Source organism: Onthophagus taurus, chromosome 11 (assembly GCF_036711975.1).
Source record: "Onthophagus taurus isolate NC chromosome 11, IU_Otau_3.0, whole genome shotgun sequence".
Taxonomy (NCBI): Eukaryota; Metazoa; Arthropoda; class Insecta; order Coleoptera; family Scarabaeidae; genus Onthophagus; species Onthophagus taurus.
This window is the reverse complement of record NC_091976.1, coordinates 15,917,224-16,032,629: the sequence shown is the minus strand read 5'-3', so window position 1 is coordinate 16,032,629 and position 115,406 is coordinate 15,917,224. Positions and strand designations below refer to the sequence as shown.

At 33.8% G+C, this 115,406-nt stretch overlaps 1 protein-coding gene and 1 long non-coding RNA gene across 6 annotated transcripts; one reads left to right on the top strand and one right to left on the bottom strand.

Annotated features, from left to right (window-relative positions):
- Nucleotides 1–1,553: 1,553 nt before the first annotated feature.
- On the top strand, nt 1,554–113,895 carry LOC111418519 (protein Fe65 homolog). Of its 5 annotated transcripts, none has more exons than XM_071200660.1 (11): nt 1,554–1,695; nt 59,869–60,054; nt 91,453–91,711; nt 92,545–92,610; nt 96,632–97,277; nt 97,333–97,460; nt 106,286–106,533; nt 112,860–113,062; nt 113,115–113,291; nt 113,356–113,529; nt 113,586–113,895. In XM_071200660.1, the coding sequence occupies exons 2-10, from the start codon at nt 59,901–59,903 to the stop codon at nt 113,503–113,505; spliced, it is 2,031 nt and encodes a 676-aa protein (XP_071056761.1). In that variant the 5' UTR covers nt 1,554–1,695; nt 59,869–59,900; the 3' UTR covers nt 113,506–113,529; nt 113,586–113,895. The 5 variants fall into 5 exon arrangements, with proteins under 5 accessions (XP_071056761.1, XP_071056763.1, XP_071056762.1 ...); XM_071200661.1 differs by lacking the exon at nt 1,554–1,695 and adding an exon at nt 15,286–15,542; XM_071200662.1 differs by lacking the exon at nt 92,545–92,610.
- Nucleotides 43,481–44,056, bottom strand: LOC111417289 (uncharacterized). The gene is made up of 2 exons (XR_002706673.2): nt 43,828–44,056; nt 43,481–43,772 (listed from the first exon to the last, which is right to left on the bottom strand). It is a non-coding gene; the product is annotated as an uncharacterized lncRNA (long non-coding RNA).
- Nucleotides 113,896–115,406: the final 1,511 nt, after the last annotated feature.

Below are 115,406 nucleotides of genomic sequence, written 5' to 3'. Positions count from 1 at the left end.
AATCATCAGTGATTCATACTTTAATATTTTATTCCTCCATTTTACCAAAAAAAGCGTAGAGTGCGTCAATTTAACAATAATTACATTATAATACAATACAAATTGAATTCAAACATTAAATTGGAAAAACATGTCAATGGTATACATCGGATTTTCCTCGGAGGATCTTTATACCCTCCGAAATGTGATGAAATGTAGATCTTGATACTCTGGTACAGAGCCGTCTTCTGAATCTTAGTAAGATGCGTTTTTTGTGGCAGCACATAGCAGATCACCTTCCTGGGTGTGTCTCAAGGATTTGATAATTCTTTTTTTTTTTTTGAAAAAATTCAAAGTAATTCTTCCTAAGCAATACGGCACATTCCAGAATATAAATTCCATACAAGGTTGGTCTTTTATAGTCTTTAAAGTAACTTCTACAGCTATCAGTATTTTTTTAGACCGAAGATTGCTCTATACACCTCTTCTGTAGTATGAAGATTCTATCTATACCAACACCACTGTCCTAAAAGACAACTCCATATCTTAGCAAGGAATGAACATATGTATAATAGGCATTTAATGCTGCCTCAATGCCAGTTGGTCTAGAAAAAATCCGAATGGCATATGAGAAATGACTGATCTTGCCAGCAAGGAAATCAATATGATTGGTCCAAGACAGTCCAGGTTCCATTTTCCAACCCAGAAACGAAATCTCTTAAACACTGGCCTTGATCTGGCCAGAGCATAAGTGATAATTAACAATTTTCGTTTTTTTTTGTACTTAATTTTATGTTGTGCGCTTCAAACCAATCCGCAAGTTTATTCAGATCCATAGTAAGTGATTTCTGGATTTCATAATCAGTGCTACACCTCGCCACGGTCGTTGTATCATATGCAAACATTATCGTAATGTTGTTCCTTACACGTGGTAAGTCATTCATATACAGGAGGAACAATAGAGGAGCCAATATGGAACTCTGAGGTACTCCCAGCTTGACTTCCTTCCAAGCTGATCTTATTTCTGTACCCTGTTCATTGTGGGCAACTACACATTGTAACCTCCCTGATAGATAGGATTTCATCCATGACAAGCTAACACTTCTAAAGTCAAGTCTCTCCAACTTGGTCAAAAGGATTGAATCATGTACACTATCAAAGGCTTTTGTAAGATCTATGAACAATGCTGTTGTGGCCTGTTTTCCATTTAATCCCAAGACAATATTTTCCAACAGTTGAAACCATGCAAGTTCGGTGGAAGGAGAATATTTTGACCACTTATTTTAACGTTTAACAATAACAAAATACTAAACAAACGATGTGAAATTTGTTCTTGTTTTAATAAAAATTGTTACTGATTAATAACAATTTTTGAACTTTTTAAGGAAGCATTTCAGGTCACATGTTTATAAGAACTTTTTGTACAGTTTTGTTCCATATATCACGTTGGTGAAGTTTGGACAAGCAATTCAGATACATTCTGTATAATCTTAGATTTTTATTAAAAAAAAATCTAGAAATTAATCATTTCATTTTTAGGTTGGCATTATTGATTATTTAGTTCTAGTAACTTTAGTCCCTTCAAGTTTGCGTCATCTGTCAAAGTGGGTCAAACACTTCGCTTTACTACAAAATTTAAATCATCGTCTATAAAAGCTATAAAAATCGGTGTTTTTCCAGCGAAAATCGTCGGATCGCCTTTTTTAAATGAAAACGGTAAGTTTAATTAACGTAATTAGTATTGATTCGTTTCATTCGGTTAAAGTGCAATGAACTTAACCAAACTAGACGGTGGTTTTATTGATTATCAACCCACTTACAATCGATTTTTAACACTAATTTTAATTGCTATTTTACAAATACATTTAATTTCTTAATAAATAACCAAGAAGTATTGATTTTTTTATGTGATGTTCCGTTAATTTCAAATTAAATCTTTTAAAGGGTTATAAAATATAATTTTTATACGCTTCGTTAAAAAAAGGGTTAAAAAAGGAACGTTTAAAGTATACAGTTTTCCCCCAAATAATTTTGTTTTAAAACAATTAAGAACTTTTTGGTTCATATTTTTACCTTTTTCACCCTTAACTTTACAAAAAAAAATTAACACTGCAATTTGCATCCATAAAAACCTCCATTAATCAATCTTGAAACCCGGAATAAAGCTGTATGCAATGGTCTAAAGACTTACGATCGCTTTTGACATTGATGAATCGTTTTCCAATACCTGCCGCCAAAGCAACAAAAACTAGAACGAAGAAAATTTCTAAATAATCAATTTCATATTTTATTCATTTCAAATTTCGTGTTGCTTGAAATAATTCATTCAAAATGATGTTTTAATTATAGCATTTTGGGAGTAATAAAGTAAATACTACGAAAACGGTTTGCGTTTCAGGCGGTTGTAAATATTTGACGTCCTGTCGTGCTTTAAACGTGTTTCAACCGGGTGCAATTATTATTAAAGCACAGAGCAATTTGCTCCTGGAAACGGGTCGAGATATGTGCAAACCACTCTCTGACCACCAAATAACACAGAGTGAGTAGAAACTGGGACCCTTTCCCGACAATTTGGAGCGGAATGAATTTATTACCCTCTATGTTCAGTAACAAATGGCCTTTGTCTCTGGAAATTCTAGAAAATCAGTAAAAAATGTAAAACAAAAATCAAATTATTTTCTAATAAGACTAAAAAAATTAAGAATCCAATCGAATTATTCCGAAGATAAATTTTTTTTGAATAACAATAAAGTAATAATAAGAATTCGTTTTTGGAGTTGGCAAACGAGATTGGTAGAAGTGGATGTCTGTAGATGTGCTGACGACAGCCTTAGGGAAATAAAATTCTAGTCAACGCGGTTATTTTCGTTCTGAAGGATTGGAGAGTCCTCGAACCGGGAAAGGTGTGGATCTTCGTGAGGGGGCGCCTTCGGCTGGGGGGCGATAACGCAGCGAGCCCGTCTCATGAAACTTTAAAATTTCATTTTGTACCTCTGGAATGAAACGACTCCGGCAACGATTTACCCAACGACGAATTAAACTTCTTTCTTGTAACATCGCCTTATTTTATTTATTATATTATTTTTATTTTCATTTTTGATCTCATAATGCATCAATCATTTATGGTAGTGTTGATGACAAAAGTTATGTTTTCGTGTGGAAAAACAAAAAAAAACTTAAATGAAATAGAAGGCCAATAACTAAACATTATTGATAAAGAAAAAAACAAAATCATTCCCCGCCAAAACACTTGGAAAGGTTTACCCATTGCTATCGCCTGCCGAGCCAGCAAGTGCTCCTTAAGTTTAAGCTTGAAACGCTGCTCACTCCAAAGCTTAATATCATGTCGGATTGAGTTATAAACACCAGACACAGCATAAAAGTAGGATCTTTTAAAATTTTCTACTTTGGCGATGTTTAGGTATTGTTAAAGTATGCCTGTGTCTAATGTTAAAGCTGTGGACACCGGTTCTAAACGTAATTTTATTATAAAGGTAAGGAGGAGATTTATGCAAAATAATTCTATGAAATAAAGATGCAGAATGTAATACTCTACGTCGCGACTCTCGTATTTTCTAATGCCAAATATGCAACGAAGACTCGCATTTTGAAACCCGCTGACATCAATGCATGAGTTATAAACAGCATTGCCAAAATTGAAAATAGAGAGCACTGCTAGTAGTAAGTCAGCATATGTCGATTGTTATAGAGTAGCTTCAGAGCGGAGTATGCCGAGGTAATAAGCCTACTAATATATTTCTTGAATCTCAAAGGAGAGTCCATAATAACACCGAGATTGCGAGTTTCAAAGGAAGTTGGTGGACTGGCGCCTTACAGTACTAAATGAAAGTTGTTTGAGAAAGGTCAAAGTCATCTATCACTCTGCCACCGCTGGGCCCAAAAATAACCACTCAGGATTTGGAAAGGTTAACCGTTAGACGGAGCCTAGAAGCATATACTGCTAAATTGTCCAAGTCAGTATTTATCCTATCCACTGCTATATTCACTTCATCAGATTTAAAGCTATATGCGTCAGCATACATATGATAATAACAATATTTTAAGCAGGAGCAAAGCTGAAACGTATAAAAGGCCCGAGGACAGAACCCTGAGATACACCCGACACAACACCTAAAAAATCTGAGTATGAACCATTATGTCACGCACTGAAATCGATTACAAAGGTAACATTTGAGCAAAGAGATGGCTGACTTAGATAACCCTATATAATGTAATATCGAAAATAAAGCTTCGTGATTTAACGTGTCAAATGCTTTTGAAAAGTCCAATAAGACAAGTGCAGTAAGACATTCAGAAGTGCAGTGGTGCAACTGAAGCCAGGGCGGAACCCAGACTGTTAAGGTGGAAGGATGTTATTTTCGGTGATTTTCGGTTTTCTAAGATTTTTGATAGAATGGGTAAGATATTGAACCATGTAATATCTGGATGCTTGTCCTGCGAAAAACAAAGTTAACCCATTTTCAGGAAAAACTAAAAATGATAAACAATTTTTTATGTTAAAATATTTAGGCTAATAAAAAAAATAATCGACCTGTTTTGGCTCATGGCGATATCTCCAACCGTTTTGAAATTATACAGGGGGTGTTACTTATCACGCGTACTATATAATAATTCCATTTTTAATAAGTCCCATATAAATTGTTTCTATTTACAAGAATAAAGATTATGTAGTATACTACTTTATTCATGAACAACAAACATACATCATAAACAGCCGTTTTAAATTTTTTGAACCCGTTATAAAATCATTGACTGATGATTTATTAATATAATTATTAAATTACAACATAGCTTTTTATCCTCAAAATAGATTCTGCTTGTTTTTATTACTTGTTTATATTTAAATTCTTGTAATTCATGACTCTGCTATTATATCGTAAAGAAATGCTGTCTTAAGGTAATTATTACCTTCATATACATATTGATTTTATAATATTCAAGAAGCTTAATAAATTGAAAAGTGCAATATGAGAACAAAAGCGGGCGAAGTACTGATGCTTGAGGAACTTAACTTTGTCACTTAACCCGGATTTTCAAATTTGAAAATATTTTTATTGTTAATTATTATTCATGGGAAGATTTTCAAGAACTCCAAAATCAAATTTCAACTGGTTTGCTTCATAAGTGCAGAATGCATTAATCAGTTGTGGGATATGCTATCAGTAGGCCTTAAAGATAAAAAATACTAATCTACTCTACTTAACTTAGTGTCCGACCGAAATCGATATTTACTGTCTAAACTGAAACTGAAATTCGGCTTTTGAAAAAGTAAAACTGAAACGTTTTTTAAGGGTAAATAAAATAAAATCCAAGGATTTTAATAATACTGTATTCATCACAAAGTAAAAAAACATGACTACTCTTACTAATGCACTTTTTTGTTCAACCAATCGTTGCAACATTAGGTACATGCTATTCCACAGGATTTCTATGTCTTGTAGTAAAGAGTGAATCCGCATTGATTTTGACAATCTGTCAGTTTTGTGGTCGCTTGTTCACCCCTTCGAAAGTGAGTGATTTCTCTGCACCTTTTTATCGCTGTTTTATACGCGTTGCACAACCCATATTTCCTGCATTGCACGAATATAAAAATTTTTTTCGCCGGTGTGGTCTTCTTCCAGTGTAGTAGCTTCCAATATAGCTTTCAATCTTTGTGATCCTATTATGAAATGACTTGTCAAACTCAGTGTGTAGTGACCACGGCTTTGATGGATTTGTCCATACATTGGTCGTGCAACATAATCATTCGCATTGGTCGATTAAGTCCATTACTTTTGCCTTCACTTTGTCATATGTTTTGGGGCATTAGTGACGTCTGGAAATATTTTTCAGATTTAAAACTGTATTTATAATTGGCGTTTGGAGGTGCTAAATTAAAACGTCTTAAAACGCAGTACTTTCCACTGTAGAGTATGTCGACAATTATAAAGTCCATTGGCCTTTTCGATTCTCTGAGCAATTACATGATTACCTGTCCATTGCGGTTCTTTCGTCATTCTTTTTGTTATTTCTGTCGAGCTACATTGTATGAGATTCGATTGTTATTATCAATGTTTGTCACATTTTTCTTTTTTAACTTACTTTCATTTTTCTTCTCACCCATCTATGATTGTTTGAAAACTTGTTGATTCTTTTAATTGTGAAATTTGAACAATAGTTGCTTCAATTCATGTATAGTTTGTTTTTTTGGCTCGTTACTACCCAAAGAATAAAGTTTTTTGCAAAGGTTTACATATGGCTTTTGACAAATCAGCAGTCGTAGAAATCGCAATTCGTTTTTCATCATTCTCTCTTTACATATCGTTTGTATACGCTTCACAGGGTAAATGCACGTATACAAACAACTCGTTTCATCTTGTTCCAAGCAAGATGAAACATCTTGCTTTACCTTGCTTGGAACAAGATGAAACAAGTTTGCATTAACTTTTAAACTTCTTTCAAAGTTACCATCATGTTTTTCAAAGAGGGCCATTGATTTGTAAAGGTGCCCAAACGCTTGTAGAAGTATTTTCGTTGTCAAACCTTCAGATTGTTCAATATTATTACCTTCACTGTTGACTTCTTCGGGTGTTTCAAGGTTAACAGATCTTCGTTGGTCAGAGATCTATCATACGAAGAAAGGAGTTTATTTACATCTTTTGATTTTACTTCCAATCTAGCAATCTTTGCCTTCTTTATTATCTACTGTCGCTATACATTGTCAAAAAAGTTTGTTTTAAATAATTTAATTTAAATACACTAATCCATAGGTTGACGTATAGAAGTGATATTTGCTGGTAAAAATTCCACGCGAATGTCAGGCTGCAGTTCATTTAATGTTTGAGGGTGGCCAGGAGCGTTGTCTATCAATAGTAAAATCTTATTCTTCTTGCAGTACTTTTGCTCAAATACAAAACAGTTTTTGAACCAGTCTTGAAAAATAACTGCAGTTACCCATGCTTTCTTGTAAGATCTTCAGTGAACAGGAAGGCTAGACTTATCATAGTTTTTTAGGGCTCTAGACGTCGATGAACTTCAATATGAAATAAGGCAGTATTTTAAAAGTTTGGATCGCATCTTTTACGAAGAAGATATACAAAAATTTGTGTCACGCTGAGATAAGTGCCTAACATTGCCGGCGATTATATTGAAGGTATTCCCCTAACCGCCACCTGGGGATCACCCTAACTTACTACATTTAAAATGGCAACCTGACTGTTGCTGGTGATGCTAGAATGATTTTATATTAACAGAAGATATTCGCTTCTACTTTAGACCAGTAGAAACACATTGGCATGATGAGATAATTAAAATGTGCTGCACTACAGTTTTATTTTGATATTAGTATTTGCTGCAAAGTGCTGACTTTTTGAAAATGTTTTTCACGTTAATGGAGGGAAGTTGTTTTAGTAGAGTATATCGTAGAAAACAGATCGATTTGCTGAAGAAAATGGAAAATTATTAAGGAATTTTCTTTGCGTATGTGGTATTGAAAACGACAGGTGAATTAATGGCATAACATTAAATCGATTTGGAACCATATTCACCTCAAAATACGCCAATCATTGGAGAACATTGATTTTCCGGAAAAATAAAAAATAGTTGAGGAAATTTTCTTTTGATGCTTCCAGTTTAGCCTTCAGCTCAATTGAAAATCGGGGTAGATTCCAGATGGACGTAGATTCCAAGATGACGAAATCTAATAGTATATAACAAAAGTCTGCATCTGACATAAGTTGGGAGAGAGGAGTCCAACTGCTAATAATCTTTCTGCCAAACTGCGCTACATATAAACGCCAAGTTCAGTACAATTTTTAGAACAAAATCATGGTACCTCGAGGAGATCTGCTGATCATCGGTGATCAGTGATTTTTACATGCAAGCGAACCTCTTAGTTTGGTATAGATTATGCCTCAATTAACTTAATTAATCAACCCAATCAAATTAATCGCAAAATATAAATAAATATTCACAAAAGGCAAAACTTTGTGCGGGAAGCTAAAGATAACTAGCGAAAGTAAGGCAAATATACATAACGTATCGTATCATTATCAGTTTTATAACGTATTTAAAGTGCGTATTACTTAAAACTAAAAGTACGCGCCAAATTTGAATACACTTAAATATCATTTAAAATAATTTAGTGAATTATTACAACGAATTTGAGACCTTTATTTGCCAATAAATGGAAGCCGGTTGCGGTACTAAATTTAACGGAGACATTCATTTTAACGGTTTAATTGTGAACGTAAAATCAATAATCTAAAGTTAATTCAAATGTTTTACGCCGATTTGAAAGTCATTTTTTAAAACATTTTGATCTCAGATTAATCGATTACGACTAATCCGTTGATTCAAAAAGCGCGTTATCTCCTTTATATTTTTCAAATTCAATCCAATTTTTGAGGTATTTTGCCTAACACGATTTTTTTTTCTCATTGCTATATATACCTTTACTCGTTTATATGCAACAAATGGGTGAATATTGGAAGTTGGATTTGTTGTGTGGGAAGTTCGTCGAAAGCCCATCCTTCCCAATTTCCGTACATTTTCAAGCATTCTAATCGGACTGACGATCGTGAAATGAATGGTCGATATTGATGTTCTCAATCAACATTCATTCGGGATTTTCATTGTTAGTCGGCCTATTTCTTATCAGTCCTATGAACTTGTGTAACTCGATTTTAAATCAGCAAACTATTCGTATCCTATTTTTTTACTGGTTTAATAACTTGAAACTATATTATAAATGTAAATGTAGAAAAATAATTTTAATAATAAAAAGGATACTTATTATGCTAACAGTATATTGTTTGAAAATGGCCAGGAGAAGTCTATAATATTACTACTTAGAGTTTTGTTTAAAACATTTTAGAAACATTCTTATCGGTAAGCTATTAAAAGAACTGTTGGGATTATCCTAAGGCTCATAATAAAATTTTTTGCACGAATTGTGAATATAATATTCAACCCCCAAGTTAACCTCTTCTCTTTTTCTTTTCTTTTAACTTAGGGCTTTCTGTATATACTAATATGTGCGTCATTATGGTCTATCTTGCGATGTTGACCTTAGGAGGTCAACACATCCAGTACTCCGATGGTCTTCGCGGGTGCCACAGCACAAAATGTGTCAAGCAAATCCAATGAATAGCGTTCAAAAAGGTTTTATCCCGAAATGTTACACCGCTCAAATTGCGAATTATCAAGATATGTTTTGGAAAAAATTAAAAATTAATACATTTGAAAACGACTCACCGAATGAATGTTGTTTTCCTTGGATTTTACTTCGAAGCTCAGCTGAAAAGAAATGATAAATTAATTTATTGTGACAAAAAAATGAAGTAATACTATACCTTTTAACATCCATGAAATAGCAATCCGATGATCCCAACATCACTAATGTCACTAACACACATCACATAACACTTAGCACAAATATAACATGTATTTATCACTTAATAGGTTTTAATTTTCACAACTACTTTATCACCCTTAGATGCCCGAATATCAACTAAAATGCGTTATTAGCGAATCAACTTCCACGCATCCCCTCTTTACTTTATTGTGTGGCGAAGAAATAGTGGAGATGAAAAAACAAAAAACGTACGAACGAGCGGCGAAGCGGTTTTAAATCGTTTTTTGCTTTTAAAACTCAACCTCTGAACAAAAAAATTACTCGTTTACTCGAAACATTCGAACTCAAACTTACGTAATTGTATTAAAATAAAACGCACTAATTTAATTTTAATGTGCAAAACATCCCGCAAAATAGGTTACTCTCACCATTAATTAGTCTCTGTAACAACTTCTTTTGACTTTTTGGCCCGTCTAACGATGTTGACCCGCTTCTGTTTCTCCGGTGTATGTCATGATGGGTCTTATCCATGTTTTGTATAGTCTGACCTTACTTTTGATGCTCATATGTTTGTTTCTCGATATTATGTTACGTAGGTACTCCGATAAAATTGCTAGCAATCTTTTTGCTAGATGAAACTCTAGTGATCTCTGATAGTATTCTTCTTTTTGCAGGAGCTTGTATTTTTAGTCTTTGTTGGCGTAGTCTTTTTTCTCAAGTATAGACTTCTGCCCTGAATCCGTTAATATAACTGAATGTTGTTTTCTTCTTACTTCTAAAGAAATACCCCTTGGTTCTGGAATAGCGGACAACTCTTTAAACACGATCACAGATGTTTTATTTGTCGCTATTTCTTGATTTGCACAATCTGCAGGCACAATCATGCTTGCTCTACGTGAAGTTGACGTCTGTCAGCAATCAAGGGCTGCAGATTGTCAACTAATGGTCCTTCATCTTCAGCATCCAATGGAAAATTTTCATCAGAAATAACATTAACATGGATTTATTGGATAAATACTCGTTGTCGAAAATCCCGATACACTTTTCGAAATTGTTGCTATCTTTGAATATGCCTTATTAAATAATTCTGCATTCTTATAAACTGTGGTAGGTTCGCCAGGTCTATTTTTCATTTGAAGATCGCACTCCACATTGTAAGCACGTTTAAGGGGCCCATAAACACAACATCTAATGGCTGTAGCCGATGGGATGTATGTCGCGGTATAGATACCATGAATATATTATTTTGTCTACAATATTCGTATACCTCTTCATTTATATTGCTACCATGGTTATCTAGTACGAGAAGGGGTTCCCATTTCATTAAAATGTTTGAACCGTTTTGTAAAAAGTTCTTCATTAGTCCAACCGTTTTGAGAGCAAGCATAAATCGATCCTGGAGGTCCATTTCCTTCAAGAAGAGGAGTTATACGTTGAGCAGCATAAATAAACATAGGTGGCGCAAATCCATCAGCAGCATTCATACAGCAGATAACAGACGTTGTTTTCCCTTTTTCTACAGATGTCGTTAAACCGATTTTCTTTTGCCCTTTTGGTGCTAATATCATACCTGTTTCTTGGACGGTTGTAAATCCCGTCTCGTCCATGTTGTAAATTGTATGCAGAACGAAATTATATTGTTCCATAAACTTTTAAATCCTTTTAAACGATTAAGGCTCGTTTCTTCAGGTTTCTTGCAAGGCGATTTTCTTTGTTGAATCTGTGTGGGGTCGGTAACTGCTCAGCATATTCAAAAACCAGTTTTCGTAAGTCCATTGGTGTCAGACCGTAATACAATTTTGCTAGTGTTTTAGTATGCCTAGCAATTTCGGTTTCTTTGTGTATAGAAAAAGCGGACTTTTTTCCCATGCTGGGACCACCTTGTCCAAGTATTTTAAATCGTTGCTGAAAGGTGCTAAAAGGAATTCCATATCTCTTGGCTGCTTGTCTTTGACTACACTGTTATTGACAGCCTCAATTGGATGGGTCATATCCTCTCCGGTCCATTGTGCCTTGTCAGTTATTCTTTTAAGATTTCTCGGCATCTAACATTGTAATAAAGAGAATAAAATAAATAATAATCTCTTTTGGTACTGTAGCGTAACAAAATAACGCAAAATGACAAATCCAAAAATTTTATGTGTACACCAACTTAATACTTAGTGACTTAGTAGGATATCACTTGTTGTCGACGACGGCCTCGCATCGACGGGGCAGGAATCGAGTCAACGCCGTGTGAACCAGTTGATGTTGTCCAGTTGGAACATCCAACCCGCATGTTTTTGCATGTATGTACAGGAAAGCAGAGCATTCTCTAGAATTCCATTATTCCCGGAATGCGGATGAGAGGAGCCGTGCCGATGGCCCTGAAACACCCCCACACCATGACGCTTCCTACGCCATGCTTCATGGTGGGCAATTGGTACTTGGGATGGAAGCGGGTGCCAGAGGGATATGCCATCAGTTCCAAACAGCAGAAACTTGCTCTCGTTGCTCCAGATGACCTGCTCCCACTGCTGTCGGAACAACTAGTTGAACCTTGACCTCAGTTGAGTTAAGGCTTCGTCCACTCCACGTGTGCTTTCCTATTTTTGGCCGACACGAATGGTTTCTTCATTGGTCGTCGCCCAACAATTCAGCAGCATTTAGCCTTCTCTTGATCGTCACCAGATCGCTTGCACTCTCCCTGCGTGTCACAATTCACGTCTAATGTCCATTGCGCTGAGCCTGGGATTGCTCCTGCTCAGCCGTACGGCATTTCTCTCTTCGAGGCGAGTAGTAACTCTTGGTGTTCCTGGACATTTCTTCGTCGCAAAGCCTCCCTGAGTTCGCCAGTTCTTAAAAACTGTGGATAGCAGTTCAATAGTGTTGCCAACTCTACTAACTTTTCGGTAGATCTACCAACTTTTAGTGTCTTTCTCAAATTTACTACCTTGTAAGAAATATCTACCAACTTTTTAAGATCTTAAAAAAAAAAAGAGAATAGAAAAATTTTAATACCTTGTTTTTTTTACCAGTTGCTGTGTTTTTACCCTTTTATGATAAGCGAATCTAGTAGATAATAAAGAAAGTTACAGGTTTCTGCCGTCTCTACCGACTTAACCTAACAAAAGCTGTCATTTTGTCATTTATTAAGAAACACAACTCTTCCTTTTACAATTGAGAAAAATATTAGAGTTGAAAACTTCTGGCATGATATTTCTCTAATGAAAAAAGGCGATACTGTATCCTTTAAAAGCCAATTTGTGAGGAAATTACTTGCACTTCCACACAGCAGTGCGAATGTGGAAAGACTGTTTACTGTAGTTTACTGTCGTTAATTTATTAAAAACTTGCAATAGAAACAAATTGTCCACTGATACATTGCAAGGACTGCTACATACAAAACGATTTATCAACTTACAAGAACAGCCTACTGAAGACCACTATAAATTATTCAATCAAAGCATGGATTCTTTTAAAGAATTTACATTTACTTTACTTTTTTCTTATTTTATCCTGCAAAACTGCAAGATTCTCGAGTAGGCAAGGTTGTTAAGTATTGGTTATAAGTTTATTCCACTTTTTCTAATTATCATAGAAACTCTCCTCAAATTGCTGAAGTAATTAATGTTACAAAATTAATTCTTGTAAACTAACCAACTTAGGCCCACTTTTACCACCTCTTGATAAATTTAACCGATAGATAATTACCATGGTTACAGCGGTTTTAAGCGCTCTCATTGGCTAAGAGCGCCAATTTATCTATCGGTTAAATTTATCAAGAGGTGGTAAAAGTGGGCCTTAAATTAATATATAAATTCCCTATTTTAAAATGGATAATTAAATAAAACTAATTATTTTTACATAAAATGAAATAAAACTTAGATATATTTATAGTATATTTTCAGTATAATATCTAATATTAGAAACAGTAAAAATTATGCAACTTATATTGCTCTGCTCTAGTAACATCTAAAAGTAGTGAAACTACTACTTTCCATAGTGTGATTAATTGGAAACTACCAACTTTTAGAATCGTATCTACCTCCTAGACGTATTTTGAGTTGGCAATGCTGCTGGGTGATCGAAAACTGCGTCTGTGTCATCTTCTGACGACGGCCTTTTACGATCGCCGTCTGCATCGCATCAGTCAAATCACGAGTGTTCTCTCATCTTCCCATATGAGTAAATACAGAAAAATAAATTTGAAAATATTTCAAAATGTGGAAAAATTAAAGTATCGTTTCATATGTCCGAAAGTCGACCTCAAATTTTGTTATTCTTGCGGCCATAAAGCAGTTTTCTAATAAAGCTGAGAAATATTGTAACCACAAAAAAGTTATGCCAAATTTATCAAACTATGATACATTTTTGAGTGGTATTGTACATAGACCTCCGAATTCCAATCGTAAAAAGAAGAATTTAAAAGGTTGGTTGAAAAGCATGATGCTAAACTTCATTTCTACGACAACGCTAAGGATCTTCAACAGCTGGACAACCAACATCACGTCCGAAGACTGAAGAGAAGAGAACCATGTCATCTTGTATAGCGTTTTGCGTACAAAAAACAGAGTACACTGCGTGAGAAGAAAACTAGAAGACATCAATGGATAGACTCTCAATAAGCATATAGCTTTAAGAATTAATATAAAAATTAATAGTTGGTCTATAAGACAAGTTTTAAACGCTATTTCACACAATATCCCGAATTACTATTGAATAATTATTTTAACCTGTTTTAAGAAAGAAAAAAAAAAGAGTGAAGCTAAACTTCGTTTCCACGACAATGCTGAGGATCTTCAACAGCTGGACAACCAACACCACGTTCGAAGACTGAAGAGAAGAGAACCATGTTGTCTTGTATAGTGTGTTGCGTATAAAAGTAGAGCATTCTGCGTGAGAACAAAACTAGAAGACATCAATGGATAGACTATCAATAAGCATATAGCTTTAAGAATTAAGATAAAAATTAATAATTGGTCTATAAGACTAATTTTAAGAGCTATTTCACAATTATCCCGGTTTACTCTATTGAATAATTATTTTGAACTGTTTTAAGAAAAAAAGCATGATGCTAAACTTCATTTCCACGACAACGCTAAGGATCTTCAACAGTTGGACAACCAACACCTCGTCCGAAGACTGAAGAGAAGAGAATCATGTCATCTTGTATAGTGTGTTGCGTATAAAAGTAAAGCATACTGCGTGAGAAGAAAACTAGAAGACATCAATGGATAGACTCTCAATAAGCATATAGCTTTAAGAATTAAGATAAAAATTAATAGTTGGTCTATAAGACAAATTTTAAGCGCTATTTCACACAATATCCCGAATTACTATTGAATAATATTTATAACCTAAATATTATAAATAAAATTTTTAGCTTCTTTATTTTTTCTTTTAACAACATTTAGTACTTACACTCACGCAATAGGGGGATAGAGATCTTCGAAAAGACGAGGAGACAACATGAAATTCGTTACAATTTAATAACGCGCCTTTCGCGAATTGTTTCCGTAAATTCCATCCGTAGCCAGGTTCCGTATTTAATAATAAACGCTGTCAACGCGAAACTGTGGGGAATGTGTGATCGGAATGTGCACAAAATTTAAACATGACGTTCTTTTCAACACTCGACCAAAAAAATTTTTTCTCCACTTTTTATCATTCCGGACGTCATTTAAGTGTCATATTAATCGTGAATTTCGAAATATTCGTTGAATGATTGTATCTCCGAAATACTTTTTCCTAAAAAAGTTTCGCATTTATTTAACATCTAACTTTCAAAATTATAATTTTTTTGAGGTGAAAGATAAAAGGGCTTTTCGATTTTGTTGTATTTCCCTTTTTTTGCGTAGTAGGGTAACGTTTTCGTGTTACGCGGGTTTCTTTTTTGACGTACTCCTTTCGGGTTGCGCTCCGGAGCCGACCCGAAAAATCAATAGAACAGCTCGCTCACGGGGAGGGCGCGGGGTTAGAACCGAACGGACCCGCACCGAGGTCGTCACATTTTCCTTCTGCTCCTCCCGTAACGACGGTCCTTTTACAAAAAACCGATTTCCATTTCGCGACGAAGAAAACCCTTTTATAAAAAAAATAAATCGCGTCGCGAAGTCGATGAATAACCCAAATCTTTACGCGAATTACATTTTAAAAAATCGATTATAATCAAAGAACTCTTCTTGATTCTCGTTGAAAATTAAGTGTTTTTTGCTTCGTTAAAACGGTAAGTAAAAGAATTTTAAAATCATTTTACTTCATAAACAATCGAGGTATTCATTGGTTACTTATTGAGTTTGAATCGATTTTTATTCCAATTGGTTAAATTGAAATGTTATGTCATCTCATTGAGTACAACTTGACCCAATTGTGTTTCAATTTATTCGTAATGACACAAAAGATAATGGCAATTATAACCTAATTATTGGAAATTCACTTATTTGGTAAATTACATAATAAAAAACAATTTCAATTGAAACAATTCAATAAAGGTTTAGTGCAAAATTTTATCTCTCTATTTTGAGATTAACGCCGCCATAAACTAGACCATAAACGTAACGAACCGTTGGGATCGTAATTTCGCGTTTAAGTATGTTAAAGTCGATCAATTTGAAGGAGAAATACGTATAAACTATTTAATTTCATTTATATTAATTAATTAATATCGAGATAAAATCAAATTATGACCAAAATCTTTATTTCCATTTAACAAGCGTGAGTAAACCCAATAAATTTCATTCACCATCATTGTTCCGATCTTTAATAAAGTCCCGGTACCGTATTATGTAAATTATGAAAGAAATTATGTGATAATTTTATCAAGGGAATCGGTTTGAGGCAGATTTTAAGCTCCATTGTTCGTTTTTAATTTTAACTCCTGAAAGGGCACAAAAAAGTCATATAAAAAGTTTTCATATGTGGGTTTTTCAAACACAAAAAATCTAGTTTTTATTTTTTTTGTTTTTATAATTCCACATGGTTTCGTTATTTTGTCGGCTTATAAACTCCCACGCGAGGAGTTTATAAGCGGATATCGGTTTTTGTGCTCAGCCGGTTCGAAAATTGCATCAAAATGGTGCAGGGCGTGGGTATTTCACGGTTTAAGTGACAGGAAAAGGCAGCATTTATAATTTGTTATGAGGTTTTATGTATTGAGTTCAAAACAGGATTATAATCAAATTGGTTGTATTTCTTGTTAATCTTCTTATTCTGAAAACATTTGAATTTTTCAACATATAAAGCTCTCCAACAGTTTATTTGTTCTTATTTTGAAAAAAGCAAAATCACAAACTGTAAAATTTGTACATTTAGTACATTTTGAAACAAAAACAAATTTCTGCAACAATAATGAGTTAAAGAATTAATATCAAAATACGCACTTTGATATATATTATTTTGTATTTAATTATACCGCCTTTCTTGGCGTTCATTTGTAAAGTATTGTGAGTAGAATCTAGGTCACAAATCGTAAATAACTACTATAAAGTGTGTGTGACATTGATATAAATAAAACTATGTATTGGAATAGAGTGAAATACAGGTAAATAACTGTCCTTGTGGATATAGGTTATAATCCCCTAAGGAGACGATACGGGCGCATAACCTTACGCTGTCGCGCGCAGGTCAGAATACAGAGATGTACAGATACGAGATACCCACCAAGGAGAGTGATTTTGATACTAAAAGAAAGAGGCGCAGAAAGAAGTTGTTAAAAAATAGTAAAAAGTCTGAACTAAGAGAGAAATGAAGAGGTGGAATATTAAGGGAAAATAAGAAATAATGGGAGAAAGGAAAAATATGGATGTACAAGATATGATAAGAGAGATAAAAGAACCAAAACAGCAAAATAGGGGTAATGAATGGATGAATCATGAAGAAATAACCTAATTATGTAAGATTAATAAAAATGTAAGAGCAAGACAAGGATGATAGCATAAGGAGTTTTCCATTTCATGAATCCAGTTTGCGGAAATATACATAAATTTGAGAATTAAGAATTGTGAAGAAGAGAAAAGTGAAAATATTCCATAAAACTAAGCAGGCAAATGACTCATAAATAATGAAAAAGGACTGGAGGGAGGAGAATATAGTGTACAGGTGTGCCAAATTAGACACTTTTAAAAGGAAACTCCTCTTTCTATAAGAGATAGAGGAAAAATGATATCAATGTCTGAGGCTCGATTTTTATAAGAAACTTAATGGCGAAAACCGCATATCGATATCTCTTACGGTTTCAGACATACAGGTTGTAAGTGTTAGCGCTTAACGTTAGAGTATTACTTAGTTGTCATCAACTTTCAAAATAATGTCATATAAAAATTATGAAAAATGGGACATGATAGTGTGTTTTATACACTCTGATCATGAATGATATCCAGAGAGGCAACCTTTTAATGATATTTTTAGAAGATTGTAATATAATCTACAAATTAGCGGCCAATTCAAAAAGAAAAGATTAAAAATGTATATACCGAATGAAGACGGGGAATTAGAAGAAGTAGTAGTTTTAGGGGCAATGGAAAATAATCCACAGATATCAACGCCGCAATTAAGTGTAACCATGGTAATTCCAAGAACCAAAGCTAGGTGGATTTTTAAAAAATTCTGATTTAAGCCATACAGAACTAGCAAAGTCCATTACCTCAGACCAGGAAATCTTGAACGCCGCATGAATTTTTGCCAATGGTTCTTGGGAAAATGTGACGAAGAACGCAATTTTTCTTTAAATTGTATTTGGAGAAATGAAGCGTATGTGAGTAGTACTGGTGCACAGCAGAAATAAAATATTTAAATATATTTAGGCAACAAATCGAACCTGTTGTTGACGATATACTTCTAGCGCACCTGCTAAATGTATTTTTTCAACATGATGGTGCACCGCCTCACAATGCTACTATTGTCACCAATTTATTAACCGCAGCTTTTGGTGATTGTTGGTTAGGTAATCAAGATTCTATGCGCTAGGCGGCTTGGTCACCGGACCTAACACCTACGCATTTTTTCCTTTGGGGTAGATTGAAAGATGTTATCTATAAACAGCCAATAAATTCGCAACAGCAATTAGAAGCCGCAGTTGTGAACGCTTTTGCAACACTTAGGCCCATTGAGCTTATAAAAAGATGTCGATAACACAAACCATTTTGGGGACATTTTGAACATTTACTATAGAATTTGTTGCCATATAAATATAGTCTCGTTTTTCTTTTATTTCCAAAGCCTACTTTTTCAAAATCTGCACATATAAGTTTTAAACTTGTATATTTCAAAGAAGACTTGTACGAAATATCAAGTGTGCATATTTTTGGAAAGGAAATTTTATGCTCTCGTCGAATTAGCAAAAATATATAGAATGGTCCATTTAAAAAAATCATTTTTATATCAATAACTGCTAAAATATTGCTTTGAGGGAAAGCTAACTTATTCCATCGAATTCTACCTTAAAGTTACTTTGGAAATGTTTTCACAGACAGAAAGATTTATCAATAAGAAAAAAGTTATGACGACTTTTCGAAAATGCACTTTTTTGAGAAACATCTGTATTTCCGTAAGAGATATCGACGTGCGGTTTTCGCCATTAAGTTTCTTATAAAAATCGAGCCAGTGATATCATTTTTCCTGTATCATTTATAGAAATAGGAGTTTCCCGTTAAAAGTGCTCAATTTGACCCACCCTGTACATGCTAGAAGCTTACAAGAAAAAGAGAAAGAACATTGATAAAATATTTGACTTAATAAAATTATTGCGGGGTGTATAGCATGTATCACAAATTAACGATGGCAACAACTTTTGGTTCACTGAGAAATAATTGCAGAGAGAATTTTGATAATGAAATTGGTACTTAGTACTTTAATTTGGCAAGAACTAATGTCATAACTTTTACAAATAGCGTCAAATATCATTGTATTTTGACATTTATGTTGTAGACAAATTAGAATAGTTGAAAAAGCGATGGAGTGCCACACCTGAAAAAGGCGGAATAGATTTACTTATTTCACCAATTTTGTCTGTTGTTTTAACGCTGCGTAAATTTCGTCATTGTCTTTTCGAATAATTAAACGTTTGGTTAAGCATCTCGTATAAAATAGAGAATTTTGATAATGAAATTAGTACTTAGTACCTTAATTTGGTAAGAATAATGTCATAACTTTTGTAAATAGCTTCAAATATCATTGTATTTTGACATTTATGTTCTAGACAGATTAGAATTAGTTGAAAAAGCAATGGAGCGCCACACACCTGAAAAAGGCTAAATTATTGTTACTTATTTCACCAATTTTGTCTGTTGTTTTAACGCTGCGTGAATTTCGTCATTGTCTTTTTGAATAATTAAACGTTGATGAAACGTTTGGCAAGAGGACGTTCGAGAGAGTCCACAAACTTCTACGAGACAATGATACACACAATTTGACATCAGCGGTCGTTACGTTGAGTTTTGGTAAAACAGCTGAAGATGTTTCCGTAAAAAGTCCAAATCACCAATTGCAGCCTGTTAACCATCAAATCAGCAGGTTAATTTACTCCCATGCTCTGCTTAACATAGTGCAAGAAGACGATGATTTCGTATCCAAAATTATAATGAACGACAAATCCCATTTCCACTTACAGGGTTGTGTATAATCAAATTTTGCGTTTCTGAGATACTCAGAATTCACATGAAATCCCCTCTAAACGACTATTTGGTGCGGCATTGGCAGTGAAAAATTAATTGGCCCTTATTTTTTTCTGCACTACTTTTTTGCCACAAGTTGCAAAATTGGGTCTCGAGCATTGTTAGCACCAACAGCACTGGTCATACAGCTCGGGCAAAGATAATGATTTTTAAACATCTATTTCCGGACACTAGTCTACCTTTTTGACCAGTTGAAGTGGCCGGTCAGATCGCCAAATCCAAACTACAAACTTTATAATTTTAAAGGCAATCATTGAACAAATTGTAATTCACATTATGATATTACTTTTACCGCATCTAATAATAATAACAAAATAAATAACGAAAATAAAAGCAAAAGATGAATTCTGAGCTAATAGAGAACGCAATAACTAAAGAAAATAAATATATATATACTTCGAAGTTATTTCACTATGCTATGTATAAAACGTAATATGAGAATTTGGAGGGGAGATTATAAATAATTCCGTTTGAAAATTGTTAGAGTTTCAAGATAAGACAAAATAACTATAGAACGGTAAATTATATGAAACAATGGGGATCATAATCCTACATACGAGGGCGAATCAAATATTAACCCGACTTTTCTTTTTTATGCTTCCTAGGTGAAGTTAATAACGTGACGTCTTTATATACAGGATGTTCAGAAATTAGCGGATAATATACGCGTAGCGACATTCTTCGTTCGATTCTAAAGCGAAAGTCTTAATTGTAAAATGTTGTACCGTACGTCTTCATGAGGTTCTCAAAGTTCGGATAATTTGTCCATAAATAATCATTAATATTCAATATTTGTTGATAAATAAGCTGTAATTTAGAATAAAAAGAATTTTTAAAACAAATTTTTTTGTTAAAGTTATTGTCTTTAGCTTTAAAGTTCGTTTTTAACATTTTTTCATTATCATATCTTTTTAAATAACACATTTGGCAACATACTAGAACAACATATTAACATTAAGATATTCGATTCAGAGTCTGTTAATAGTATCATGTCTGAGCAAGAGACCAACTCGTTTGTTGAGCAACGCATTATTAATAAATTTTTTCCCGAGAGGGCGTAAAATCTGTCGACATTTTATGTCGACTAACTGCATAGTTCGCTGAAAAACGGTTTCAAGGACCCAAGTCAACGACTGGCACAAAAAATTTTGCCAGTCGCCTCTTGACGGAAGATCAGAAAGCATCCAAACCATCATTTGTAACATCGGTCCTACAATCCCGATCTGTCGCCGTGTGACTACCACATATTTGCGCCACTCAAAGAAGTGGGAGCTCACTTTGATCACTTTGACGAAGAAATAGAAATGTTCGAAAAATGTTTGAATAAAAGAGGACACTGTACTGTATCAATAAATGTTCTGAAACAAAAGTCCGGTTCATATTTGGTTCGTTCTCGTATATTGCATAAAGTCTGACAAGACAACAGAATAACAAAAGGGAGTCTAAAATGATCAAACTGGAACATAACATCGAGTGCCGCATGTAGGAACATGAAAGGGATCTCCAGATCAAGCAGTCAGTAGTCGTAGAGCATTGCCACAAACGGGTACACATCATTGATTTCGATAAGACCAATGTGTTAACAAGAACCGAACATTATTTCCAAAGGATGGCGAGAGAAGTGATAGAGATTAATCAACATAGGAACAACATGAATAGAGACGACGGCTGGAAACTTAGCCGCACATGGAAAATGCTAGTTAACTTAACGAAGCTTTCTCCATTTTCTTCTCTCGCCTATTACAATGCAATTATTAGAATAAGTCATTGGTAAAAACTTCAACCAAGAATTAAAAAACACAAAATTACTTAACTTATTGAAAAGAGTATGCAGCAAAATTTAAAGGTTTTTAGCTTCATTGTGAACATCTCGATATGCCAATATTTGTGGGCAATGTTACAGAAAAGAGTACTTAGGCAAAATATATTGAGGATTATATAGATGATTTATGGAAATAGCCTTAATATATAAAAACTTTAAATCAAGGGAATTCATGACTAAGGAAGGTATGGTGGAAGATTAAATACTATATATGTAAAAGAAATTTTAAATAGATGGAATGAGATTTTTGAAAGAATTCGAAATGAAGATAGATAAAATCAAAACAAAATTTAGACAATATGTAATGCAACAAAGTGATTTACAAATTGAGAATACAAATATTGAGCAAGTACTTGGGTTACACCGTAGTCCCGGAACAGGAAATTTCATTTTCTCGTGTCATGTATATTATCCACTTGAAGCTTTAAATTAGATTTTGTATTAGAATAGCAATATTCTTCTGTATAGTATAGTGTTACTTGGCTTCCAAGGGTTTTTTTAGTTTAACGACTTGTATACCTGATAAGTTCAGATATTAGATTCCAATGAAGTTTTTATTGAATATCTTAGATGGTTGCCACATACGTAGCAAAACTTACGTGGTGAATATTTAAATTCTGGTGCTATAGCACAGACGTACAAACGTAGATATAAAATAAACCACAAGATCTTGCCAGCTCGACGCCTATGTAACAACTATGACATAGATCAAGTTCAAAAAGGCGTTTGTTTCTTCTATTTATAAGTAGGAAAAAATTTTATTTGTTTCATTTTGACAAGTGATCTTAAACATGTAGTTTAACTCCATATAGGCTATGTATAAAAGTGAAGCTATATTTGACATACTGAATAAAACGTATAAATAATATTTGAATTTCTTCATATCTTATATATTAGCCATTTCATTAGTTTTAGATCAATAATTTTCTAACGATCTTCATTATCCAACGACCGAGATGGGTAATGGTCAATCTAATGTTCCTAAATGATGTTCTATATTACGTATAGCCGTACTGATTTTATAAAATAGTGCCGTTTGGCTAGACTACTCTAATATTCCATTCATCACCCTCTTCATCCTTGATTAGTGATGCATTAAGCTACCTTAATGGAACTCTCGGGTAAGCGTTTACATAAAACATCAGTTTTGGTTTTCGAGGTATAAGGGAAAATATACCCTCCTCCCTAAGTTTCTGAGTTGCGTTAAATCTATCATTTTGACTAACGTGTTTAACAAGGGTCATCATATCTAAATGTTAATTATTATGTAACCCATTCTGACCCGTTATCCCTGTACGAGGCAAATTTACAAAGCATAACATTAATTTTGTTAGTATGTTGTTTTTACAAAAATTAAAGAAAAAACAAATTAAAATCCGTAGGTTCAAATTGGTTAATTATGCAATGAATTTAATATTACCATTCTTATTACCCAACTTCGTAGGGTTGATTTAACATGAATGAGAAAAATACATCACTAGCGAATATGTATAAACATTCTAAACGTTAAAGGGTGACTTAAGGTATTCAAGAAATAGACCGGTGTGAAGACAGCAGTAAAAGATAGCAGTAAAAATTTCCGATGATACCCGAACGCCCATAGACGTCCGTAATACCGGACACACGGGGGCCCAATTTTTTCAAACAAAGAAACATTACATTATCAACTTAAGAAGTTAATTACAGTATATTAAAAGTAATTAGACAAAATTAAAATATATTTATCACTAATATCAAGGTACAATCAGCAATTTTAATTAAAATAACTGGCTGCAGCTCCCGTATTGGTTCGAAGATCCGAACTAAACTTTATATACGCCTTCTAGGCATGATAAGAAGTATATTTATCGAAAGAAATTCCGCTTGCAAAGGGTCCGCGGGGGTGAACTACCCCGCAGTAGATTATAATTTACTCTACCGCCCTTATTCGGTTGAAGATCCGAACCAAACTTTACACAAATCTTCTAGACTACATTAGAATCAAATATCCGTTAATAATTTTCACTTGCATAGGGACCGCGGGGGTGAACTACCCACCAGTAGATTTTAATTACCCCTACCGCCCTTATTCGGTCGAAGATCCGAACCAAACTTTACACAAATCTTCTAGACTACATTAGAATCAAATATCCGTTAACAATTTTGACTTGAATAGGGACCGCGGGGGTGAACTACCCACCAGTAGATTTTAATTACCCCTACCGCCCTTATTCGGTCGAAGATCCGAACCAAACTTTACACAAATCTTCTAGACTACATTAGAATCAAATATCCGTTAACAATTTTGACTTGCATAGGGACCGCGGGGGTGAACTACCCACCAGTAGATTTTAATTACCCCTACCGCCCTTATTCGGTCGAAGATCCGAACCAAACTTTACACAAATATTCTAGACTACATTAGAATCAAATATCCGTTAACAATTTTGACTTGCATAGGGACCGCGGGGGTGAACTACCCACCAGTAGATTTTAATTACCCCTACCGCCCTTATTCGGTCGAAGATCCGAACCAAACTTTACACAAATCTTCTAGACTACATTAGAATCAAATATCCGTTAACAATTTTGACTTGCATAGGGACCGCGGGGGTGAACTACCCACCAGTAGATTTTAATTACCCCTACCGCCCTTATTCGGTCGAAGATCCGAACCAAACTTTACACAAATCTTCTAGACTACATTAGAATCAAATATCCGTTAACAATTTTGACTTGCATAGGGACCGCGGGGGTGAACTACCCACCAGTAGATTTTAATTACCCCTACCGCCCTTATTCGGTCGAAGATCCGAACCAAACTTTACACAAATCTTCTAGACTACATTAGAATCAAATATCCGTTAACAATTTTGACTTGCATAGGGACCGCGGGGGTGAACTACCCACCAGTAGATTTTAATTACCCCTACCGCCCTTATTCGGTCGAAGATCCGAACCAAACTTTACACAAATCTTCTAGACTACATTAGAATCAAATATCCGTTAACAATTTTGACTTGCATAGGGACCGCGGGGGTGAACTACCCACCAGTAGATTTTAATTACCCCTACCGCCCTTATTCGGTCGAAGATCCGAACCAAACTTTACACAAATCTTCTAGACTACATTAGAATCAAATATCCGTTAACAATTTTGACTTGCATAGGGACCGCGGGGGTGAACTACCCACCAGTAGATTTTAATTACCCCTACCGCCCTTATTCGGTCGAAGATCCGAACCAAACTTTACACAAATCTTCTAGACTACATTAGAATCAAATATCCGTTAACAATTTTGACTTGCATAGGGACCGCGGGGGTGAACTACCCACCAGTAGATTTTAATTACCCCTACCGCCCTTATTCGGTCGAAGATCCGAACCAAACTTTACACAAATATTCTAGACTACATTAGAATCAAATATCCGTTAACAATTTTGACTTGCATAGGGACCGCGGGGGTGAACTACCCACCAGTAGATTTTAATTACCCCTACCGCCCTTATTCGGTCGAAGATCCGAACCAAACTTTACACAAATCTTCTAGACTACATTAGAATCAAATATCCGTTAACAATTTTGACTTGCATAGGGACCGCGGGGGTGAACTACCCACCAGTAAATTTTAATTACCCCTACCGCCCTTATTCGGTAGAAGATCCGAACCAAACTTTACACAAATCTTCTAGACTACATTAGAATCAAATATCCGTTAACAATTTTCACTTGCATAGGGACCGCGGGGGTGAACTACCCACCAGTAGATTTTAATTACCCCTACCGCCGTTATTCGGTCGAAGATCCGAACCAAACTTTACACAAATCTTCTAGACTACATTAGAATCAAATATCCGTTAACAATTTTCAACGGTTTTGGAATGTATGTTATTTTAATATTATAAAACTACTTTGGTGGTTAGGGTGAAATTTCATCGCCTATTCACTCAAATAATTATTGTAGCAACATTGCTTTACATTGCTGAATATATTCTTAACAGCTATTTATTTTTTATATTTTAATATGCAGTGTGTTCCCGGATAGGTAAAACGACTTTTATAAAATTTAAAATTTTGTCGATATTAATTGTCATCTTTTGGGATTTAGCCCTTCTTGGTTAAAAACTTATTTAGAACATATAAAAGTGAGTGTTGATACTGAAGCGAAAACTTCTTGTTCGTCAGGTAAAGTACCTTTTCACTTTACAATATGCTAAAATGTTACTAAGAAATTTTATTCAGAATGAAAAGTTATGACCATATGCAAATTGTCGGAATCATCGGCGTACTTTGATAAAACCCATTGTTTATTATTTTCGTCAATAGTACATTATAACGATTTCTTGTTTTGAGATTCAGATTGTTCGGGAGAAATAAACAAACCGTTCTTAAAATGTTCACAAAAAATTAACTGTTTATTCACCCACAAAAGAAGACAAAAGAAATCAGTTTCATCATAATTTTTTCTCGTATAGTGAACACTTCCTGCTGTAAGAAATCTTTTGATTAAACGCCAACAAGTACTTCTTTTAATTAATTTTAATTAATATTGTATTTAAAAAACACTTTAAGTTTACTAAATTACAGTTTGACAGATTAACATTGACAGGAAAGTAATTTTGTTTGATATGGATTTTTATCAAAGTTTTTCATTCTGAACAAAACTTCTTAGTAACACTTTCACGTACTGTAAACAGAAAAGGTACTTTAGCTGCCACAAAAAGAGTTTTTCTTTCACTGTCAAGGCTCACTTGTTTTTTAAAAATTGAAAATACGTTTAAAATTAGTCTTTAATCAAGCAGGGCTAAACCAAAAAATAGGTTGACTTTGATAAAAGTTATTAGCACCTAACATGTTTCGTTTTCGACTTATTTTGATTTGAATTTCCTTTTGGCAAATTATACTATATGCTACTTTTTATTATTATGCTCTTTATAATCCCATATCTCAGCAACCTTCATTCGAAAATGCTCTAAATTGGTACGTTTACTCTTCAGATGTTGTCAAATAAATTATCATTTGTTTTATTACAGTATTACAGTACCTGTATGCAGAAACCTGTATACAGGTTTCTGCATACAGGTTTATATTACCGTTTCTGCATATTCAATGGTAAGTGTAAAGCGTATTTTAATTTTTTTATAAAAAAATTTGTTGTAATAAAATGTATTTAATTTTAATGATAACGTTATTACGAAATTAATAATAATAATTGTTTTTTATAAACATAGTAATAAATAACTTAGCAACATAAAAAGATAAATTCGCTGATAGCTCGCTACAGTAAAAAAATCGAAAATTTTAAATGGAACCCCTCAAATTTTTTTAGCCTACCAGAAGGGAATTTTATTCTCTACAAATTATCTATAAATATTCATATACTTATTTATTGTAGTTTCCCTAATATTGATAAATTTATCAAAATCATACATAGATTTCCAAAAACCATGTGTTTTTGTTAGAAGGCCATGACATTCTTATCTTTTGGTTTACTAGGTTTAATTTGCCAAAAATACCAACAAGTAAATGAAACAATGAAAACAAAAATTAGATTTGGATAAAAAATATAAATTCTACTGGTGGGTAGTACACCCCCGCGGTCCCTATGCAAGTGAGAATTGTTAACGAATATTTGATTCTAATGTAGTCTAGAAGATTTGTGTAAAGTTTGGTTCGGATCTTCGACCGAATAAGGGCGGTAGGGGTAATTAAAATCTACTGGTGGGTAGTTCACCCCCGCGGTCCCTATGCAAGTGAAAATTGTTAACGGATATTTGATTCTAATGTAGTCTAGAAGATTTGTGTAAAGTTTGGTTCGGATCTTCGACCGAATAAGGGCGGTAGAGTAAATTATAATCTACTGCGGGGTAGTTCACCCCCGCGGTCCCTATGCAAGTCAAAATTGTTAACGGATATTTGATTCTAATGTAGTCTAGAAGATTTGTGTAAAGTTTGGTTCGGATCTTCGACCGAATAAGGGCGGTAGGGGTAATTAAAATCTACTGGTGGGTAGTTCACCCCCGCGGTCCCTATGCAAGTCAAAATTGTTAACGAATATTTGATTCTAATGTAGTCTAGAAGATTTGTGTAAAGTTTGGTTCGGATCTTCGACCGAATAAGGGCGGTAGGGGTAATTAAAATCTACTGGTGGGTAGTTCACCCCCGCGGTCCCTATGCAAGTCAAAATTGTTAACGGATATTTGATTCTAATGTAGTCTAGAAGATTTGTGTAAAGTTTGGTTCGGATCTTCGACCGAATAAGGGCGGTAGGGGTAATTAAAATCTACTGGTGGGTAGTTCACCCCCGCGGTCCCTATGCAAGTCAAAATTGTTAACGGATATTTGATTCTAATGTAGTCTAGAAGATTTGTGTAAAGTTTGGTTCGGATCTTCGACCGAATAAGGGCGGTAGGGGTAATTAAAATCTACTGGTGGGTAGTTCACCCCCGCGGTCCCTATGCAAGTCAAAATTGTTAACGGATATTTGATTCTAATGTAGTCTAGAAGATTTGTGTAAAGTTTGGTTCGGATCTTCGACCGAATAAGGGCGGTAGGGGTAATTAAAATCTACTGGTGGGTAGTTCACCCCCGCGGTCCCTATGCAAGTGAAAATTGTTAACGGATATTTGATTCTAATGTAGTCTAGAAGATTTGTGTAAAGTTTGGTTCGGATCTTCGACCGAATAAGGGCGGTAGAGTAAATTATAATCTACTGCGGGGTAGTTCACCCCCGCGGTCCCTATGCAAGTCAAAATTGTTAACGGATATTTGATTCTAATGTAGTCTAGAAGATTTGTGTAAAGTTTGGTTCGGATCTTCGACCGAATAAGGGCGGTAGGGGTAATTAAAATCTACTGGTGGGTAGTTCACCCCCGCGGTCCCTATGCAAGTCAAAATTGTTAACGAATATTTGATTCTAATGTAGTCTAGAAGATTTGTGTAAAGTTTGGTTCGGATCTTCGACCGAATAAGGGCGGTAGGGGTAATTAAAATCTACTGGTGGGTAGTTCACCCCCGCGGTCCCTATGCAAGTGAAAATTGTTAACGGATATTTGATTCTAATGTAGTCTAGAAGATTTGTGTAAAGTTTGGTTCGGATCTTCGACCGAATAAGGGCGGTAGAGTAAATTATAATCTACTGCGGGGTAGTTCACCCCCGCGGTCCCTATGCAAGTCAAAATTGTTAACGGATATTTGATTCTAATGTAGTCTAGAAGATTTGTGTAAAGTTTGGTTCGGATCTTCGACCGAATAAGGGCGGTAGGGGTAATTAAAATCTACTGGTGGGTAGTTCACCCCCGCGGTCCCTATGCAAGTCAAAATTGTTAACGAATATTTGATTCTAATGTAGTCTAGAAGATTTGTGTAAAGTTTGGTTCGGATCTTCGACCGAATAAGGGCGGTAGGGGTAATTAAAATCTACTGGTGGGTAGTTCACCCCCGCGGTCCCTATGCAAGTGAAAATTGTTAACGGATATTTGATTCTAATGTAGTCTAGAAGATTTGTGTAAAGTTTGGTTCGGATCTTCGACCGAATAAGGGCGGTAGGGGTAATTAAAATCTACTGGTGGGTAGTTCACCCCCGCGGTCCCTATGCAAGTCAAAATTGTTAACGGATATTTGATTCTAATGTAGTCTAGAAGATTTGTGTAAAGTTTGGTTCGGATCTTCGACCGAATAAGGGCGGTAGGGGTAATTAAAATCTACTGGTGGGTAGTTCACCCCCGCGGTCCCTATGCAAGTCAAAATTGTTAACGGATATTTGATTCTAATGTAGTCTAGAAGATTTGTGTAAAGTTTGGTTCGGATCTTCGACCGAATAAGGGCGGTAGGGGTAATTAAAATCTACTGGTGGGTAGTTCACCCCCGCGGTCCCTATGCAAGTCAAAATTGTTAACGGATATTTGATTCTAATGTAGTCTAGAAGATTTGTGTAAAGTTTGGTTCGGATCTTCGACCGAATAAGGGCGGTAGGGGTAATTAAAATCTACTGGTGGGTAGTTCACCCCCGCGGTCCCTATGCAAGTCAAAATTGTTAACGGATATTTGATTCTAATGTAGTCTAGAAGATTTGTGTAAAGTTTGGTTCGGATCTTCAACCGAATAAGGGCGGTAGAGTAAATTATAATCTACTGCGGGGTAGTTCACCCCCGCGGACCCTTTGCAAGCGGAATTTCTTTCGATAAATATACTTCTTATCATGCCTAGAAGGCGTATATAAAGTTTAGTTCGGATCTTCGAACCAATACGGGAGCTGGAGCCAGTTATTTTAATTAAAATTGCTGATTGTACCTTGATATTAGTGATAAATATATTTTAATTTTGTCTAATTACTTTTAATATACTGTAATTAACTTCTTAAGTTGATAATGTAATGTTTCTTTGTTTGAAAAAATTGGGCCCCCGTGTGTCCGGTATTACGGACGTCTATGGGCGTTCGGGTATCATCGGAAATTTTTACTGCTATCTTTTACTGCTGTCTTCACACCGGTAAGAAATAGAGGCTGGGTGGGTGAGAACCGTATTAGAAGCGTGTATAGTTAATGTTGGTAATACTTGTTTCCAAAAATTACGTATCACACTAGCTGGGGTAGTTGGCCTCAAAATATATATTTAGTAACTTTAGAAATACAGTAATACTCCAAATTACACCACCCTTTTCCCATCTCACACAAACTAGTCATTACGTGACTTTTCTTATTCCGCCTCCCTTTTTTAAACGACACAGTGGTCTAGTCAATTTTGTACATGCGAAAATACTTATGAACACGTTTCATTCGAACACGTTAAAAACGTATCATTATATAGAATTGACGAAGTAAAAATGATTTTTCTACACTTAGTATAAAAGAATACGTTGATATTATATTATAAGCCTAACATTATCAAAGTATTGATGGAAAAATGAAAATTAGTGAGTTAGCAAATTGTGTTAATAGACTACGAAAAAATTGTAAGTAAAGAATTGTTTAATTGATTAAAAGATGATGTGTTATGATTCATAACAAATCATTTCCAAAGTTATCGTAGCTTCATATCTTATGAAGCATTGAAAGATTGAAAGAAGAAGCCAAAGATGAAAAGTCAAGTACGTACTTTTTAATCGAGTAAGGGTTAGTTCAACCGATTAAAACACACTGTAAAACTAAATATACATGTATACATGATGAATTCAGGAAATCCAAAGATAATAATATGCGTGCAACTATCTCGAAAATTGGAAAATAAGAGGCGTCACAGAAGAAGAATAGCGAGGGAAGAAGAATAGATGAGAAGGACACTCATCTTCAACTTTGGCAACAAGAGTTCGATTTTCCAGTAGCTGATCAATTACTGATCATTGGCAATCTTGTGTTACCACTAACACCTCAACACTGACAGTATAGTTTTGAAGTTGCTCTGGAACCTAAAGTATGCCACGTCAGATTCCAGAGTGTAGTATTGTTCATAAATAAATCCAAGTTCGATTTGGGGATGCATGCTACACGTGGGAACATCGCGTGTCGTAATGTTGAATTTTCTGTTACGAGGCTTATGCACTAAACTATGAAGTTTGCATATGGTATACCTCCCAACTAGCATAAACACCCAATGATGTGTGGATGAGGTGGTAGAACACCATATTCTTCTATTCCTTTTGTTCCAGTAAGATAATGCCTGTCCCCATATTGCAAGACATTTGATACATCGATTTGCGTAAGTTATTGTCAATCTCCTGTCATGGCTATCCTGAACCACCATTTGGGCATATTTGGGATGTCATAGGTAGAAAACTGAGAAACTTTCTGCATCCTCCGAAGGCGCTGCAAGTTCTACAACAGAAAACTAAAACTTAATCTAGAACTTAATAATAAAGCTCATCAATAATGATGATAGGTTATTAAATTCAAAATGGCAGGTATACCAATAGAGGGTACTTGTTGAATTCTTGCTTATAATGATAAACTGATAATCCTTCTGTCGACTATTTGTACAGAAAACGATTTCCGAACCGTCGTCATCGAGATCATAAAACAATTTAAAATTTTTGTTAAAACGAGGCAGAGATCGGGGAATATTATAAAAAGCAAGGAACCGCGGTTTCATCGATGAGTATCTACAGCGTAGTGTCAAATGCATTAGATGGCGAAGAGTCAAGCGTTGGATAAACGGAAAATTACTAGTTATATTTAGAAAACTAGAAACAGTAACTATAAGAACGGTCAAGGAACTTGCATAATGAAAGAGCGCTTGGAAGAAAGTGATGTTTGGGAGGAGAAAGAAAGAAATATCAAGAATGGATTGGGTAGCAAATAAAGAATTCAAGTAGAAGTTGAAGTTAAAATAGAAGTAGAGATTTGGAAGAGGGCTGAAAAAAGATTAAGTTTGAAAACGATCTCAAAGCTAAAAAGAGTACTTATAGAGGATGCTTCGGGATAGGATATAGATATCCTGAAACAGATATCTCTTGAACGAACCAAATCTCACTGAAAATGATGTAATCTATGTAGTAAACAAGAACATTGACAAGGGGGCAATGCAGCGATTTTTAGCGGGAAGAGTTTAACAAAGAAGTAAAGGCGATTTTTAAACATAGAAGATCATGACCTTAATAAATTGTGTCGTAGAAGCGACGGGACGGGTTACGAGGAATTATAAAGGTTCAGACCGATGTATATAAAGTTGCAGTCTTACATATTAGAGGGTTATATAGAGTCAAGTGGTGTTTTAAGTGCCATAGCTTCCAGTATTTATAAATTCAAAATGTAAAAATATACTCTGTGGAAACAGGATGTATCATTCTAAAACGTACTATATGCCATCGAATTCGAAAACTTATATAGCAACAGAAATAACAGTATTGCAGGATGTTGAACATAATCCAGTACAAATATGTTGCCAAAAAATGGAAAGATACAAACCTGTACCATATTTTGTATACAGGAGATGATCTACTAAGAGTAAACTTTCACATGGGCTTTACACAAAATTTGTTACAATCCTAACATTTTCCATAATGTTTTATTTTTTCACCTTTCAAGGAATAAGGAATCACCACCATCGTTATTAGCACGTCGGCAAAATCAAAACACATTGGTCTATGAATATTTGTATTGGACTTTTTTAGATGATAGATTATCGGTCGTTATTTTCTGCTAAGTATATACAGTGTGACCCGTTTGAAAGCGGAACACCCTCGTAAAATTTGTATTTATTATCCGATTTCGATAATTTTTTTTTTAATTGTAGAGCGTAAAAAACTGTACCTTAGGACAAAGAGTGATATTTTTCTTAAAAAAGCCAAGGCCTACTATTTCACTTTTTAGGTGCTAAAAATGAAGAAATCATATTAGGAAATTTTTTACAAAAAATCTGAGTACACCACTGCATTAAGCACCTTTTGAAATGGGCATATACCAAATTTCATCAAAAATGGTTACAAATTAACACCGTTACAGATAATTGAAAAATACAATATTTTAGGAATTTATTTGATCAGATGGAGTAAACCATGACAAAAAAGGAAATAAAATACAGCCAATAATACAAAAACTATTTACATTTGTAACCATGGAAATAAAAAAATAGTTATCTAGTAAACCATGGAAATAAAAAAAAAAGAATTGAATTCTATGAAAGTGATTTAAAGCATTACTTCTGTCAGTTTTGTGCTTATAAAAATTTTATAAAATGTGAGCAATTTAGTGGTGTAATTATGGAACGACTAAGTGTTAGACACAAAGTTGAAATTGTACGCCTTGTTGGCGATAATATTCTTTCGAAAAGAAAAGCGGCTATAGAATTTAATAACAGGCATCCAGATATGCCTCCGGTTAGTGCTAGCACCGTTCACCGGGTAAATAAGGTATTCAACGATACAGGCAGTGTATCAAAACAAATTCTGAAAGTTCAAAATCCACGCCGGGAAATTAGAAATAATAATCAAATAGTGGAATATTTTCATAATAACCCTCATTCGAGTTTGAGAACGGCTGCCATAGATTTAAATATTTCAAGAGAATGTATTAGAAGGTGCCTTACAAAAAATAAAATTAAACCCTATAAACCAAAATTTCTACACACTCTTGAACCAAGAGACGAAGAGAGAAGACTAGAATTCTGTTTATGGGCTCAAGGAATGGGCTTATACTTGGAAAACAGAAACTTTTTAAGGGAAATTTTGTTTAGCGATGAGGCCACGTTTACAACAAATGGCGTGGTGTCATTGCAAAATTCAAGGTATTGGTGCACAGAAAATCCAGAGTGGATCATCAACGCAAGGCGACAGTATTCGCATAAAATAAATGTGTGGTGCGGAATACTTGACAATAGAATTATTGGTCCATTTTTCTTTGTGGGCAATTTAAATTCAACAAAATTTTTGTATTTCTTAAGAAATGAGTTTTCGAATGCGCTAAACAATTTACCACCTCTGATATGTGCGAATATAAAATTTCAATTAGATGGGTCTCCCGTGCATAACGCAGTAGTGGTAAAGCGTTGGTTAAATGAAAATTTGAAAAAACGATAGATAGGAAGAAATAGTCATCTTATTGAATGGCCGCCAAGATCTCCTGATTTGACACCACTCGACTTTTTTCTTTGGGGAATCCTTAAACAGAAAGTTTGCAGGTCAAGGACACAGTCGCTAGATGAACTGCGTGCTAGAATAGTTCAGGCATGTGCAGACATTACCCCAGAGCAACTGAGGAATGTAACAATGAATGCACGAAGAAGATACAATAAATGTATCGAACCTAACGGTGGATTGGTGGAAGCAACAGACATTTAACTAGTTTTTATTTTCTATTAATATTTTGAATGTTGTTTTTTTCTTCAATTTTTTGAATTTCTGTTAAATAGTTTTGTATTATTCTCTGTATTTTATTTCCTTTTTTGTCATGGTTTACTCCATCTGATCAAATAAATTCCTAAATTATTGTATTTTTCAATTATCTGTAACGGTGTTAATTTGTAACCATTTTTGATGAAATTTGGTATATGCCCATTTCAAAAGGTGCTTAATGCAGTGGTGTACTCAGATTTTTTGTAAAAAATTTCCTAATATGATTTCTTCATTTTTACCACCTAAAAAGTGAAATAGTAGGCCTTGTTTTTTTAAGAAAAATATCACTCTTTGTCCTAAGATTCAGTTTTTTACGCTCTACAATTAAAAAAAAAATTATCGAAATCGGATAATAAATACAAATTTTACGAGGGTGTTCCGCTTTCAAACGGGTCACACTGTAGATATATAAGAATTTTGCAAGCTTTTCTGCAGATTATAAGCTTGTAAAGATGTTGTCAGTTGTGATTCCACTTGCGAAATGTGTCACATATAGAACTGCTACCACCTGGTTCGTTTTCATTCTCAACAAGCCTGGCTTTTTTCAAATCTTTGATTCAAGATAAATTCAGAATTAAAATTTTGTTCGGTAATACTTGTAGATTGCTATATTAGTAACAATATGATCGTAATTCCAACTTGTGCTTGATGTGTATAAATATATTAAATATTGATCAAAAATAACGACAATATGACTTTGAGTACAATTCAAAGGCAACAAGCACTATTTTTTTTTTGCCTAAACAAGCTTTCATGTTTATAGTTAAAGTAGTGCTGCAGTATAAAAGTACCCAAATTTGTTTTCAGTATTCATCACGCTACAAAATAAACTATGTGAAAAATATGAAAAATATGTACAGAAAAGTGTGTTGCAATAACTTGCTGATACTGATTTGTAATTGTTTCTTGTGCCAAATTTATTCTGTAGCTATGAGCAGGAAATCCGAGCTTAATGATATGTTTGCTACTGCTTATCTATATCAGGTTGTATTAGATTGGAATGATATGTTCATTGTCTAAATTAACTTTAATCGAACACCAATAAATACTTCATGAACAACATTTTCAAAATAGATATAATTGGAAATAAAACTTAAACTAGAAATTTCCGTGTTAGTCTGATAAATCTTGAAATTAAATTTATGTATAAACATAAATGCATAGTTTTTCACATATCCAGGATTAAACGCTTTTTCTAGTTTGACAGCAATTTAAAAAAAACGTCTCTTTCGCTTATCTTCCATTTCTTGTGTCAAAATTGTCTAAACGCAAAAAGTAGTTAATGTCAGGTATCTTGTTCTGTACATAACAGCCTGACGCAAAGCTCTATGAGCAGCAATACTGCTCCAAAGCAAAATAAAATTTTAACGGTACCTTCTTTTTTATGAACCGTCGTGGTATAAAACGGCACGTTGCTGTTACTAAATAAATAAAGGAAACATTTCAATCTAAGCTATTTAATTTAATTAAACGAGCTCAATGTAATTGAGGTTTAAAATAACACTTTTATTGCATTTAATACCACAATGATTTCCATTAATCCGTATGTCATTTTCAAAATTAAAAATCAATGGCTTTTTGAACCTTTCAAGTGCTTGAAATTCAACACTCGGATTTACGTTTATGGTGAATCGTAAGTCCGGGATTATCGTGCAAACTCCGCTAACTCCGTATCGAAAGTAACCGGAATTACTACGGATTATTCTCCAATTTTTACGATAATCTCATTTGCGAATGCGGCGATATGCATTTTTTAGGTTTTACAGTAAAATTTACTAAGCAACCTCGGAAGTTTTAACGATTACTCAAAATTCTAGCGTACACAGCATTCCTATTAACATTTTAATGTTTGTTATTTGATTGTCCATTTAACTTGTATATTTTGAAATGCATTTCATTTTTTTTTCATCGGTATTTTCATCGTTTTGTTGGATCGTATGCGATTTATCATAAGAGTGATTGACAACAACGTCCAGTTTTTTTAAACTCGATTAGCGGCACGTATCATTAGGTTAACTTAACGGAACATTAACATCAAACGTTAGCCAATAAGAAAAAGATTAATGGCATGTTAAAGCCTAATTAACTTGATACACAGGACCTGTTATGTAAAGTACTTCAAAATAAAATTCACTTGATTTAACACTTACAATAATGATTTGAGTGGGTTAGATTTTATCAAAGAGAATTTTTTAACAAAAAATATTTAAATTTAACAGGAACTGTGGTAATATATAATTTAACGATTGTAAAATCCCTATCATAATAAATAAATCCCTATCAATATGGTGTTGAGTAACGACAGTTGTACGCAACAAAGTTCAAGGCACTTTTCTTTACTACAAATTGAAATGTGTATAATTAGACTCTCAATATGTTCTTTAACAACAAGTATGACAACGTCTCAATGTGCATTTAAGGTTAGCTGTCGACCACAATGTGACTTGGGATTTGTTAATCTTGCATTTACCAATGCTCCGTTAGATGCAATATGTCGTAGTTCGTTGTTCTCCGAAAACCATATTGCGGATGATTTATTTTTGGTGAATGTCGTTGTATATTTACGTTTAGAATTTAAAATGTCGTATTTAAAAAACTTGTTCAAGTCTGTTTAAATCATCATCTTCTAAACTATTTGGTAAATGTTAATTATAAGAACTCACTCCAAATCGATCAAACTCGACCTCGAGAAGTCATTAGAAAGAAGAAGAATATAAGAATTATATAAGAACCAGAGGCTGTGTGCTTCATTTAAAAAAATACAAAGTTGCATTTTTCTACACAGAAAAGTTATCTAACTCCTTCACTTCCGATTCATTACGAGAAATGTAATTCACATCTTACTGAAAATTGTGCAAGACAAATCATGTGTGCTAAATGAAAGAATTACATTCCGAAGAAATGTCAAGAGAAGGAGGTCAAAAGGATCAACAATGTGCAAAAAATAGACTAATGTTTCCTATAATGGGTTTTAATGGAAAGTCCGAGAAAATAACAAACGGTCAAGAAATTAATGATTTACCGCCCAAAGGTAAGCTGCAGCACGAAGGCTCTTTCGAAGGAAATACAAAGCCTATTAATTGTATGACACTACTTGATTGATTGTACAATTGTATGAATTGTATTAAGTTTATGCATACTTTATGCTAGATGATGAGACTGTCTATATGTCAGTCAAAGAATCGATCGGCTTAAGGTTTTCCGGTAAGAAAATAACGACTCTACGGGAAGAATTCCTGGAATGCTAAGAATTAAATACTATGAATATAAAAACATTAACAAGTGAAATTAACATATTTTTACAAAGATATGGACTGAACCCAGAAAAGTGTGTTGGATATAAAATTATTGTCATTCAAAAATAACTCAAATAACTAAGTATAATTGCACAGGGAATGAAGAAATTAACACATGAAGAAAATGCTTAAAAAAAAAAAAACAACTTATTACCTGCACTGTGTTATGACCAAACCTAATATATCGTCTTTACCCATATAATAACCAAGTACTTAGTTTAACTTGTATCAATTTCAAATATATTACAGTCGAAAAGATCTGATCAACAATATACCATTCTCATAAAATTTTTGATCATATAATTAATATTTACTCAATGAACAATGCCGCAGACACAAAAAAGCATGCTGAAACAATTCCTTAAAACTCCCATATTTGATTATCGTTTTCAAGCAAATACTATGGTTTCTTTTCTCTGGAAATAGCATGTAAGTAATTATCATTAACCTATTGAATTGCCTTCACCTATGGAACTAATCCGCAATATATGTAATACAAGCTACGATTACGGATATTGGATGTGTCTGATGTTTGTATTCTGTGTTCCAACATAAATTAATTCCGAACAAAAGCTTGCTTAATATCGACCTAAACACATTATTACACATGATAATTCGATTAGCTTCGCTATGTTTGTTGATACTAAATCGTATTAACTCGCTTTGTTCAGCAATTGGACAATTATAAGCTAAAGTTGTAAAAAAGATACCTGAAATGTATGAGGAGAATCAGTTATGATAATAAAATGGTTCTTATGAGAAAGTCCTTGTTAGTTAAACAAAAATTTACAAGATTTAATAATATGCATAATGAATGCCTTCATTCTTGGTGGACATGCACGGCAATTCCTTACTTGATGATACGATCTTTAATGGTTGCAGGAAGTTGTAGGAAGTAGATCAGTAGGAATGAATTTCAATAACATACATACGAACATAGGAAAGTAGAAAATACCCGGGACTGATTTAAATAACAACGAATATTTTAAGAAAATTAGTGATGAAGTAAATAAATACTGATTACATTGGTATCAAGGGAGAGACCTATTTCAAATTGTTCCATTCACTTAATTGGACAATCAAGCTCAGTATGGTATACGATCTCCTGTTAAGGAGAGAGCAATGAGTGTTTTACCGTTCCTAATATTGTTGATAAACCATTTTTGATCTAAAAGATAACTGCAGGTAAAAGTGAAAGATGAATATCCCCATATTTTTTGGACACTACTAGACTCCAAAAACTTTGTTTCTGTTATAATAACTGAGAGTCATAATAAGAAAATGTACATTCTCTAAATACATAGATAGCACAGTGTTAATATCTAATGATCATACTTTTAATTGAGCAATAGAAAATCTTCATCATCTGATCAACCTAAAATATCGATAGCTGACGATGTTTGTAGTACCAAATAAAGCAGGTATTTATTTGGTATGCATTTGCAAGCCGATTTTTGCGACATAATCCAAATCAGACAAAATCTTGAAATGACTGAGAGATGTGTTTAAAGTAACAAAACTAAAAACCGAATTTATAATCCTTCAAATCAACTTCTTTATTACCAACCACTTGTTAATAAAAGCAATTTAAAAATAAATGCAATTCTTATTAAGAGGAAGAGGAAATGGAGGTATATTGTTTTCTGAAAATTTTCAAATACGATTAATATTGATCTTTTCCTGTACTTGGCAGTTTATTATTCTTAGTAGCTGAAATACTTATTTCAAAGTTTCTGTAGTAACATTCGCAGAAATAAGCATATCTGCAATCATGAAGTCAGTACTTTCTTTTCTCCAAGAGATTTCATAATTTATTCCTGATGTAGTCATAATTTGTTATCATAATGTGATTTTTACAATGAAGATGATTTAATTTCTTCGACTGTAATATCTTAACAGTAACTGATACAAGTTAAGCTAAGTATGTATTTGCTATTATGTTAGTAGATATGATAAATATAGGTTTGTTTCAGAGCAACATGACACAATTCAGTTAGTTCGTTTTATATTTGTAAAGACATACAAGTAAAGTTTAATCAACTCTTCAAAAGTACCTTCATACTGCAGTTTACTTCTAAATCATGAACTCCGCAGAAAATTATTGCTGTTAAAGTAGGTACCAAAATATCTCAAGTTTTAAATAAACATTTTTAAAATTTTAAATAATTTTTCTTGAGTTGATTAACTGAATTATCTACGTATAATGAAAGATTTTGCTGCTTCTGGACTTTGGGTATGATTGACGGATATTGAATATCTATAGAAGAGTCGGGGGACACAAGACACGATAAAGGCAGAAAGCACCTTTTAAACGTGTAGAATACCTTATCTAGCTATGATGAATCTTTTTTAAGTCAGCAGTATAGAAAATTGCTTCTTAATGAAGTTTCGCTCAAGTCATGTTACATCTATGATTTGCTTTCTTACCGGGGTTTTCTATAATTTGAACCAATTGAGGTTTTGTAAGTTCTAAGGTCTATAATTATCAGTTGCTCATTTTCGGTGATAACCATTATGTATTGTCATTAAAAACTGCTGTTACTCGCTTAGCGTTAATTTATGATTTTGTATAATAGATCGTTGAATGAGTGTATTCCTAGAACTATCTGTTTTCAAATCTGGCAGCCAAAGGTCTATTTGGAATTATAGGCCTATTTCTTTGCTTCCCTTTTTATGGCACTGTTTTTGAAGCCCTTTTTCTTTATTGTTAAAAATAACCCCTACGACACGTTTCTTCAGTTTCACATTCTTTCAATGATTGATTATGTATCTGACTTCAGCAAGACACATAACAAAGTACTTACACACCTATCGAACTGATTAACTTGCCATATAGTATTAGTCAGTAGCTGATTTTCAATGTCACTCATAGCGGTAGAGTTAGTCAAAGATTTTTGTTCATAGATGGTGCCTGTTACGTCCAGGATCCCTCTGAGATGTAACCTAGGCCCTTTATTATTCAATATTTTCATTTAAGATATATCTTTCTGTTTTAGACATTCTAATACTTTGAATCCTTTTTGAGAAAGATCTTATGCAGAAAGTCACTTTAATTAACGTCTCTATCCTTAATTAAAGTGACTTTCTGCATATCGCTTCAGCAAGTCATTTTGTATGTTCAGCATTGTAGTGAGGATAGCTGCTGGTTTTACTGATTTAATTTCTTAAAGATCATCATTGTAATTTTTCTAAATTTATATTTTTTTGTGGAAATTAATTTAAGTTGGTATTGCTTGAATGGTTAGCTCATCAGCGGTCCATCCATTTAAATTGAATAAGTTAGTGAAACTTTAAAGGGTTAGAGAAAATCTAGGCTAGAAAAATCTTCAAGATCGTCTTAGAGAAGTCTCAAGCAGTAGGATGTTTGTTAGTATGAGCTCGTTAGATATTCGCAAAAGCCAATAACATTTTGTTAATGCTTCTGTTGAGTTGCTTCGTTTCTCGTTTTGTAAACCGAGATCTTTAAAGAGTTTGATAGGAGCCTTAATTCATTAAAGCACTCGAGGAACTGTTGGGTATTCCGATTAGCACTGCTTCGGCTAAAGAATAACACTTATTTGTGTTGCAGAGACAAGATATTAAGAAGGGCTAAAGGGTTGCTTTTTTTCTTCGAAGTGTCTGTGGTGGTAACATGACAGATAGAGATTCTGCTGTTATCTGTGACTTCTTTGGTATTCCAGATTCCTTTGTCTTTGCATTTTCTCTAGGTGTTTACATACAGGGTGTTACATAACTATGAAAGATAGCTACTAAATACGGCATTTGTGATTTAAATGAAAAATGTTTCAAATAAAAGTTTCCTGGTTAATTATGGCACATATTTTAGCTATATTTGTTTGTTTGTATTATCCTTGCTATGGTAACCAACATTGTTATCTTAAATGGGATACATAGGTTTTTTTGCATATTTTGGTAGATCATAGTTCATTCTATTCGATGGATATGTCACATCATCAGGTAAGGTATAACAAAAATTCAATTTTCTGAAAATATTTAATCAGCAAATCAGAATCAAAGAAGGAACTCTGAATTGTCGAAATTCTGGTGGGAAGTAGTTATTAAGGCTTATGCTACAAAACGAAAAACTCGAGGGGGGGTTCAAATCAGGCAAGTAGAAGAGGCCACTCCGTAGATGTGATCCTGGCAGAAAACTTGGTCCGGTACCACTGCTGAACCACCTTAGTTTTATGCGCGGGTACTGAGTCCTGTTGGAATGTCCAGGGGCGTCCGTTGAAGTGAGACTGGCTCCAAGGAAGCACTTTCTTCATCAAAATCTCATCAAGTTGGTTTAATTCTGGGAGTTGATCTTGCTACTCGATGCTACCTGTCTTCCGATAATAAGGGGTTGTGCATTAGATGTCACTACGGAAAATTCCGGTGATATTTCCGATGTCCTTCTGAGTTACTTTAGCCTGGCTTAGCTTCAAAATTGTGGCACTGTCTACGATTGTCTGAAAACGCACAAAGCAATCGTTTGGATTTTTTGAAGAGCCTTCAGTAACAAGAAGACAAACATGCGGGCAACATTTCACATTTATACAACAAAAACGAACAATGTTACAACATCGCTAAGTTAGGCTCTCGAAGTTTTGTAACATCCTTTAGCATCTTAAACTTTGATATTTCAGAAATACTTTTGAACGTGGTATTTCTGTTCCAGATTGATGTAGGGTTGGATCATTAAAATAGGTGGACATTATTTGATCCAGATTCGATAGTCGTTAAGTAGGGTAGTTAGTATGGCCAGTGACACCAGTTCGCACTCAGATTCTTTGTTGCATATAGCAGCGATGATTTTCTCTTCTACTTTATCTTACTGTGTTTCTGTGCAAATTAAAAGTTATTTTTCTGCTTAATGTTCACTTCTTGCAATCTTCTTGTTTCTCGTTAGTTGTTTTTGTAGCCCGCTATGATTCTTGAGTGTTAAAGTTATGCAGCTTAATTTCAGTATTCCGTTTTTTTAGAAACGATAAGTGAAGTCTAAGTGTGGAAGTCTAAAGAAAACGTTAAATTTGATTACGTATATACTTCTACAAAATGTGTTTGGAATAGGGTTAATTTGCGGTTGATTTACTGTGAGGCTTCTTGCTTTGATTTGAGATGTATTGAATTGCAATGTGGTAGGACTGGTTTGCTTTGAGGTTCGATTGGGTTGGGTAACTACTTACGCAATTTCGTTCGTTGGGCACAAGCTTTCCATTAAGGCAAAAATCCTATGACAGATTTAAGTTACAATGATAAAGTAATGTGAGTGCAAAATTAGGGAAGTATAAGCATAAAGAAAGCTTTTACAAAGTTTATAACTTTTTATAAAATCGAGTAAGACTAAACTAAAAGGAATTCTAATATATTATTAAAATTTCAAACTCAACATCTTAGATGGTTATACTTTGGTGATAATTATAATTTATTTTTTATCGTGAAAGCAGATTATTTATTATAACATTTAGCAGCCAAAGTGGAATATTTTTTTGTTGATTTAACTGAATTCCCTCGAAATGAAATGATTTCAATTATAAATGAGTTTAAAGTAACTTCGTTAAAGTGCAAGGTAATAATGAAACAATATATAACCCAACAAAAACTTATATTTCATTAACATAAGGACTAGTTAATACATCTTCTGATATGATAAGATAACAAAACAACAAAATAATCTTATTTTCCTATGCTGGCGACATAAACAGCCGATTTAATAACACCGGATCTTCTAGCTTCACGTTTTTCAATCAAATGATCAAGATTTTCTTCTGGAATATTATCCGCAGATCTTTTAACAAGATGGTAAGATTCCCTTGGATCAGGTTGAACCGGTGAAGCAAAAATTACGCTTAGCATTACAACTAAAGCGAATGCAAAGAACTAAAAATTCGTTCAAAATAAGAGATATTACCAAAAATAATTTTTTAATTCTTACCAAGAATTTCATTTTAAAAACTGTTACCTTCAAACTGTTAAAAACACTTTGAATATACAACCTATTTAGAACACGGTATTTATACATCCCGTTTTACCACTCCATTTTAGCACATAATTTGAAGCTACAAGTGTTAATTTAATTATTATAAAATGTTCTAACCAAATCTGCACTTACTATCAATAACGTTTTTGTTGTTTGAATATCATAAATCACAAAAATCCACCGTGATGATAGTAATTATCTCTTTAGAGTTTTTAGTACATTTTCAAAACGCGCAAAAAGTAGTTTTTTTAAAAACAAATTTGTTAAACAAATTAGCGTCTTTAATTTGAATTGAGACGACTTATTTAGCACAAAAAATAGTAATAATAAAGATATGAAGAGGTAATAAAAATCAGATTTCTCCTTCAAATGATCATCACACTTTTGCTGCTACGACTGGATTTAGTGGTGAAATAAGGAAGGCAAAAGTCGGGGTCAAGCCAAATTGCCGCCATAAACATCGAGTCACGTTCGCGATTGCTATCAAATTCCGCGATGAAACCCGCTAAATGTACGAGATTTACTCGGGTCGGACTTTGAGGAAGTGCGCTACGAACAAGAACGAAAAGGGGCAGACTAAGAACGAGGAATCAAAAAGTTTTCGAGTTAATTAGACCCTTCCGGCTCTCAATACCCCGTCGGCGGCACATGAAATTTTCAAATTAACCACCTCTCAAAAAGTTATTAAACTTTCGGCAGTTATTAGTTATGGTCATAATCACAGAATCTTCATACCGCCATTAATATTTTTATATAAATCGTTATTATATTATTTACTTAAAAATAATTTAACAATGAGGTGTAAGTACCTTCAAAGTGAGGTTTATTGTGTGCGTTTATGAGATATCTTACTTTCTTCCGGAAAAATACCGTTTCCTTTACTTTTACTCTCGTAAGTACCATTTTAGGTGGTAATCAAGGGAAAGTGCTGCTCCCATTGTTCGATTGTATGCGATGATTGTTTTGCGGCTTCGTAAGAATGAAAAGATGAAACTCAGATCAAAGGAGAATGAAATCCACACAATTGGATCATAAAATTATATTTTTCATTTCCTTTTTTTTAATTTGATTCATCATCTACACAATTTCATTTATTAAATTTTTTACAATTCAACGATTAGCATTTAACTGTAAAAGTGTTCAAAATGTCGTCCTTCCATTTCGACACAAAATCTCCTTTCAATGTAAGTGCGTTTATTTGTTGGCGCAACTGTTAAAGATCGTGTGTCTGTGTTTCCTGCAATGAACTTTTTAAATAACATCAGATACTGAAGTTCAACGGATTTAAAAAATCCGGAAACCTTGGAGTACTTGCAATGAGAACCATTCGCTCTATCCATCTTCTAAGAAATTCATTATTGAAAGTTCTTTAAAAGCACACATAAAATACGGTGGGCACCGTCTTACATAATCTAGAGATTTCAGGTATCAAATTTTAAAGATTGGGTAGTTTTTTTTAAGCTTTGAATATACATGTATGATATACATGTAGTATTATATTGTAATTACACCAAACTTCAAATAAATAATAAGTGTATTGAATATGTAAACATGCTTTCTTAAAGTTGTTATGTAACATTGAAAAGGTAAGCTTAATTTGTTACCCGAAACTCAACATTATCTGCATAATATGGTAATATCTTGTTAGAATCATATCTCTTGTGATGATAAGTAGGAAACGTCTTTTTTGATACCATTTTTCTATCTTATACAATGCAGTCTGATACAGCAACTCGGGGAACTAATCCTAATAACTTTGATTAATTTCGGATATGTAGGTGAGTCAATTTTTGCATAAAAAATCTCCTTCGATAATGCTTCTTATAGTGATATAGTGTTTACCCAGTCCGTATGTTGATGACCATTCTGGTTGTTCACTGCTGCACAGAATAGTCCTGTTTTTGTGGAATTTTTCTGTCGCCTCAAATCACGTTTCTCAGGAAGCTTCTCTGCAATATGATTTGTAGTAAACCGTATCTTTCGTTCCTCATGTTGACAAAGACATTCGAGTTTGCGAGCTTTTATCGTAGTTTAATTCGGTGTCTTTATTTATTCTTGAACAGACTTCTTCATTAGATACAAATTGTTCCCTACTGTGGTATATAAAAGATTTTTCCAAGGCTACGAATCTAAATTCATACAGCGTAATTTTTTTGTCACAATATTTTTTGAATAGATTATTTATATGTTATACCACAGCAGTGTTTAGCATATAAATAGGTAGCAAGTTTATCTCGGCAAGCAATCATCGTTTTGTAATAATGAACGACGACTACTGAATTTGCTATTTCTTTTCGAATTCGTCTGTCGCCATTTTATTTAAAGTATTGAGATATACCAGTTATAAAATATTTTGGAGGACCTTTTCTATCTTTTCGAAGAGTATTAGTACAGATTTCAGTTGTAGTAAACTATACAGGGTCATCCACGGTGACCGTCCATTAGAACTATATCGAGAATCAAATGAAGTGGGGGTATGAAAATTTGCGGACTTATGATGTTTGATGTGAGCTTTTTAATTAAAATATTTTCAGGTTCCGGGTACTTGTGGTTATACCGGAAGTGGTGACAACTTTCATATTTCAAATGGTGTTCAAATGTGATGATCGTTTATTTTTTATCAAAACACAATTTTTAAATATATAACAGAATATTTCGGGTAGCATGTCAAACAGAAATTCTTTAATACAAAAATCTGTCTTAACACTTTATGTTTATTTACTATTATTATTTCTTTTATTTTCTGTTTTCATGACTTCTTTAATTTTTTGATATTAACGCCACCTCTTGATACTATCATAAGTATGATATTATTACATTTATTACAACTTCCCTATATTCAAAATTGGAAAATTTACAAAGTGAGTATTGAAAATTTTACAATTCAACGTTTAATTTAAAATTATCGTTTTACAACAATTTAATGAATTTTGAATTTTTATCAAATAAATTTTATCGGTGACTCTTTTTGTTTTAATTAATACTAAGTCACTTATGTCGAAATTGATCTTCTTTCTGTTCTTTTTTTCCTGTTATCTCTTTCGATACTGTGCTTTTTTAATTAGTCTTTCTTTTACTTTTTCTAATCTTATTTCTAAATTTTCTATTTCTTCATTTTTCCAAATTCGGGGAGGGAATATTTTAGTCATTAAGAATGATGGACTCTCTTGATGGGTAGTGTTCGGAGTATTATTTAACAATTTTTCTATTATTATGACTTTTTTATCCAAATGTGATGATTTTCACTTAACAATATTCTTAAATACTTCATCGTCTGTTTTATTTATCTCTCTCTTGCATCTAGACAAATTCTTAAACTACCATCAGATTTTTTAACAATTACAATCGGACTTATTATAAAATAGGAATTTGATCTTTCGATAATTTGTTAATCTATTAATTTATTTATCTCTTCGTTAACTTGTTCTTGGAAATGAAAAGGTATAGGATAATTTTTACAATTTAAAGGTGAATTATCTTCTACTTGTATTTTATGGGTATAATTTTTAGCAAATGTTATTTTATTATTAAATGTTATCGAATTATCCAATAAAATTTCCTTCAATCTCTCTTTACTCTCTTTCTTTATCTGAATTTTCTTTACCAATTCTTCTCTATACTTACCATTCCTTATTTCCCCGTCAATAATTATATTTTCTTTTTTATTTTAGTAAATATTTTATTATTTTTATTTTCATTATTTATATTTACATAATTTATTTCTTCCCCATATTCATCATATTTATTTTCTTCATAAATATTTTTATAATGATTTCCCCTTTATTTATATTATTAATTCTTTTTACATTTTCGTTATTCGTTTTCCTTTCAAAATGCTAATTCTTTTTGTTTCTTAACACTTTCTTTACCTTCTTTTTTATTCTCACTTATTAAAAGACAATATATTGTCATTGTGTATATATGTTTCGAATTTTATACAATTTTTACCAATTCTCAATTCATCTTTTTCAAAATCTGAGATCATTTCATGTTTTCGGATGTTGTCAATTCCTATCAAATACTCATATGTTATGTTCTCGAAAAGATAAAATTCCATTAAACAAGTTTCATTATTAATTTCGGTTACTGAATATAATTTTTTACTCACTTGTCCTATTTTCTTCCGATTGGTTGCAAATATATCTAATTTCTGTGTTTTCAAGATAATTTTCTAAGTTATCGATTCTTTTTGTTATCTCGGTATTAATTATTGATATTTCAGCAGCTGTATCTATTATTGCGATATTTTGAACTTTAATAATAATAATTTGATATAATTATATTGTATTAAATTAGTTTCTTCATTAAAATTGAAGAAATGAGGGTTATCGTAAAATTTGGTATTAATTTTGAAGTGATTCATTTTATCTAAGTTTTTTACCATTGGTCTTCTATTGGTACAGTCACCGTTTTTTTTACATCATCCACATTTTGGTTATACTGTCGATTCTCATTCCTTCTTGAATTTCCCGTCTCATTGATGGATTACTATGAAGATTGAATTTAGTTCTATCTATAAGTCACGTGATTCATATATGAATTTTCTCGTTCTGGGGGATTTCCTCGATTCTATGGTACAAAATTAAATTACGTGGTGGTCCTCTGTTTTGATAGTCATTATTTTGGAACCTTGGTTGAGAATTTCTATATCCATAATTATCGTGTCCATTTCTATTTCGAGAGTAATTATCTATAGCGTATCATATCTATTATTACTACCGTAGTTTTTATCATTATTATCATATTTCGTATAGTTATTGTAATTGTAGTTTCTTTGATTTTGCTCTGGTTTTTTATCGTAGTTGTAGTTATAGTTTAGTTTGGTATGTCCGTAGTTTATATTTTCATAATTTTGATAATTTAAATTTCTTTCTTTTCTTTGGTTTTCCTTAAAATCGTCTAACCTTCTTAAAATCTACATTAATTCATTCATGCTGGAAATATTTTGATAAACAAGTGCTATGTTATCTGCATTGACAAAATGTTTGATTAAAATTTCTGCTATTTTCTTTTCTTCAAGACCCTGTATATGTTTGCTACGGTTGTATATGTTACAGTTAAAGCGTTCATTCCGTGAATATACATATTGTCTAGTCATTAACTAATTTATCTAGTTAATGTGCATATAAAATACGAAATGTAAACTTTTACTTGTTGATGTATACAATTACTAATGACGCCCAATTAAAGCTTAAAGTGCGTTTACTAGTATATTACGTAACGAAACCAACCCAACCCAACCTAAAAAATGGTTGCTACTATACTTACTTACTTATTACTTGCATCACATGCAATCCCTTCTATTAAAAAAATTATACCGTAAGTTTTCTTTGTTATAACTTTTACCAACTTCTGTTAACAAATGCATACACTGCCTAGTTTATGTACACATTCACTAGTAAATGTATACACTCTATGACTGATAAATACTGTCACGAAAACGTTACGTTAATGTATACATTAACTGAAATGCGCGCATTACCTGTGACATATACATCACACGTATAAATTTCCCTGGTTACTTTCCAATTTTCGTTATATTTTCCATTTAATAGTTTTAATTTTTGTCGGTGTTTTTGGTTACTATTCCAAAACTGTTTCACAAATTCATTCTTAAAGTTCTTCAAGTTGTTGCATTTGTCCGCTACCATTTCGTACCATGCTAAAGCTTGCTCTTCTAAAATTAGTTGAATCAAATTCAAAATTAATTTAGGATCGGCAATATCGGTGGTTAGTCTTATCAAGTTATTTAAGTATGTCATCGGGTGTATCTTGTCCTTGGTACCCCTAAATTTGGGCCACATTTCCGGTTTTAAATACGATAATGTCGATGTAGAATCTAAATTTATCATATTACTTTGAAATCACAAGAAATATCGACACAAGAACGACGGAAAAAATAAATAGTTTGCCATAAAATTCAAAAATCAATTCATAAGTTAGGGTTGCAATTTAAAAAAATTGACTTTTACTGCTTTTCTTAAGTTCAACTTTGATATTATAATTTGAACATCCTGTATAGCATTTCAAAAACCTTACTGATCCTCCGATAGGTTTTTACAAAATTTTTTTTCCGCCGGTCAGAGTAGATGATTTATAAGTATAAGCTATTGAAAGTAACGTTGCAGCTGTCATCTTTTTTCAAAAACAATTAATACAATTGGCCTAAAATTGAACAAAGATTGCAAAAATGTAATAAAATGCAGGGTGTTCCATTTGAAATGTGAAAGTTGTCACCACTTCCGGTGTAACCACAAGTACCCGGAACCTGAAAATATTTTAGTTAAAAAGCTCGCAATAAACATCATAAGTCCGCACATTTCTGTGAAATCTTCAAAACACGTTTCACAGACCTTCAAATATTACGTTAAGTTAAAAACCATGTAAAATTTCAGACCATTTTTATGGCACTTATTTGATATGTATTGTTTATTATCAATTTGTTATCAAAGTGATCCATCAAAGGGTTTATTTTATCTAATCAATCATTACGTTATGGTATATGGAGTTTTAAGAATTATCGCAGCAATCTTCAAATTACAGATTAATTACACATCATGACTAAATCTCTTCACTACTGTCGAAACACCTCAAATGTAAAGGATATCCTCTACCTTTCTTTTAATTGCTTTTAGCTGCTCGTCCAGCATCATTCATGCGTACTTATGGTGATCTTGATGCATACGGTTACACTTTAAACAATCCATTGTAACGTATAGTCGTCATTCCAAACATTTCCAAACGTTGATCTTCAAATCACGTTTCCACTCATGCAGTTGATCTAAATTATTCGATAATTAACTATGTTATCTAACAACTTATTAATATGTAGAAAGTTATTTTATATGCATCGATACAATTTTCAAGATATTGAACGTTTAAATGGCCAACTTCTTAAATACATTGTGTTTTTTCCGCGGCCGTGAACGTAAGTCTTCCTACTTTCGTCCTTCATCTTGTTAATCTCTACCCTTCTTATTCCGCCAATACCATATGCTAAACTAATTTTTAGTATTTCTGTTCAAAATTGTAAATTTTCCACATGTATTGTAACGTTTTTAAAGAAAAATCTTTAAAATATAAATAATATAATGTTAGTGACTAGTGTTAGTGGCAGTAACTATGAGTATTTTTGTCATGTTCTTTTATCATGTTAAGGAGTGAGGAATAATATGAATGTGAGCTAAAAACTATACTGATCTTCTTCTCACTTTTTTATAATAATACTATTTTATTTTATTGGAGGTGTTTGAATAATGAAATTGATAGTGATGATAATGGATGAAAGTTTGAGATTGGCAAATGTGCATATTATAGGATTGTGGATATGGAAAAATTCAAGATAAGATGTTTGTGGCATTTTTAGGGTTGTTATGAGTTTTTTTTATTTTCTTCTACTGTATCCGAAGCCTAGCTAGATTACATCAAGTAACACTTCCACACCAAACCACACACGGTTAAAATAATGTTCCAGAGCAAGAGCCTTCGCCTAAGAATTCAAGCTATGAACAATCCAAGCTAATATTTTTGAATACCATCCTAAAGGGGGTATCAGTCACAACCTTTCTTTGTTCACTACCTCTAAAATAATCCTGCACAAACCATTAACAATCAATGCTGCAAAATGCCTCATCATATTCTGATACAATCACATAATATTTTTGAAACTGTTTCTGACATGAGTCAGGTTTCTACATAGAGAAACTCAAATCCAGTCCGAAATAACTTCTCCAGCACGTTACTCTACACCATCGAAGCAGAAAGATCAGTCTATACACACTAATACAACACTAATATGGACTCTTGCTCTTATCTTTTAGTTGCATCTTCAGTTACAATTATTTTAAATATGGACTGATTATCTGCATTAAGGATTCATAATAATTTCCGATTTTATTCTATCAATGACAAGTGCTTGTTCGTCTTTAACGGTGCTTCTACTTCTAAATCTCTACCTAAATTTTGTTTGTTAATATCCATGTCTCGCATCCATAAATCATGGCAGAGAGGACACACATTTCCCACAATTTTCTCTTTTTCTCCATTTCTATGTTTGATTTCCATATATTTTTGTATCTGTTAAACATTTGCCATCCCATTGCCATTCTGCGTGTTATTTCTTCTCCTGTGTTTTTAGTTGTAATCTTTTGTCCGAGATATACGAAATGCTCTACTTTGTCGATTTTCTTTCTTATTTTTTTTTTGTTCACAATTTACGTACATTGCTTTTGTCTTGCTCATATTTATCTCCAGACCAGTTTGCTTTCCTCTTCTCGATATTGTTTCCAGCATTTTTCTTACTTCTGTTTCGTTTTTTCCTATAAGTACTGTTCATATAAGCCTGTTCAACCATTGCCCATTTCATTTGTCCACATTCTTATTCCAAAGTCTTTCCATTCTTCTTCTACAAACATTGTTTCCAATACTGCATTGAATACCTTTGCAGAAGTCACATTACCTTGCTTCAATCCATTTCCTAGAGTTATCGTCTTTTTATTATTGTTCATTTTGATGTTTAGTTTTGAGTTTGTATATACATACAAAATACTGGTCTTCCATACCAGACGTTTGTATGACCTGTAAAATTGTTTCTGTTCTTACATTGTCAAACGCTTTCTCAAACTCTACAAATAATAAGATCATTGGGAAGTCATAGTCATTCGATTTTTTTTTATCAGTAGCTGCACGACTAAAATATTTTCTAGCGAAGTTCTTCTTAAATCTTGTTTGATCTTCGGAGGATGGTAGGTGTTGGTCTATTCTCCTTGTGATTATGGACATAAATATTTTATACATCACCGGAAGTAAACTTATTGGTCTGTAATTGTTGATCTGTTCCCTATGTCCTTTTTTGTATATTAAGGCAAGTTTAGCTACGAGCCAGCTAGCAGGTATCTTTTTTTAAGTACGAAGGCTATCTTTTTTATTAAAAGTTTCCTTCAATAATATCATTATATGGTTTCCATCTGCTTCTATTTCTTCATTTCTTATATGATCTATACCTCCAATTTTTCCTTCCTTCAGTTTTGATATTACATCACTTATTTCTTCTGTCATTATTTCATATTGTGTCTGTTCATTCTCCCTCTCTTCTGCCTCCATTATGTCTGCTCCCGTATTCCATTCAATTCCTTCTTTTTCCGCTTTGTTCTATAGTTCCTTATAAAAGTCGCATATAATGTTTAATATTTCTGCATCTTCCTGTTTGCTCATACCGTTCTTATCTTTCATTGCTATTAGTTTGTTTTGGCCCGTAGCAATTGCATCTTCTAATTCTATTATTTTTTTGTTATATGACCATTCTTTCCATTTTTTTCTTATTAATTTTGATATTTCGGTGTACTCAATCTTTTGTCTTCCTGATCTCTTTATTGTTCTTCTTTCATTTAATAGTTTACGTATATCGCATGGTAATTTTGATCTCTGTTTTTCTTTTTTTGTATCTTTTTAAATATCCTTTGTAATCTTTGTTAGTTATCTTAGTTATTATATTTTTTTGGTTTTCTATATTAGGGTTAGCTTGAATTTCTTCCAAACTTAATTCGCATTTTATTCGGTCTTCAAAGTTTTCTCTTTATATTCATCAATTATCTGTACTGTCATCTTTATTGCTCTGTGATCACTACTGATATCTATTTTCTGTTCAATTTCTATGTTTTGTATGATTTCTCTCTTGTCTACTATGAAAAACTCGTCTCTTTCTTCGTCATTGGCGGTAGAAGTTGGTGTATATACTTATATGACTTATATTCTCCCGGTTTTTTTATTTTCAAAGTTTAATATAATCCTCGCAATTCTGGGTGAATATGTTTTAAAGGAGGTAATATTATCTGTACATTTTTTATTTATTAAAAATCCGGGTCCACCTATCTTTTCTAATCCATTATAGTAAAATATTGTTCCCTTTACATTTATACACTGCTCACCTTTTCATCTGACTTTACTCAATCCTATTATACGCCATTTCGTGTCTTTTAGATCTTCTAGCAATTTCTCTAATTTCTCATCTTCTCTCAAAGTTCTGCAGTTATAGGTCAGTATTTCAAGTATTTTTTTTTTATTATGATGTTGATTTATCATATATCAGATACATCAATAATATCATCTTAAATATCGAATTAATATCATCCCAATGCCCGTAACCACTATAATCTACTCGGAATCAATTTTGTCATTATCAAACTTGTAAAACTTCTATATAAACTTGTATTTGCTAGGATGAGTGTTATCTGGCATTACAAATAATAATCTCTCAAACAAAATAGGCCAGGGATGGGCGAACCAATGGCACGCGACACAATATTTTGGGTACGTCACTGATTACAAAATTCATTATGATGCACTACGAAAAAAGTGTGAAGTAGGTATTATATGACGAGTGATCACTACAATCTACATCGCGAGTTTCTATTGCTAATGACGGATAGTTTGTTTATGCATAACATAATAGTGAATACTTGATTTGAAGTTTATTTGAGTTTTATCTATGATTTTAACTGTTATTTAATATGGCTAGTTCAGGAAAAAAACAAAAAATGCAAGATAAAAAGAGTATCAGAGAATTTCAAACTTGGTGGACAGAGAAATATGGCATGATTAGTAAAGGTGACAAGGCGGTGTGTGTTTTATGTTCTGGAACATCGTCTGTAAAACGGCATTTTGAAACAAATCACAAATCCGTTAGTTAAAAAAGCGAACCAAAGCAAAAAGAATTAATTGCAAGTGCATTGAAAGACAGAAATAAACAGTCAACATCTATGACTAAATATGTTCGCAAAAATTATCATACGAACGTGGTTGCAAATGTCATTGCTCGGCATAGTAAACCTTTTCAAGAAGGAGAATTTTTGAAGGAAGTCTGGTTAGCATGCGCGCCCTCTCTTTTTGATGATTTCGATAATAAAGATAAGATAATTCAGCGCATCAAAGATACTCCTCTTACACAATAAAAGAAAGAATCTTAAAACTGGCCGAAAATGTAACAGATCAATAAAAAATCTGCTCGTTTAGCTGTTTTTGCTCAATATTGCGTTGGAAACGTCATTAAGGAAGAATTAATTGCGATAAAATCGTTGCTAACAACTGCAAGGGGCACTGATATTTGTATGGCTGTTAAAAATTCGCTTGCTGAAAAATAAATTGATTTAAAAAAAATTGTTTCCGTAACAACTGATGGTGCTCCAAGTATGGTGGGTAAAAAAATGGTTTCACAAGTTTATTTCAAACAGACGTAGGGCATTCAATTGTTCAATTCCTCTGCATCATTCACCAACAAACCTGTGTGCTAAGAGTGGTTTAACATCTCTTGATAATGTAATGGCGGTAGTCACAAAAATAATCAACCTCATCTCGTCGCAGGCTTTAAACATTTGAAAGTTCGATGCTTTGTTAGATGAAATCAACTCGGTGTACAATGGCTTACTGATGTACAATAATGTTCGCTGGTTGCGTCGCGGGAACGTATGCCAAAGATTTGTTGATTGCTTGGAAGAAATGAGACTGTTTCTGCAAAATGAGGAAAAAGTTGAAGAATACCCACAGTTGTTGGATCAAAATTTGATTCTTTCAAAATTGATATTTTTTACAGACATATGCCAACATTTAAATAAGTTAAATATGAAGCTTCAAGGCATAAATAAAACAATTATCGTCATAATAGATCTCATTCGCGCTTTTGAGACTAAACTGCAAGTTTTCAGGAACGATATTATCACAAGAAACTATAAGTATTTTCCAAATTTGAAAAAATATATCAACGATTTGGAAATACATGAGAAACCAGACGAAGACCAAGCTACTGAAGAATTTATTTCTGTGATTGATTCTTCAATCAGGGAATTTTCAGCGAGATTTTCTCGCTTATTATGTAGCCTGATGTGATGTCATTGGATAAACTGAATTTGTCCCAATCGGATTGGTTAGAAATTGAAGAATTTGAAATGCAGCTGATTGATTTCCAGTCTAGTTCAATATGGATTGAAAAATTTATTGAAACAAAAAAAGAGTTATAATTAATTGTGAAACAGAAAGATTGACAAGTTATATAAGTGAAAATGCTAATAACAACATTCTAGAAACATGGAATGCTTTACCAGACACATTTAATTGCTTGAAGAAGCTTGCTAATGCTATTTTAACAATATTTTCATCAACCTATGCTTGCAAGTCATTATTTTCAGAGATGAATAACATTAAAGACTCGGTTAGAAACCGTTTGACAGGTGACTCTAGTTCAGTATGCATTCTGCTAAAAGTAACATCTTACAACCCTAACATATGTTATTTGTCATCTAATTTGCAACAACAGAAGTCACACTAATTTTACTTTAATTTAAATTACGCGTATAATTGAAACATTGCAAAATGTTCCTGTATGTAGGAAAGCGGAGGGTATGCTTACGCATACAGCACCTAGGGCCCCCCAACGGTCCCCTTGTACGTCCTCCTACACTTTCTCCGGCTACATCAACCAGCCTAAGGAATTTCCGAAGGCTAGGATACAGCTCAGAGGTGTGTTCCTGATGCCATCTGTGGTCGGCCATTCGTCTCCAAAGTCTCTCATTCTGAGGTCTTGCAGAGTGGGGCATTCACACAAGATGTGTCGGACCGTCTCCTCGCTCTCTTTACAGAGGCGACAGAGAGGACTAAGAGCAAACTTAAGGTTATAAAGATGCTTGTTTACCTTACAGTGACCCGTGACGAGTTTACAGTTCGTAGAGCGTTTCTACCAAGCCTTACGAAAGACAAGGCTGTCTCTGCTGAAGGATAATGTAATACTTCCTTAGACAGATGGCAGCCTTTAACCCTATCCCACCAGTTCATAAACTTTTTGTGGGTAAAATCTTTAATTGTCTCAATCTGAGTTGATAAGGACGGAGTGATTATCGGTTCAGGCGAACATGGCGCTCGCTTGGCAGCCCTTTTGGCAAGCCTATCAGCGTGCTTGTTACCTGAACAAGTCGAGTGTCCTTTTATCCATTGAAGTATAACACAGTTATGCACTGCGGTCTTCTCCAATGTCAGATAACAACCCATAACAAGTCCTGAGGTAATTGTTATTCTACTCAGGGCCAAAATAGCTTGTCTACTGTCAGTATAAATTGTAAAAGTCTTACCTACCAAGTTGGACCTGACAATAACGTCAGCGGCAAGTTGTATGGCGATTAACTCCGCCTGTATGACGGTGGTACTTTTACCTAGAGGTTCAGATACGTGGAGTCGGAGATCGTACTAGAAGACTCCGGCTCCAGTTCCTTCCCGTCTCTTTGAACCATCAGTGTAGATTTTTTCAGTGCTGTTTTTTACCTCTACTTCTGTGGAACTTGGGTGGGTGAGATATTTCTTCGTAAAAATGTGTTGTAGGGGTGTAATGTCCGTTACACAATCCAGAATTGGTGAGTATTCCACCATTTCATTCCAGAGATTGGCATTTTTACTATTTTTCTCACCCATTAGAATTCCTGCTGCTCCCAGTCGAATCATGGTCACCAATGCCACCTCTTGGATGAACAAATGAAGTGGCGTTAGGTTTAACATGTTTTCCATGGCTGCAGTAGGGGTAGTCCGTAGCGCACCTGTAACATATGTACAAACACGCAAGTCTCTGTACTTTAATAAGTGCAGCAGTAGATGTAGACTGTAGGGTCTTTGTCATCATACTACTGCACCATATGTAAGCATAGGTCGGATTACAGCCGTGTAAATCCAGAGGGCATTTTTGGGTGACAAACCCCATATCTTACCTATAGCCCTCCGGCATTGACCGAATGCAACGTACGCTTTTTTAACTCTATTATCTAGGTGGGCTCTCCATGTCATTTTATTGTCAAGCGTGATGCCCAGATATTTAACTTCTTTTGGCAATACCAATGCAGTATTAGCAAGGGATGGCATTCTGGGCTTGCCAACCTTCCTCATCCGTGTGAAAAGAATCAACTCTGTCTTCTTAGGATTCACAGAGAGTCTTTGTTCGTCACACCAAGTCTCTATCAATTTAAGAGCTACTTGCATCCTATCAAACAGCACGTTTATATACTTGCCTTTGACGAGAATGGTTAAATCATCTGTGTAACCAACTGTGATAAAGTTGGCTTCAGCGAGGCAGTTCAAGAGGCTATCCAGGGTGAGGTTCCACAAAAGTGGGGATAGTACACCTCCTTGTGGACAGCCTCGAGTAACTCCTCCTTGAAGACTGACATCGCCAGCCCTAAGCTTAACTATCCTATGTTTAAGAGTGTTCTCAATCCAACCACAAAGAGTCGGTGGAACATTATGCTCTAACAAGGCTTCGTTAATACCAGAGAAAGTTGTTTTGTCAAAAGCTCCCTCTATATCTATGAAAAATGTTCCTATTTTTTTGTAGTAAATAAAGAGTTTTGAGTTGATAGTATTTATTATTATTTTCCCAATAACCACAAAGTCAAAATTTTTTATGGCACGTCTATGACTACATTAAACATTTCTTTAGAAAAATGGCACGTTGATATGTAAAGGTTCGCCATCCCTGAAATAGGCAAATCATTAAACACACCGTTAGTGGAAAGGGGATTAATTAAATTAAATACATTATCTTTGACAGGTTTAAATCACGAAATAATCGATTAATTGTAAATCTCATCACAAGATTTTCCTAATTGTAATCTAAAATTTTCATGGGCGAAAATTTTGTCATACAAAATATGATGATGAAATGAGTAATTTACTTAATTTACAGAAACGACATCGATTATCATATTCGCTAGGTTTGTGTAAGACTGATTTGTTCTCTATTTGGTATCACTATAGCAATCTAAGGTTATTGACTAAAGTTACATTATAATAAGATATTCACCCATTAACAAACCTTCGTGGCAATATTCACTTTTAATGAAGCAAAGTAGATAGGTAACAACTAGAGTTATCCAGTTAACAAAATTGCTATCGATCAGTGTTATTGTTACTCCTTTATCAGGACGCAAAAATAATATATGCAGTTGATACAGTTCTCACACTCAAGGATTATGGATTAACTGCACGTGTTCAACGCAACATAGCGAAAACGTTACACTTAGTTGGCTGCAAATTTACTAATTCTAAACACTAATAAATCTTAGTATATTACATTACTTGTTATACTACTATAAAAAAGGTCGAATAATTGGGATGTGATGGTTGCCCATCTAAAATGCAACATCGAATCTACTTATCGAAAAGAGTATGTTATGAATATAGTTATGGTAGTTTTTAAATTATGATTATGCATGTCTAGAAACTTTGTTTTTTAACCATGTATGTCAAAATTGTGTTTCAATCACTTATACAGTAGAATGGAATTGATGACACACTACAACATTTAAGAGTCTTTAAAAAATTTAGATCTGCTCATTTATCACGTCATAACGATTTTTCGTGGATTGTCTTGATAAATATCACGATAATCCACAAAAGACAAATCAATGCCAGTTTCATGTAAATTGTAAGTCTTTTTTCAATCTTTTTGTTAAATTTTCACTTAACTGTATTATTCAAAGACTTGAAAATCAAATACTTTATAATCATTGTGAATTTTAATCATAGAAGAAACGTTAACGATAGACAATTTGATGGCGACATTGGGGCGGCTTAGTAGTAGACCACCGGCATTCATTACCTGTCGACGACGACGTCGTTCGGATCAATCCCCGAGCTGGCATACGTAAGGCGCCATCAAGTCTGACTTCGATCCCACGTTAGTCACGCCATTACGACCACCCCACAGAGTTGCTTTTCACCCCCGTTCTACCTACCCTTCGGTCGTTCCACGAGGAGCGCACCAAATACGTAGTGGAGTCGCCTCCGCTAAATGATTCAACACTATAACGGTCGTCCAGGTGCATTTATTGTTTCTCCCTTCAAACCGGAAATCGAGTTGTAATCAAATAATCATTATTAACAGGAAATCGATTTTAAAATTCTTTATGGTTGTATGATAGTAAATATTATTGATGATTAATTATTGATTTTTTGTTTGAATTTTAGATTATAAGTGATGCAAGTGTCTTCACACGGGGATGTTGTGTGGGGAGTTCCACAGGGTGCCCCTCGGTTTACATCTGAGCAGCTTCTCAGACACTCATAGTCCGTATTCTTCACTGCTCGTCCTATTACAAGGGATGGCAGCCCTCACGGCTCAGGTCGCTCACGAGGAAGAGGACATTTTTCTCGGTAAGAAAATAAAATATTTTAATTAATTTTTAAAACAAAAATTAATTAATTCGTAAAATTTCAACAATGTTTACTTTTAAAACAATAAAACCAGCAATTTAATTTAAATTCGTTGGCTTGAGTTCGTTAGAAAATAATATAACAATTGTACCGTTACTGAAACGAGAAGAACCTCTAATTAAGAGTACTTTACGGAGCTCTTCACAGAATTATATGCACATTTTTTAAAACTTGAGAAACGATTTCGCACGAATTTAACGGCTTCTTTTTTCTTTCATTTTTATATTTATTACGCGTATTACCGTTTTAGTGTGAGAAACGTTCCGAATTACAACAAACCAAACCGAAAGTTAAAAAGACGTTCTTTTATATGTGTTTAATATTAATGCACTTTCAGTACCTATTTAGTAATACGATTTCACGAATAACTTTCAAATCAACTTAATCATTTCACTATCAAACTTTTGCTTTAGAAAGTCTTCAGAATTCAATTTAATTTAAAAGTTGACCTTGAATCTTAAAGTTTGATATATTTTCTCTGTTAATATAGTTTTTAGCAATTTAGTAGTGTTCTAAATGTTAAACGTTGTTCACCTTAATTCATTGCCTCGACTTAAGCTAACAATGTGTTATGATTTCTTTATATAAGGCAAAGGCTGTTATAGCCTGTGTTATTAGAAATAAAACTATAAACTTAAGCTAGTTCAGACACTGCATTTCCAATTGTCGTAGATAAAATTGCAGTATCTTCTACGTAGATGAGAAAAATCGACCCAAAAATATAATTTTGTGCTTTTATATTCGCTCAAAAGAGACGCGTTCTTGCAGTGACGGTTGCCAAGAGGTACTTGCATTTTTTTTCCAACTATTTTGGCTCACAGACCAATTTTTTCAAGAGTAGTTAATACGGTAACAAAACCCCATCGTACCTAATTATTCTTTTTTAAAATTCTTAAAACATTTTGTATTTTTTATTTCCCGAGTGCTTCAAAGAGAGTTGTGTATGAAACTTTCAAAACCGGTATAGAGGATATATCAAAAGTAATGTGCCAAACTGAAATCTCATGTAAATTTTTTATGTCCAAAGTTTTTATGTTTTTAAACTTTCAACTGTAATGATACAGACTTTAATGATATAGACATTAAAGTTTTACATAGGATTTCTTACTATGTTCGTTTCAACATTTTTGTAGAGTTAAAATCGATCGAGTTAAAACCCGTTTATTAAAACTATTTTATAAATAAATTTACATAGAAGTCAAGTTATTAAAAATAAGAATAGGTTGTAAGATCTATTTGGAGAAATTAATTTAATGAGATGAGTATACTTGACTTGGCAAGTTGCCCACTATTTATCTATGTCCGGTTTAGAAAGTTTGAGTTGAATTCCCAAATCTCTAAGTTTGGTAATGTTCAACCAATTGCTGCTTTTATTGAGTTTGGCAACTATACTAAAGCCCTTTCTTATTACGCATAATAATGGAAATTCCAAGTAATGTTTTTGAGTCACTGAACTTACTTATTTACTACTTATTGATACCATGTAAAATTGTGTATCTCGTTTCTGTAATAGCAGTATATGGCTTTAGTATCAAATAAAGCCAAATTATCGTTTCCGATCCTGCCATTTGCCCTCATTGAGATTCCTGTCACTCATCGCTCTTTTAACTCCCTCTTGGGCCTTCCTCTCGCTCTTGTTTGCTCAATATTCACTCCATTAACTTCGGTCATCTGTCCTCCGCCATTCGTTGTATATGGCCATACCATATAAGTTGGCTTTTCTCAATATCACACAATTGTCTCCTCTAATCTTATTTGTTCTCGTATCACTTCATTGCTTACTCTTTTCATACGCCATACTCTCGCAGATTTTATCAGAGCATCCATTACAGTTGCCTCTATGCGATTCTTATTTAGGGTTGTTAGTCTCCATGTCTCCGATCCATATAGTAAATGACTCTAGATTAGTGTGTTATAGATGATAAATTTTTTTATTATGTTCGTACTCCACGGAATTCCGTTTAAGGACTATATTATTTTTTTGCTTGATCGGAGATCTTATTTTTTTGACATCTGTTACAGTGGAGTCAAAGGTGGTTCCCAAAATTTGTATTTGTTACATGATTTAATGAAATTGAGCTTGTCAAATTAATGTTTTTGCTGCGTTTTGTTTTCTTAAAACTTATCTTCTTCAAAGTTTGTTTTAGTTTGCGTGCCATATATTCTAGATCTTCTCTGTCAGCAGCTAAAACAGCTTGATCGTCTGCAAAATGAAGTATTCCGAGATTTCATCTTGTTGGGAGTGATGTTGGGAACGAACTAGTCCATTGGCCTTTCCATCCCGATCGCCCGACCTCAATCTTCTTGATTTTTATTTTTGGTTATACTTAAAAAGCATAGTCATAATCATCTTACACGGCAACACCAAACTATCTCATCTGTCACTGATATCACCATACTTATCGCATCTTCTGCACAAAAATGTTTATAACATCTTGCAAAAGATGCAAGAGATCTTGCAATGATGCATGGCGAAATTTAGTAACGAGATGAAGAATGACATGTACGGATTACACAATGTTGAGAAAAATGTTGAAAGCATCAAAAAGAATCAGATGGAACTCTGGCGAAAAAACGTCAGGCAGACTTTTCGTTGATCTAACCGAACAGGGTGAACATTACAAAGTATGTAATGTACACGGTGGTTACACTATGAATGATTACAAAATCAAAATTGAGTGCTATGCTGATGACGCCGTCCTCTTCGCTGATACTGAGGATGGCATACAGTGTTAAACACAAGAATTTAACATAGCAGTTGAGGAAGTGAATACTGAGGAAGTTAATACTGAGCAAGGATTGCGAAATCAGACACAAACTACTGCCGAGATAATCTGCCAACACCCTGGTTTAAGCCGCGCTAGTGGGACATCGTGGATTCAGCGAGCCCAATTGCGTATAGAAAATATTGGAAACAACTTGGAACGATTGCTTTGATGTCATTTTAAAATATTACATGTATTCTTGATTTGAAAGTAAATTTCATGGATATCTAGGAAACTAAAAAACTTTTGCTACAATTTTCTTCACCTATTACTCATTATTTGTCATGCGAAAAGGTGAGAATCACCCTGTATAACAGAACTTGGATTTCAAAGTAATCTTCTATGACTCTATCTGATGCAGAGGAATTTGTTTCGTACCATGCCACATATCTACATCTATCTTTAGAAAGGACCTCCTCCAAGCAATTATTAACTACTTCTTTATCTGTCTCCTTGTCTTCCTCCAGATCTAAAAGTTCTTCAACTATTTATTGGTTGAATTCAGTTATGGAAATATTCGTTTGAGTTATTGTTCTATAGAGCTTCCTTTACGTTGCTATGCTTTATATTTAAAAAAATCGATTTTTTTATAATTTTCCTTAAGATAAGATGGAATGCTAAGTATAAAAATGTACACAGTTGTTTGAAAAAAAAATGCACCACTGGTAAGATAAATGAACAACAACACACAAACATTTTGATAATCATTTATTATCTAAGTAATACATTAGCCGTAAATAAATAATAATACTAATACAACATAATACTAACAAAGTATGAAATTTAAGATAAAAAATATTTATACTAAAATTGGTGCAAAAACGCACGTTATAATCATTAATTGTGATACTTCGCAAAGCACTCTTCATGTAAATCAACGCTACACTTACCACACATATATTGACACACTATCTCATTATACATCCCAATGGTGTGTTTTTGAACCATTCATGTTTCAAGACGTATTTTCAGAATTCATATTTTTATTTCGTGTTCCAAGATATATATGAGGAAAATATGCACTAAAACCTTGCAAATATCAAAATTTTAAAGAATTTTATGCACTAAAAATTGTTTTATTTCTGTTGTATATTTTGAACAGAAATTTTCAATCGAAAAGAATTAATGCAAATATAGTTTAAATAGCAAGAATTATGAAATATTTTGATATGTATAGCCTAACAACCTTATAGTGTTATCGTACAAACAGCTAGCACCTTGAAATCTGGTAATGTATGGCTGTAAAATAATTTTAAAAACGCTGGTGCGTTTTCACACCAGTGGGACTAAATGGGTTAATGTGTTTATTTCAGAATGACCACACCCGAATTCGATTCTTCTGCGTAATATTCTATAAACGTACGCCATCGACATTTAATAAACCATCCATAAGGGAAACATCACTTTTGGATGGAACAGATTGATCAGGCGAGCTCTCCTTTCTACAGTAAACGCTAGAGTTGTACGTGTATCCTCCCTCGCAGCACAATTTGAATCATTTTATGCCAATCTTGTGTCGTTTATTCTTAATAATAAATTACTTATAGAACAAGCGACCTCTATTTGGAACAATCGTCACGTTAATACATATTCTTTCCTCTTGAGAGTAATATTCTTTCTACTTATTTTTCAGTTTGGTGACAAAAGCAATCAGTTTTCCTACACTAAAAGTAAATAATTTTTAGAAATTTTGATAACACCTTCCGTGTGATAACAGCAAAAGAACGCCAATTCATCCAGGTTTGTGTCCAACCAGGCTTTCAAGCTACAACTCTCTGCAACAACAGCTGCGTTCTATATAGCACGTCTATTTCTTTCAGGGTATTATTCTGGAGAAAATGTTTATAAAGAATTAGAGGAAGAATAGTGAGAATTATTTATGTGTGTCTCAAAGACTTGAAAAATCAATTGCTTCATAGAAAGGCTTTTCACAGGATTTTTCATCTGAATTTTGATCTGGCTCGTCCTCGCATAAATACATTAAAACAACTGCATTAATTGTTTTTCTGGCTGGTTATCATTCCTTGATATGGGTTTTTGATTGTCTTTTTACCTTGAAGTATCTCTCGCTGTACTTTACAAACGCAAATGAATCCGCTTCAAAGTAAAAGTATTTCTGATTCAAAGAATTCGTTGTAATAAGAGTAAAATGTAACATTCAGAAGCCAAACCAAAAATTGTACATTAACAAATATAACTATACAAATCCAAATAGGTATGTAATGCACGAGAAAACCAACCTCGACATTTGGATCACTCGTACCGAAATCCGTTATCACAATAAATTAATAAATTAAACTGGGTTAAAAATAAGGAGGTCGGGTTAATAATATTCGTCAAGTGTAGAGCCGGTTATGACTCACTCCCTCTCGAAAGTTAGCAGCACGACCCGGTGATGAGAGATTGTTGTTTTACCGTGTTAAAAACTACAGATGAACGCGGGATAGTAACAAAGTAATGTTTGTATCCCATCGGCCCATAAATTTATTACTGCATTTAATGGGACCGTTTTTATGGTAGCAGAAAGTTTTACTAAAAAAACTGAATATGCAACTGTAAAATAGTCGTTCGGAGTGATAACCGGAGTTTGTAATAATTCCCATTCCAATAGCACTATATCATTTTTGTTTGTGTTCGTTTCACTATGCCGGTGAACTAATTCTAATTCGATTGCTATCAAAACGGAATGGCTTGCACATATTAAAGAAAAAATGTTCAACAATAATATGATAAATGCACATTGTGATGTGGAGTGTTTTACGAAAACCTTGCCTTGTCGCCAAATTGGTTCCGTGAAATGCTTTATGACACTGTCGTACTGTTAAAATATTGCACATAAGTAGTGCAACATTGTCACAACTCAATGGAGATTGAGGCGAACTTATCATCACTTATGTCAACCATCCTCTTACAATGACCGAAAAAACTATTTCATCACTAAAAAAGTTCAGTGTCTCCACCAGTTATAATACAAAATGAATAATGTATCATCAGCAGTTCGATTTTCAGGTGAAACACTAAAAAGGGATTGTTAAAGAAAGTTTCCGATACTTAATCGAGCTATTTTCAGATTAATAATGAAAGTGGAATTTTTTAGAACAAGCGGCATCCAAAAATGGAACATTTCGATTGTTACCGAATTGGATATAGAATCTATTGTATTCCAAAACTGATTAGAATTAAGCTCCTAAAGGAAAATCATGATGCACCGCACATCTAGAAACTATTAGAATATAGCAATATAATTGGAACGTTGTTAGTACCGATTTAATTGGGCCATTACCCCGATCTTAAAGGGGAAATAAAAGACCGATTTACAAAGTGAATTGCATGTCGACCTTTTCACAGTCCAACCCTCAAAACATTATACGAAGACGTGAAGATGAAGCTTTGTTGTCCTAATACTGTTATAGCCAATAATGGGACGCAATTTGCAGGATCTTCTCGGTTATTTGAGCGTTTATCACCAACCAACACCGTTGTATACACCGTAACTCAAAAACTAAGTGAACCATTAAGATATAATAATCCTAATCTATCAATTCTGGGAGCATACACTCTTTATAAAACTGTTGCAGTTTACATTCAATATATGCAAATATGCATCCTTTTCTGTTGGTATTTTGCCAACAATCTCTTTTTTGATTCCATTTCTAAACAGTTTTTTTTTTTATTACATCTCCGGGATACATCTGGCATGCGGAGAAAGTGCATTTTATTACAACAACAATTTCTTCTCCCACTAAATAATCTGGATTTGTTCCTAAATAGAGGGGCACTTATTAGCTACGAATAATCTGCACTTTTCCACTTTTATATTTGGACTTATAGCAAGTTTTACATTTGCAGTTGATGTTGTCTTTTTTTCTAGTGCAAACGTCATAAATATTAGAAGCTGTTAAAGAAGCTGTCGTAGAAATACAACTTTTGAGATTGCGTAACCGTATTTCTTGCGTTCTTTCATCTTCCCCTAGTTCTAAGTTTTTCAAAGAGTTTTGTTTTTACTCAAAAATAACAATATCCATATCTGGTTGTAAGCCTTGTTCTCCATATATTCATCTTGTCCACAAAAAATTGTTGTTTTTATTATCTACTTCAATCTGGATCACATTTGCTTGAAAATTGTTTCATTGTCGAGTATCGTATATTACTCAACGATTTGCTTTGTCAGAAACCATCTATTAATGTTGCTGTTTCCAAACCAGTCGAACTACCTTCATAATTTTTGAAGCGCAAATGGCTTATAGTGTTTGTTCCGTAACCCAAAACCCAAATACAAAACTTTGTCCAATTTATGACTGTAGCTGCTGCTTTAGACAGTGCGGTATAATTTTGTCTGCATGAGCATTTACTCCAACAACCGTAGGCAACCACTGCGATTAACAGAACACCATCAACATCGACATTGTCGTTTTGGATAGCATACTCTTCTTCTTCTCGTGCAGAATACTCCATTACTTTCATTGCAGTACTTTTCCATATTTTATATTCTACATCATGGCTGTTCATGTATAACTTTCATAACATAACAGGAAAAGTTTCTTCTATGTTAGAATAACCGCTGCCAACACTCTTTACTATGTTGTATATAGTTTAAATTTACTAATGTTGCTCTACTCGCGATTAGATATTTCGTGTGAGTACAAGTAACGAATAGATGATAACCTTGCACTAGTTATAATAACCACTCATGCGGAGATTGTATTTGTTGCTAGTGTCATTACTTATATTAGATTGAAGCAGGAGAATTTGTTCGATTTAACTGCGAACGGTTAAAACGTTAAAACGTTATAACCACGTGGTTATAACATGTCGAACCGTTCGCAGTTAAATTTGTGTTTTGCTTGTTTCTTCGCAATTTGTAACCTCACCCTTGAGGAAGCTTTAATATAAAGCGAAATATTGGTGAAATAAGAAAATTGCCGTTTTAATACAACCTGGTCCTATCCCTGGAACAACTTTTTTTTCCACATTACTTATATTCGTTACTTCTATTGGCTACTGGAATTCGTTGCTTACATTTGTTTCTAATAATTGCTGCTTGTATTCTTATTCGATACTTACAATACCTTCTCTCCACATATTGTAGACCTTAAGCCTGTAATTTCCAACTCATCAGTTCTCTTTAGATATCCATGATTCTATCCATCTGCCCTCTCGATCGATTTTTACTAATCTCTCTCCGGTCATTTTCCCCACGTGGTCATTCCAAGCTCTTTTACCTCACAGTCATGTCTTATATCTGCGTTGCTTTTCTGTGTCTTACTGTTGTACCTGAAATGCTTCTGAGTATCTTCATTTTTGTTGTTCGAAGGATACTTTTCATTCTTTTGCTGCGTGCTCTTGTGTCTATAGCGGTTGTTAGTATGAGTTGTTAGTCTAACATAAATTTTGTATACTCTTACTTTTACCTTTGTATTCATAATATTCGGTTGGTCTTTTATTTTTTTAATTATATTTTGATATAAGGTGATTTATATGCCTAGATACGATATACAGGATGTTTCATAATATATGCACAAGACTTCAGGATGTGATAGCTTGTCCAAAAATTTGGAATCAACTTACCCTGTAAAATGCACCATTTTCGAGATACAGGTGTTGAAATTTAATTAAAAAAAATCGTTTTTTGCGAATATCTCCGGAACCGTTTATCGTGCAGAAAACAGCGTTTGTAAGCATTTTCTACGGATAACAAGCTAAGTTTTGTGCGAAAAAAATTTTTTTTAAAGTCCTGATTGATGAAAATTTTGAAGGAATACTGGTTGTTTTTCTCCCCAACTTCTACGCCACCGGAAAAAGTACGGTTTTGAGAGGCCCATTTGAACCGTCAATGTTTTCTCCACAAAAAAGGTACTGTAGATCATGAGCTCTAAAGTTGACCGATCAACTTTTATGTTGAATAACATGGTCAAGTTTTTGAAATAAAAATTTAATTATACTAAACGTTAGAACAAGTAACAAAAGCAAACGTTAATTTTATAATTAAAAAAAACAATTACAAATCATACACAGTTAAATTAACTGTTGGAAATGTCCGCCGTTAGCTTCAATGCACGCAGCAATTCTTCGACGCATTGACTGTCAACACGCAGGAAAATTCCCGGAGTATTCCGAATGATGTCGCAAGATACAACAATGCGCTCTCTTAATTGGTCAACATTTTCAACTGGAATAGCGTAGACTAGGGTTTTCAGATGGCCCCAAAAGAAAAAATCTAAACAATTAAGTTCGAGAGATCACGGTAGCCAAGGGTGCAAACCTCCTCGACCGATCCAACAATCTGGGTATTCGTCGTCCAAGTATTGCTGAGTAACCAAACTAAAGTGGGCCAAAGCTCCATCATGCATAATCGGTACATCTTCCAGCAGTTCCGGCAGTACTTCTAGAAATTGTCGATAATCTGCACCGTTTAATCTGTTCGGTAAAAAATGTGAGCCTATCAAATGATCACCGACGATGGCAGCCCAAACATTTACGGAAAATTATTGCTGATATATTATATATATCAGCATATATATATCATATGCTGATTATTGCCATATGTTGTTCTTGTGAAAATTGAAAATACCACCCTTCGAGAAAGATGTTTCATCGGTAAACAGAACTTCGGCTCGAAACTCAGGATTTTGAGCTATTTTGTCTTGCATCCATGTACAAAAAGCCAACCTTGGCGGAAAATCTCTTGGCAATAAGGCTTCTACTCTTTGGATATGGTAGGGATACAAAAGTTGCCTTTTCAAAATTCTCCAAAACGTCGAGTGAGATAGGTTTAAGTTGTGAGCAATTTTTCTGGTACTTGTGGTCGGATTTTCATCAATTTCGTTGAGGACAGCCTCTTCTACTTAGGGATTTGCAACTTCCATAGGCCGCCCATTATCAGCAGTATTCGCACGCCATTCTGTAAAGGTTGCATTTCACACATTTTAGCGTTTGTTTAATTCATTTTTAATTTTGTAATACAAGTTTACTTTTTGCAGGTACAAACTAATTGTTATTTTGACAGGTGGTACTTTTTGTTATAAATTTTAAAGCCTACTTGTTAAAAATAAATTATACCATTTTTTACACAAACGCTGAAATGTGCGAAATGCTGTTACCTTTACGGTTTGGAGAATTTTGCAAAGACAACTTTTGTATCATTTTTTCATTTTTTTTATTATGCAATTATGAAGTTAACCCTTGCTTTTGTTACTTGTTCTAACGTTTACATAAATTTTATTTAATTGTAAAATAAAATTTTTATTTCAAAAATTGACCAATCTTGATTTCTTCCTTCTGTCACTGATATGGTTTATCATATCAATCTTATCTGATATGGCTTGTCGGATTCCGGTTGGCGGTTGTATTTCATCTGTTATTCTTTGACCAACTAGTATGCGAGTGGTTTTATTGTAGTTTAGCTGTTTTATGATATCTATAGTGTTTTTTGACACATGTTTCTTTTTAGGATGTCAACTACGTTATTTAATCTTACCCTGTTAAACTCTTTGGTGAGGTCTATGAAGCACATAATCCGCATTTATGTAAATTCAGATTCTATACCTTTTTTACTGCTTATCTGCTGAATGATTATGCTCTTTTTCTAATCATTAGGAATTTCTTTGATTAATAATATTTTATTGAAGAACTTTGCAAGTTCAGCCATTAATTGTTATCTTCTATACTTTAATAGCTCATTTGGTACGTTATTTAGCCCGGATGCTTTTCTATTTTTAATCTTTTCGGCATATTCCATCGTCATTTGATTTGATATCCTGGGAAATATTTTAGTGTTCTTCGTCCTCCTTTTCGTGGGCGTCCACGTAGAATTGCTCAAAGTAAGTTTTTCAGCAGCACTCATCGATTCGTTATGTTTGTGTCATTCCTCACACCTTCTTTTGTGCTCCGTATAAGTCATGTTTCATTTCAGAGGTATATCCTTTTCAAAATCCTTGTTTTATCTTTGTAATTTCTGTATTGACTCGTTTTTTGTTTGAGTATAGTATTTCTTTTCTTCTGGTGTTGTGTTATTCCTGTATCTTAAGTATTCCTCCCGTTTCTCCCTAGCCAGAACATTCACTTTCGGTGTATACCATTGTTTGTTTTGAGAATTTTTATTTACTTCCACTTTTCTTATTCTATGTTAATTTTTTCTTTAATCATGTTTTTTGGTATCTTCTTCTTTGTATGTTTATATGTTCGATATTATATAGTTTATCGTTAAATTTTGCTCTCAATAGTGCTACTATATTATTTTATGCTGGAGTTTAAGTTTGAAGAAAGTGTTGTTAATCTCATTTAGCATGCACACAGGTCAATTAGTAAGTCACTTAAATGAACACAAAATTGTAACTTATACTTCTCAACGTTGGTTTTGCGAAGTCGAGAAATAGGATACTTCTTTTAGACAGAGGGAGTACTGTTTTTTAAAGGAATCGGAATGAACACTTTTAAAACTTCTTACTTGCTTCAAAATTTTTTTGCTCAGTTTCACCGGTTTCACGCAGAGCCCATCATCAGCCGCATCTATGTTAAATTAACTTATCATACTAAATTCAAGTTCAACTTTAATCAAGAACATCTTCTTAAAACGTAACTTGTTATATATAGATTACTTTCTCTTCTAAAAAGAAATAAATACAGATACAATTGCGCATAAAATATCTGTACCGAGTATACAATAACAAAATTTTCCCAACATTACAATACAATTTTATTTGAAAAAAGAATTGAATACATTACATAAATTGATTCTTAATTTGATAAGTAATGAAGTTGCTCAAACGCAAGATATTTTCTATTTCTTAATACATAATTTTCCTTCCTTTTTATTAAAAAATGTCTAAGATCACTTCGTTTGAAATGAAATTGTTCCCTTTACGATTTCCATGTAAAGGTAATACATTTTGATAAACAACGTGAAAATGACCCAGGTAGCAGTTGGTCAAGAGCTTTATTTTTCCATTTTTATTACGTTTTGGCCTGAAATAGCGGTTGTTATCGCAACTAATAAAACGACCGGGGAAAAAGCCATAAAGCTGTTGATTTAAGAAATATATCGTTTTGAGCGTGCATGCGAGTCGACTAAAGATTGTGCAATTGTGTTTGCAGAACGTGTTCAGTTTCATACACGTGTGGATATCATTATTCTTGTGTCAACAAGCATTTCACCCAATATTTACTAATTAATGTATAAAATAAAAATTTTTAATAAAAAAATATCGTCATAAACATTTTACTCTCATTACATCATCAACAAATTGAGGCAGCACTCAATAAACCAACTGTTATTGCGCTGTCCTTCCTTCTCGTGGGGATTCTCGGGGGGGCTTTTGGAGGCTCCCAACGAATAAAAGCTCGGTTTATTTCGACCTCTTTCGTCGGTTCATTCGCTCGTCCTCTTCGACGGTTGTTCAGTCGATAGAATTCAGTGCGCGCGCGTACACCTACGTTCTATTTGTTTACATTTCTCTACTTTGTATACCGGCCTTAAAAATAATCCTCATTTTTTTTTAATCGATTATATTTTTATCAAAATATATTTTAATCTTTTTTTAAATATGCGCGCTTTAGTTATATGAATCGCGGTTGTGCTCGTTAACATCTCCATCATTTGCCTGGTGATCATCGAAATGGTTTACCAAACGATTACAAATGAGAGTAAGCTAATTTAGATAAAGATAATAAATCATCCATATTTATATTTTTTTGATTTATGTGAATGTTTTGGTATTGATTCAGAGTTAATGAAGCAATAAATTTGAGTGGGTTTGGTGTTATTCGATGACTCATAAGTGGGTGTTTTAAAATTCTTAGGGGAAGTTTTCGAGGAAATTTTATAACTTGACGAGGGTAGTTTAATGAGCTTCATGGAAACCACGTTTTTTAATAGTTTTCACGAAAACGTTGAAATTAACTTAATTAAATTCGTACGAAGTTGGTTTTAACTCGGAAAATATCGATTTTTCCGCTACATTTTCAAGAATACCTCCAGACTGTCGCCAGTAAATGTCTTTGTACGATAAAGCGATAAAATCTTTTATCGTATATCTATCTACTCATCCAGAAGTCTTTTAAACGATTTCTTACAACGAATTTATTTTTATATCCTTAATCTGTTTGTTTTTTTAAGTCTTCGAACACTTAGCTCTTTTTGTTGATAGAAATCAAATTTATTTTTAGAACAGCTGCATCTTCACCTGCCTAATTTATAGAAACCAAATGCGGGTTATAGAAGTACAGTAAAACCTCGATATAACGGAACTCGTTAGAATGGACTTCTAATTCTAGTTTAATGAAAAATATACAACTATCTAATGATGAATAAGAACCAAAACTAACACTTCCACTAGAACTAACACTAGACTTAGAACTAGAAACATTCGGGTTTAGCCGTGTGTTCAATAAACATATACAACAATCTAACGCTGAATAACAACTACTACCGTTGTATTGAGGTTTTAGTGTATTAATATTACTGAATAAAAATACTTTTGTTATTCCAATTTATGTGAAAAGAATGAAAATGACAATCGCGACGATGATTCAAACGTCTCTCATATCGTCGGCCAATTAAATAATGATTTATATGCAATCCCAGTTAAAAGAAGACAACAACAAATCACCAATTTTGACATTTTGGAGATTTCCGCTTCCTTCTTCTAGAATGATTATGGCTTTTAGACTGTTTATGGATTATGGTTTGTGAGTTCATTACGAACGTTTTTGTTTTCGTTCATAATGTTATTCTCTACCACCTTTAATTCTTGACTTATGACGAATATTCCAAAAGAAAATCTCTAAGTTTGACATTTTTGAGATTTCCTCTTCCTCCTGATTATGGTTATGTTTAGCCTGTTTATGGATTATGGTTTTTTAGTTCACTACGAACCATTTTCGTTCGTAATGTTATTCCCTACCACTTTTAATTCTTGACTTATAACGAATATTCCAAAAGAAAATCTTTAATTTTGACATTTTTGAGATTTCCGCTTCCTCCTTCTAGAATGATTATAGTTAGATTTAGACTGTTTATGGATTATGGTTTTTGAGTTCATTACGAACCATTTTCGTTCATAATGTTATTCTCTACCACTTTTTATTCTTGACTTATGACGAATATTCCAAAAGAAAATCTTTAATTTTGACATTTTTGAGATTTCCGCTTCCTCCTTCTAGAATGATTATAGTTAGGTTTAGACTGTTTATGGCTTATGGTTTTTGAGTTTATTACGAACCATTTTCGTCCATAATGTTATTCCCTACCACTTTTAATTTTTGACTTATGACGAATATTCCAAAAGAAAATCTTTAATTTTGAGATTTCCGCTTCCTCCTTCTAGAATGATTATGGTTAGGTTTAGACTGTTTATGGATTATGGTTTTTGAGTTCATTACGAACCTCTTTCGTTCATAATGTTATTCTCTATCACTTTTAATTCTTGATTTATGACGAATATTCCAAAAAAAAATCTTTCATTTTGACATTTTTGGGATTTCCGCTTCCTCCTTCTAGAATGATTATGGTTTAGACTGTTTATGGATTATGATTTTTGAGTTCATTACGAACTATTTTCGTTCATAATGTTTTTCTCTACCATTTTTAATTCTTGACTTATGACGAATATTCCAAAAGAAAATCTTTAATTTTTACATTTTTCAGATTTCCGCTTCCTCCTTCTAGAATGATTACGGTTAGGTTTAGACTGTTTAGGGATTATGGTTTTTTAGTTCATTACGAACCATTTTCGTTCATAATGTTATTCTCTACCACTTTTAATTCTTGACTTACGACGAATATTCCAAAAGAATATCTTTAATTTTGACATTTCGGAGATTTCCGCTTCCTCCTTCTAGAATGATTATGGTTAGGTTGAAACTGTTTATGGATTATGGTTTTTGAGTTCATTATGAACCATTTTCGTTCATAATGTTATTCCCTACCACTTTTAATTCTTGGCTTATAACGAATATTCCAAAAGAAAATCCTTAATTTTGACATTTTTGAGATTTCCGCTTCCTCCTTCTAGAATGATTATAGTTAGGTTTAGACCGTTTATGGATTATGGTTTTTAAGTTTATTACGAACTATTTTCGTTCATAATGTTATTCTCTACCACTTTTTATTCTTGACTTATGACGAATATTCCAAAAGAAAATCTTTAATTTTGACATTTTGAGATTTCCGCTTCCTCCTTCTAGAATGATTACGGTTAGGTTTAGACTGTTTAGGGATTATGGTTTTTTAGTTCATTACGAACCATTTTCGTTCATAATGTTATTCTCTACCACTTTTAATTCTTGACTTACGACGAATATTCCAAAAGAATATCTTTAATTTTGACATTTCGGAGATTTCCGCTTCCTCCTTCTAGAATGATTATGGTTAGGTTGAAACTGTTTATGGATTATCGTTTTTGAGTTCATTATGAACCATTTTCGTTCATAATGTTATTCCCTACCACTTTTAATTCTTGGCTTATAACGAATATTCCAAAAGAAAATCCTTAATTTTGACATTTTTGAGATTTCCGCTTCCTCCTTCTAGAATGATTATAGTTAGGTTTAGACCGTTTATGGATTATGGTTTTTAAGTTCATTACGAACTATTTTCGTTCATAATGTTATTCTCTATCACTTTTAATTCTTGACTTATGACGAATATTCCAAAAGAAAATCTTTAATTTGGACATTTTTTAGATTTCCGCTTCCTCCTTCTAGAATGATTATGGTTAAGCTTAGACTGTTTATGGATTATGGTTTTTAAGTTCATTACGAGCCATTTTCTTTCATAATGTTATTCTCTATCACTTTTAATTTTTGACTTATGACGAATATTCCAAAAGAAAATCTTTAATTTTGAAATTTCCGCTTCCTCCTTCTAGAATGATTATGGTTAGGTTTAGACTGTTTAAGGATTATGGTTTTTGAGTTCATTACGAACCTCTTTCGTTCATAATGTTATTCTCTATCACTTTTAATTCTTGACTTATGACGAATATTCCAAAAAAATCTTTCATTTTGACCTTTTTGGGATTTCCGCTTCCTCCTTCTAGAATGATTATGGTTTAGACTGTTTATGGATTATGATTTTTGAGTTCATTACGAACTATTTTCGTTCATAATGTTATTCTCTACCATTTTTAATTCTTGACTTATGACGAATATTCCAAAAGAAAATCTTTAATTTTTACATTTTTTAGATTTCCGCTTCCTCCTTCTAGAATGATTGTGGTTAGGTTTAGACTGTGTATGGATTATGGTTTTTGAGTTCATTACGAACCATTTTCGTTCTTAATGTTTTACTGTATCAATTTTAATTCTTGACTAATCACGAATTTTCCAGACTTAAATCTTTAATTTTAACATTTCGGAGATTTCCGCTTCCTCCTTCTAGAATGATTATGATTAGGTTTGTTTATGGATTGTGGTTTTTGAGTTCATTACGAACCATTTTCGTTCATAATGTTATTCTCTACCACTTTTTATTCTTGACTTATGACGAATATGCCAAAAGAAAATCTTTAATTTTGACATTTTGAGATTTCCGCTTCCTCCTTCTAGAATGATTACGGTTAGGTTTAGACTGTTTAGGGATTATGTTTTTTTAGTTCATTACGAACCATTTTCGTTCGTAATGTTATTCTCCACCACTTTTAATTCTTGGCTTATAACGAATATTTCAAAAGAAAATCCTTAATTTTGACATTTTTGAGATTTCCGCTTCCTCCTTCTAGAATGATTATAGTTAGGTTTAGACCGTTTATGGATTATGGTTTTTAAGTTCATTACGAGCCATTTTCGTTCATAATGTTATTCTCTATCACTTTTAATTCTTGACTTATGACCAATATTCCAAAAGAAAATCTTTAATTTGGACATTTTTGAGATTTCCGCTTCCTCCTTCTAGAATGATTATGGTTAAGCTTATACTGTTTATGGATTATGGTTTTTAAGTTCATTACGAGCCATTTTCGTTCATAATGTTTTTCTGTATCAATTTTAATTCTTGACTTATGACGAATTCTCTAGAAGAAAATCTTCAATTTTAACATTTCGGAGATTTCCGCTCCCTCCTTCTAGAATGATTATGGTTCGGTTGAAAGTGTTTATGGATTATGGTTTTTAAGTTCATTACTAACTATTTTCGTTCATAATGTTATTCTCTATCACTTTTAATTCTTGACTTATGGCGAATATTCCAAAAGAAAATCTTTAATGTTAACATTTTACAGATTTCCGCTTCGTCCTTCTAGAATGATTATGGTTAGGTTTAGACAGTTTATGGATTATGGTTTTTGAATTCATTATGAACCACTTTCGTTTATAATGTTATTCTCTACCACAATTAATTTTTGACTTATGACGCATATTCCAAAAGAAAATCTTTAATTTTGACATTTTTGAGATTTCCGCTTCCTTCTTCTAGAATGATTTGTTTAAACTGTTTTGGTCTGAAGACGCACGGCTAAATCTGAAACTTTCTAGTTCTAGGTCTAGTGTTAGTTCTAGTTTTAATTGTTATTACGCATTCGATTGTTGTGTATTTTTCATTGAACTAAAACTAGATCTAGAACGAGAAACGATCGGGTTTAGCCGTCTTAAGAGATGCACGGCTAAACACTATCAAGATCCTTATTTTAAATTATGAACCTTAATTCTCAAACTAACAACATTACGAAACACGAATAGAATAAATTAAGTATTTGCTAATTTAAAGTAGTTGCTGATCTATGCGTGACGTCACGAACGGACCTACGAGCTGTGCACCTGTTCGCGGGGTGTAGCAGTCCTTAAGATGTGGATAGCTGTTCGAATTTGTGTGCATTAAATTTCATTTTGGTTATAACGGACACTTCCTTCCCCGTATTAGTCTGTTATATCGAGGTTTTACTGTATTAGAAGAAAATGTTAAATGACTAATCAAGATTGAAAGATTGAGTTCAAGGTTTTGAATAAAAAGTTCCTAATTTATTTTCAAAGTCAATTTTCATTGTTATTTTTAACTCTTCAGATTATTATCTCATAATAATACACAACATTAAGTGAGATGGTATCTTCTTGGAAACGAACTGACGCGTGACAGATGTGTTTTAAAGGCAGGTGGTAATTTCTTTTTTTTAATTTTTTTTATTTTGAAGAAACAATTTAAATAAATATTTTTCAAAATCATTAAACTTATCCTTGGAATTTCGCTATGTAATTATTTGGCAATGATTTGAATTATTCATAAGTTAATGAAGAAATCGATTTGGGGTTTCTCTCTAAATATTTGCAAAAAAGTGCGAAAACTAAATTGTAACATGGAAATTTGGTTTGCTTCAATTCTTTTTTGTTTGTAAAACTTAATTTGCTATTTACAGTTAACTAGCTTGGCGTGCTACGGTGTAACGCACCGCTTTATTATTATTCTGTACATGTTCCTCGTTTAATTTATCAAGTGAGTTTTAAAACGGTTTACAACGGTTAAACAGGCAACTTTTAAGTTTTACAACCACGTTTTAGTTTTACGGACGAAGATTTACTTTAAAACTTAATAAAAAAAGGAAAATTTTCCTCTTAGTTAAAAAAGTTTAATTTATATGCATTTATTTTATTAGGCGTATACTTAATTTCTAGTTCACCTAATAATTTTTTTTCTTTAATTTTAAATTAATCAGACCGTATCAACTACTACTTAGAAATGTTAACTATTTCGATTTCTTTAACTCTAGAATGAATAAATAACCAAACACGAAACATGTTCGTGCAAAAGGATGGTAAATATTCTTTTATTTCTTTCAATTTTTCATGAATTTCATTTTGCCATTTTTTTTAGAAACATTCATAATTAATAACCAAGTATGTATGCAATAAAAATGTTTAAAAATAACAATTTTAAGACGTTGTTTACAGAGTTAACAGAGTTTAGTCATTAATATTACATCAAAAACTTGATTCTCGATGCATAGTTTACTTTTACTTTTTTCTATGGCGTTTGTAATAAATTTTAGGATTTTTAACTTTTAGATTCAAGCTTTCGATTGAGATATTAAATATTCAATTCTATCAAAAGATTCTCTCGATGAACTGAAAATACTTGGAAAGAGATAGGAATGAAAATGAATGAAAACGGTAAACACAAATTTACATATTTTTATGATACGAATTAAACTTGTTATTTACTTACATTTAATACATATATTATTGCATACGTTTCACAACACTAATAATTTATAATTGTCAGTGGCAGATCCTAATTTTGAATTAAAACATATTTTAAATCCGATTTGAATTTATAAACAACCACGGGGATTTGCCAATAATTACATATCAGAAATGGAAACTCAAAATCAGGGACCGACTAATGACGTCATCACAGCAAATATATTTGTGAAATAATCGGGATAATATTTATGTACAAATTACAAAAATTTTATTTTGCTTATTTTTGGTTCTTCCTGTATATAAATTTAGCGTTACGTTAAACTGGCTAAAGTCAGATTCATATGCAAATATACTAGATTGAGATTCGTCTCATTATACTTTCCCAGATAAGTTCTCAACATATTAATACAATAATTATTTTCTGAAACTGCAGAAAGTGCAGCATAAAGAGATAATAGATAATTCGCGTACACTCTCTAGTATATTCCTTTTGCCTAAGCACCTTCAGATTTTTTGTAACTCTATAAACTTAGGAATTATTTTCGACACAACCAAAGGTTTCGGCACTCTGAAACATCTTAACATAATTCGACTAGATTCTTTAGTACACTCCTTGTATCTCCGCACTTCCATGCCTACCGTAAGGACGCTGATTTTTTTTTGAATTATCTAGGGTTGTTCCAAGGTTCAAAAATAATAGTTCAGAAAATAAATCATAAGTTTTGAATTGAAAACACCAAAAATCCAAATGTGTACTCCTTCCCCTTATGGCAAATGAGGTTGTATTGATAGACACTGGACTGGAGGACTTACTTCCAGAGTTCTAGAATGCTGTAGTCCTTGGTTTTGGCGAAAATAATTCCTGGGCAAATCTCGGTTGCTGATATGCAGGGAACGTATTGAATGGTAAACACAAATCATCAAGAGTAGTCTCAGGGCATTGAATTTTTTGATTTTTCAGAAAATAAAATTTATATTTACTATTAACAACTACTCAAATTCAAAAATTCATTCTAATTGCAAAAGCGGATGTATAAATAGGCAGGGAGTATACTGGAGAACCTGGAATTTTCTAAATTAAAGTGAATAATTTTACGAATTTAAGTCTGATGTGTATTCAAATATGAATCAGCTACTTTTATGACAATAATTGAGATGCGTGCAAATGGATGCAATCTGTTCGACACTTAGGAGTGGACGTGTACCTTTGAACATAGTTTATACTGCGATTTCAAAGCAGTTGGCTTCGTGCTTGGTTTATAAATCTGTATATAATATTTATTAGAAAATTGTATGACTAAGGTTGGATTACCAAGCAAATCTATGGTCTCAATAATTTTGGAGACTTCTCATTAATGTTATTGTTGTTGCTAATAATGTATATGTTAGTTAATAGATTGGACTCTGATAAGCATCAGTGATGTATGTGTCGCAGGCAAATGGTTATTTCAGCTAGATAGTCAAATAGTCTTTTTCCTAGTCAAATACTGTCTGCCTAAGCAAACAGTAGTTCGTTAAAGTTTTATCATTAAATGTTTAGGCAAATACTATTGGACAAGACAAATAGTATCTATCTAAGCTTGTTTTAGGCAAATACCATTTTTTCGATACAACAATGCAATATACAGGTGTCCGCTGAAGTATCCGAGAAACTTTGTATATGAATTCTATAATTAATTTTAAGCACAAATGATTCTATTCACTTTTCTCGAATTCCAAACGGTTGTTGAATACGATGCTAAACAGTACAACACATTGCTAGGTTGGTTATGGAAAAATTGCGGTTTATTTTAATAAATGCTTAATGACACTGCAATTATTAAAGCTGCTCAATGTGACCACCGCCTTGTGCAATGCATAATTCAATCCTTTGTCGGAGCTCTCGTTTCCAGTTGTAGTTCTCCATATTGTTTTTTATCTCTCGAAACGCTGCATGAATGTTTTGTATAAGTACGCGTGTGAAGTTGGCCATAGATTTCAGCCATAGATTTTAAACTGAAAAAAATGCGTGATCGGGATATTCAATCGATCTAATTTCAACGGCATCGTATTCATGGTCGCCTCTTGTTTTAGATTCGAAAAGAAAATTTTCCTAGCCATTTCTTATTTTCCGGGAAAATCGATTTTCTTCAATCTTTCGCAAAATTCGGCTCGTTCGGGGTTTTTAATCGATCTAATTTCAACGGCATCGTATTCGTGGTAGCCTCTTGCTTCAGATTCGAAAAGAAAATTTTCCTAACCATTTCTTATTTTCCGGGAAAATCGATTTTCTTCAAACTTTCGCAAAATTCTGCTCGTTCGGGGTTTTTAATCGATCTAATTTCAACGGCATCGTATTCCTGGTGGCCTGTTGCTTCAGATTCGAAAAGAAAATTTTCTAAACCATTTCTTATATTCCTGGAAAATCGTTTTTCTTCAAACAATTGGGTTAGAAAAATTTTATTTTCGAATCTGAAGCAAGAGGCGACCAGAAATACGATGCCGTTGAAATAAAATCGATTAGAAACCCCGAACAGGCCGATATTTGCGAATGTTTGAAGAAAATCGGTTTTTCCGGAAAATAGGAAATGGTTAGGAACATTTTCTTTTTGCATCTGAAGTAAAAGGCCACCAGGAATAAGATGCCGTTGAAATTAGATCGATTAGAAACCCCGAACAGGCCAAAATTTGCAATTCTTTGAAGAAAAACGATTTTCCAGGAATATAAGAAATGGATAGGAAAATTTTCTTTTTGAACCTGAAGCAAGAGGCGACCAGAAATACGATGCCGTTGAAATTAGATCGATTAGACACCCCGAACAGGCCGAAATTTGCGAATGTTTGAAGAAAATCGGTTTTTCCGGAAAATAGGAAATGATTAGGAACATTTTCTGTTCCAATTTAAAGCAAGAGGCGACCAGGAATACGATGCCGTTGAAATGAGATCGATTAGAAACCCCGAACCGAATCGGCCGAAATTTGCGAATGTTTGAAGAAAATCGATTTTCTCGGCATATAAGGAATGGTTAGAAAATGTTCTTTTCGAATCTGCAGCAAGAAGCGACCAGGAATGTAATGCCGTTGAAATGGGATCGATTAGAAACCCCGAACAGCCCGACATTTGCTTATCTTTGAAGAAAATTTATTTTTCCGGAATATAGGAAATGGTTAGGAAAATTTTCTTTTCGAATCTGAAGCAAGAGGCCACCAGGAATACAATGCCGTTGAAATTAGATCGATTAAGAACCCCGAAAGAGCCGAATTTTGCGAAAGTTTGAAGAAAATCGATTTTCCCGGAAAATAAGAAATGGTTAGGAAAATTTTCTTTTCGAATCTGAAACAAGAGGCAACCATGAATACGATGCCGTTGAAATTAGATCGATTGAATACCCCTATCACGCATTTTTTTCAGTTTAAAATCTATGGCTGAAATCTATGGCCAACTTCACACGCGTTGTATAAGTTGGTCTCTATTATTAGGCCACATGAAAAAATCTAGTGGGGGAGATCCGGAGATCGCGGTGGCCAAGCAATGGGACCACCACGACCTATCCATCGATTTGGATACTGTTCATTGAGGAAATTCGTGACAATTCTTGCATAATGGGCGGGAGCGCCATCATGTAAAAAAAAAACATTGTTCTTCTAATTTGAATAGGAATGTCCTCAAGTAATAGAGGTAGATCGTTCTCCAAAAAAGCCTGCTACATTTCGGTGTTCAAATTTCCGTCGAAAAAAATGCGGTCCAATAACAACATTATTAATTATTCCAGCCCAAACGTTTATGGAGAATCTACTCTGGAAATGGGTTTCTCGAACAGCATGAGGGTTTTAGAATATCCACACATGTTCGTTACGAAAGTTGTTGATTCCATCTCTAATAAATGTAGCTTCGTCACAAAAAAGAGTTCTTGAAAGAGTATCCAGATGATTTCTCCACCATTCACAAAGGAGAACTCTTTAGGGAAGATCCTCGGGAAGAAGTTGTTGCACTGGTTGGTAATGATAGGGATACAGTCCGTTTTCCCGCAAAGTGTCATGCACAGCCGTCCTAGCTTGTCCAGTAAGTACAGAAATTCTTCTCGTACTAGTACCATCATCATTTTCAACAGCCTCAACCACTTCTGCAGCATTGTTTCTTCGTCTAATTTCTCTTTCACAAGTCGATTTAGGGAACGCACCTCTTAATCGAAGAGTTGTGAAGACTATACCGAAGGTTTGTCTGGAAAACGGCGGTTTGGGTATCGTCGTTGATATTCCCTAACTGAGGCGGTGGTACTATCGTTGCAATATCCATACACGAAAACCATGTCCGCATACTCTTCATGTGGATAAGTTGCAGGCATGATTGTAGCACAATTGATAACAATGATGACAATTAATGACCTGAATGTCAACCATTTTCGAGAAAAGTGATTAGAATCATTTATGCTTAAAATTGATCATAGAATTCATATACGAAGTTTCTCGAATACCTCAGCGGACACCCTGTAGAGTAGCTGTTCTCAATAAAAAAGTGGTTCTTATCGGTATCAGCCTACTTTTCTTAAATTAAAGGCACTAATGAGTGTCAAACGAATCTTAAATACTAAATACAAAAATTTACGTGTTTTGAAAATTATTGCTGGAATGGCATCTACTATTGCACATAATCTTATTTTTGAAACAAGTACACCTTTTTGTACTGCACTAAAATTTCGAAGGCTGGCACTGGGATTTTAACATCCATTGCCCAGAAAACAGTCACTGTGAAGTGCAGGCCTCTCTTAAAGAAATAAAGCATTCCTGGGGTTGGATTGGTTTGGTTTAAATAGCCTGAACATATTTTAGCCATATGCTATTTGCCTAGGAAAGTAGAATTTAGACTGAAATAAATGCAATGAAACTATTTGCCTAGGCAGATAGTATCTGACTAGGAAAAAGCTATTTACCTGAAACAACCATTTGCCTGCTACATATATGTCAACATATAACAAAGTACACAAATACTTTGTTATATATTGACAGGATGAAGCTTCGTCCAAGCAGCAAATAAATTTTTTTAAATTTCATGCCTAATTTTTCTTTTATCTTTGTGACATGCGCTTTCCCGAGCAGTTTAGCGTCTAGTGTTATATCCAAACATTTGCTGTATCGGCATATGGTACTTACAATTAGATATTGTTTATGCTGATAGGAATATGTTGGTTCCTTGTATTTATAAAATTAATATGGGTAGATTTACGCTCATTTAACTCCATTGCTCAGTCCAGTTGCTAACTTTGTTAACTAATGTTTGTAGATTTAGTGCCGTTTCTTCGTGATCTTTACCCACAGCCATTAAAGCAGTATCATGCTCTAATTCAAGAATGTCACTGGTGTATAGTAGTTAGAGGGCATGCTCTATTACATTGCCTTGCTAGAATATAAATTTAATGTTTAGCAACGGGTTAACTATAATAAAAAATAGTACACTGTTGGCATATATTCAAACTTGATGAGTGGAATACATCCAGAAACGTTGTCAAAAATTCAGTACTACACCGAGAGTTAACTCAAGTGCACTTCTCCTATAGCTGCAGTATCTTACGATTAAGAAATCTTCTATTATATTCATCAAATGCAGAATGGAGATTTCTACATCCATAAGCAACTATATCGTCCTATTTCGGATTTGTAAAAATATGTGGTATTCTGGAAAATGTGTCTTATAGAATAATAATTTTGCTATCACTAATGTGGCAACCGGTACTAATGCATACAGCAAATACAACTTGAAAATTACAAGTTTCGCATTTATTAATATAATCTTTGATATTTCGGAAGCCATGTCGTAATGTTTTTAGGAAACATGTATAAAAGTGACAAAACAGTTGGAATGTTCGTAGCAAATAAGTGACTAATTAATGACTAATTACCATTAGTTAATTGTTAAGGCTTGTGTAGAGTGGGGAATACTTCATCAAGCCCGTTGTATTGCTCGTAAAACTCCCCTTTCAAGCTGAAATAAGTCGATGTCGAGCAATTAGTACTCAATAAACTTTCGGGGCAAAAACTTTTTTATCGTAGAGAGTCTCGCATATCTTTGATCGTCACTCTGGTAAAAGAGATTCCACGTCATAGCTTACTAATATATCCTGTGGATCACTTCAACAAAATGTGTGGAATCTTTAATTTAAAGTGGGTATTTCATATAAAGGATGACAAAAATTTGGCGAAGTATTTTGCAAGCTGGTATAAAGGTGAGTACTTTCGGTAAACAATATCGTTTGCAAGAACATGCATTTTCGTTCCTCGGAATGTCCGGCGACTTCTGTGATATCCTTTTTTAATTCTTCTGTAGGTGTCAAAATTCGATAAATCTTTTAATATGTTGTCGCATATCTTTTTGTGAGAAAGGGAATATGTTAAAAAGTAAACATTACTAAATTTTTACATAAAAGTTGCTTCGCAAAGGATTTTCATTTTATTCTATTAATTTATAAACGACAGTATAACATAAAATACTAACTAAGAAATAAAGTAATAGCTTGAAGCGTCTTTTATATGATGAGTGCTACTCAAAAAAAACGTGAGTTTATGAAGCATTTAAAATATATAACGACAACAAAGTCAATAAACTGAATGCAATAAATGAAGTGTGGTAATCATCTATATTGCTGATGTTATTTAATATCCTAATGGCTCTCTCCTCTTTATCTTGAAAACTTTCTCAAAACTACCTGAGGGCTCCTGACCACAAACGTGTACGTGATTATTGAATAACACGAAGTAAGTAAGCATTTTTAAAATGAGTCGCGAAACACTTCCACTCAAGAGATGAAGATGTTAAATGTTGGAACTAAGAATTACGTACAACAAAGTAACGGTCGTTACAATATAGTAACTGGTAAAAAATGTTGGAAAAAACCATCAAGGAGATTAAAAAATAGCATTTTTTATTCCTTCAATCAAATCTATAACCAACAAATCCGAAATTTGGAGACCAAATTTGCAACATTAAAATTCTTCAAAAATTAATTCAAGCGCCCCAAAGCTCGGTATAAAAAGAAGAAGAACGTTGTTTTACCCCTTTCAACGACTTATCGCAGTACCGCGGTATATTCTTCTGTTACTATACTATTACTGCTTTTTTATCAATTGCATGATGGCGATCCTGGTGAATCATAGGCTGTTATAGAAATCTCTCCATCGGCCACGGTCCCTGGCTATACTTCTCATTTGTGGAATTGACATTTTATTCGTTTCTTTTTCTACTTTTCTCCTCCATATCATTTTGAGTCTTCCATGTGTCCTGATCCAAAGAGAGTTCCATTCTAGGACTCTATGACCAGGTTCATTTATGCAGGTCATCATTGTTACAGTGATTTATGCGAATTCCCTTTGTTTTATCTGCATTTATTTTTAAATTCACAATTGCAGCCACTTCTTTGAGGTCTCAGCTATAGCAGTTTATTTCTGCAGGAGTGTCATAAAGATTGGCAGGAAACAGAGGCGGCGCTACCGGGGGCTGCAAGGGGTGCACTGCACCCGGGCGCCGCCTAAAAGGGGGCGCCGGCGCCTTTTTAATGTTTTCTCCAACAATATCTTATCTTTCTTTTGCAGTACTTAGACCTGTCAGCAGTATCTAGTCTTCAGAAAGCAGTATTTAGTCTCCACAAAGCAATTTTAGTCTTTAGAAAGCAGTATTTAGTGTTCCAGACGCTGTACTTAAACCTGTCGACAGTATCTAGTCTTCAGAAAGCAGTATTTAGTCTTCTAGAAGCAGTATCTAGTCTTCTGCCAACGTTATGTATGTTTTCTCCAACAATATCTTATCTTTCTTTTGCAGTACTTAGACCTGTCAGCAGTATCTAGTCTTCAGAAAGCAGTATTTAGTCTCCACAAAGCAATTTTAGTCTTTAGAAAGCAGTATTTAGTGTTCCAGATGCTGTATTTAGACCTGTCGGCAGTATCTAGTTTTCAGAAAGCAGTATTTAGTTTTTTAGAAGCAGTATCTAGTCTACTGCCAACGTTATGTATGTTTTGTTCTTGATACTGACAGCTACTTCTTTCTGGGTGTCTATCATCATCTTTTTGGGGCCTCTTATTACCTATACGGATCTTGTACCACCCGGTACCTCATTTCTGCAGCTGTTACTTTGCTTTTGTGCTTTTGCGCATTCTTTTTAATTGAACACATAAGTATTGCCATGAAAAATCATGTTTGGTTTATAATCAATTTTTTGTTTTCTCTGAACAGTAATTTCAGACTTCATGTGGACTTTGAACAATGTAATTCCTGTTTTTTGCTGAAGTCTAGTTTATAACTATTGCAATTTCAGACTTTTTCTTGCAAATTAACCTTCTGACCAGAGTATTCCCGACTATTCCCTTAAGTTTGGTTTTTCACCAGTATAATTCTTAAATTTTTGCTGAAGTATGGATTATGATTATTCCAGTCTTTTTTAAGTTTATTTATATTTCTTTGATTATATATATTTTTTTAATTAAAATGCATTTTTTAACATTTTTAAATTAAAATAAATTGATAATGATTGTTAACCAAACAAATCATTCATACTTCAGAATCTTCTAAGATCATTTAATCATGATTTTTCTTCACACTACTCCACGAATGAGCTAGAGCATAAATAGTTTAAACAAAATTTTATGTTCAAACATTATCAAAATCCCATAAAGTCCAAGTCAAAAATCCAATTTCTAAAGGTTACTCGATCAGTTTTGAAATTCTTTATATGTATACTTGGATTCCTTATAAAAGCTAACCAGAGTTAGTTATGTAGTGTTACTGCATTAGCGCCGCATATAGTATAAGATCCTCGGTCAGCAGACCAGAGTTGTGAACAAATCCTTATTTGTTTAAAAATGTGGTGTCCTCCAATACTGAAGTGCCTCAGCCTTAAGCAGATGAAATTATACGTTCTCCATTTAAAGATAAGCCGAGGCGCAGCTATATATGCTATGTATGTTGTATCATCTGTCTATTCAAGCAAAATCATAGATTCTTTATTCTAACTTAAGCCGAGGCGCTTCAAAATCTGTTGTTCAATACTGAAGCACTTCGGCCACAAGCGACGTCGGCTTAATTGGATGAAGATATACCTTTTCCGATTAAGGATACATCGAGGAAGTTTTGCAGCCGAAATATGTTATTAATTATTGCATCAATAGTATTAGTTGCTTGGACCACTATTTTCTATGGCAGCAACGAGTTGTTGTAGACATAGTGTTTCAATATAACTCCGCTTTGTATGTTCGTTTGTTTGGCTGGTATATCATGTTCAATGTTGCCATAGCTAATTTCTTATTCAATTTTGCATTTTAAGCCTCTGCACTTAGGCTGTGCATAAATTAAAGATTAGCTTGAAAGTTTTGGGCTTGAGTAGCACACTTAAATCCTGCTTCTTGCTGATTTGATTAACTACACATACTTAATTTAATAAAGGTAATGAACATTTTTGCCAGCCACAATCGTTTCAAATGAACAAATAAGCTCGTGGTACTGTTTATCTCTACGTCGTAAATTATCTTATAAGGATTATTAGTAGTATTATTATTATAGGAGTATTTAATTTTCATGAAATATCGTTTAACGATTTGAGAAATGTCATTTCTACTTTTAAGAATACTTCCAGTAAAGATATTTATGGTTTAAATCCGAATATCATAAAAGTTATTCAAAACTTAATTATTATTCTCTTAGCTAAACTGATTAATCAATGTATTGCTGTTCATATTTTCCCAGATTGCTTAAAAATAAGTAAAGTGGTGCCTGTTTTCAAAAGGGGTTCAATTAATGAGGTTTCAAATTACAGACCAATCTCAATTACACCTGTTTTGGGTAAAATTTTCGAAATAATTTTATATAACCAGTTAATTGCGTATCTTGAATCCAATAACCTCCTAAACGAGTCACAGTTTGGTTTCAGGAAAAATAAATGAACCACCTCAGCAATTTGCAAATTAGTTTCATATGTTAATGAATGTTTTGAGAACAAACATGCACAGGCATCCTTTTACGATCTTACGAAAGCATTCGACTGCATATTTCATAACCAATTGTTAATTAAATTACAAAATTTTGGCTTTGATGCTGGTTCTGTTAGGCTAGTTAAAGCTTATTTATCAAATCGATTGCAACAAGTAATTTATAAAAATAGACTATCTTCAAAATTATCTATTAAGTATGGAGTACCTCAAGGGTCTGTGCTGGGCCCCATACTTTTTTTTATTATTTATTAATGACTTGGCTGATAACGTTCCTGCGTCAAGTAACATTATATTATTTGCTGATGACACAACCACTGTGAATATAAGTGATAATTTGCCAGATCTTTTTAGTGAGGTGGTTGGATCTCGGGGTTGCATTTTTGACTGGTTTTCAGCTAATCAGCTTAGCGTAAATGAATCTAAGACTCGGCGGTTAATCTTCTCATTACGTGCACTAAATGATAATGTTGATAACCCTACAGTCAAATATCAAGGAGTTCATTTAGATCGTAAACTTACATGGGAAGAGCATGCAATACGAACTACTAGTAAATTAAACAAAATTATTTACTGTATCAGAAATTTAATTGATATCGTTCCAGTAAATACACTAATAACAGCATACAATGGATATTTTTATGCTCACTTATCATATGCCATTCTCGCTTGGGGTCATTCTGCACATGCTGCTCGAGTGTTTAGCGCTCAGAGACGATGTATCCGAGTGATTTCGAATTTAAAATTCTCTGAGTGTTGTAGAACTAAATTTGTATAGTTAAAAATCTTAACTCTACCTTGTATTTATATATTTAACTGCCTCTTATACATTAAAAAAATATTCAGAATTTCAAAAGACACCATGATAACCTCGTAATTGATTATACTCGCACTGAAAGAGCTAGGGATGGCACTAATTATTATGGAATTAAATTTTTTAATTTCTTGCCTAATCCCATTAAACTACTTGATTTAATCAAAGATCAAAATTTAAATTTAAATCAAAGATCAAAAATTACTTGTTAGCGAGAGCATTCTACAGTGTGGATGAGTACTGTCTGAGCACTTTTGAGCCTTACTCGTCCGGATTTATGCCGTCGTTTATTGTGGATGTAGTTTTAAGATGTTCTTAATGTTGTTAGTTGACTAGCGGTAATGTTACATGTAGTTTTTATTATTTTTTTATGTATTATACGCTTTTTTTTTTGACTTGCGCAAATACTGTTGTATGACGTCGCCAATAAAGATTCATTATTGTATTATTTATTATTATTATGTTAAAAGTTTAATAAGTTATGATTAGTACGCGCTAGTTTGGTCGAATAATAGTGAAATGAGAGCAAAATACAATTTAAGACGCTGTATTTAGACCTGTCGACATCTAGTATCTAGTCTTCAGAAAGCAGTATTTAGTCTTCTAGAAGCAGTATCTAGTCTTCTGCTAACGTTATGTATGTTTTCTCCAACAATATCTTATCTTTCTTTTGCAGTACTTAGACCTGTCAGCAGTATCTAGTCTTCAGAAAGCAGTATTTAGTCTCCACAAAGCAATTTTAGTCTTCAGAAAGCAGTATTTAGTTTTTGAGAAACAGTATCTAGTCTACTGCCAACGTTATGTATGTTTTGTTCTTGATACTGACAGCTACTTCTTTCTGGGTGTCTATCATCATCTTTTTGGGGGCCTCTTATTATCTATACGGATCTTGTACCACCCGGTACCTCCTTTCTGCAGCTGTTACTTTGCTTTTGTGCTTTTGCGCATTCTTTTTAATTGAACACATAAGTATTGCCATGAAAAATCATGTTTGGTTTATAATCAATTTTTTGTTTTCTCTGAACAGTAATTTCAGACTTCATGTGGACTTTGAACAATGTAATTCCTGTTTTTTGCTGAAGTCTAGTTTATAACTATTGCAATTTCAGACTTTTTCTTGCAAATTAACCTTCTGACCAGAGTATTCCCGACTATTCCCTTAAGTAGCGGTAATGTTACATGTAGTTTTTATTATTTTTTTATGTATTATACGCTTTTTTTTTTGACTTGCGCAAATACTGTTGTATGACGTCGCCAATAAAGATTCATTGTTGTATTATTTATTATTATTATGTTAAAAGTTTAATAAGTTATGATTAGTACGCGCTAGTTTGGTCGAATAATGGTGAAATGAGAGCAAAATACAATTTAACATAATCTGAAGTTGGGGTATAATACGAATGGAATTACAAACTCCGAAATCCAATCTGTAACAGAAAATGTATACAAATTTCTATCTTGTAGTTTACTGTCTGTTACAAACTTGCTGGATAAGCACTTTAATGTACTTTATTGTTAGGTAAGCTTTATCTATTAGTTATACTTTCTTAACAGATTTTACAACGTCGGTTTCAAACAACGACACGAATTTGTTCTGATAAAAACTTTATTGTAATTTACGCTCTTTCGGAATTTTAAAGTTTCTTAAATGCTTAATGAATAATTATTAACTTTTTTTTGCAGAAAATGGACTCTTAAGTTATGAGAATCCAAATTACCATCTCGATCCAACCCGCTTAGACGACGCTCTCAATTCCAATACAGACGAAATTTACGAAGAACTTTACCAAGAATTGGACGATATTTGTAACTTAGGGGGTAAACTCTCTGGAAATACCGGAAGAAAGAGTTACGCTTCTTTGGATATTAGCACAATGGGTGTGGACATCAATACAGGACCCGTTACTAATCTGGACCCGTCCAATTTTACAGATAATAGAAGGTAAATTTTTTAAAGGTTAACTCTAAATTTTAAAAGGACACAATTTTTTTTTTCCTGTGTTTTGTTTTTTTTGTTCACGGTTCTACGATCACGTTAAATGATTGTCCTTGTAACACATCTCCTCGTTTTCATCTAAAAACTCGTTGTATTCTATCAGGAGATCGATTTATTCAAATCCGGTTGCCAAAAATAGGTTTTCGTTTTTATTCTTTCTTTTCATATTTTCTTTTATAGTTTGAGGTAGAGTTGTGGATGTCGTGCGGGGGTTCTCGTAGAGAGGGGTTCTTGTATCGATTTTTTATTAAGGAGACGCCGAGTCTACACGCAACGAGTGCTCCTATTGCCGTACACAAAACGGGGTTGCAAAATAAAAAAATTACTTGTTTTCTGGGTTTCAAGTCACAAATAAAACCATTATTTTTCGCGCGTGAAATGTTTTTGGAAACTTTTTACTTTGCAAAAGTAGTAAACCAAAATGATGAATATACTTCTTTTAAATTACGGTTTCAACATTTAACTTAAAAAAATATATGTAATCTAGAGCAAGCTAATGATATATTAACGACCTTTAAAGGTAAAAAGGGTTGTTAATGTCGGGTCTAAAATGTCATTGAACTTCCCCACTAAAGCTTCAAGGCATTTTATTCTTTAATAAATAACGATTTTTAAGCTCGTTTTGTATTAATGATATCGATACAAACAGCAATTTGTCTGTTTTTCTGTTATTGATTTGTTTTCTAAAAATAAAAATATCGAACTAGTTCAATAAAGAGACCATTTTTTTAAAAGTTTAAATTATTAAACAAGTTCAAAAACAAACATTTCTGTTGTAGGGGCAGTGGACACAATGGGAACCCTCTAAGCCCTTCGGATACAGTCTCCGCAAGTCCCCGAAAACAGTATGTAATTAAAATCAAAAATAGTTCCAAAAACCCCTTTAATACAAAAAAAGTTTTAATTTGCACTTTAAAGACTCTGAAGATGCGCGGCTAAATCCGAAACTAAAACTAGAGCTAACGCTAACACTGAAACTAATACTATACCTAGAACTAGAAACATTCGGGTTTAGCCATGCGTCTCTTAAGACGGGTAAACCCGAATGTTTCTAGTTCCAAGTCTAGTGTTGGTTCTAGTGATAGTGTTAGTATTAGATTACTAGAACCAACACTAGACCTGGTACTAGAACCATTCGAGTTTAGCCATGCGTCTGTAAGACGGCTAAACTGGAATGTTTCTAGTTCTAGTGATTTAATACTATTAATTTCGGTAGAACCAACGTTAGACGTGAAACTAGAATCATTCAGGTTTAGCCGTACGTCTCTCAAGACGGCTAAACCCCAATGTTTCTAGTTCTAGTCATCTAATACTATCAATTTCAGTAGAACCAACGTTAGACATGGAACTAGAATCATTCATGTTAAGCCGTACGTCTCTCAAGACGGCTAAACCCGAATGTTTCTAGGTCCAAGTCTAGGTCGGTTCTAGTGATAGTGTTAGTATTAGATCACTAGAACCAACATTAAACCTGGAACTAGAACTATTCGGGTTTAGCCATGCGTCTCTTAAGACGGCTAAACTCGAATGTTTCTAGTTCTAGTGATCTAATACTATCAATTTCAGTAAAACCAATGTTAGACCTGGAACTAGAATCATTCAGGTTTAGCCGTACGTCTCTTAAGACGGCTAAACCCGAATGTTTCTAGTTCTAGTGATCTAATACTAACAATTTCAGTAGAACCAACGTTAGACATGGAACTAGAATCATTGAGGTTCAGCCGTACGTCTCTTAAGACGGCTAAATCCTAATATTTCTAGTTTCAAGTCTAGTATCGGTTCTAGTGATAGTGTTAGTATTAGATCATTAAAACCAACATTAGACCTGGAACTACAACTATTCGGGTTTAACCATGCGTCTCTTACGACGGCTAAACTCAAATGTTTCTAGTTTTAGTGATCTAATACTATCAATTTCAGTAGAACCAACGTTAGACCTAGAACTAGAATCATTCAGGTTTAACCGTACGTCTCTTAAGACGGCCAAACCCGAATGTTTCTAGTTCCAAGTCTAATGTTGGTTCTAGTGATAGTGTTAGTATTAGATCACTAGAACCAACAGTAGACCTGGTATTAGAACCATTCGGGTTTTGCCATGCGCCTATTAAGACGGCTAAACTTGAATGTTTCTAGTTCTAGTGATCTAATACTATCAATTTCAGTAGAACCAATGTTAGACCTGGAACTAGAATCATTCAGGTTTAGCCGTACGTCCCTTAAGACTGCTAAACCCGAGTGTTTCTAGTTCTAGTGATCTAATACTATCAATTTCAGTAGAACCAACGTTAGACCTGGAACTAGAATCATTCAGGTTTAGCCGTACGTCTCTTAAGACGGCTAAACCCGAATGTTTCTAGTTCTAGTGATCTAAGACTAACAATTTCAGTAGAACCAACGTTAGACCTGGAATTAGAATCATTCAGGTTTAGCCATACGTCTCTTAAGACGGCTAAACCCGAATGTTTCTAGTTCCAAGTCTGGTGTTGGTTCTAGTGATAGTGTTAGTATTAAATCACTAGAATCAACACTAAACCTGGATCTAGAACCATTTCGGTTTAGCCATGCGTCTCTTAAGACGACTAAACTCGAATGTTTCTAGTTCTAGTAATCTAATACTATCAATTTCAGTAGAACCAATGTTAGACCTGGAACTAGAATCATTCAGGTTTAGCTGTACGTTTCTCAAGACGGCTAAACCCGAATGTTTCTAGTTCCAAGTCTAGTGTCGGTTCTAATCATAGTGTTAGTATTAGATCACTAGAACCAACACTAGACCTGGAACAAGAACCATTCGGGTTTAGCCATTCGTCTCTTAAGACGGTTAAACTCGAATGTTTCTAGTTCTAGTGATCTAATACTATCAATTTCAGTAGAACCAATGTTAGACCTGGAACTAGAATCATTCAGGTTTAGCCGTACGTCTCTTAAGACGGCTAAACCCGAATGTTTCTAGTTCTAGTGATCAAATACTAACAATTTCAGTAGAACCAACGTTAGACCTGGAGCTAGAATCATTCAGGTTTAGCCGAACGTCTCTCAAGACGGCTAAACCCGAATGTTTCTAGTTCCAAGTCTAGTGTCGGTTCTAGTGATAGTGTTAGTATTAGATCACTAGAAACAACACTAGACCTGGAACTAGAACTATTCGGGTTTAGCCATGCGTCTCTTAAGACGGCTAAACCCGAATGTTTCTAGTTCTAGTGATCTAAGACTAACAATTTCAGTAGAACCAACGTTAGACCTGGAATTAGAATCATTCAGGTTTAGCCATACGTCTCTTAAGACGGCTAAACCCGAATGTTTCTAGTTCCAAGTCTGGTGTTGGTTCTAGTGATAGTGTTAGTATTAAATCACTAGAATCAACACTAAACCTGGATCTAGAACCATTTCGGTTTAGCCATGCGTCTCTTAAGACGACTAAACTCGAATGTTTCTAGTTCTAGTAATCTAATACTATCAATTTCAGTAGAACCAATGTTAGACCTGGAACTAGAATCATTCAGGTTTAGCTGTACGTTTCTCAAGACGGCTAAACCCGAATGTTTCTAGTTCCAAGTCTAGTGTCGGTTCTAATCATAGTGTTAGTATTAGATCACTAGAACCAACACTAGACCTGGAACAAGAACCATTCGGGTTTAGCCATTCGTCTCTTAAGACGGTTAAACTCGAATGTTTCTAGTTCTAGTGATCTAATACTATCAATTTCAGTAGAACCAATGTTAGACCTGGAACTAGAATCATTCAGGTTTAGCCGTACGTCTCTTAAGACGGCTAAACCCGAATGTTTCTAGTTCTAGTGATCAAATACTAACAATTTCAGTAGAACCAACGTTAGACCTGGAGCTAGAATCATTCAGGTTTAGCCGAACGTCTCTCAAGACGGCTAAACCCGAATGTTTCTAGTTCCAAGTCTAGTGTCGGTTCTAGTGATAGTGTTAGTATTAGATCACTAGAAACAACACTAGACCTGGAACTAGAACTATTCGGGTTTAGCCATGCGTCTCTTAACACGGCTAAACTCGAATGTTTCTAGTTCTAGTGATCTAATACTATTAATTTCAGTAGAATCAATGTTAGACCTGGAACTAGAATCATTCCGGTTTAGCCGTACGTCTCTCAAGACGGCCAAACCCGAATGTTTTTAGTTCCAAGTCTAGTGTCGACTCTAATGATAGTGTTAGTATTAGATCACTAGACCTGGAATTAGAACCATTCGGGTTTAGCCATGCGTCTCTTAAGACGGCTAAACTCGAATGGTTCTAGTTTTAGTGATCTAATACTATCAGTATCAGTAGAACCAATGTTAGACCTACAACTAGAATCATTCAGGTTTAGCCATGCGTCTCTTAAGATGGCTAAACTCGAATGTTTCTAGTTCTAGTGATCTAATACTATCAATTTCAGTAGAATCAACGTTAGACCTAGAACTAGAATCATTCAGGCTTAGCCGTACGTCTCTTAAGACGGCTAAACCCGAATGTTTCTAGTTCCAAGTCTAGTGTTGGTTCTAGTGATAGTGTTAGTATTAGATCACTAGAACCAACACTAGACCTAGCACTAGAAACATTCGGGTTTAGCCATGCGTCTCTTAAGACGGCTAAACCCTAAGTCTAGTGTTAATTCTACTTTTAGTTCAATAAAAATATAAAACAATCTATCGCTGAATAACAATTAAAACTAGAACTTACATTAGACCTAGAACTAGAATGTTTCTAGTTCTATGTCTGGTGCTAGTTCTAGTTTTAGTTTAATGAAAAATATACAACAATCTAACGCTAAATAACAACTAATACCGTTATATTGACATTTTATTGTAATAATATTACTTAATAAAAATAATGAACAACAATAATTTTGTTGTTCCAGTTTATGTGAAAATGATGAAAAGGACAATCGCGACGATGATTCAAACGTCCCTCATATCGTCGGCCAATTAAATAATGATTTATATGCAATCCCAGTTAAAAGAAGACAACAACAAAAATCGTTCGATGAAATAGATACTTTGTCCTCGTCCGATAAGGAACGTTGCGACGATTCGGATTTACCCCAAGGTTGGGAAAAGCATGAGGACAACGACGGACCATATTATTGGCATATTAAAAGTGGTACGATTCAACGAGAAGTACCCACAATGCCCTGTACTGAAAAATCGGATAAATCCGAAATTAATAATTACAAAGAAACCGATAGTTTGCTATCGAAATACGAATCGAGCATTATAAATACTGTTACTAGGAGTAATACAAGTTCTGCTTTGGATTTGGATTATTTGGAGGAAAGGAAAAAGAAGGATGAATTAGCTTTGAAACGGCGAAGTTACCCGGCTAGATCAGAACCGGAATCTAAAGATTGTTGTCCGGTGCGATTCGCAGTGAGATCTTTAGGTTGGGTTGAAATTGCTGAAGATGATTTGACGCCGGAACGAAGTAGCAAAGCAGTCAATAAATGTATCGTTGATCTTTCATTGGGTAGAAATGATCTTTTGGATGTTGTTGGAAGATGGGGAGATGTAAGAAGTTATTGAAATTACTTTTTTACTTGATTCTAATTTTTTTTTATTAAAGGGAAAAGATTTATTCATGGATTTAGATGAAGGTGCTTTAAAATTAATCGATCCGGAAAATTTAACCGTGTTAAACACTCAACCTATTCATACTATAAGAGTTTGGGGAGTTGGGAGAGATAATGGAAGGTAAGTTCTTCTTTTTATTAAATTATTGATTTATTCAAAAAAATAAAATTAATGGTTTAAAATAACTTAATAATTTTTTTAATTTTTTAATAAACCTTGTGGATCTTCAGAGAAAGGTAACTTTTATTCTACAAGAGCAGCATGGTTTTACCTTCTAACTGCATGTTAATCCACAAAAGAAAAAGAATCCTTTTGCATGATTCATTATTGAATGTTTAAAAAATATGATTGTGATAAAACAAATTGCAAACATTTTTATACAGGTGATCCAAAATTACAGATGCAGTTGTATTCTCTTTATATAAATTACGATTTCTAGTCATTTCTTGACTTGTCTTAGCTATTTTTTAAACGAATATTAAGTTAAAATTTGGTAGAAGAATCAGATGACACCTTCACGATATAATATCGCCACCTTAATTTTGAAATCTCGTAAATCAATCGTTTCAAAAGATTGATTGGTTGTGCCTAAAATTGATAAAATTGATTCCTAAACATTTTAGGACAAAATATACTATCTGGAATACAAATTGTAGATGTTACAAAAAACTAAAGCAATAATAATGAGATAAAATTAAAACTGTTCTTTAAATAAGATATGATAATGGAAAGTTTAAATATTCTACCTACATTAAAATCGCCTTAAGGGGGGAAACCACATTAGAAGGTTAAAAAAATCGATTTTTTTTTATTGCATAAATCGTTAGCTTAACTATCCAAGAATACGATGTCAAAATTACAAACCGAAATTCGCATTCCTTTAGATTTTATGAGCATGGAACCGAGCGGTCTGCCGTAGCCTCTACTAGAGATGTGCGCGTGAGTGATTTTTATGCCTGCTCACGATCTATACCACGCGGGTCACGCACACCACTTACGTGAATATATGAATCACGTGACTCACGCGTGATTCACGTGTGACGGCATTAGCGAAAAAGCTCAGCACTTACTATGGACTAGCGATTCGAAGACATATACATCGATAGTGTAGAAAATATGAAAACAGCGATTATGGCGACATACTATCATATGATATCCACCGATGAAAATGCTCGACATGAGTGTTGACCACAGAGAAAAGACAGCTGGTGCGTGTGGCAGAAACGAACAGCTCTTGGTATGGAGCTTGCACCGCATCCTACTCCATTGCATCCCGACATACAGCAGGAAATTCTGCATATATATGAGGATTTATCAAGGGATGAATTACTGGAAAGATGTTTAGGTGGCCACACGCAAAACGCAAATGCTTTAATTTCACAATTTGGCGATTAGTTCCTAAACATTTGCATCTCCGGATTAAAAGTCATCGAATTGGCATCGTACTTAGTCGCGGGCTTATTCAATGAAGGAAATTCATCCCTTCTGATGATCATGAACGAAGCAGGAATTGTAGTAGGTACGCACAGCTTCAACTACGCTGAACAAATAGAAACCAGCGCGTGATTCGACAGAATCGACGTAGTTCATTGAAGTCGAAGGAAGGTCGGAAAGCTCGAAAAGCACTGCTGCAGGCGCAAAATGAAGCCTATGAGGAAGAAGAAGGACTAATGTATGGTGCTGGAATCGCGGATCAATCGGTGACTACTTTATATTACAGGTAAACGTCGTTTTGCGCCGGTTCGATTTACGTCGATTCACAATTACGCCGGTTGGTGCCGGCGTGGGATTCCCCGGTTCGCCCAACATCGGACGACAGTAAGCACCGCCATTCTAATAGCAGACACACTTTTACACGTTGTTTTATTTTATTACCGTGACGCGAGCAGCCTATTCTGTGTGTGAAATTGTTTCGGCGTTACTTAGTTTTCGTTCAGTTTTTAAGAAAAATAAAAAGGTTTGATTATATTTTTTATTTTATTATTATTAAAATTAAAAGAGTATTCAATTTGTAGTTTCATTATGGGCGACAATAGTGATTCTAAACCCAAACATTGTGCGAAAAAGGCACGAAAAACAATAAGCCTGGAAACAAAAATGGACGTAATTACACGAATTGAAGATGGCCAAATCCGACCTTTTGTCTGCAGAGCTCTAAATTTACCCCCGTCCACTGTGACAACAATCATGAAAAACGCTGAAAAAATAAAACATTCCGCTCGACAGACAACGGCTGTTAGTGTAAAGCACGTAACTTACAGCCGAAGCAAAAATATAGAGAAAATGGAAAAAATGTTATCATTGTGGATTGATGATGCCCATCAAAAAAATATGCCTGTATCACAAGCAGCCATATGCGAAAAAGCACTGTTGATTTTTTCTGATTTGAAGGGGCAAGAAAACACTGACGAAACTTTCTTGGCAAGCTCTGGGTGGTTCACGAGATTCAAATCTCGAACCAATATCTATAGCACCAAACTAAGCGGCGAAGCAGCGAGCGCTGATGTAGCAGCAGCAGCAGCTTACCCTCAAAAGTTTCAAGAAATTGTGCAACAAGGGAACTACCCTGCAGATCTCATCTTCAACTTTGATGAAACAGGCCTCTATTGGAAGAAGTTGCCATCGAGAACGTTTATTTAGCGAGAAGAACGTAGCGCTCCTGGATTTAAACCCGCCAAGGATAGATTGACTGTTCTGTTGGGATCAAATGTTTCTGGTTCCTTAAAATTTAAGCCAATGGTAGTGTACCATTCCCAGAATCCACGGGCTTTTAAAGGTCTTGACAAAAGCTCCCTGCCAGTTTTTTGGAGGTGTAATAAAAAGTCTGCTTCGAATGAAGTGACAAACAATTGTGTAAATGGCTTTTGGCGTAAACTTCTGCCTGGATTTATACAAGGTGCAAGTGTAGAAGTGGTAAATAACATTAACATAAACGAAGACATTATCAGGCTTACACGCGAATGTGGATTCGAAGACGTAACAACTGAAGATGTGAAAATCTATCTTGGTCGGTGAAGGTCAAAAGCTTAATTAGTCAGAAGATTTACATCACCTGATAAAGTCAAAGCCACAAATAGAGTCACAAAATGGTGACTGGTTTCTGATTGATATAATATTAATCATTGAGTCTCGGCCACACGCGACCTTGTCTTAATTAGTCAATAGATCTACTTATAATTTCATTTGATAAACCCGAGACCATTTGCGGCGGAGGCGCCACAGTATGATGACGAGTTTTAGGTTAATATAATCTTAATGACCGCAAGCGATCTCGGCTTAATTATTCAAAAAACCTACAATTTTATCTTATAAAGCTGAGGCTACTCGTGGCAGAAGCGTTTCAATATGATGACCAGTTTTAGGTTTTAATCACAGAGCCTCGAACGCAAGCAACCTCGGCTTAATTAGTCAAAACTTCTACAACTTCATCTGATGTGTATTTTTGAAAAGCAGTTATATTACAATGTATGTACTAAGTTTTTGGCAAGCATAAGCTATGCCTATGGTCGTCGATGTTACGAGTTCGCCTATCTTGCTTCTAGGAATTATTATCGCACTCCTTCTGCGCAATTAATTGATTAAGATCTAGCTATACTTTATATTAATATTCCGTTGTAAACAGCACAGTTGTTTACCCCACTTGATGTAAAAAACTTGTATTATTTTGGCAAGTACTATATTCTGGTATAGTTTCTCGATTTTGTGTTTTATGAGTATTGAAAGTAAAACACTATGGCAACCAACTAGACACTCTGAGAGCTTTCCAGGCTTCCTGTTTTTATGAGTCCATGTTACCAGTGAAGAAAATGGTCAAAAATGAAAGACAGTTTCAATGTACAGGGTGTCCCAATTTCGATGTCCGCATAGGCTATCTCCGAAACTAAAAGAGATACAAAAAAAGTAGCTTACATGTCATGATCTCGTTTTTCGAGAAAATGCTAATGCCGAAAACTCCGAACAGCTATCGTCTTTTGTTTTCGCCCTATCGGCAAAAACTGAAAATTTTACAAAAACGACAATCGCGAATATCTCACTTATTATCAGAGATGGAGTATTATAAATAAAACATTATATGGGCAACTTTTTACGAAGAATTCAGTGGCGTAGGTAGAATTTTTTTCCCATCATTTATTTTCGAGATTTTAGACGTAACTTTATTTTTTTAAATGGAAACCATAGTTGGCTATGACTTAAAATAATTTGTTATTTTCTTCTGATAACAAATATATATAGTTTGTGGGGTATATTTCTTATGGTTATTGAATAATTAACAAAAATTCATTTTGTTTTGTCTAAAACTAATGTATGTATTTAAAAGTTAATGTTGCTATGGTGATAACCATACGTACTATGATGGGACATAATGTATCAAATAATTGCCAAAGTTTGTATTTAAAAATTCGATAACAAGTCTGGCATTATGTGCTGGTACGATGCACCAGCCTGTTAAGTGTCAAAGTATAACAAAACTGAATAAAACTTTACAATGAATTTCGAAAATTATGAAAAATGTAACATGATGGAATGCTATATGTTATCAGATAAGAATGCGACGTTAGCGGCGGAATTTTATTTCACAAGATATCCAGAAAGAAGACAACCGCACGTAAGAACCTTCAGCCGGTTAGCAGAAAATTTAATAGATATTTGGTCCTTCCCCAAACCACATACAAAAACATACCAAAATGACCTGCAAGAGAAATTGCAACAAGACGTCTGGCCCAAAAGCCGCTGCTCCCGAATATGAAAGAAAAATAAGTATAAACCATACAAAGCGGGGCTAACTCATTATTTACGTGCCGGAGATGTTAATCGAAGATTAGAATTTTGTATATGATATTTAAAAAAATTAAATAATCTGCTGTTTGTTCAAAATTATCTGGACCGATGAAGTCTCTGAGTGTTCAAAGAAGATTGGGGTTCAATGTATGGTGTGCCCTTTTAAATAATAGAATTTTGGCATATAGTATCTACCATAAAAACTTAAACTAAGGGAAATACCTCAATATATTAAGGCAGCACATTGAGCCTTTGGTCGACAATTTGCCACTAAATATGTCTCAAATGATATATTTTCAATATGACGGAGCACCAGCACATAATACCAGAGTTGTTAGTGAATTTTTAAATACTACTACAAACTCAAGGACAGTAGAATCTAACAGGACTGCTACATCCATTGTTGTGACAGCCTACTCGCAAACTATGTCACACCATTTTCCACGCTCAGCTGTTGTTATGGTCTATGCGTTTGCTGTGAGGGGTTATATCCTAGACGTATTCATATTGGTTTTGAAGTTTTATGTTTTTAGACGTATTAATGTCTATATCATATAACCTCTAAAAACATAGACAGTTACCAGGCGTGGCAAATAGTGTGACGTAGAGTGCGGGCAACCAACCCGTAGTCGACTACAAAAATACAATGGATGTAGCAGTCCTGTTAGATTCTACTGTCCTTGCTACAAACTTTAGCAATAATTATTGGAAACAATGCTTTCCCTCATGTTATGGTTATCACCATAACAACATTAAGTTTTAAATACATGCAATAGTTTTAGAAAGAACAAAAAAAATTGATACATTATATTCCATCATAGTATGTATGGTTATCACCATAGCAACATTAACTTTTAAATACATACATTAGATTTAGATGGAACAAAATGAATTTTTGTTAATTATTCAATAACTATAAGAAATATACCCCACAAACTATATATATTTGTTATCAGAAGAAAATAACAAATTATTTTAAGTCATAGCCAACTATGGTTTCCATTTAAAAAAATAAAGTTACGTCTAAAATCTCGAAAATAAAAGATGGGAAACAAATGCTACCTACGCCACTGAATTCTTCGTAAAAAGTTGCCCATATAATGTTTTATTTATAATACTCCATCTTTGATAATAAGTGAGATATTCGCGATTGTCGTTTTTGGAAAATTTTCAGTTTTTGCCGATAGGGCGAAAACAAAAGACGATAGCTGTTCGGAGTTTTCGGCATTAGCATTTTCTCGAAAAACGAGATCATGACATGTAAGCTACTTTTTTTCTATCTCTTTTAGTTTCGGAGATAGCCTATGCGGACATCGAAATTGGGACATCCTGTACTTTAACTGGTTGTAAAATTTTTTATTTTTCGTCTGACTAGTTTCGCCTTATAGGCTTCTTCAGAGACTTCGTTAAAAATGTGAAGTTACATCCATCATATTTCATCATACAATGAAAATGATTTTTAACATTTAAATATAATCAAATAAATTCACATTTTTAACGAAGTCTCTGAAGATGCCTACAAGGCGAAACTAGTCAGACGAAAAATAAAAATTTTACAACCAGTTAAAGTACATTGAATCTGCCTTTCATTTTTAACCATTTCCTGTTTTTTGACTAGTTTCTCTAAAGTTTGCACGGCCTTTACTATATCCCTTTTCTCGCTCCAGTCTGTTTCTTTATATTTCAGGCGCTTTTTTGCTTTGGAAAGTTGGGATTCAATTTGCATCGTTGAAATGTGTGAAATCAAAAATGGTGAAAATCAACGGTGTTAAACAGTTTATTCAAACTAACTTTTCAGTGCTACAGCTGTTTCGGCAACTACTTGCCTTCCTCAGGCACGACGTCAACGAGGTTAAGTACTAAAGACAAAATTTTCTGGAAGCATGTTACACCAAACGTATTCGGGAGAAGAAGTTTTAATTAAAAAAGGTGAAGGTCTGAAGGACATGTTGCGTAACAACTTTTTTCTTAGGCTTGAGGAGCACGCTGTTAGAAAAAAGTGAGGTTAAGCGAACTATTTAACACGTTAAAAACTGATCAAAAACAATGTCGTAATAGACTCAAAAATTATTGTAAACAAAAAGAACAAAAATTTGCAAAAAGTTGTGTTTAGGCGTGAAGCGCACTAACGAATGTTTTTTGCTTGCCCTTTCTATCCCTTTCTTGTGTTACCAAGCTCCATCTTGTATTTAGAATCTCTGTTCAATCTCTTTTTTTGGATTGCCCATCTCTTTGTAGACTTCCTGATCTCTATCTAATCTGTTTCTAGACTTTACACGTTATTTCTACACTCTTCAATTTTTTCTCTTCCTCGTAGTTGATTTTTCCAATCTATCAGTCTATTTTCAGTTTTCTTTTTCCCAGTCTAATCTCTATTTATTTTTCCAGTCCTTCTTCAGTCTCTTTCTTCTTTCCTCTCTGTTTTCGTTGATAAGTCTTTTTTTTGTTTTTCTTGTCAGTGTTCAGTCTCTTTCTTCAATTATCAGTCTGTTTCCAATACTCTTCTTTTTTGTTTAGGTACTTTTTTTTTCTTTCTCTTTCTTCTTCTCTTTTTCTATCTTTTATTTTTTAACTTTAATCTTTTCTCTATTTTGCCTGTACGATCTAATTTTAGTCTCCCTTTTCTTTGAACAATCTTTCTTTTCCAGTTTTCTTGTTCTCTGTCTGATTTGTTCTTGTCACTGACTGGAAAGAGAGCTCGAGACTGGAAAGATGCTATTCCAGTCTCCTCTTTTTTACCTACTTTCTTTCATCTGTTCTTCGTTATTATTAATATCTCCATCATGTATCCACGCTTTTTGGAAGGTCAGAAATTTCCAGAAAAATGTTTCCGGTTTCTGCTTGTTCCTGGTTTATAGTACAATTTGATGATAACTCTACTGAAAGATAATACAGAAAATACAACGCTACTATCTTTTATACGAAACAATCCAATTGGCAGAGGTTTCCACTTTTAAAAAGCGTAGTTTATTTAATCAACAAATGGCTGTGTTAACCTCTTAATTGTGCGACTGACGGTAGCGCTGAAATGACTAGTAGTACGACTCAATGTCTGCTTTTTGCTCTGTTAGATTTACTCTTTTGTGTTTTTTTCTTTGTTAACTGTACGAATTTCTAGGTTTAATTTTCAGGTTAAGTTGAGCTATGCTTCGCCTTTTCTTACTTACATCATTATTTTTCCTTAATTTATTTATTAGAATTGTTAACTTGTTGCCTTATGAGTATGAATAAAGTCATCCTAGGCTGGAGATAGTCCATGCATTTATCTTTCCAGTATCTGCTTAATGTCTTGCTTCTATTACTACTCTTCTCGTCCGTAGTCTAGCCCCTTTCTTGCCTTTACTTACAGTTTCTTCTTTTCTGTCCAGTTTCTTCTTTTCTGTCCAGTTTCTTTTTTCTTTTTGCCGTTTCCTTTTCATGTCTTTCCAATCTCCTTCCTCTCCCGTAGTTTCCAGGACAAAATTAATAATAATATTTTTACCTGGCGGAGAACTCTCCATTCATGGAGAGAAATAATACTACAATTACCACAGAATTTATTACCTAATTTAACATGGACGGACTAGTCTCAACTAGTCAAAAACGTTTGTTGTAACACAGCTAATAATAATTTTATGTCAAAATATAACCTGCTAGGAAAATAGAACAATCTTTTCCACAATGGTAAAGTAAAAAAGTTCTTTAATTCTCTCCAATATGCATGAAATGATTAACGAATTTTTAAAATTAGGTTGGCGATATTTGATAATATCATTAGAAATAGAGCTTATGTAGTAATATAAACGGCATGCGTTTTACGTGTTACCATTATTATTTTTACATGAAATAAATTCAATATCATTTTTCAACACAACCCTAGAAATTCAAAATTAATCGTTTTTCTCATTTATTATTACTATTCGTGAACATTTCTGAAGAATTGTTCAAGTCAATTCGATACAAGAGTTCCCACTGAAATCTTTAGAACCACAAGCAATATCATTAATTATTCAAGAGGAATTCTATGAAACTTTGGTAAAGATTCGGAATTCGATAAAAATTCTATGCTTTACGAACTTCCGTGAAAGTTTTCGAATTGTTAACCAATAATTATATCTGTAACTCAGGATCACCTGTATTATAACTTATTATCACAAATTTCCTTTTCAATCGAATTTATTTTATAGAGATTTTGCTTACGTGGCAAGAGATAGAAGCACTAGAAAACATATGTGTCACGTTTTTCGTTGTGACATGCCCGCAAGAACAATAGCAAACACATTGAGAGATATTTGCAAAAAGATTATGATAGAACGCAGCTTGCAACAAAATCTAGCAAAACCTTTGGATTTAAATGGAAAAGGTTTAGCAACCAGGCCGACTAATTTACCAACTGAACATAGAAGAGCTAACAGAAATAGTCAAGCTTTAGTTAGTAAGTAAACTTTAAAAAACAATTCTATTGTATGGAATATTTCAAAAATACTTTGAACTAATGGTAAATATTTTTTGTTTTTAGAATGTTTTCAAAGAATTTTTGAAATATCTAAATAAGAGCTAATTTTATATTGATTCAATAATTAGTAGTATTCGGACTATTATTTTGGTACGTTGGTGGCTTCGCGTTTTCGCCGTCCTATGTTAAACGACTTTTGGCACACATCCTCTTTATTAATAACATTATTCCATTAGCATCACTTAGCCACCATTACGCAACTATTCATTATATAACACATAACAGGATGACTACAACGTTATGTTTAGAGAAAGACTCGTTATACTCAGACTCAGAAACAACTCAAACTTGTGCTTGAACATATCTTAAATTATATGATGTTTGCCATCCTTGCATTTATTAATCCTTTCATCATATAATATTTTCCTTGACTAACATGATAACTGCACAAAATAGTCAAGATTCTCATCGTCTTTGAATTAAACCTAACGTGACTCACTCTGTCCCTCAATCTAGTCGTTTGCATACATGCAAACAGCAGATATGGGCAATGATTATAAATCATAAATAAAATATGCTTTTCATAATTAATATTAAACAAGTATATTGGCAATAGTTATCAAGAGAAATTTGTCTTTCATAATATTTATCAATGCAGTAGAAGACAACCAATTATTAGTAATATTTCTACTGCTTCTACGCATGTAATAAGTATGTAATGGGTATTGATGTGTAAATTTAAATGGCAAGTTTTTTCAACCGTATTGAATAACGATGGATATTTAAAGACCGATCCTATGGATTATAAAAGAGGAGTAAATTGTAATGGACTATATCAAATGCTTTACTAAAGTCACGAGTACAAGAACCATTATCTACGTCCTTGACCAGAACAATCCTATAACATTTAAGGAATTCGTACTCATAACGATCAAAAAGTTAGTTATCCATGATAGATTCTACGAGTTAAAGAGGATCCGTAAAAAAGACCTCCCGTATTTCAAAACAGTCCGGAGATTGTTTATAGTTCTCCATGTCATTTCCGGTGGAAAGGCAGTCACTTCCTAGGTGATTACCTTGTTAATTACTTATTGGGTTGTGGGGCGATTTTAATACATTACGATATATTGTGATAAATCGGGTGAGTTCTCTGGATCTCCTCGCAAAGTCTAAGCTGTGACACTAGAGTATACTAACACCAGAGTGGAATCAGACTGCTTTTTCTTCCTGGTCCAGTAAGCGTTAACTAAAGTTAACTCATCTTCACAAAAATACAGACTCCACACATCAAATTCTTACACTGCAGATTCTTCTTACACCACTACCAGGCAATTCCGGAACAGATCCATGTTGAAGTGCTGAACATTTAAACATTGCTGGAAGACGCTTTCAGTTATGCCACATTTTCCGATGTTGTTACGGCCCGAGGTCGACCAAGTGACGTTTTTTTCAGAGCAGAAGCTGTAGCTTTAAAGTTTGATACCCAATCTCAAATAGCTTTTTTATCCAGAACAGAATCATGTCGGCAAAATGCGAACCATAACAAACACACGATACTATTAATTGATACCTCCACCGTCCCTGTATGCTCACCATAATTAACACAGCACCCTCACCACATACAGAATCATCAAAAGAACGCAACATTACCTTTATGATTTCGAATTTTAACTAGATAGCATCGCTTAGTCTGATTAAGCGCCCTAATACAGTTGTAGTATCAGCGTTAAGCGCAAAGTATTAGTGGGTGGATGACAGCTCTACTTGTTTTGGACTCTAAGACTATCTATCGTTGCGATAGCTTCTTCTGCGTTCTCATTGCCTCTTACACACGGAAGATTGTTTCTACTCTTTAGTTCCATATAGACCCTATACAGGGTATTCCGGTGACTCGGGGCATAAAATTAACCTCATATACTAGAGCAAAAATGATGACGATTCCTGAAAAAAAATTATTATAAAAGTCTTCAAATGGCCAAAATATGGGCCATCAAAGTTCAGAAATTTTAACACATTTTTCTAAATATTTTCAATACCATTTATGATAGAGCGTTGAAATTTGGTACAGGGTAAACAAATATCAAGCAAAATCATTGAACTAATTTTCACTTTGATTGGGCGGCGACAACCATGCTATACAGGTGTCCCTAAAATTTGTTTGCTCAGAACTTTTTTGTTCGCTCGTAACCCTACATTTATTTTTGTACTTTTTAATAGAAAATTTATTTTAGAAACTTTTATCACTCTTTGAAAATTTTGATAACATTAACCGTTTTCGAGTTATACGCAAAAATGTTAAGCTTTGATTTCAATCGTAACAAACAAAAAAAGGAAACATATTCCGTAAGATCTGAGTTGGCGATGACAATTGAAAAACGAACTGAGCTAATAACCATTATTTGCATAAATTTCTAAGTGCAGATTTAGTTAAATCCAGCGTTAATTTATTTTAGTTGAATAAAAGAATGTAATTTCCAAAACGATAAATTTAATTTTCACGGTAACAACAAACAAGAACATAACAAACCTTCTAACAAAAATATTAACAAGAACAATAAAATTATAAACAAATAGTAATAAATAAAAAAGAAGAAAAAAATACTAAAGCAGATGTTCAAAAACACTGCCTGATATCGCCGTCTTAAATTAAAGCGCACTCTGCGGAGACCATTGATTTCAGTTCGAAGTTGATCAAATGAATCAACAATTCGCAACCTCAGTTGATCAAGTGAAGTTATTTCAACGCAGTAAACTAGCGATTTAACGCGTTCCCATAAATAAAAATCTACAGGTGTAAGATCCGGCGATCGGGGGGCCAACTTATGGGTGCACCTACTCCTCGTCCAATCCACCGTCCCGGAAAACGTTCCCTCAGAAATTCTTGGACAGCCTGTGTGTTATGCGCAGGAGCACCATCATGCATATACCACATTGCTTGCCTTGTGTTTAAAAGAACATCATCTAAAAAATCATCTAATTTCTCTAAATGTCGCCTGTATGTATGTTCATCCAGCCTTGATGGTAAGAAAACGGGTCCAATAATTACATCGCTCACAATGCCAGCCCAAACGTTATGAGAAAATCTCCATTGTGATTTCCAAGTTTTCTTAAATCTTGGATTTTCGTCCACCCAACTATGTAAATTTCTCAAAGTGATGATTCCATCTTTAGAAAAAGTGGATTCATCTGTAAAAAGTACTTTTTCTAAAAACTGATCATCAATTTGGATTTTGTGCTGCATTATTTGGCAATATGCCAAATGCGCAGACTGGCCAATTGCCCACTGCGACTGCAATATGCAGTCGCAGTGGGTAATCAGCCAGTCGAACTTCCTGAACTTTGTAACTATGAAATGGATAAAGCTGTTGTTCGTGAAGAACACGCCAGACAGTTGTTTTTGAAGTTAAAAAATGCCTCGCCATATCTAAAGTACTAGCTGTAGTATTTTCTTCTACGTAGTCTAGAATATCTTCTTCTAGTTCGGGTGTTCGGGCTGATCTTACGTTACCGTTGTTAGTAAATTTCGGCTTACACGTCCCATTTTCCCTTAAACGGGTTTCAATCCTCAAAAATGTTTTTCGATTGGGCGCTTTGCGGTTCGAAAATTTCTCCTGATAACGGTTAGCGGCTGCTTGACATTGCCCTAATGTCAAAATCATGTCAGTTTGTTCACTAAATGTGTAACTCTCCATTTTGAACACTTAAAATTAATAATAACTAACAGAACTATCGTTTGTGTTTAAACGACATAAGCAAGTTGGCAGCCAGTTGTTTTTTTTTAATTGCCATGGCCAACCTTGACTTTTTCGAAGACTTCGTTTTTTTAGTGTTACCATTGAAATCAAAGCTTAACATTTTTGCGTATAACTCGAAAACGGTTAATGTTATCAAAATTTTCAAAGAGTGATAAAAGTTTCTAAAATAAATTTTCTATTAAAAAGTACAAAAATAAATGTAGGGTTACGAGCGAACAAAAAAGTTCTGAGCAAACAAATTTTAGGGACACCTGTATAGCATGGTTGTCGCCGCCCAATCAAAGTGAAAATTAGTTCAATGATTTTGCTTGATATTTGTTTACCCTCTACCAAATTTCAACGCTCTACGATAAATGGTATTGAAAATATTTAGAAAAATGTGTTAAAATTTCTGAACTTTGATGGCCCATATCTTGGCCATTTGAAGACTTTTATAATAATTTTTTTTCACGAATCGTCATCATTTTTGCTCTACTATATGAGGTTAATTTTATGCCCCGAGTCACCGGAACACCTGTATACAGGTAAAAAATTAACCGTCAGTGCAATACTCTCTTGCTCTGGTTCGCCTAGTGAACACTGAAGGTTCGTTTTCCTGCTTTCGATTTTCATATTGCAGTCAGGAACAGGAGCACATGGTGTGGTCATTTCAACCATAAATAGTCGTTACCGGTCCTCTTTGTAGCACTACAGTGTTGGTCTTGATTCTTATCTCCTCTTCCTATTCTTTTTCTTCTTTCGGTTCCATATCCGGTCCTCCCAACGTTGATAATCACATCGGCGACCTGAACGCAACTTTCGACTAATCTAAATAGTGATTCGGCTATGCCGGTTCAATCGCGAATGTTTCTTAGTCATGATATTTGCTTCCTTCCAATTTATCTGCGGCCGTCAATTTTACCTTTCATTGTAAGCTGAAGGATTTTCTATCTGTCTCCTCTAAGAATATGCCCTAGGTATGAACGGCGTTTGCTCTATTTAATACTGCTTCGTTGGTCTGGATGACTGTCCAGTGTATTCTGAGTATTCTTCTATGCAACCACAACTCGATGGCTTCTAAACGATTGATCTTGGCAGCAGAGTCCAGATCTTACCTCCATATAACAACACCGACCAGACATAACCTTTGATTATTCTTTGACGAAATTTCAGGCTTAAGTTATAGATGAATGATTTTATTCTCAAAAAAATCAACATTTAATCTCATTATTTGAATCTAGTTGTTCCGTGATATAACATCCAAGATATCTGAAGTGGGCAACTCTCTCAATGTTTTGTTGGTCTATACCAATACACAATTTCATTTATACCTTAGGGTGTTGGGTTTTGGATCCATCTTTTCTACATCTTCTTATCTCTGGCCATAGTCTGGACTTCGGCGATCTCTTCCCTCTTCTTTCAACCATCTTCTCAATCTCTCCCTCCCATTGGCCTCTTGGTCTACCACGCTTTCTCTTTCCTTCTGGCCTCATGTTCAACATTTTCTTAGGTATTCTATCTTCTTTCATTCGAATCAGATGACCATACCAACTTAGTTGTTTTCCTCTATTTCCTGTACCAGGGGGTTTAAGCTTAGTTCTTCCCTGATGTTCTTGTTCCGTATCCTATCTCTTCTAGTTTTACCCAGTATCTTGCGTAGGTACTTCATCCCTGCTGCTTTTATTTTTTAATTCGTGCTTGTCCAACATCGTCCAAGTTTCTGATCCATAGTTAAGTGTGGGTATATAGATGATTTGTTCAGTTCTTTCTTGCCTACGAGGGCGTTGTTTATTTGACAGTAGATCATTCCATCCTTACCTCCAGTCGTTGCCCCTCTATTCTTACGTCAATAACTCCAGTTTCTTCTTCTTTTATGATGTGTAGGATCTTACTTTTGTTCTTGTTTATTACCATTCTCCTTTCTTGTAGGGAGATATTCCTTTGTAGGACATACTCTGCCTGACATTAGTACAACATTGTGCGCGTATATAAGGTCTTGAGTGTAGATCGGGGTTAGGTTGTGGTACCTCAGTCTCATCTCCGTAGTTTGTCTTTTGAGTTGCTCTATTATTCTATCCATGTATGCTACAAAGAGTAGTGGGCTCAAACTGTGACTGACCCTGTTTCACTCCTTTTTCCATTCTGAACTCTTCTGACATCTTTCGATTCAGTCTAATCCTTCCCATTGCGTTATGGTATACGCTTTTGATAGCTCTTTTTAGTTTTGGACTTGTCCCCAGTTCGCTTAAAGCTTCATATATGCTGTCTCGCTACCTGGTCAGAAGCTGCTTTTAGGTCTAGGAAGGACAAATATGTATCCTTGGTCGGAACGTCGTTTGTTCCTCTTCGAGTTTTTCTTCTATCTGGATTCTCAGCCGTTTTTCTCAAATTTTTGAATAGAGTTTGAGTGCAACCATACAGATTGCTTTGTAGTTTTCGCAGCTGGTTGGTCCCCTCCTTATGGATTGACACAATTATATTCTGTATTGAGAAGCTTTATATGGAATCGCCATAAAATTAGCTCTAAATAATTTTTTTTAAATATGTAATATTTAAAAAATAATATTTTAGCCCAATCATTTCCAACACCAATGGAAGAACCTAAAAAAGTCCTCAGAGCTCAATATTTAGGAGCCGTTCAAGTAACCCAAGCAAGTGGTATGGACGTTTTAAATGAAGCAATAGAAAGATTAGTAACCACAATTCCTCAAGATCAATGGCAATCTGTTAATGTTGCCGTTGCTCCTTCTATGATAACAATTCAACAACCTTCGGTATTTATAAGAAATTAGTGTTAAATTTGATTATAAATTTCAAATATTTTAGGATGATAAATTAATAGCTGAATGTCGCGTGCGCTATTTATCATTTTTGGGTATTGGAAAAAACGTTAAACAGTGCGCTTTCGTTATGCACACGGCCCAAGATACTTTTATGGCGCACGTTTTTCATTGCGAACCGTCCTCGGGAGCTCTTTGTAAGACAATTGAAGCAGCTTGTAAGGTAATAATTATATTGGAAGGTGTAATTATTAAAGAATATACTTTATATTATTTTTTTTGTATAGTTAAGATATCAAAAATGTCTTGATGCTCATCCTCAAGGAATCGGCAGAAGCCAATCAACGCTTGTTACGCCAGGAAAAAGCTTTGGGGCCGCTCTTAAATCGATAGTTGGATCTTTAACGGGTCGTAAGTGTAAAAGTACCGAATCCTGAGACGATGCTGGTCAAACTCTGCAGGTAAGGATAAAAAATTGGATGAGGAAATAAAATTGGGGTTGAAAAAATTTTTAAAGGAAATGTGGCGTATAACTGCAGAGAGGGACGTAATAAAACACAGACACCTCCAATCGCCTTTAACGGTGAAATTCTTCAGTACTAGTCTATCCTCCGCCAACTTAAGGTCATTATTATCTCCGACGTTGGACGCTAGAAAAATTCTATTAGCACGTTGGGATTCAAACAATTATTAACAAAAAAGTAAAGCTTACAAAGCAATGTTAAAAAAACTATGCCGAGTCCTAAATAAATTAACTATAAAATTATCAAAGTTACCGATATCGAGTTCGATAAAAATAAATTCAATGCTGAAAGCGTCTTTGAATCAAAAAAAAAAATGAAGAAGAAAAAATCGTATATAAAGATAACCGATGCGCAAGTGTAGTTAAAAAATGAATAATTAATTATAAAGTACAACTTAGTATGTGTGCTTTTTTCGAGCCTTAATCAGTTCATCTCTATGGTGTTTTTGACAAAAAAATCATTAAGTATAAATAAATAATTAAATTAATTGAAAAATAAATGGTGGTTTTTGCTAATGATGTAAATACCTCACAAAAAACGTTTTCTCAAGACTGCTTTTACAAAAATTTTAAAAAATACATACGAGAATAGACGCTTATTAAAATGAAAAAAATTATAAAAAAAAAATCTTGTGCACATTACGTACAGAGTATCGAGGCTGTATTTATAATAATATACATTAAAAAAAAACGAATATAACTCTATCGTTCAGTGTATTATTTTTATTATTATAATTGTAATTATTAACGATTAATAAGAATTTAATTAAAAAAAATGATTTGATTCGGAACAAGATGGGTACACCAAGTTTGTATATTGACCATGTAATACGTATAAAAAGTCCTTATTAACGAATAATAAAAAAAAATTAACAAATTATTAACAACAATTATTACGAAGCAATTATAAACTAACAAAATTTAAAAAAAACACCAGCTAATGTAGCTTTTTTGGGGTATTTCGAGTTATAGCTGCTGTTTGTGCACTTAATGTGTGCTTGTTTAACTTGTGCAGACCAATACGATAGTGTTAAAGCGAATTTTAACCGTTTTCCGAAAGAAAGTTAAGAAATCGTAACGATTTAAACAATAAACTTCTAAATACTCACACTTAATTAGTTCCTTTTTTTGTTATTTTGTGTTATTAACTCTTTAAAGTCTTCAAGTGAAGACTCAAAAACTTAAAAATAGACTTTAAAGTGTTAATATTTACTAAATGTGACACCAAATAAAGCCGTAGTTATATGTAATAGTTAGAATTAGAAATACACAGGATTAAAAAAAAATGAGAAAGATATTACACATACTAATTAAAAAAAAATAATAATAAAATAAATCTGTAAATAAGCCTTTCGTGTATGTACAACCTCTGATATATATATTATACAATTAAATAGTATATTTGTACCAGTTACCTACTTTAGGCGCTATAAAATAGTCGCTTCGTCCCTTATGATTGTATAAAAAAAAATAAATTGAAAATTTTAAAATTTTTTCGGTTCATTATATGGATATTTTTATAAAGATTAGTGTTACACAACGTGGACCGTTTTTCTCGCGCGCGCTCGTCGTCTCTATATATGTAAACATTTCACTTTTCTGGTGTAATAAACGTAATGAGTTTTAGCTTTAAAACAAACAAAAAAAAACGGAACGACATACGAAATTTAAATGATAAAATGCATCACTTCGGACAAAACCTTCGAATATTAGGGCGAATTTACTGTGTATTTATTGTTAAGGGAAGAAAAAAACCATAATGCTTGCAAATGTTTGTTCTTTTCGTTCTATTTTAGTTTGTCCGGAATCGCCTGA

Coding starts and splice junctions, on each gene's coding strand:
- LOC111418519 (XM_071200660.1), top strand. CDS start 59,901: ATGTTGTGTGGGGAGTTCCACAGGGTGCCCCTCGGTTTACATCTGAGC. Junction 60,055..91,452: donor GGAAGAGGACATTTTTCTCG/GTAAGAAAATAA, acceptor TTTTTTTTGCAG/AAAATGGACTCTTAAGTTAT. Junction 106,534..112,859: donor AAATAGTCAAGCTTTAGTTA/GTAAGTAAACTT, acceptor ATAATATTTTAG/CCCAATCATTTCCAACACCA.